Source organism: Haliotis rufescens, unplaced genomic scaffold (genome assembly GCF_023055435.1).
Source record: "Haliotis rufescens isolate VD_foot unplaced genomic scaffold, xgHalRufe1.0.p SCAF_4, whole genome shotgun sequence".
In the NCBI taxonomy this organism is placed as follows: Eukaryota; Metazoa; Mollusca; class Gastropoda; order Lepetellida; family Haliotidae; genus Haliotis; species Haliotis rufescens.
In genome coordinates this window covers 3035912-3180090 of record NW_025964112.1, presented here as the reverse complement: position 1 = coordinate 3180090, position 144179 = coordinate 3035912, and the positions used below count along the sequence as shown (strand labels likewise).

The 144179-nt window shown below is 44.2% G+C and overlaps 3 protein-coding genes across 3 annotated transcripts in view; all 3 read left to right on the top strand.

Annotated features, from left to right (window-relative positions):
- The window catches only part of LOC124149894 (DNA-directed RNA polymerase II subunit RPB1-like), a 2865-nt gene extending 1485 nt beyond the window's left edge, over positions 1-1380 (top strand). Inside the window, exon 3 of the mRNA XM_048382351.1 lies at positions 318-1380. Within this exon, the coding sequence (XP_048238308.1) occupies positions 318-1380 (1063 nt within the window). The remainder of the gene's footprint in view (positions 1-317) is intronic.
- A 21671-nt stretch (positions 1381-23051) lies between these two features.
- Positions 23052-84670, top strand: LOC124149918 (homeobox protein Mohawk-like). Its single transcript, XM_046521764.2, has 5 exons — positions 23052-23546; positions 66711-67033; positions 75240-75611; positions 82939-82996; positions 84153-84670. The coding sequence occupies exons 1-5, from the start codon at positions 23269-23271 to the stop codon at positions 84232-84234; spliced, it is 1113 nt and encodes a 370-aa protein (XP_046377720.2). The 5' UTR covers positions 23052-23268; the 3' UTR covers positions 84235-84670.
- On the top strand, positions 77936-82932 carry LOC125372342 (keratin-associated protein 16-1-like). Its single transcript, XM_048381997.1, has 2 exons — positions 77936-78060; positions 78126-82932. Exon 2 carries the CDS (start codon positions 78870-78872, stop codon positions 80238-80240), a length of 1371 nt encoding a protein of 456 aa, XP_048237954.1. The 5' UTR covers positions 77936-78060; positions 78126-78869; the 3' UTR covers positions 80241-82932.
- Positions 84671-144179: the final 59509 nt, after the last annotated feature.

The following is a 144179-nucleotide window of genomic DNA, read 5'->3' as shown; positions in this document are numbered from 1 at the left end:
TATAATCTCTGGTTACACACATGCATTAACACGATATCCGGTAACATATCAACAAGCAACAAACCTCAAAGACAGGAGTTTTACTGCTTTCCCTGGGACGATAATGTACATGGAAATTGTGTCCATATCAAGTTTGCTTTGTTTGTGAAAAATGGTGCTTGGTATTGGAATCACGTTAAAGAAAGTTGATGCCGCCGCGATTTCGTATAACGTAAACGAACAGCGTACACGAACTCAGTTGGTGAATGTTGTCCAATATATACACGAGATCACACAGGCTTCAGGGAAACAGAGGAGATGTGGAGCACATAACACAGCCGGCAGCATTCTTCCCCTACTCCACCCGCCTACCACCCTACTCCATCCGCCTACCGGCCTACTCTATCCGCCTACCACCCTACTCCATCTGCTTTCAACCCTACTCCACCCACCGGTCTCTCTACTCCACCCACCTACCACCCCACTCCTCCCATCAATATCCCTAAAACACCCGACTTCAAGCCTACTCCATCCGCCTTCAACCCTACTCCATCCGCCTACCACCCTACTCCATCCGCCTACTACCATACTCAATCCGCCTATCACCCTACACCACCCGCCTACCTCCCTACTCCACCCGCCGATCACACTACTCCAACTGCTTTCAACCCTACTCCACCCACTGGTCACCCTACTCCACCCGCCTACCACCCCACTCCACCCGCCTACCACCCTACACCACCCGCCTACCACCCCACTCCACCCGCCTACCACCCTACACCACCCGCCTACCACACTACTCCACCGGCCTTCAACCCTACTTCACCCGCCTACCATCCTACTCCACCCGCCTACCACCCCACTCCACCCGCCTACCACCCTACACCACCCGCCCACCACCCCACTCCACCCGCCTACCACCCTACACCAGCCGCCTACCACCCTACTCCACCCGCCTACCACACTACTCCACCGGCCTTCAACCCTACTTCACCCGCCTACCATCCTACTCCTCCCGCCTACCACCCTACACCACCCGCCTACCACCCCACTCCACTCGCCTACCACCCTACTCCACCCGCCTACAACCCTACTCCACCTGCCTACCACCCTACTCCACCCGCCTACCACCCTACTCCACCCGCCTACCTCCCTACTCCACCTGCCTACCACCCTACTCCACCCGCCTACCACCCTACTCCACCCGCCTACCACCCTACACCAGCCGCCTACTACCATACTCAATCCGCCTATCACCCTACACCACCCGCCTACCTCCCTACTCCACCCGCCGATCACACTACTCCAACTGCTTTCAACCCTACTCCACCCACTGGTCACCCTACTCCACCCGCCTACCACCCCACTCCACCCGCCTACCACCCTACACCACCCGCCTAACACCCCACTCCACCCGCCTACCACACCACTCCACCCGCCTACCACCCTACTCCACCCGCCTACCACCCCACTCCACCCGCCTACCACCCCACTCCACCCGCCTACCACCCTACTCCACCCGCCTACCACCCCACTCCACCCGCCTACCACCCTACACCACCCGCCTACCACCCCACTCCACCCGCCTACCACCCTACACCACCCGCCTACCACACTACTCCACCGGCCTTCAACCCTACTCCACTCGCCTACCACCCTACTCCACCCGCCTACAACCCTACTCCACCTGCCTACCACCCTACTCCACCCGCCTACCACCCTACTCCACCCGCCAACAACCCTACTCCACCTGCCTACCACCCTACTCCACCCGCCTACCACCCTACTCCACCTGCCTACCACCCTACTCCATCCGCCTTCAACCCTACTCCATCCGCCTACCACCCTACTCCATCCGCCTACTACCATACTCAATCCGCCTATCACCCTACACCACCCGCCTACCTCCCTACTCCACCCGCCGATCACACTACTCCAACTGCTTTCAACCCTACTCCACCCACTGGTCACCCTACTCCACCCGCCTACCACCCCACTCCACCCGCCTACCACCCTACACCACCCGCCTACCACCCCACTCCACCCGCCTACCACCCTACACCACCCGCCTCCCACACTACTCCACCGGCCTTCAACCCTACTTCACCCGCCTACCATCCTACTCCTCCCGCCTACCTCCCCACTCCACCCGCCTACCACCCCACTCCACCCGCCTACCACCCTACACCACCCGCCTACCACCCTACACCACCCGCCTACCACACTACTCCACCGGCCTTCAACCCTACTTCACCCGCCTACCACCCTACTCCACCCGCCTACCACCCTACTCCACCTGCCTACCACCCTACTCCACCCGCCTACCACCCTACTCCACCCGCCAACAACCCTACTCCACCCGCCTACAACCCTACTCCACCTGCCTACCACCCTACTCCACCCGCCTACCACCCTGCTCCACCCGCCGATCACCCTACATCCGCCGACCTCCGCCACAGCAATGCTCTGCCCATCACTGGGCCATTCAAAACACCACAGAAAAGTGTCGTGAAGCTTTCCAACTCATTTTGCCACAGTCATCAAGTCACCCTGCACTCATACCATGTTCTGCGACAGTCTGGTCACTTTTGTGTGTCATATCCACTGGACCCCACGATCACAGTCCTCTTCGGTTGTTTGGAGTAATAAATTCATTGTTTGCCTAAACCCTCTCCAGGTCCATCACATTTCTATAAACGTTCAGGTGGACCAAGAATATTGGCAATTATCGGTATCCCATTTATCACAAATTATAGCCCGCGGCGAACAGTTTTCAAAAACAAAGAATGATACAAAAACATGAAATAATCAATTATTTCAATTTGTTCAGAAAAATCCCGGATCTCCTGGGAAAATGATCTCAAATGACATTGATGTATTCCAGTGATAGTAATCTGAGACACCCTTGGCAGGGAGCCTTTCTTCTCGTCCTACAGGCTGCAATTACACGCTGTGAAAGACACGAATTGCTGACTGCTTATCTCCACCTATAGGGTCAGCCTGGCACAATACATATTTCAGGATATATGTAATAAATCTTAAGGTAATAAGGTGCGCAGTGCTCTGTCATGCGACCTTAACACGGTGACAGAACGTACAGACTTCCATCCAACGTCGCTTTCAGCACGACTCATGGGACCTTGTATTCACATGCGAGTCAGGGGACCTTGTATTCACATGCGAGTCAGGGGACCTTGTATTCACATGCGAGTCAGGAGACCTTGTATTCACATGCGACTCATGGGACCTTGTATTCACATGCGAGTCAGGGGAACTTGTATTCACATGCGAGTCAGGGGAACTTGTATTCACATGCGAGTCAGGGGACCTTGTATTCACATGCGAGTCAGGGGACCTTGTATTCACATGCGAGTCAGGGGACCTTGTATTCACATGCGAGTCAGGGGACCATGTATTCACATGCGACTCATGGGACCTTGTATTCACATGCGAGTCAGGGGAACTTGTATTCACATGCGAGTCAGGGGAACTTGTATTCACATGCGAGTCAGGGGACCTTGTATTCTTATGCGAGTCAGGGGAACTTGTATTCCGTGCGAGTCAGGAGACCTTGTATTTACATGCGAGTCAGGGTAACTTGTATTTTACATGTGAATCAGAGGACCTTGTATTTTGTATTCTATATGATAGAGGGACTTTGGAAATCCGATATGTTAAAGGACGAAAAGTCACACTCTTCCAATTACATCACAAAAAACGTCTGTGACTAAACACGATATGCCGTACACATGCATCCATATGAATATCACGTTCTAATCACACACACCAACCACTGTCCGTTTACACATCCCTAATACGATAGTGCACGCACGCACGCACGCACACACACACACACACAATAAACAAACCCTCTTATACACATCTACACACACACACACACACACACACAAACCTATGAGCTCAACACGATACTAACCACAAACACCAAGCAATGCCACGTAACACCGCCCTCTCAATATCTATTTGTAGATGTACACTGACATCACTCCCCAGATCATGTAACATCACTCTCCCCAGATCAAGTAACACCACTCTCCCCAGATCATGAAACATCACTCTCCCCAGATCATGTAACATCACTCTCCCCAGATCATGTAACATCACTCTCCCATGAGATCATGTAACATCACTCTCCCCAGATCATGTGACACCACTCTCCCCAGATCATGTAACACCACTCTCCCCAGATCATGTAACACCACTCTCCCAAGAGATCATGTAACATCACTCTCCCCAGATCATGTAACACCACTCTCCCAAGATATCATGTAACATCACTCTCCCAAGAGATCATGTAACATCACTCTCCCCAGATCATGTAACACCACTCTCCCAAGATCATGTAACACCACTCTCCCAAGAGCTCATGTAACATCACTCTCCCCAGATCATGTAACACCACTCTCCCAAGACATCATGTAACATCACTCTCCCCAGATCATGTAACACCAATCTCCCCACATCATGTGACACCAATCTCCCCAGATCATGTAACACCACTCTCCCCAGATCATGTAACACCACTCTCCCCAGATCATGTAACATCACTCTCCCCAGATCATGTGACACCACTCTCCCCAGATCATGTAACACCACTCTCCCCAGATCATGTAACACCACTCTCCCAACATCATGTAACATCGCTCTCCCAACATCATGTAACACCGCTCTCCCCAGATCATGTAACATCACTCTCCCCAGATCATGTAACATCACTCTCCCGAGATCATGTAACACCACTCTCCCAAGAGATCATGTAACATCACTCTCCCAAGAGCTCATGTAACATCACTCTCCCCAGATCATGTAACACCACTCTCCCAAGAGATCATGTAACATCACTCTCCCAAGAGCTCATGTAACATCACTCTCCCAAAATCATATAACATCACTCTCCCAAGAGCTCATGTAACATCACTCTCCCCAGATCATGTAACACCACTCTCCAAAGAGATCATGTAACATCACTTTCCCAAGAGATCATGTAACATCACTCTCCCCAGATCATGTAACATCACTCTCCCAAGAGATCATGTAACATCACCCTCCCCAGATCATGTAACATCACTCTCCCAAGGGATCATGTAACAACACTCTCCCAAGATCATGTTACATCACTCTCCCAAGAGATCATGTAACATCACTCTCCCCAGATCATGAAACATCACTCTCCCCAGATCATGTAACATCACTCTCCCAAGAGATCATGTAACATCACTCTCCCAAGAGCTCATGTAACATCACTCTCCCCAGTTCATGTAACACCACTCTCCCAAGAGATCATGTAACATCACTCTCCCAAGAGCTCATGTAACATCACTCTCCCCAGATCATGTAACACCACTCTCCCAAGAGCTCATGTAACGTCACTCTCCCAAGAGATCATGTAACACCACTCTCCAAAGAAATCATGTAACATCACTCTCCCAAGAGATCATGTAACATCACTCTCCCCAGATCATGTAACATCACTCTCCCAAGAGATCATGTAACATCACTCTCCCCACATCATGTAACATCACTCTCCCAAGAGATCATGTAACATCACTCTCCCCAGATCATGTAACATCTCTCTCCCAAGGGATCATGTAACATCACTCTCCCCAGATCATGTAACATCACTCTCCCCAGATCATGTAACACCGCTCTCCCCAGATCATGTAATATCACTCTCCCAAGAGATCATGTAACATCACTCTCCCAAGGGATCATGTAACATCACTCTCCCCAGATCATAAAACATCACTCTCCCCAGATCATGTAACACCGCTCTCCCCAGATCATGTAATATCACTCTCCCAAGAGATCATGTAACATCACTCTCCCCAGATCATGTAACATCACTCTCCCAAGAGATCATGTAACACCACTCTCCCTAGATCATGTAACACCGCTCTCCCCAGATCATGTAGCATCACTCTCCCCAGATCATGTAACAAAACTCTCCCCAGATCATGTAACATCACTCTCCAAGGAGATCATGTAACATCACTCTCCCAAGAGATCATGTAACATCTCTCTCCCCAGATCATGTAACATCACTCTCCCAAGAGATCATGTAACATCACTCTCACCACATCATGTAACATCACTCTCCCAAGAGATCATGTAACATCACTCTCCCCAGATCATGTAACATCACTCTCCCAAGAGATCATGTAACATCACTCTCACCACATCATGTAACATCACTCAACCAAGAGATCATGTAACATCACTCTCCCCAGATCATGTAACATCCCTCTCCCCAGATCATGTAACATCACTCTCCCAAGGGATCATGTAACATCACTCTCCCCAGATCATGTAACATCACTCCCCCAAGAGATCATGTAACATCACTCTCCCCAGATCATAAAACATCACTCTCCCCAGATCATGTAACACCGCTCTCCCCAGATCATGTAATATCACTCTCCCAAGAGATCATGTAACATCACTCTCCCGAGATCATGTAACATCACTCTCCCAAGAGATCATGTAACACCACTCTCCCTAGATCATGTAACACCGCTCTCCCCAGATCATGTAACACCACTCTCCCCAGATCATGTAACAAAACTCTCCCCAGATCATGTAACATCACTCTCCAAGGAGATCATGTAACATCACTCTCCCCACATCATTTAACATCACTCTCCCAAGAGATCATGTAACATCACTCTCCCCAGATCATGTAACATCACTCTCCCAAGAGATCATGTAACATCACTCTCCCAAGAGATCATGTAACATCACTCTCTCACATCATGTAACATCACTCTCCCAAGGGATCATGTAACATCACTCTTCCCAGATCATGTAACATCACTCTCCCAAAAGATCATGTAACATCACTCTCCCCAGATCATGAAACATCACTCTCCCTAGATCATGTAACACCGCTCTCCCCAGATCATGTAACATCACTCTCCCAAGAGATCATGTAACATCACTCTCCCCAGATCATGTAACATCACTCTCCCCAGATCATGTAACATCACTCTCCCCAGATCATGTAACATCACTCTCCCAAGAGATCATGTAACATCACTCTCCTAAGAGATCATGTAACATCACTCTCCCCACATCATGTAACATCACTCTCTCCACATCATGTAACATCACTCTCCCCAGATCATGTAACATCACTCTCCCCAGATCATGTAACATCACTCTCCCAAGAGATCATGTAACATCACTCTCCCCAGATCATGTAACATCACTCTCCCAAGAGATCATGTAACATCACTCTCACCACATCATGTAACATCACTCTCCCAAGAGATCATGTAACATCACTCTCCCCAGATCATGTAACATCACTCTCCCCAGATCATGTAACATCACTCTCCCAAGGGATCATGTAACATCACTCTCCCCAGATCATGTAACATCACTCTCCCAAGAGATCATGTAACATCACTCTCCCCAGATCATAAAACATCACTCTCCCCAGATCATGTAACACCGCTCTCCCAGATCATGTAATATCACTCTCCCAAGAGATCATGTAACATCACTCTCCCGAGATCATGTAACATCACTCTCCTAAGAGATCATGTAACACCACTCTCCCTAGATCATGTAACACCGCTGTCCCCAGATCATGTAGCATCACTCTCCCCAGATCATGTAACAAAACTCTCCCCAGATCATGTAACATCACTCTCCAAGGAGATCATGTAACATCACTCTCCCCACATCATTTAACATCACTCTCCCAAGAGATCATGTAGCATCACTCTCCCCAGATCATGTAACATCACTCTCCCAAGAGATCATGTAACATCACTTTCTCACATCATGTAACATCACTCTCCCAAGGGATCATGTAACATCACTCTTCCCAGATCATGTAACATCACTCTCCCAAAACATCATGTAACATCACTCTCCCCAGATCATGAAACATCACTCTCCCTAGATCATGTAACACCGCTCTCCCCAGATCATGTAACATCACTCTCCCAAGAGATCATGTAACATCACTCTCCCCAGTCCATGTAACATCACTCTCCCCAGATCATGTAACATCACTCTCCCCAGATCATGTAACATCACTCTCCCAAGAGATCATGTAACATCACTCTCCCAAGAGATCATGTAACATCACTCTCCCCAGATCATGAAACATCACTCTCCCCAGATCATGTAACATCACTCTCCCAAGAGATCATGTAACATCACTCTCCCAAGAGCTCATGTAACATCACTCTCCCCAGTTCATGTAACACCACTCTCCCAAGAGATCATGTAACATCACTCTCCCAAGAGCTCATGTAACATCACTCTCCCCAGATCATGTAACACCACTCTCCCAAGAGCTCATGTAACGTCACTCTCCCAAGAGATCATGTAACACCACTTTCCAAAGAAATCATGTAACATCACTCTCCCAAGAGATCATGTAACATCACTCTCCCCAGATCATGTAACATCACTCTCCCAAGAGATCATGTAACATCACTCTCCCCACATCATGTAACATCACTCTCCCAAGAGATCATGTAACATCACTCTCCCCAGATCATGTAACATCACTCTCCCAAGGGATCATGTAACATCACTCTCCCCAGATCATGTAACATCACTCTCCCCAGATCATGTAACACCGCTCTCCCCAGATCATGTAATATCACTCTCCCAAGAGATCATGTAACATCACTCTCCCAAGGGATCATGTAACATCACTCTCCCCAGATCATAAAACATCACTCTCCCCAGATCATGTAACACCGCTCTCCCCAGATCATGTAATATCACTCTCCCAAGAGATCATGTAACATCACTCTCCCCAGATCATGTAACATCACTCTCCCAAGAGATCATGTAACACCACTCTCCCTAGATCATGTAACACCGCTCTCCCCAGATCATGTAGCATCACTCTCCCCAGATCATGTAACATCACTCTCCCCAGATCATGTAACATCACTCTCCCAAGAGATCATGTAACATCACTCTCCCAAGAGATCATGTAACATCACTCTCCCCACATCATGTAACATCACTCTCTCCACATCATGTAACATCACTCTCCCCAGATCATGTAACATCACTCTCCCCAGATCATGTAACATCACTCTCCCAAGAGATCATGTAACATCACTCTCCCCAGATCATGTAACATCACTCTCCCAAGAGATCATGTAACATCACTCTCACCACATCATGTAACATCACTCTCCCAAGAGATCATGTAACATCACTCTCCCCAGATCATGTAACATCACTCTCCCCAGATCATGTAACATCACTCTCCCAAGGGATCATGTAACATCACTCTCCCCAGATCATGTAACATCACTCTCCCAAGAGATCATGTAACATCACTCTCCCCAGATCATAAAACATCACTCTCCCCAGATCATGTAACACCGCTCTCCCCAGATCATGTAATATCACTCTCCCAAGAGATCATGTAACATCACTCTCCCGAGATCATGTAACATCACTCTCCCAAGAGATCATGTAACACCACTCTCCCTAGATCATGTAACACCGCTCTCCCCAGATCATGTAGCATCACTCTCCCCAGATCATGTAACAAAACTCTCCCCAGATCATGTAACATCACTCTCCAAGGAGATCATGTAACATCACTCTCCCCACATCATTTAACATCACTCTCCCAAGAGATCATGTAACATCACTCTCCCCAGATCATGTAACATCACTCTCCCCAGATCATGTAACATCACTCTCCCAAGAGATCATGTAACATCACTCTCTCACATCATGTAACATCACTCTCCCAAGGGATCATGTAACATCACTCTTCCCAGATCATGTAACATCACTCTCCCAAAACATCATGTAACATCACTCTCCCCAGATCATGAAACATCACTCTCCCTAGATCATGTAACACCGCTCTCCCCAGATCATGTATCATCACTCTCCCAAGAGATCATGTAACATCACTCTCCCCAGATCATGTAACATCACTCTCCCCAGATCATGTAACATCACTCTCCCCAGATCATGTAACATCACTCTCCCAAAGAGATCATGTAACATCACTCTCCCAAGAGATCATGTAACATCACTCTCCCCACATCATGTAACATTACTCTCTCCACATCATGTAACATCACTCTCCCCAGATCATGTAACATCACTCTCCTCAGATCATGTAACAAAACTCTCCCCAGATCATGTAACATCACTCTCCAAGGAGATCATGTAACATCACTCTCCCCAGATCATGTAACATCACTCTCCCCAGATCATGTAACATCACTCTCCCCACATCATTTAACATCACTCTCCCAAGAGATCATGTAACATCACTCTCCCAAGAGATCATGTAACATCACTCTCCCCACATCATGTAACATCACTCTCTCCACATCATGTAACATCACTCTCCCCAGATCATGTAACATCACTCTCCCCAGATCATGTAACATCACTCTCCCAAGAGATCATGTAACATCACTCTCCCCACATCATGTAACATCACTCTCCCAAAATCATGTAACATCACTCTCCCCACATCATGTAACATAACTCTCCCCAGATCATGTAACATCACTCTCCCAAGGGATCATGTAACATCACTCTCCCCAGATCATGTAACATCACTCTCCCATGAGATCATGTAACATCACTCTCCCCAGATCATGTAACATCACTTTCCCAAGAGATCATGTAACATCACTCTCCCAAGAGATCATGTAATATCACTCTCCCAAGAGATCATGTAACATCACTCTCCCCAGATCATGTAACATCACTCTCCCCAGATCATGTAACACCGCTCTCCCCAGATCATGTAGCATCACTCTCCCGAGATCATGTAACACCACTCTCCCAAGAGATCATGTAACATCACTCTCCCCAGATCATGTAACATCACTCTCCCAAGAGATCATGTAACATCACTCTCCCCAGATCATGTAACATCACTCTCCCAAGAGATCATGTAACATCACTCTCCCAAGAGATCATGTAACATCACTCTCCCCAGATCATGTAACATCACTCTCCCCAGATCATGTAACACCGCTCTCCCCAGATCATGTAGCATCACTCTCCCGAGATCATGTAACACCACTCTCCCAAGAGATCATGTAACATCACTCTCACCACATCATGTAACATCACTCTCCCAAGAGATCATGTAACATCACTCTCCTCAGATCATGTAACATCACTCTCCCCAGATCATGTAACATCACTCTCCCAAGGGATCATGTAACATCACTCTCCCCAGATCATGTAACATCACTCTCCCAAGAGATCATGTAACATCACTCTCCCCAGATCATAAAACATCACTCTCCCCAGATCATGTAACACCGCTCTCCCCAGATCATGTAATATCACTCTCCCAAGAGATCATGTAACATCACTCTCCCGAGATCATGTAACATCACTCTCCCAAGAGATCATGTAACACCACTCTCCCTAGATCATGTAACACCGCTCTCCCCAGATCATGTAGCATCACTCTCCCCAGATCATGTAACAAAACTCTCCCCAGATCATGTAACATCACTCTCCAAGGAGATCATGTAACATCACTCTCCCCACATCATTTAACATCACTCTCCCAAGAGATCATGTAACATCACTCTCCCCAGATCATGTAACATCACTCTCCCCAGATCATGTAACATCACTCTCCCAAGAGATCATGTAACATCACTCTCTCACATCATGTAACATCACTCTCCCAAGGGATCATGTAACATCACTCTTCCCAGATCATGTAACATCACTCTCCCAAAAGATCATGTAACATCACTCTCCCCAGATCATGAAACATCACTCTCCCAAGAGATCATGTAACATCACTCTCCCAAGATATCATGTAACATCACTCTCCCAAGATATCATGTAACATCACTCTCCCAAGAGATCATGTAACATCACTCTCCCAAGAGATCATGTAACATCACTCTCCCAAGAGATCATGTAACATCACTCTCACCACATCATGTAACATCACTCTCCCCAGATCATGTAACATCACTCTCCCAAGAGATCATGTAACATCACTCTCTCACATCATGTAACATCACTCTCCCAAGGGATCATGTAACATCACTCTTCCCAGATCATGTAACATCACTCTCCCAAAAGATCATGTAACACCGCTCTCCCCAGATCATGTAACATCACTCTCCCAAGAGATCATGTAACATCACTCTCCCCAGATCATGTAACATCACTCTCCCAAGATCATGTAACATCACTCTCCCCAGATCATGTAACATCACTCTCCCAAGAGATCATGTAACATCACTCTCCCAAGAGATCATGTAACATCACTCTCACCACATCATGTAACATCACTCTCTCCACATCATGTAACATCACTCTCCCCAGATCATGTAACATCACTCTCCCCAGATCATGTAACAAAACTCTCCCCAGATCATGTAACATCACTCTCCAAGGAGATCATGTAACATCACTCTCCCCAGATCATGTAACATCACTCTCCCCAGATCATGTAACATCACTCTCCCCACATCATTTAACATCACTCTCCCAAGAGATCATGTAACATCACTCTCCCAAGAGATCATGTAACATCACTCTCCCCACATCATGTAACATCACTCTCTCCACATCATGTAACATCACTCTCCCCAGATCATGTAACATCACTCTCCCCAGATCATGTAACATCACTCTCCCAAGACATCATGTAACATCACTCTCCCCACATCATGTAACATCACTCTCCCAAAATCATGTAACATCACTCTCCCCACATCATGTAACATAACTGTCCCCAGATCATGTAACATCACTCTCCCAAGGGATCATGTAACATCACTCTCCCCAGATCATGTAACATCACTCTCCCATGAGATCATGTAACATCACTCTCCCAAGGGATCATGTAACACCACTCTCCCCAGATCATGTAACATTACTCTCCCCACATCATGTAACATCACTTTCCACAGATCATGTAACATCACTCTCCACAGATCATATGACACCACTCTCCCCAGATCATGTAACTCCACTCTCCCAAGAGATCATGTAACATCACTCTCCCCAGATCATGTAACATCACTCTCGACAGATCATATGACACCACTCTCCCCAGATCATGTAACTTCACTCTCCCCAGATCATGTAACATCACTCTCCCCAGATCATGTAACATGACTCTGCCAAGAGATCATGTAACATCACTCTCCCCACATCATGTAACACCACTCTCCCCAGATCATGTAACATTACTCTCCCCACATCATATAACATCACTCTCCACAGATCATGTAACATCACTCTCCACAGATCTTATGACACCACTCTCCCCAGATCATGTAACTCCACTCTCCCAAGAGATCATGTAACATCACTCTCCCCAGATCATGTGACATCACTTTCCCCACATCATGTAACATCACTCTCCCCAGATCATGTCACATCACTCTCCTAAGAGCTCATGTAACATCACTCTCCCCAGATCATGTAACACAACTCTCCCCAGATCATGTGACACCACTCTCCCCAGATCATGTAACACCACTCTCCCCAGATCACGTGACACCACTCTCCCAAGAGATCATGTAACACCACTCTCCCCAGATCATGTAACACCACTCTCCAAGATCATGTAACACCACTCTCCAAGATCATGTAACATCAGTGACTCGGAGTTTTATGTCGTACTAGCTTCAAAACTGAAGCATTATGGCATCAATGCGACAGAGCTGTTTGTGGTACCAGCTTCAGAAGTGAAGGATTATCCCTACGATGCTGATAAGTGTTATGACGTTCCAGTTTCATATATATATAATGATGTATAATCCTCAAGAATGCAGCAGCGTGTTATGTTGTTCCAGCTTCAAACTGAAGCATTATCCTGACAATGATTTGGAAATTTATGTCGATACAGCTTCAAAATGAGGCATCATTACACCAATGCTTCACCGTGTTTTTCGTTCCAGCTTCAAAATGAGGTATTATCCCAAAAATGGTTCCGAATGTTATGTCCCTCCAACTTCAAAATAAGGAATTATTCCACCAATGGTTCAGAATATTACCCACTTTAACATGAAGTATTGTACCTACAATGTTTCAAAGTGTTATATGTCCAGTTTCAAAATGAGGCAAGGTACATCAATGCTTCAGAGTGTTTTTAGTTCTAGCTAAAACAATGAGGTGTTACCCCAATAATGCTTCAAAATGTCATGTCGTACCAGCTTCAACACGAAGCATTACCCTGACGATGCTTCAGATGTTTAAATTGTGCAAGCCTCAAACTGAAGCATTATCTCAACAATGCGTCAGAGTATTATGTCATTCCAACTTCAAAATGAAGCATTTTCCCATCTATGCCTCAGAGTATTATGTCGTACCAGCTTTAAAATGAAGTTTATCCCAACAATGCTCTGGAATATTATGTCATCCTAGCTTCAAAATGAGGATATGCTTCAGAGTGTTTTTCGTTCCAACTTCAGAATGGTTCAGAATGTTCGGTCGTTGCAGCTTAAAAAATGAAGCATCATCCCCAAAATGCGTCACAGTATTATCATGTCATACCAGCTACAGCATTATCAAAAAATGCTTAACAATGTGTTGTCGTTTTAGTTTCAAACTGAAGCATTCATTATACGTACAATGCTACTCGGTGGCATTTCACCTGAAAAAACGAAGCATTATCCTAACAATACCCCAGGGTGTTATGACATTCCAGCTTCAAAATGAGGTATAATCCGAAGATTGCTTCACAATGTTTTATTGCTTCACAATGTTATGTCGAAAGAGCTTCAACATGAAGCATTATCCCGACAATACTTCACCGTCGTATGTCATTTGAGCGCTACACTTCAAGCCTTATCGGAACAATGCTGTGCAGTGTTATGACGTACCAGCTGCAACACGAAGCATTCTCCGAAAACGCTTCACAGTGTTATGCTGTTCCAGTTTCAAAGTGAGGAATTGTAACATCAATGCTTCGAAATATATCGTCATTTTGACATTACTTGTTGATGTATACAAAATGAATTGACGCTCCAGATGTGTTTCTGTATTATGCTTGGTTCTCGCAGTCGCAGTGATCTATATATATACAGAACAAGGCATAATTCGGGATAACTGCGACTGCGAGAACCAAGTATAATACAGAAATACATCTGGAGCGTCAATTCATTTTGTATACATTAACATGTATATATACTGAACCAAATTAAAAACTTCACAATCCTAAAATTTTAACATTTTGACCAGTTATCATTGTGGGCCCTTATTGTGTATTTAAACAGTAATGGCCACGTATTGTCTCCAGATAACACCCGCTATTGTGCAGGTGAATCGATCAAAATCATGTGCACAGCACTATAGTGGCAAAAGTGGTTTTTCACGTCCAACTGGTCACGTGGCTATAATACCGCATGTGTTTTCAGCCATACTTGTTAGCAGTCATTAAAAAAACAAAAAAACACAAGAAAACAAATTTAGAGTCTTTACGGCCATTTGTCATGCCACGCCTTTCAAATGTGCAACGTGAACGTGCCATCGGCATGTTGCAGACGGGAACGTCCGTAGCTGAAGTCGCAAGGACGATGGGTTGTAGTCGACGGACTGTTTATGATTTACAGACGCGTCTACAGCAAACGGGTACCACCGCTGATTGCCCTCGGCCAGGTCGACCACGTGTGACGTCACATGCAGAGGATCGTCAGATTGTCTTACGTCACCTCCGTAACCGATTTTTGACGGCTACATCAACCAGAAATGAACTGTTTAGGGGTAGACTGAGTGCGCAAACTGTTCGAAACCGTCTGAGAACTGCTCACCTTCAAGCACGACGGCCATACTGCGGGCCGATTCTGACTCAATTACACAGACGTCAACGTCAATTGTGGGCACAGCGACACTTACGATGGACCCAGAGGAATTGGAATCAAGTCGTCTTCAGAGATGAATTCCGATTTAATCTTCGATTTGCTGATGGTAGGGCGAGGGTGTGGAGGCACCGTCATGAACGTTACGCCCAGTGTTGTATACAGGAAGTTGACAGATTTCGAGGCGGAAGTGTCATGGTGTGGGGTGCTTTCAGTGGCAATGCACGTTCCAGGCTTCTTGTCTGATATTGATATACCCAATGGAATACAACTATATATTGCTACATGTCACACGTGTATCGCATTGGGTAATGTATCAATACCTTGATATCTGCATGGCATAGTGTGAAATATGGAATGGATTTTGGAATGGAATACTGGAATGGAATTTGGAATGAGACAAATGGGACATACCCTATTTACAAACAAGTCTCCAATCTTATATGCTGAGACAGTTCATAAACGGCTGTCATCGATATTTGGCAGGTAAGGTAAAGGACGTGGTGTCAGCTTCCCTCCTCTGCCATTGCCCACATTCTTGTGAGTTTGTTTGTTTGTTTGTTTGTTTGCTGTTCAGCGCCGCGCTCAGCAATATTCAAGCGATATGACGGCGCTCTATAAATAATCGAGTCTGGTCCAGACAATCCAATGATTGACATCATGAGTATCGATCCACGCAATTGGAATGCAATGACATGCATGATATGACGTCTATATATACTGACCACTGACCAGATTACAAGGGGTCAATAACAGCGTTTATGACCTCCATTTATATTTCAATGTGTTGTCCGTCATTCCTTCATGCATAATCAACAACATACAATAGACGTCACGTGATCTGGTTGTACGACAGGTTGTAGTCCGGTAATGTGAGTAAGTTTGGAACAAGGAAGGTCGACTGTACTCTTGCCTATTCGACACCTGCCGACTCATTACATTGTTGCTGCTTATGTTTGTTTGTTGTTTAACGCCGCACTCAGCAATATCTCAGCTATATGGCGGCGCTCTGTAAATAATCGAGTCTGGACCAGACAATCCAGTGATTAATATCATGAGCATCGATCCCCGCAACTGGGATTGATGACATGCATCAACCAAGTCAGCGAGCCTGACCACCCGATCCCGTTAGTCGCCTCTTATGACAAGCATAGTCGCCATTCAGGGCAAGCATGGGTTGCTGAAGACCTATTCTACCTCGGACCTTCACGGGTAACCTGGATGAGAAAACAGTTTATTCAACACAATAAATGTAATGAATTATGATAATCTAATGAGGCACAATAGATCACCATGTGAGATCTAAATATATATTCTGTTTTTTTTATGGTTTATTAAAATAAGATAGACAGATAAGATAATATGTTATTGCAGAAAGCACTGCATTACAGAACAGATGCAATCATTTACATGACAAAACATATGATTCATACATATTCATACATATATATACCGTGAAGTAGGTAGCGTTTGGCACCGTGAAGTAGGTAGCGTTTGGCATCATCAATGGTTGAGCATGTAGAGCATAGTCTCTGATGTAATGGGGTGGGTGGTTTGGTTTGTCTTCCAAGTTCTATAGATTTGATGATATTATACATAAAATGTCATCGGTTGATTAAGATCAACAGGTATTTATTGCTTGTAATTATAGATATTTAAACAAATGCAATTGATGTTGATGGCTTCATTATTTGAGAGGATGTAGTGAAATAAATCATGATTTGGGACATTTACATTTTGTGTGGATAATTTTCCAGAGTATATTTCTTTCTTGAGTGTGGTTGGCACAGTGAAATCGTTTGGCACAGTGCAGTAGGTAGCGTTTGGCACAGTGCAGTAGGTAGCGTTTGGCACAGTGCAGTAGGTAGCGTTTGACACAGTGAAGTAGGTAGCGTTTGACACAGTGAAGTAGGTAGCGTTTGGCACAGTGCAGTAGGTAGCTTTGGGCACAGTGAAGTAGGTAGCGTTTGACACAGTGGAGTAGGTAGCGTTTGGCACAGTGAAGTAGGTAGCGTTTGGCACAGTGAAGTAGGTAGCGTTTGACACAGTGAAGAAGGTAGCGTTTGACACAGTGAAGTAGGTAGCGTTTGACACAGTGAAGTAGGTAGCGTTTGGCACAGTGAAGTAGGTAGCGTTTGGCACAGTGCACTAGGTAGCGTTTGGCACAGTGCAATAGGTAGCGTTTGGCACAGTGAAATAGGTAGCGTTTGGCACAGTTAAATAGGTAGCGTTTGGCACAGTGAAATAGGTAGCGTTTGTCACAGTGAAATAGGTAGCGTTTGGCACAGTGAAATAGGTAGCGTTTGGCACAGTGAAGTAGGTAGCATTTGGCACAGTGAAATAGGTAGCGTTTAACACAGTGCAGTAGGTAGCGTTTGGCACAGTGAAATAGATAGCGTTTGGCACAGTGCACTAGGTAGCGTTTGGCACAGTGAAGTAGGTAGCGTTTGGCACAGTGAAATAGGTAGCGTTTGGCACAGTGAAATAGGTAGCGTTTGGCACAGTGCAGTAGGTAGCGTTTGGCACAGTGAAATAGGTAGCGTTTGGCACAGTGCAGTAGGTAGCGTTTGGCACAGTGAAATAGGTAGCGTTTGGCACAATGAAATAGGTAGCGTTTGGCACAGTGCAGTAGGTAGCGTTTGACACAGTGCAGTAGGTAGCGTTTGGCACAGTGAAATAGGTAGCGTTTGGCACAGTGAAGTAGGTAGCGTTTGGCACAGTGAAATAGGTAGCGTTTGGCACAGTGCAGTAGGTAGCGTTTGGCACAGTGAAATAGGTAGCCTTTGGCACAGTGCAGTAGGTAGCGTTTGGCACGGTGAAGTAGGTAGCGTTTGGCACAGTGAAATAGGTAGCGTTTGGCACAGTGCAGTAGGTAGCGTTTGGCACAGTGAAATAGGTAGCGTTTGGCACAGTGAAGTAGGTAGCGTTTGGCACAGTGAAATAGGTAGCCTTTTGCACAGTGAAATAGGTAGCGTTTGGCACAGTGCAGTAGGTAGCGTTTGGCACAGTGAAATAGGTAGCGTTTGGCACAGTGCAGTAGGTAGCGTTTGGCACGGTGAAGTAGGTAGCGTTTGGCACAGTGAAATAGGTAGCGTTTGGCACAGTGCAGAAGGTAGCGTTTGGCACAGTGAAATAGGTAGCGTTTGGCACAGTGCAGTAGGTAGCGTTTGGCACGGTTAAGTAGGTAGCGTTTGGCACAGTGAAATAGGTAGCGTTTGACACAGTGAAATAGGTAGCGTTTGGCACAGTGAAATAGGTAGCGTTTGGCACGGTGAAGTAGGTAGCGTTTGGCACGGTGAAGTAGGTAGCGTTTGGCACAGTGCAGTAGGTAGCGTTTGACAGAGTGCAGTAGGTAGCGTTTGGCACAGTGAAATAGGTAGCGTTTGGCACAGTGAAATAGGTAGCGTTTGGCACAGTGCAGTAGGTAGCGTTTGGCACAGTGAAGTAGGTAGCGTTTGGCACAGTGAAATAGGTAGCGTTTGGCACAGTGCAGTAGGTAGCGTTTGGCACAGTGCAGAAGGTAGCGTTTGGCACAGTGCAGTAGGTAGCGTTTGTCACAGGGAAATAGGTAGCGTTTGGCACAGTGAAATAGGTAGCGTTTGGCACAGTGAAATAGGTAGCGTTTGGCACAGTGCAGTAGGTAGCGTTTGGCACATTGAAATAGGTAGCGTTTGGCACAGTGACGTAGGTAGCGTTTGACACAGTGAAGTAGGTAGCGTTTGACACAGTGGAGTAGGTAGCGTTTGGCACAGTGAAGTAGGTAGCGTTTGGCACAGTGAAGTAGGTAGCGTTTAGCACAGTGAAGTAGGTATCGTTTGACACAGTGGAGTAGGTAGCGTTTGACACAGTGAAGTAGGTAGCGTTTGACACAGTGGAGTAGGTAGCGTTTGACACAGTGAAGTAGGTAGCGTTTGACACAGTGAAGTAGGTAGCGTTTGGCACAGTGAAGTAGGTAGCGTTTGACACAGTGAAGTAGGTAGCGTTTGACACAGTGCAGTAGGTAGCGTTTGATACAGTGCAGTAGGTAGCGTTTGACACAGTGAAGTAGGTAGCGTTTGGCACAGTGAAGTAGGTAGCGTTTGACACAGTGAAGTAGGTAGCGTTTGACACAGTGCAGTAGGTAGCGTTTGACACAGTGCAGTAGGTGGCGTTTGGCACAGTGAAATAGGTAGCGTTTGGCACAGTGCAGTAGGTAGCGTTTGGCACAGTGAAATAGGTAGCGTTTGGCACAGTGCAGTAGGTAGCGTTTGACACAGTTAAATAGGTAGCGTTTGGCACAGTGAAGTAGGTAGCGTTTGGCACAGTGAAGTAGGTAGCGTTTGGCACAGTGAAGTAGGTAGCGTTTGGCACAGTGACGTAGGTAGCGTTTGACACAGTGAAATAGGTAGCGTTTGGCACAGTGAAGTAGGTAGCGTTTGACACAGTGCAGTAGGTAGCGTTTGGCACAGTGAAGTAGGTAGCGTTTGGCGCAGTGACGTAGGTAGCGTTTGGCACAGTGCAGTAGGTAGCGTTTGGCATCATCAATGGTTGAGCATGTAGAGCATAGTCTCTGATGTAATGGGGTGGGTGGTTTGGTTTGTCTTCCAAGTTCTATGGTTAATTAGTAGTTATACTTAATCTTAGTTTAGAAAAGTGCACTCGATAGTTTTACAGTGACTGAAATAGGGTTCTAATTTTATTTAATTTTTAACTACCCTGTATGTTATAAGGCTGTGCCTTTAGTTGCATCAGCATCTTGAAGAGATTCTTTGAAGAGGAGGTCGGATTTAGACTTTATTGTATCTTTAAATGTTGGAGACAGAACAACTGATTAATTATAAAATTGTGTTTTTCTTCCTATGCATGAATTGAGCTGGTAAACCCATCCTAATCGTTTATTCACCTAATATGTACTTTCAGCAAAAGCGTTCTGAATATATTTGTTTTTTGAATAACCAACTTTGTGGTAGATATTTATTCTTTTTATTAGTATTAAGGTAGGGGGATAGAATCCTAGTTCTGCTCGGCTTGCCCAGATGGGTGTTGTTTTGCTGCCTGACACCTAACATGGATTTACAAAATCTGAGCTGAAGTTTCTTTATTTATAATGTTCATTGTCGTGAAAAAAAGCTATCTATAATGTCCATCCATTATCATAACATGTTCGTGAGTAGACTTGCACAAGTCTCTTCGACAGATGGGGGTGCTGTTTCCCCGTGCTGTTAATTCAGGTTATTGTATCCATAAGGGTCTGTACAGCACAGGTTTTGCTTACTGTGTGAGAAGAGTATATTCCATGTATTGTCATTCCAAAATCGGTCTTCAGCAACCCATGCTTACCGTAAAAGGCGACTATGCTTGTCGTAAGACGCGACTAACGGGATCGGGTGGTCAGGTTCGCTGACTTGGTTGATGCATGTCATTGATCCCAATTGCGTGGATCGATGCTCATGATGTCAATCACTGGATTATCTGGTCCAGACTCGATTATTTACAGAGCGCCGCCATATAGCTGGAATATTGCTGAGTGCGGCGTTAAACAACAAACAAACAAACAAACAAACAAACATTCCAAAATCCCCTCTAATATCAATCCAAACTCCATTCCATACTTTTCACTCTGCCGACACGCATCGCTACAAAGTGTTTCGCTACAGCCCTTGGCAACGAGGCCCGGAGACGCATCTTACTGGCTGACATTCATGTGATGCCGGTTTCCGTAAACACCTTCACTTTCCGCAAATCGTAAAGGAAACGTATGACCAACAGACTGCAACTGAAACTACAGGTTCACTATTGTGCATGGCAGAGCCTCGCCACTAACAACGGAACACTGTCCTGCGCCGCATCATCCACACCCTACCGGGACAATAGACACACGGGTATTTATATATAAACATGTTCAGAGTATGATATATAGGCAACTTAACACACCTGTCTACAGAAATGCTAAAAACACGCACAGTTATTGACTGTACGCGATAACAGCGCTCATCTCGACGTTCCGCGGCCGAAGCCACGCTGTTGTCGGGCCAGCCTGCAGGTGGCCTTGTGTGTCGGTAGAGCTCACGTTTACGTAACCGTTACACAGTGACCCAGATATCGATTCATGCACTCACAGATTGGATAATGGCAATGGTTGTTGAACCTGACTGAAATTCCAGTTTCCTTTTAAACCGCGCAGTGTAAATATGTTCCGCAATGCAGTTTCAGTCATTATTGATTACATTCGAGACCATGCAGTATTTGAATAGTGACAATTCTAAAAGTATATCTTTGAAAGCAAAACACGGTTAATGTCACGCCACATAATCAGCAAACCCGTGAAGATCCGGGGTAGAATAGGTCTTCAACAACCCATGCTTACCGTAAAAGGCGACTATGCTTGTGGTAAGAGGCGACTAACGGGATCGGGTGCTCAGTCTCGCTGACTTGGTTGATGCATGTCATCAATCCAAGTTGCGTGGATCGATGCTCATGATATTAATCACTGGATTGTCTGGTCCAGACTCGATTATTTACAAAGCGCCGTCATATAGCTGAGATATTGCTGAGTGCGGCGTTAAACAACAAACAAACATAAGCAGCAACAATGTGATGAGTCGGCAGGTGTCGAATAGGTAAGAGTACAGTCGACCTTCCTTGTTCCAAACTTACTCACATTACCGGACTACAACCTGTCGTACAACCAGATCACGTGACGTCTATTGTATGTTGTCGATTAGGCATGAAGGGATGACGGACAACACATTGAAATATAAATGGAGGTCATAAACGCTGTTATTGACCCCTTGTAATCTGGTCAGTGCACAAATGTCACACAGGCAGATGTGGATACCATACATTTATTTCAATAGGATATATTTTAATACGTAGTTAATTATTTAGTTGTTTTTCTTATTTAAACCATAAATCAATATATATATATATATATATATATATATATATATATATATATATATATATATATTGACTCTCAATAAAATATCAAATAATTCAAGATAAAATATTGGTTCCATAAGGCGATATCATCCAGTGAATCCCGCGAGATCTCGCCTCTGTCTGCAACTGTGTTGTGTGTATATATAAACTCCAGAAGGTAGTGTTTCTAATATAGCGGTTTCCCTCAGTCGCCGAGTGGTTTATACGCTGTCCGCTCTCAACTGTCGAGGGCTGGGAAAATCAATTCAGATGTATACGTTGGAGACGTCAATCAAACCGACTGCGCGCATACTGTCATTTCATTGGCTGCGAGATGCGTTACGTCGATTCGTGTGTTACTATGTAGCGTATCTTGGCTTGGCGTAAGCCACCAGACCATGTGTTGAAGCGGCCGGTGTTTTCACCGGAGATCTCTGGGAAGACTTTGCACGGTGTTTTGACTTGTGTGTGTGTGTGTGTGTATCACAGTACGGAACTACCACCTAAACTTGCTGACCACAGCATACACTGGATAATCTATACAGAAGCCAATGTAAGAGGCCAGATGGAGGGGTCAGGAATTTTGTCCGAGAGGGCAGGTCCCGTTTCCCGACCCTCGGGCTTGGAGACAGGCACCCCAGCGACGGATACCAAGGCTGTTTTTTATAGTGAAACTTTAAACATCGTTTCAGGGAAGAATAATCCGGATATTTTACAGATGGAAGAGGACAAAATCAGCGACAATAACAATAACAGTCAGACTGAAGCAGCAGACGACACATCTTCGGCAGCAGACGGTATCCGGACCAGCGACGGGCGCTCTCTCAGGGCTCGCTCAAGAAGGTAAGCAAATTTGAAGAGCTTTTATACAACAAACACCCTGACTGTTTCGTAGTGACATCACATCTGAAGTAATCCATGGGTTACATGGGTGTCGTTGTTAAGTTTTGGGCGCACTTGGAAGTGTCACAGGCAGCCCGAACCACCACAACCAGCTGATCAAACATCTATGTACAACATGACGTTTGTTTAAAGATTTCTGTTCCTTAAAAAAGTCAGGCTTATTGATACCAAATTATATCAATATCAATAGAAGCACGTGCACCTTTGTAATATTTGACCCACAGATCGGAACGAGACATAAAACACGAACTGAAGACGTGATGAAATCAGCTGTTCCGTCTGATAAAATCGTTCTCGTGGATATAAATATGTTTACGTATCTATGTGGAATTGCTTTACATTTGTCATGTCGAGTTTGTTAATTCTGGTAGTGATCATAACCTTTCAATGATGCACTGTACCGCTAGTGCTGCGTAATGTGGATCTTAACAAAGAAATAGTGTGACGCGCCGATCAGCTGATCGCTCTTTCGGCGGATACCCGCGCTTTGGCGAGAGGGCGGGCGGTGTGTCGCCAAATGCATCATAGGCTGAACATTCCATGATTATTCTTTACTTATGTTTCCCAGTGACGAATATAATGTACGAAAAAAGGTTTTAAGAAAAAAAAACACCCTCCACTGGGCCTTTCTCATTGATTAATAATTGTCAGTTCGGTTTTGAGTGAATCTTTGGTTTGTGTGCATGTTCAAATTAAAATAAAACGCGGGACATTTTGAAACAAAGAACAATAGAGACGACATGTTGGTCGTGGGTGTGGTCATCTCATCTCACATTGACTGCTATGTCCCATGTCACATCTCCTCTTCACACCTATGTCAGTTGTCTGCACACACATTCTCATATATCTCACAGAACCGTCATAGCGTTATCATTTTTAAACCAGCAAATATAACGTTATTGTCAGCCTGGTTGTGAATCATTCCACATTGATCGTCGGCAATGTCATCTCTGTTGACGTAAGCTTAAATCACGATACTTCCCTGAACATGCAGGACATGAGCGGGATGACGTCGTGTTGATGTCATGTAAATGTAACTAGGACGAAATAACAAAATGTTTTTTGCTTTGATTTGAAGTTGAAAGTTGGCAACTCTCCCACAGTGAAGCCATGTCTTTGTGTAGATTATTGGTACAGACACAACAACCATCTGTCACGAGATTCAGTCAGCCATGCAATTAAATATACGTTGAGTAATTATTTTCGACTTCCAACAATGCGTCACGTACAACACCAGCCGTTTGTTCAAATTATTTTATTTACCAGAACTAGAGTAGGAACTTGTTCAGTATTGCTTGCCAGTGAGATCAGACACGATGGGGTGCGTGTTGCCCCGTCATACCTACATTGACAGTATCATCAGGCTCAGACGTATTAGCATGATGACGGGCGTGAGAAAGCACTGACTTGCCACTTCCGCGTACATCGTTTTACATCGTGTGTGTATATTGCCAGCACTTGCATCGTATAATTACTTCGACATTTACATATATTTACAGAGCGATGTCCTAGCCAATAAACTTTAGTTGATAGTTTAGGGAAACGTTGAACAAATATACACAATTAATATTTGGTTATTTGAGCAGGAGCGCTTTAGATGAATATATTCATGTTGAAGAAGAAAATCAAGGATAAAATTGTGAGTAAGTTGACGGCTAGGATTCATTAATCACAATTACTGGAGAAACGAGGCCACGCTAACCCTCAAGTCGCCAATATTTGCCTAATCATCAATGACTGCAGGGTGAGTGAACGACCTTCAACTGAACGTCTTCCGCACATACACCTCTATCTGGAACATGTCAGAGATGTTGTATTTCGTGCCAGTTGTTATGCGTGAAGGAAGCTGTTCAGTTTATGTACCTTTGGCGGTTGTTTTATGTGCATTTAAGTCTTTGAATCTGAAACGTATTATCAAAATATAATATTTATTAACACCATCATGCTCTACATGACAGTGAGTTTTATGTCCACATTGATTATCCTTTGTATAATAAAGCATCTTGACTGAATAGATGTGGCTGGATAAATGAATGTCCAACATAAGATGGATCCTGAAATCATACTAATCGTTGAAGCCAGCGTTTTTCCCATCTTTATTAATCAGGTAAGCTAATATTATGTCGGACATAATCAATAAATATAACAATGTCAAACACGATGAATTACTTAATTATTGCTTATTACAATCTTCTGAGGTCCATATCGATATTAAATGAGCCGTTTATTCTGGTCCAAGTAGGTTTTGATCTGTCCATGGCCCTTGCATCATCGATCCGTTCCCCGGGCCGTCAGTAAGATGGACACATTCAGCGAGACAAGACCATTCAACCGTGAAGCGGATAGCAAAGCTTAATTCACTGTTCTCAGAATGTAGCTGTCAAAACATATTCAGTTCTTTGTGGAGAGCTAGGGTCGCTGTATCACGGAGAATATTATATATAGCTTCTTTTAACGATCTCCGTCAGTTGGAAAATAATATCACTTGACTGAGTCCCTCTAACTGCGTGGATTATATTTCGTTGGATCAGATATTGTTGATGTGGATGTATGTAGTAAAGCTGATAGTCGGTACATGGGGTAGTATTCAGTTGTTTAATGTACCAGGTGACCGTGTCCTCATACTCGTGATTCAGCTGCTAGGATGTACACGTATATCATCGTGTATATCTCTTTATCCCACCATGGATCAGCGCTTGTTTTTGGACAGATATAGTATATGCAGCGCTATGAATGTCACTTACAGACTAACACTTTCTGCCCCATTGGTGATACAGTTCACGCGGTCTCCAATCCCGCTTACGGTGTCTGCCTAGTCTGCCTCACAGCCCGGAACCCTATTATTTTCCCCCTCGCCCAGCCCTTTCTGTAATGCAAAAGCCCGAAATGAAGAAAGTCTTTATTTCCCCCAGGATCTACCATCTCACTCGGGCTCTTTTTCAATTAAAATGGAGATATTTGTTACTGTCAACATTTTATATTTCCAGTTAGTTGGTCTGGATTCCAGGCGTCCTGTACAAGGTGTAAGTTCACGGGGAACAGTTTGGGTGGTGAAACGTCTTTAACTTTGTGTTCTGATCAACAATTATTATTGCCATTGTCATGTTTAGTATGGTGTTCCCGGCGGTGTTCAGTCGCTGTCTGTAACTGTGATTAAGATTGCAGGTGTCATGTTAGACTAACATTTAGTCTCTGAAATCTTATATTACACAAGATCCCTCTTGACTCTAAAAAAAAAAATTCCCTATGCTGATTTTTGTATGCATTTCTAGATTATGTTTTTTTCATAAAATATATATATTCCACGGTCATGGTGCAGGACTAGTGTCATGTCAGTAGGGTGTTTGCGAGGGAAGGCGTGCGGAGATAAAAAAAATTGACTCTTGAGTGTAATGATCGATGATTAAGATTGCAGGTGTCATGTCAGTGTGGTGTTTGCGAGGGAAGGCGTGCGGAGATAAAAAATTGACTCTTGAGTGTAATGATCGATGATTATGATTGCAGGTGTCATGTCAGTAGGGTGTTTGCTAGGTAAGGCGTGCGGAGATAAAAAAATTGACTCTTGAGTGTAATGATCGATGATTATGATTGCAGGTGTCATGTCAGTGTGGTGTTTGCGAGGGAAGGCGTGCGGAGATAAAAATTTGACTCTTGAGTGTAATGATCGATGATTATGATTGCAGGTGTCATGTCAGAGTGGTGTTTGCGAGGGACGAGGTGTGGTGACCAGTCCTTGACTTCAGTGTAATGAATGATTATGACTGACAATATCATACTTAGTAGGTGTGGTCTTCGGCTCTCCGGGAACCAGGGGTTGAGTGTTGGGTTAGTGAGGAGCGCCGAGGGTCTGTCGAAGGGGAGAATGTGACGAGTGCTGTTCTCAGTACTAAAGAGCAAGAAAGGGGCTTGGGGTAGGGGTATCGGTCATACGGACAATGTTTGTCTCCTAGTGTAAGGATCGCTAGGGCGTGGCTGTTGCTGGGGGCTAGAAGGGTGAGGGGGCTCTTGAACTTAGTAATGATTATCTAAGACGTGCTACAAGACAACTCTCACATCACGGTACTATATCAGTGCTCGAGTTGTGACATGAGGATGGTATTCATATCGGGCAGCACTTTTCATAAAACTTCATATCGAATATCAACGATATTTAATGTTATAATGTCTCCCTGGCGGGTTCAGCATTAAAGGGCAAGAGGTAAGAAGACATGCTTGTCAATGTCAAAGTCTATGAGAGTCTGCTCTTGGAAAGGTTCACCGGAAAGGAAGTGACTGCTGCCTATTCCTCGAGGCAACACTCAGGGCTGTGGGGAGATCTGTCACAGGTATAAAAACGTGCCATGGTTATATCATGACATTTCCAACCACCACGCTAATGGGACAAAACGGGGTTTTGCGGATGCCTTTGAATTACAAGCAATTTACTGAAGAGATTTAAATTCCGCCTTGTCAGCAAGTGTGGTTGGGTGTAAGAGATGCATGGCTGGAGAATTGCGTATCACCGATGTTCATTCGGTAGTTGATGATGATGTTTACTGATGGTGTACGCCTCGTCTAGGATCGCCCAGTCCACACTATGAAAAGTTTGTGTGTTACTGATAGTACATGTCTAGTGAACATTATGTGCATATCATCAAGTTGGACTGGTCCTGGATGAATGAAGGGAGACTGTTGCAGAGGGCGAACACGGACGCCAGTTGTGCCCCCCCCCCCCCCCCCCCCCCCCTTTCCAGGCCGTGGATGTCGACACAGCGTATGTTTAGGGCGTTCAGGGGGACAGGGGTCGTGTAAAGGTCAGCATCACTACACTAATGTCAAGCTGCTAAAGGTCTTGTTGAGATTTGTTTAGCACTGACACCTGTAATTGTAGAACAAGATTCCACGTCTCCGTGTGCGACCAGCTCGCCGGGAAGTCAACCTCTCGCTTGTCCCTGTCCGCTCTGTTGTGACTGACACCCGACTATACGGCCCCCGTGTCAGCCTTCGCACACGACATACACAAGCTCTGTATGACATACACAGATCTTTGTTCGACTGTATATTTAACCGCTTACTCTCTCTGAATAATATTCACCGCTTACTCTCTGCATACTACCTGCAATTTCCATTATATCACACACTTATACTACTTGCAATATACATGTATATCACACACTTATATTACTTGCAATATGCATGTATATCACCCAGTTACTTGCAATATACATGTATATCACACACTTATTATATTTGCAATATACATGTATAGCATACGATTGATTGCAATATACACGTGTAGCATTCGATTGCCTTCTATATACATCTATGTCATACAACACAAGCTCTTTGTGAACATGTATGAAACATCTTGTGTGGTCTGTTTATCTTTTGATCAGTCACAGCTGGCTTCACTCACTGACTTTATTAATGAGATCTGTTTATCTAAGACGTCGGAACTAACATCGTACAAGAAGCATCTTCTGGAGGACCACCAAACATAGTGGGACTGTGCAATCATCATCATCATCATCATCATCATCATCATCATCATCATCATCATCACAAGACCCGGGTTCGATTCCCGACATGGGTACAATGTGTGAAGCCCATTTCTGGTGTCCCCCGCCGTGATATTGCTGGAATATTGCTAAAAGCGGCGTAAAACCATACTCACTCACTCACTCACTCATCATCACAACACAACACAACATTGCTGCTAAACCCCATACCGTATTTCACCGCTTAACATGATTGGGTCCCGTAGGGAACACTATGGCACCAGTAGCCTCGCTCCAAGGCTATGCATAAAGACAAGTCCATGGATGTGTAGTATAATTCTACCCTCCTAATAGGCAAGTCTAGATATGTGGACATTCCAGTTTCTTATTCTTGTTCTTATTATTTACATAATCTAGAAATTATGATTTAAACTAATAATTATTGCCTCAGAGACTTGTGCAAGTTTATGGCACCAGCTGATGTACCTGTTACCCGGATGTAGCAGGTGCTCTTGTACGCCGGCCCCTGGCTGTCCGGCAGACTGTGTTAACATTAGGACACACCCATGCACTCGGCCATGTACCCCGGAGACATGCTGTAACTGCGCCACCGAGCAGAACATGTTTTATTTATGCGGTTAAAACATGCGGTGAAACCTTTCAGTGATCCCGAAGGTTTTGTTGTCGAGTTTTCCCAAGGGTCCGACTATTGTGGTGAAACATTTCCCTCCCTACGAGAGGACATTACCAACGCTGTCAAAAGTAATCCATCACATATCCCCACTACTGAGGGTTGACGCTGCTTCTGTAAGCCAGATGCTAATTTCATGTAAATATAATCAGGTGTCAGATTTCTAGATTTTATACCATGGACATGTCTGCACAATTCCCCGTGGGTAGTCCAGCATGGATTCGCCCTGGGCACCATGCACACCAGGAACTGTCTAACTGTGGGAGCGGGTGTTACAGGTGTGCCAGGTAGAAGCCACTTCTACAGGTTACATACAGGTCTTGCTACATACAGGTATTGTTACATACAGGTATGCCACCTAGTAGCCACTTCTACAGGTTACATACAGGTATTGCTACATACAGGTTTTGCAACATACATGTATTGCTACATACAGGTATGCCACCTAGTAGCCACTTCTACAGGTTACATACAGGTATTGCTACATACAGGTCTTGCTACATACATGTTTACCACCTTGTAGCCAGTTCTACAGGTTACATACAGGTCTTGCTACATACAGGTATTGCTACATACAGGTCTTGCTACATACAGGTATTGCTACATACAGGTATGCCACCTGGTAGCCACTTCTACAGGCTACATACAGGTGTTGCTACATACAGGTATTACTCATACAGGTAATGCTACATACAGGTATTGTTACATACAGGTCTTGCTACATACAGGTCTTGCTACATACAGGTATGCCACCTAGTAGCCACTTCTACAGGTTACATACAGGTATTGCTACATACAGGTCTTGCTACATACATGTATTGCTACATACAGGTATTGCTACATACAGGTCTTGCTACATACAGGTCTTGCTACATACAGGTATGCCACCTAGTAGCCACTTCTACATGTTACATACAGGTCTTGCTACATACAGGTATTGCTACATACAGGTATGCCACCTCGTAGCCACTTCTACAGGTTACATACAGGTATTGCTACATACAGGTTTTGCAACATACATGTATTGCTACATACAGGTATGCCACCTAGTAGCCACTTCTACAGGTTACATACAGGTATTGCTACATACAGGTGTTGCTACATACAGGTATGCCACCTAGTAGCCACTTCTACAGGTTACATACAGGTCTTGCTACATACAGGTATTGCTACATACAGGTCTTGCTACATACAGGTATTGCTACATACAGGTATGCCACCTAGTAGGCACTTCTACAGGTTACATACAGGTCTTGCTACATACAGGTCTTGCTACATACAGGTATTGCTACATACAGGTATGCCACCTAGTAGCCACTTCTACATGTTAAATACAGGTCTTGCGACATACAGGAATTGCTACAGACAGGAATTGCTATCTGCAGGCATTGCTACATACAGGTATTTCTAAATACAGGTCTTGCTATCTGCAGGTAATGCTACATACAGGTAGTACTCATACAGGTTATGCTACATACAGGTATTGCTACATACAGGTATGCCACCTAGTAGCCACTTCTACAGGCTACATACAGGTATTGCTACATACAGGTCTTGCTACAAACAGGTATTGATACATACAGGTAATGCTGCATACAGATATTGCTACATACCGGTCTTGCTACATACAGGTATTGCTACATACAGGTATGCCACCTAGTAGCCACTTCTACATGTTACATACAGGTATTGCTACATACAGGTAATGCTACATACAGTCATGCTGTATACAGGATTTGCTACATACAGGAATTGCTATCTGCAGGCATTGCTACATACAGGTATTTCTACATACAGGTCTTGCTATCTGCAGGTATTGCTACACACAGGAATAGCTGCATACAGATATTGCTATCTGCAGGTATTGCGACATACAGGTATTGCTATCTGCAGGCATTGTTACATACAGAAATTGCTAAATACAGGTATTGCTATCTGCAGGTATTGTTGTTTTTCAGAATTGTGATAGAACTGAAATATTCTGAAATTAAAGAGGTGTAAACTCTGTGAAATCACATGTCCTTGACATCTAGTCGTTTGTTTGTAATTAATAACCTGTAGGTGATCGCCACGAAGCTGTCTGGGGCGATAAGCAGCCCCCCGGGGAAGCAGAAGACACCGCATAATATATATTCAATATTGAGAATGGGATCGGTTTCATAGTACCTAAGTTAAAAACACGACATTTTACGTCGAGACAGTATGGCCGGGGTGGTGATCATGTGTTATCGTGTAGGTAAGATGATTATGATGACTGGGGTGATTGAGGTGATGAGGTAGACAGATATCGAACTTGTAGTGTGTGAGTGAGTGAGTGAGTAAGTGTGGTTTAAGACTGCGTTCAGCAATTTTCCAGCCATACCACAATAGGCTTCTCACATTGTACCCGCGTGCGGAATTTAACCCGTGTCTTCGATGTGACGAGCGAACACTTTTACCACTGAGCTATCCTCTCGCCGTATCGGACTTCTGAACCAAACGTTCTCCATTGTAAATTGCAGTTAGGGATATAATGCAGTAAGAGGAATGCGTGAAGCGTGTTTGTAACGTACAGCGAAACCCGTTAAATTCCAATTATTACCAAATGTCCGGGTTGGAGAATGATAGATACCGAATATTATCATTTAATTGTTCGGTTTCTCGGCAGGATAACAGATAACAACGATGTCCGTATCCATTACGGATCAATATGTATGTGAAATGTAGGTAGGCGCTAAATACTAAGTCTTTCAAAGTTGACAAACCAACATGGCGTGGCCCTTGTCTGTCGGCTTAGCTGCTATCGACCCAGTATAGACCATCGGGGATCAGGGCGCATTACTGGGATAATTGTTATCATTATCAAAATGATAGTAATCCAACATACCGAAAACCATTGTTACTGAGTCACAGCTGAGGCCCTTTAAAAACGAGTATATACACAACAGTGGAGATATTTAAGTGCAGTTTGGCGAGTACGGGCAGGGCATCGGCCTCCGTACCTGTGTCTGAAGACCACTGCAGCTGGGGTCCATTCCCGAATTTAGCCATATTGTGTTTGAAATTTGGCTTGGTTTCTTTCTGTGGCTGTGTGGGACTTGTGACTACAATGCGTAACGCTAGGACAGTGTTATAGGACCAGACAGACTCTAAACAAACGTGTCTCATAGACTATAGAGTAGCTTCCCTTTAACAAAGGTCAATTACTCTATCGAACGGATGGATTGCCATGAGAAACGACCACTCAAACTATATTTGTGCTTCAAAATAATTACCTTAAACAATTATGTGTAGGCAATTGTCTTTTTGTCTGCATATGGTAATAACTTACTGTCTAAGAAAACAAATTTTAGTTGGAACTATATTTCCTGGCGTGACTACTCATCACTGAGCTCGTGACGTAGTATATTGATACGCATATTCTATGAAAAGCGTTTTTTTGGTGCCGTTTCTTGAAAATGGGAATTGGTCGACAAAATTTGATGATGACATTATATGAAAACGAGATTATCACGCTTGTGTGTTTTGTGATGTGATGCGCTCTGTTGGCGATTCCGTCAGAAGGCGTCCTGTACTTGACACGCGAGGTTGCGCCGTGGGCTGTGGACAGCCAGGGACTATTTGATAGTGATCTGTGAACGTTCGTATATAAGAAAAGACCTCTCACATGTGACAGTTGCAAATACACTCAGAGCATATTCATGTAGTTGATGATATATATGAAAATTCCAGACTTTCACAACAGCATACATATATTTGATACCTACACAACACAAGATATGTATTTGATACCTACACAACCCGAGATATGTATTTGATACCTACACAACACAAGACATGGTATTTGATACCTACACAACCCAAGATATGTATTTGATACCTACACAAGACATGGTTTTTGATACCTACACAACACAAGACATGTATTTGATACCTACACAACACAAGACATGTATTTGATACCTACACAACACAAGACATGGTATTTGATACCTACACAGCACAAGACATGTATTTGATACCTACACAACACAAGACATCGATTTGATACCTACACAACACAAGACGTTTTTGATACCTACACAACACAAGACATTTATTTGATACCTACACAACACAAGACATGTACAGGACAATCCGGTTTACCTATGACTAACACTCCTTTGTTACTCGCTGTACATGTGTAAATGTTCGCATCTGCTTATATTAATGTCATTCTAAATTACGCTTCTAGCTATTTTGAGCGACAGTCGTGTATTTTGCATTAGCTGTTGCCACGTGCATATAAGTCTGCGTCTCTTGCTAGGCGGCTGTAGGTGACTGCCTGCTCTCGCGAGGTATAGCATGTATAGCAGCATCGACATCGTCAAAGTACATTATTACGATTAGGTATGCAAACATGGTATTAGCTCTGCACCTCTAGTGGTGAGGATAATGATTTCTTCTTAAATAGAACGTATGTTCTGACAGAAACCTGTTGCATGAATTATGTGAATAGTTATTTAAGGGTACCAATTTATCATCAAAAACACTTTTTTAAGGTTTATTAAATGTCATATTCGTAAATATAGAACGGCCAGAATAACGAGTCTCGAATTTACGCCTAAACAGATTCCATTGAGCGTAAAAGGAAAAATAGCTATGAAAAATCAAAATTAGACTACTGTGGGATAATAGTTGTAATATCTCCAGGAGTAAATGACAGCTGTAAGTTGTAGTATTAACTATCAAAGTGCCCCGTGACCTGGCATAGCTTGAGTTTGTGATTTAGATATAATTAGTTCTTTCAACCGCGCCATTCTAATGATGTGTTTACTATTGTGTTCCCATTGTTCATTACAAATGCGTGTTACTGTATTCGTACATGCATATTAACTGCGTTCATGCTGTTTCACTTTTAAGTGCAAACATAAATATTCTTTTTACCGTTTCTAGCGTGTCCATATTACCAGGGAGTGCACTTCTGGAAACACAGTGGCTCGGTACATTTTGTGATGTTGTACACGTGTCGTGTGAGGCTGTGATTGTCCAAGGGGGTCCCCATGTTGCTATACATATATACCCCCACTGTTCCCCAGGACGACCGTGTTGCTATACATATATACCCCACTGTTCCCCAGCACGACCGTGTTGCTATACATATATACCCCACTGTTCCCCAACACGACCGTGTTGCTATACATATATACCCCACTGTTCCCCAGGACGACCGTGTTGCTATACACATGTACCCCACTGTTCCCCAGGACGATCGTGTTGCTATACATATATACCCCACTGTTCCCCAGCACGACCGTGTTGCTATACATATATACCCCACTGTTCCCCAGGACGACCGTGTTGCTATATATATATACCCCACTGTTCCCCAGGACGACCGTGTTGCTATACATATATACCCCACTGTTCCCCAGGACGACCGTGTTGCTATACATATATACCCCACTGTTCCCCAGGACGACCGTGTTGCTATATATATATACCCCACTGTTCCCCAGCACGACCGTGTTGCTATACATATAAACCCCACTGTTCCCCAGGACGACCGTTTTGCTATATATATATACCCCACTGTTCCCCAGCACGACCGTGTTGCTATATATATATACCCCACTGTTCCCCAGCACGACCGTGTTGCTATACATATATACCCCACTGTTCCCCAGCACGACCGTGTTGCTATACATATAAACCCCACTGTTCCCCAGGACGACCGTTTTGCTATATATATATACCCCACTGTTCCCCAGCACGACCGTGTTGCTATATATATATACCCCACTGTTCCCCAGCACGACCGTGTTGCTATACATATATACCTCTTGTTCCCCAGGACGACCGGGTTGCTATATATATATATACCCCACTGTTCCCCAGGACGACCGTGTTGCTATACAATTGTACTCAGCTGTTTTACAGAGGAAACATCACACGAAGGAGGCATATTAAAGCTGTAATCGTCTCGGGTAATCCTGTGGCAGTTGACAATAATGAGTAAAACACAGGTCTGCCTATTATCTTCACCCCGCAGGCAGGAAACAGTTTACATCAAGCTGCTACTCCCGTTTATCGATTGCAGTGGTTATTTCAATTGACATCAAACGTTTTAATCAAGCTGTATGTGATGGGCGTTGCCTATTTGTGCGATCACGTTGCGTCGTAATGCAATAGCCCTGTTTTAATCAGAATTCTACCATAATGACGTTTAACGGTCGTTGCGTTGTGGAGTTACGCCCCTTTGAAGCCACCTGTTCACCGTTACACAAACATGGACTGTTTATGTGACATTTTGAGCTATTTGTGCAATTTGGAACTCAGAAAAAATCGTTTTCCTGAATTAACAAACCTGACGGACATGGGGTAAATATTTGACATGTGTTTTCATTGGTACAAAACCAAGTACTAGACCGATAGTTGCATGAGTGAGTGAGTTGGGTTGTACGCCGCTTCGAACAGTATTTCAAGGCGTTTCAGCTTGGTGTGAATGGGAAGCCTGAATAGATTGTAGACGGTTAGCACTGTGAGACGCACGAGCATGAGTACAGAGCTAAACCTAAAATCAAAACCAGGGCTAACTTTTTCGGACTCTCAATCACAGGATTCATGCGCGCGACACGAACTTGACACCCGTGTACTACTAGCTGCACACAGAGTACGGAATATACTGCTTTCCTTAACCACTTTGATGCTTGATGTGAGCAGGAAAAAGACTCAGAACACTCTTGCAATTCTCCTAGTGCCACAAATGCCCCTGCATACTGTAAAATGATACATGGTACATTTTGCAATTTGGAATCAATAAAACGCCAGCTCTAAGTGACCATACAAACCCATTTTCTGTTTTATGTGTTTTGTCCGTCTCGGGTCCCTCTACTCCACAACGTCGTGCGGTCATTAATTGGAAACTATTCTCTTCAGAACAGACTTTCGATATTGATGGTTGTGTAAACGCTTGGCTAGTGGAGGGGACGGATGTGTAATCAATTTTAGCCAGGAATAGAGCCTGGTCAGCTTTTTACACTTTATGTTAGGTACGGGGACATTGTCAGACAGGATTTATAAGGCTTGGGGAAATTGTAGACGGTAATGGAATAGCACAAGCACCATCTCAGGAAAGTAAAGTTGAGGTTGATCGTCACCGTGCGTTGAGCAAATGAATAGCTTGATGGAGGGAGACCCAGCGGGAGATGGGTGATCATTTCCTGCTTGCTGTACTCTTTACGATCATGAGAGCTGTCGGGATTCATATAGACCCAAGGATAGGATCTGAAGGCTGTCGGGATTCATATAGACCCCAGGATAGGATCTGAAGGTTGTCTAGATTCATATAGACCCCAGGATAGGATCTGAAGGTTGTCTAGATTCATACAGACCCCAGGATAGGATCTGAGGGTTGTCAGGATTCATATAGATCCCAGGATAGGATCTGAGGATTGTCGGGATTCGTATAGATCCCAGGATAAGATCTGAGGGTTGTCGGGATTTATATAGATCCCAGGATAGGATCTGAAGGTTGCCTAGATTCATATAGATCCCAGGATAGGATTTGAGGGTTGTAGGGATTCATATAGACCCCAGGATAGGATCTGAAGGTTGTCTAGATTCATATAGACCCCAGGATAGGATCTGAGGGTTGTTGGGATTCATATGAATCCCAGGATAAGATCTGAGGGTTGTGGGGATTCATATGGACCCCAGGATAGGATTTGAAGGTTGTCTAGATTCATATAGACCCCTGGATAGGATTTGAAGGTTGTCTAGATTCATATAGACCCCAGGTTAAGATCTGAGGGTTGTACGTTTCATATGGACCCCAGGGTAGGATCTGAGGGTTGTTGGGATTTATATAGATCCCAGGATAGGATCGTAGGGTTGTCGGGATTCATATGGACCCCAGGATAGGGTCTGAGGGTTGTCGGGATTCATATGGACCCCATGATAGGATCTGAGGGTTGTCAGGATTTATGTAGATCCCAGGATAGGATCTGAGGGTGGTCTGGATTCATTTAGACCCAAAGATAGGATCTGAGGGTTGTCGGCAGGGATTCATTTCGACTGATGATATTGGCATGATCTGGTTGATATACAGCATGGTGTTTCCGGGTTATAGAATAGGGACCGTATTGCATGATCTTGGGTTTACCATGTCTAAATTAGACCATGATCTAGGTGACATCTGGCCTTACATAGACTGCAACGGGATCGGGTGGTCAGGCTCGCTGACTTGGTTGATGCATGTCATCGTGTCCCAATTGCGTGTTGATTGATTGTCAAGATGTCAATCACTGGATTGTCTGGTCCAGGCTCGTTTATTTACAGAGCGCCGTCATATAGCTGAAACATTGCTGAGTGCGGCGTTAAACAACAAACAAACAAATCATTACATGTTACTCGGTGATTGTCCAACGTGCCATGTGTTTAAGTGGCTGGACGTTACTGTACTCCGGCAACATCCAATGGTCATCTCTAGCCTCTAACATTGAGATAAACCTGATGGGCAAATCGCCTCGAGGCCCAGGTCCTGATGCTATGCAAACAACGTACAGAAAGGCCACTGTGTTGTTTCTCACGTTGGATACATCGGTCACGTACTTGTGTCAACATGTATTTGCGATGGCAAGCGCTCATATGATACTGCAAAACAAAACAATTGACAGCAGCGAGTAAATACGAAGGTATTACTGCCCACTTTTGACAGACGAGGAGGCCCTTAGTACAGGCATACTTCCCTGTGTGATGCAAGGACAAGTAGTGGTGTGCGACTGAGCAGGGGGGAACTGGTCTGGGTGTCTGCCGTGAGTGTGCGAGGCTTCCTGCAGGCGGATACCGCAGGACGTGTGGAAGTAGAGGACACTCAAGTACCTCAGCTTCTTGCTACCGACTTCAGTTCAGAGGGAGTTATAGAGATCCTTCCCGTGTATATAGGGGCATCGATGGATGTATGCTGTAACGCCGGTGTGTCACGCGTGAGCAATCGGAGGTGGGTGTTAAACCATGGCGTCAGGGTGGATGGTACGGGGGTGGGTGTTAAACCATGGCGTCAGGGTGGATGTCACGAGGGTGGGTGTTAAACCATGGCGTCAGGGTGGATGTCACGGGGTTGAGGTGGGTATTAAACCATGGTGTCAGGGTGGATGTCACGAGGGGGAGGTGGGTATTAAACCATTGCGTCAGGGCGGATGTCACGAGGGGGAGGGTTGGTATTAAACCATGGCGTCAGGGCGGATGGTACGAAGGTGGGTTTTAAACCATGGGGTCAGGGCGGATGGTACGAGGGTGGGTATTAAACCATGGCGTCAGGGTGGATGTCACGAGGGTGGGTATTAAACCATGGCGTCAGGGCGGATGTCACGAGGGGGAGGTGGGTATTAAACCATGACTTCAGGGCGGATGTCACGAGGGTGGGTATTAAACCATGGCGTCAGGGTGGATGTCACGAGGGTGGGTATTAAACCATGGCGTCAGGGCGGATGTCACGAGGGGGAGGTGGGTATTAAACCATGACTTCAGGGCGGATGGTACGAAGGTGGGTTTTAAACCATGGGGTCAGGGCGCATGGTACGAGGGTGGGTATTAAACCTTGGCGTCAGGGTGGATGTCACGAGGGGGAGGGTGGGTATTAAACCATGGCTTCAGGGCGGATGGTACGAAGGTGGGTTTTAAACCATGGGGTCAGGGCGGATGGTACGAGGGTGGGTATTAAACCTTGGCGTCAGGGTGGATGTCATGGGGGGGGGGGGGGGGGGGTGGGTGGGTGGGTGGGGGGTATTAAACCATGGCGTCAGGTTGGATGGTGCGAAGGTGGGTATTAAACCATGGCGTCAGGGCGGATGGTACGAGGGGGAGGTGGGTATTAAACCATTGCGTCAGGGTGGATGGTACGAGGGGGAAGGTGAGTATTAAACCATGGCTTCAGGGTGGATAGTGCGAAGGTGGGTAGTAAACCATGGCGTCAGGGCGGATGGTACGAGGGGGAGGGGGGTATTAAACCATGACGTTTGGGTAGATGTCACGAGGGGGAGGTGGGTATTAAACCATGGCGTCAGGGTGGATGGTTCGAGGGGGAAGGGGGTATTAAACCATGGCGTCAGGGTGGGCGTTAAAGAAGGGAAAGTGGGAACCAATAGCGACACTGTGGATATTAAAGAAGGAAAGTATTAAACCAAGGCGTCAGTCCAGTTTCCACCCTTGCCGAACTAGGCGGGAATTCCTAAGCTCGATCGTTGCGCCACCAGTGGCTGTTACGAGTTAAATCCCTTCTATGCCTCTCCTATGGACCAATCAGATTCCACCTCTCGTATCACTTGCATTTGCTTCAAACAATATGGCGGCGCCCAATCAAGACGATCTGATAGACAATCAAGATCTATATTGTGAGAAAACGGGTCTTACATCGCGAACTGCATCAAATCACGTGAACACCTTGATTAAAAACTTGATTAAAATATCTGTTGACAACGAGTTAGTGGTGCACATGCTGTGCAAATCCTGCAATCGACCCAAACCTGCACGACAGTTTACGAACCGGATTTCGATTTCGTTGCGCGATTTTGATTGGACTATGCATAGACTCGTTAGTCCAGTCTAAATTAGACTAACATTTAGTCTCTGAAATGAACATATCGTACATAAAAAAAACAGTTGTTCAGTTATCTTAATAAAAATATAATAAAAAGGAGCCCAGTGACTCTCTTCATCAGTTTCAGAATGATACTGCAGTGATCTAGACTTGCCAAACATTATAGACTTGCATGGGCTATTTTTGATATATATTTGTATCAGGGTCTGTAAGACAGTCTAAGTCTAAATCTAACTCCATAATACCAGCTTAGTTCTTTTATAGTCAGTTAACTCTCTTGCCTTGGGAAGATGTCAAGGTGGATGTCACGAGGGAGGGTATTAAACCATAGCAACAGGGTAGATGTTACGAGGGAGAAGGTATTAAACCATTCCTATAAACCACGATTGTAATATTTACGAAAACATCCCCACTTCATAGCTGTGGTATGTTCGTCTTTGCTATTATAATATCATGAGCCCAACACTACAATCCCCGGGAATGTGTTTAATAGATGTTGATGCACCTTTGTGCTTTGTCATATCTAATGTACATCTTCAACAGCGGACGCTAAACGTTTAAGCGTGTTTTGACGGGTTGCTTGTTTATCGCCTGTTTTCTCCGTTCCTGTAGCATCAGTGAACACAAGCGTATCACGTGGTGGGGCTGATTATCAGTTGAGATTTGGTCTATCATTAGACCGTTTCCGCTGGCGTATCTGCTAGCCAAAGTATTTTTCTTCCTCGCATGACAAGTGGTTTGAGTGGGTTCTATTTTCCTTCTAGGCGGGAGCTGGGTACATACATGGATATGATGTATGCAAATAGAATGTTTCGTTTGTGAGGTACTGATGTTTGCGTACGGCGTGCAGAAATGTCCCGTACACCATTACCGGGATCCAAAATACATTTAAGGAAAGGGGTTATGACGTAAATGCTTGGAGGAGCTTCGTGTGTTGCGAATGTGTAGATGTTACTGTCCACGTAGAAACTTCGTCGTTGTCACAATTATCTATCAGTCAAATACGTCTCTCAAAGTGACACTCAAACTTCGTCGTTGTCACAATTATCTATCAGTCAAATACGTCTCTCAAAGTGACACTCAAAGTGGGACTAGTATCTTAGTCATTCAAGGGCTCTCGCATCTCTCCGCATGTGTGCTAGTTGAACAAATAACGCTAGACCTGTTAAACATTAACTTAACGTAAGCACCAAGTGTTCAACTACTTCGAGTTTGATAGTAAGAGTGAAATTCAGCTGTTGTGTTATGATTTAATGAGGCGGTGGATAGACAAGCGGCTAATGTGTCGTTTGTCATTGCCAGCGTCCGGGTTCGCTTCCCAATTGGGTACAAATTTAGATGTTAAACATTATCCCCCTTTATGCATTCTGGTCAAAGGGTAAACGGGAGGAACAGTTCCCTAGGTCGCCGCAATTCGTAGCGCAGAGTTACCTCCCCGAGGTATGCCAGGATCCTATAATTCTTCGTTCGAATCCCATATTCGCATAAAAAAATATCATTAATTTGTCAGTATCATACCCGTGTTCGAGGTTCATACTAAAGTTGTACAAGTCATGCATGCATGTATCACAACTAGGCTAGGCGTTATTTTTACTTCATGAATGCGAACCTGCGATCCCGCAATACGTTGGTTGCATCCCTTGGGGAATCTCCATGTTCTGGTGGTTCGCCATAGCTTGTCAGCGTCAAACCCATGCTGGTGGGTATCACTTAACTGAAAACATCGGGCTTTCTTCTCACATCCTGCCTCGGGCGGTGGGGTGGTCTAGTGGTTAAAGCGTTCGCTCGTCACGCCAAAAACCCGTGTTCGATTCCCCCACATGGATACATGTGTGAATCCCATTTCTGGTGTCTCCCGTCGTGATATTGCTTGAATATTGCTAAAAGCGGAGTAAAACCATACTCACTCACTCACTCACATCAAGCTGACACGTCATCATATACATGACATACTCATTCAAGACTTCCGCATGTATCTACCATCTTTGTCTGTCCAGCTGATATATGTGGCCCTGTTACACTGAGCGGAGGTGCGAACGGAGTTTAAATGTCATTAACACTATCGCAGAATAATACCCAAAGCAGGTTTTGAACGAACATCTGATGATTTATCTACAGTGATTGTCATCATTTAGCGATCTATTCCGTACCGTTATAGCCATCGCCATGACACATCTGGTCTGGTCTTTGTTGAAACAGACATTGGAGGATATCATCTCCCGCAATTAGCCACGTGGCAAGAAGACACATGAGCACATTCCTGCCCGATAGACATTGTTAGAAGGGTTATGGCCATGCTTCATAGGCCAAGGTGACAATACGTACCCAATAATTACCTTTCCCTATATATGTCACCAATCACCAGCCTTTTTGCGACAAAGAGGTCCAGGTGTTTGTCCCAGTTCTCTTACCCTTTCTGCACCTAATACCATTAGCCAAATAACTGGAGGGTTCATCACGGTGAAGGAACATTTGTCATGCGTGCACATGAATCTAACTGAAGAGAAGCAGCTATCTCCCATCTATTAGGAAGGCGTCGCAAGGACCCTCTTTGATACTCCCTTCTAAAAGCCACAATTTAGGCCCGCCTCGACGCCACACCGTATGTTTAGCTCGAACCGAGATAGTGCCAGTGCAGGAAGGAAATCTGGTACAGATATCTAACACAATCCACAATTGTTAAAAGTAGTCAAGTGGACTGGGCAGTTGATTATTCTGAACCAAACAACTTCGGTTATGAAATTGCACAAATCACCCTGATAATGTGTTGTTTATTTGTTGTTTAACGCCGCAATATTCACAATATTCACAGCAATAATCCGGCCATATGACGGCGGTCTGTAAATAATTGACATCATGAGCTACGATCCACGGAATTGGGATATGATGACATGCATCAACCAAGTCAGCGAGCTTGACCACCCAATCCTGGCAGTCGCCTTTTACGTGATAGTGTGTTGAATGGGATGAGCTGAAATAGCGTTTAACGTCGCGTCCGAGATTATTGCACTGACATAGCGCAATGTGTGTGTGGCTGCTTGTTCTAGTCCGGATTGATGCCGATATATAGTGCTAGCTCACAGAGATACCTTGTCGCAGTTTAACCCCACTCAGACACAGTATACTGACTCCGAGCCGACCAGTCCTTGTTTTAGCCCCTTAATGCCGAGGGCAACAACACGTACCATCTTTTCAAGTCATTTGGTATGACACGGTCGGGGATCGAACCCCGGACCTTCCGCTCTCCGGGCGGACGCTCTACCACTAGACCACGGAGGCGGACTGTTGAATGATGTGTGTTTGGAGGGTGGGAGCTGGAATCTAGACTAACATATAGTCTCTGAAATGAACATATCGTACAGAAAAAACAGTTGTTCAGTTATCTTAATAAAAATATAATAAAAAGGGAGCCCAGTGATTCTCTTCATTTTCAGATACTGCAGTAATCTAGACTTGCCAAACATTATAGACTTGCATGGGCTGTAGTTGATATATTTGTATCAGGGTCTGTAAGACAGACTAGCTGGAATCAGCTGTCTGCTCCACTGTAGGGTGCATGCTGACGCTGATGAACGAGCCAACCTTAAGAGACAAGCACATTTACGGAGGGAGGCTCTGTTGCACAGAACAGAAAGTGGCGCCAGGACTGCCGTATATTCCACATACAATTGCTTTTCTCACAAGGGTGGTTCGTGACATGACGCTTAGTCGCTTGTGGCATTAAACTTTTAGTGAGGCCCACAGAGTGCTGACTCGGCAGAATCGTCCTAATCAGCACATGGAGTAACTGCTTGTTGAACGCCAATTACACGTGTTGCAGTGCCTCGCCGACAAGTTGTCGGAGATAAAGCACGCTCTTACACTGGACTGCCAACCTATTACCGATAAACTCTCCTCTGTAACTGCCAATCAGCTGCCATGGGCATTAGCCACTGACACCGTTATCGACACCTTATCGCCATATCAGGTGACCTCGTGTTGTTGGGTCAAGGACGCGGTAACAAGGAGGTGCGATACTTGAGGAAGGGGGCGTAACTCATACCTAGGTGGTTCGTAACATAGATAGAGGCCATTGACATGTGAAGAACTATTTTTTCTGAGGCTAGGGTAAATCAAGCTTTTTTAGCATACTCTATATTAACAGTGTGACGCCGTATAAGGTGGCAAATTATGTTGGCTGTAAACCTTTGTTTGTTTAACGCCGCACTCAGCAATATTCCAGCTATAATTGGTTTCATGGGCGGTGGGGTAGCTTAGTGGTGGTTTCGAGGAAGATCAGTGTTCGATTCATAATTTGAAAGCTCATTGGTACTGTATTCCATTGCTCTGTGGCAGGGATGTTGAATAAGGCAGTTTACTCACTCACTCACTCACTCACTCACTCACTCACTCACTCACTCACTCACTCACGCACGCACTCACTCACTCACTCACTCTCGCACGCACTCACGCACGCACGCACTCACTCACGCACTCACTCACTCACTCACTCACGCGCTCTTTGCTTCTACACGGTTCAATCGTTTAGTTTGTTTATAAACAACCACGTGTCCGACATACAAAGGCAAACAAATGCTATACTAGCCACTGGTGCGCATTAAAAAACTGTGAGCTCCCCGTACCCGTGTTCCACGTGACTCGCTTGTGTTCCATGTTATACATCAACAATATCAGCGCAAAGTAGGCGCCAACACATAAGGTCTTGCTTGAGCGAACCTGGGCCATAGTTCCTCCCTACAAATATGTTTCCTTTGGTAAACATCAGGACGCTGGTATGTCCCAGTCGGTGGCTGAGCATACCGATCTTAAAACCTTTTTATCCAGTAGATTTTGCCTCCTACTGGGAACAAGATTAAGTAAAGTCATAAAGGGAGATAATCAAAAGCTAGTTATGGTGGCTAGATATTTACGTAAGTGCTTATAGAGACGTTTGATGGCCTGAACATAGTATGGGCCGTTAATTTGTCATAAAAGGATTGATTGCCGTGGGTTTCTTCCTAATATGCAACAATGATCACCCAATTTAAGTGTACAACTTAATTACTTGTAGTTTATTTATGTGCGGAAGATGTTATAGTCACAAATGACCTGGCGCTAGCTTTTTGTTGACATCTCAGATGTTATGTCACTGAAAGGCTTGAAAGACGTTTACCACAACGACTTTAAGACAAGTCATACTGTATTATATTTGAAAATGGAATATGAAATACAAAAACATTGTGTACCAGAATGCAGATCGGGTATCAGTGTCGCCACAGTTTCACAGTTGCTAGGATAGGAGATATGTAAATATAGCGGATCGCTGCCTTCTCTTGTTCACTTGTTCTTGAGTATGCTGATCAAGTGATCTGAGACGCCGCAAGTGTTGCTGTGCAGAGTTGCTTCCCTTCGCTGTTAGGATCGCGGGTTCAAATCCTAGGTTTACCCTTGTTGCATTCATTGTTAGTGAGTGAGTGAGTATGGTTTTACGCCGCTTTTAGCAATATTCCAGCAATATCACGGCGGGGGACACCAGAAATGGGCTTCACACATTGTACCCATGTGGGAATCGAACCCGGGTCTTCTGCTTGACGAGCGAACGCTTTAACCACTAGGCTACCCGACCGCCCCACATTCATTGTTACGTCTGCACCGTATACGTACTTTCACTAAAATAGAAAACGTTTGTAAAGCAAACCTAACTCACTTAAGATGACAGGTGGGGCGAAGGGGTAACCTGGTGGTTAAAACGTTCGCTCGTCACGCCGAAAACCCGGGTTCGATTCCCCACATGGATACAAGTGTAAAGCCCATTTCTGGTATCTCCCGCCATGATATTGCTGGAATATTACTAAAAGCGGCCTTAAGCCATACTCACTCGCTCAATTATGATAGGCATGAAGACGGATCGAAGAAAAGTATGCTAAGTGCTTTTGTAACCATCAGTTGAGATCGATGCTATATTGACTAAGGCTGCTGGGTCACTTGGGACCGGTCGTTAATTCTGTACAATGGCGTGACATTGTTCTGTGACATTGTGATTGGGTTCTGCGTCCACGCACCCTGAACCGAGGTGGACCATCCTGACCTGTCCCCTAGCATGACTGCTACCGTTTAAGAAGAGAGACGTTGACCTCCATCTTCGCTGACACGAGCTTATTTGTACCTGTACGCGTGCGTGCGTGTGTATTATTGGAACCTCGTTAATCCGGATAGTTGTTAATTCAGTGGAAAGCATACCGACCGCATTAATGAGTCCTCGCTGTAGATATTATCAGCTGTGTACAATGTGGCAATGTTATCTAATACTATAAATGTTGTTGCGCCGTAACGAAAGATTATTCCAATGTTGTTGTGCCATGTCGTTGTCGCGGGGTATGCGCCCCAGCATGGCTCCCCATCCTCATCCCTGTGTGACAAGTGAGGCGTGACGGCACCGCGGATCGATACCTCTCTCTCTCAATGTGAACATCATATGCCTTCGTATTAACCAGCACCGACGGCAGCTGTTCCGCTCCAGTTTACATTTGAGGGTATAGTAGCTCTGTTCAGTCTCGAATCGCCTGGCGGCATGATTCAGTGCGCATGATGCAGAGTTTCTCTTTTAAGCCATGTATATAAACCTACAGTCTACCGTCGTTCTCTCATCCCGTATCCTTATACCCCCCCCCCCCCCCCCGTATCCTTATAACCACCCCCCCCCCCCCCCCCCCCCCCCCCCCCCCCCACCACCAACGCCAGCATCCAGATCTTAGCCGATATCCCCACCATTCCCCACACCCCACACGTATCTATCCCCGTGAGGTACAACGATCAGCCGTCTAGATTTTTACCTCGCTGCATTAAACGGTAAAAAAGCATCTATTTACTCCTAGTTCCACATCTGTTAACTCAAGCGATCGGGAATTATGAAAGCGATAGTTGTTGTATATGTGAAGTATGTATTTGCAGCGAGGTCAATATCAGCGGTCAAACAGAAGGTCACGAGATCTGAATAAACAAATGAGGGTCACAATCTGTTATCGGGGACTGCAGGGCAGGTGGTCACCGTGGGTACATCACCGACGTGTCTGCCACCTGAAGGCTTGTCAATAGCTGAGTTGGTCCGTGGGTACATCACCGACGTGTCAGCCACCTAAAGGCTTGTCAATAGCTGAGTTGATCCGTGGGTACATCACCGACGTGTCTGCCACCAGAAGGCTTGTCAATAGCTGAGTTGATCCGTGGGTACATCACCGACGTGTCTGCCACCTGAAGGCTTGTCAATAGCTGAGTTGGTCCGTGGGTACATCACCGACGTGTCTGCCACCTGAAGGCTTGTCAATAGCTGAGTTCGTCCGTGGGTACGGCTGGGTCGAGACATCAATCAGTAGCAACAAGCACCTTGTATCCCACAGATTCTCTCAACCCGGGGGTCGGGGCAGAGTGTTAAAAACTACTGACTAAACAAATATGGATCTATGGCATTCAGCTACTCCCTGGTATTCTGTCATATCTGTATTGTATACCTACCAACAATATCAAGAACACGTCACTTCCCTTGCACACACACACACGCACACACACACACACACACACACACACACACACACACACACACACACACACTTACCTCCGCCCACACCACTGCCACCCTCTTTACCCTCCACAACGCTGCACCCGTCACGGGACATGTAATGAATGATTATATATATCATGTACCTGCATGGTGAATACATGCAGTATCTACCATGTACCCCTCGCACAGCCTCCTACACTCAGGTTATTTCTCTGCTCTTAGACCCTGAAACGAAATCAGACAAATACCATCGTAGAAGCAGCTATGTAAGTTGTTCTTCAAATGCTCTCAAGTAAAGACGTGATGGAGACTGAACATTTCCATCGCAGTCAGTCGTGTCTGACATGATGGTTTGATAATTCAAGAGTTCACGTAATAACTTAATTACCTTCAATGTAGACGCATCGAGATATAGAATTCAAATTTTGAAACTAAGTGCTATTGTCGATGGGATATTGAAAGTTACTGAGATATAGGTTTATAAACCTATAATGTGTCACGGGAAACAGTTTGGCAATGTTATTTTACAAGTTGGTGCGATATTGACGGCATATTTGGCTTTAAAACAAAATATTTTAACCTGAAAAAGCAACTGACATTTGTTCCTGATGTTTATGTGTATGATACAACCTGAAATATACATTTATCATTTATTCTTTCATTTGTATTAAAACTGAGATATTAGAGTACATATACACGGCTAACTATTGAACTCAGTGGAAACGTGGAAATGACATTCTTCTAAAATGCTCAAAGGAATATATATTCCGTTTGGCAGTTTGTTAATGTGATCAATGTAGATTATCAATGCTGATAATCAAATCTTCACTACCAAGCGCACATAGACAATCGACATGAGGTCTGACCAACGGTCAAGTTGATGTCAGAGGAAGCTGGCGCCCGCGTCAGCAGGAACAGACCGGACGACCGGGGGCAGTGCTAATAGCATTAACCGGACATTGTCCACTCAGAGAGAGGCCACAGGTGCATTTGGACAATAACTGAACAATAAATGTCACTTTGGACGACGTAGTTAATCAACAAACAGCACGCGAGATGAAACGTAACATGGTTATGAATGCTTGTGCAATACTCCTGGTTTACATTGACCTTGTGTTAGTTGAACATCGGCGCATTCGATACTTGCTTTGTTTAGGACGCAAATAAACATCACATGTGAAGCAAACCTTTTTTGATTGCACTGACATTTCAAGCAGAGCATGTAAAATCAAAGTTTCAAGCAGACTGGAGTGATTGTGAGTGTGTACTTTCTGCTGTGTCAACCAGGGACGGTTGGAATTTGATTAAAATATCCACCACTATCATTCCCATTTGTCATTTTCTGAAACTTGATTTAAACAAAATCAATGAGGAGATCGAGGTTTCTCTTGATATGAATGGCACTCAAGGAGCACAGGTCCCAGTAGCTATGCCACTGACACGTTGAGAGTTATCCGCCCTTGTGTACGTAAACGGGAAACAGACGTGACGAGGGCTTGAGCGTGACGCAAGTGGAAACAAGACGCCAAGATGGAAAGGAGACACCATCGCAGGAAATGAACAACTTAACTGGCATACTATATGTCGTATTTCCTCCGTCGACGGAACTTGTTGACTCTGTGAGACATGCAGTCCTGCAAATACCTGCTGTGGTACTGCTGGCGCTATCAGTTCTTTGCTAGCCTTGCTCCAAGGCTGTACTAAATACGTCCATGCGTGTATCCTCTATCCTCATAATAGACAAGTCTAGATAATCGGATAGTACAAGTACGACAGTCTCTTATAGAGACAACGTCTTATTATTAATATCATCTAGAAATTATATTTAAACTAATAATTATTGCATTAGAGACATGTGCAAGTCTAGCTCGTTCCTTCTTCCAGACAATATCTTAGGCAATCCACTCTCATTGACTCCAACTCGGTCCTGTCAAACATGGTACCTCAATATCGGATCACAAACGTAGTATATCAATATCGGATCACAAACATAGTATATCAATATCGGATCACAAACATAGTATATCAATATCGGATCACAACATAGTATATCAATATCGGATCACAAACATAGTATATCAATATCGGATCACAAACATAGTATACCAATATCGGATCACAAACATAGTATATCAATATCGGATCACAAACATAGTATATCAATATCGGATCACAAACATAGTATATCAATATCGGATCACAAACATAGTATATCAATATCGGATCACAAACATAGTATATCAATATCGGATCACAAACATAGTATATCAATATCGGATCACAAACATAGTATATCAATATCGGATCTCAAACTTAGCATCTCAGTCTCGGATCCTAAACATGATATCTCAATGACAGATTGCATTCATGGTATCTTCATCTTGGATCTCAAACATTGTATTTTAAACATTGCATCTCAATCTAGCTTCCCAAAAACTAAAACTAACAAATTTGTTTTATTTTTCTATCTGGGGATGCAAAACACAATTACTCATTGTCACATTACATTAGAGTAGAAGTTCTTAAAGTTGACTCATCGTCCATGTTGTACATGTTTGAATATTCATTTCCACGTTTCGAGTTATAACAAGGAGTCTTATCTTACGTATTTATTTCAGCTCCTTCCCACCTGTCCCAGCATTCCCTGTACATACGAATATATACATACATATATTTCAGTACTGAATGAGCCCTTGTGTCTTCACATGATGTACCTTCAGTGAGTTATCAATTTGCATACGTTTTTAATAACACGAATGGTAAATACATGGTCTAGTTATTTAAATACGCCGGAGACTGCATATATGGCATACCTGTGAGGCTCTGGCGCGTCAAGTCGTTGTTCCACGGTCTCCAACAGAACAGAAGGCATACTGTGTATTGGGAGATCTGCCAATATATCCCACGCATCTGGTTGTACACAATATATATTATTGGCATTCAGGTAACAATGCGACGAGTCGTTGAGTTTAATGACAAACGTACAGGTTGTCTGTTGAGCGATAGGGCCCTCTTGTTCATGTATTGTAGTCCTAGAAAATACTTACAGAACATGCCCCATGGGAATTTCGGGTCAGAATAGGTCCGCATGACTTGATGACTGTCGTAAGAGCTGACTGAAATGTGGATTGGGTGTCAGGGTCGGTTTCCCATGGCGTGGATCGTTTATCATAATAATTTCAGTCACTTGTTTGCGTGGTCCAGACTCGACTTTAACAGGATACCGTGATACAGCTGGGTTATTCGGGATTGCGGCGTTCAACAACATTCATTTACATCCGATCAACAGGAAAGCGCATATTAGATGCTGAACGAAGTCCACTTTGACATCTTCCAATTACCCTAATACTAGGATATACAGTATATTTGAGTTCCCTTTTACCCATACATTGTCCATGTCAGATAGTGATGTAATTGTCTAGTCAGTTATGACATCTTTATCTAGCCAATCTAGTCCTTCAAGCCAAGCCGCTTTGAACGGTAAACGTTATCCTCGCCTGATGGTCCCATATACATGGAGGTTTGCACACGCTCTCATACATGTACATGTGTAGTGGTGTCTACAAGTATGTCATCTGTGTTCTGACTAAAGTGTGAATTGAATGTAAGAGTCACACGTGTACCTCTCTGAAAATCGATGTTCCAGACCCCCCCCCCCTCTCTCTCTCTCACACACACCCACACCCACCCACACATCATAAGTCGTGGTCAAAGGTCACGTTCAAACACGAATCAAGCCGCCCAGATCAGCCTGGTCCTGCACCATGAATTTGGAATATATTTTTTTTATTAAAAAAAACACAATCTAGAAGCGTATACAAAAGCAAGTCTACCCAGCCCTAGCTAGCTCTATGAAATCAGCATAGGGAAACTTTTTAAAATTCTTTTAGAGTCAAGAAGGATATTGTGTAATATAACATTTCATATACTAAATGTTAGTCTAAGAACAGCCTTGCTCCAAGGCTGTACGGAATGGTGAATCCATCGGTGTATAGTAATTCTATCCTTTTAATAGGCATGTCCAGGCGTCAGTCTCTGATAGGGACAACTTGTTCTTATGATAAATGTTATCAAGATATTATGATTTATACTTATAATTATTGCTTCGGAGACTTGTGCAAGTCTACGTCCCGACCAGCCGTTTGTGACATATATTCCATGTCTCTCCATCCTTCCAACTGCAGGCAGGCCTAGTCCATATCGTATGTTGTAGGGCAACACATATTCTGTCATACAGACCCTGAAACAAATATATCCATTCCAGCCCGTGCGAGTCTATAATGTTTGGCAAGTTAGATAACTGCAGCTGCAGTATCCTAAAATGAAGAAAGTCTAGGGGCTCCTTTTTTATTATATTTTAAATTGTTGTTGTTCTTTTACAATATGTTCATTTCAGAGACTAGGTGTGAGTCTGAGCAACACAAGACGTCTAGTTTGAATACTGTAGTGTGTAGTTTCTGAACCCGGGCTCGTATATGTAAATTCAGTTTTCGATTCAATGAAATGTGCCAATCCTAAAGATTGTCTTTAACATTTGTAAACTGATGCTTAAACAATCCCACTACAGCTATGACATGATCTACATATGTCACCTTTCATCTTCAACTAATGTTGAGTTTACAACGTGATTATCTTACAAATGCGTTATTGACAGTCTGTATCTTTGCAATGAAACTATAAAATGAAAGAAATGTGAACGTCGCCCGCTATTGAAATGATCTTGTCTAGCTTTACTTATTCTACATATTCGATCATTCTAATCAATTACTCTCGTGTAGCCTGTTCTCAAAGCAAACTCGACGATAAGCTCGGAGGTTATGCGCCATTGTGAAAAAAATGTAATGACATTGACACTTGGAACTGAAAGCCCCTCCCATGACCAGGCAAGACTTCACAAGCATCTACCGCCATCAGAAAAACTGTGGCTTCTTTGCGATTATGATCATATGAAGTGCAAAAAAATAAATCTCTTTGTTCCAATGGAAATGTATATGCTCGGACTGACTCGTGCTTAACTTGACTTGAACTGGATCGTAAAATGTTCAATTCAAATCCCGATGCATCAGTTTGTCAACCTGTGAAAAAGCTCGTTCTCTGGCCTCGCTTGTGAGCTCGCAGTCAAAAGGGAACAGTTGATAAATGGTCTATCACTTCCAGAACTAACAGTTCGGGCTCGTGTTCCTAAAGGGGTCAAGCTGCTGGACATCGATTGCTATCGGTCTGTCTTCCAAGTTGGATAACTTCAGTATGGTAGCAAGGATTAGTTATCACGTGACCTTGACCGACGTCCTGCACGAGCCAGTGGTAACAAGGGCTTGAGGCGTCCGAGCTTCTTGATCCGAGTCAACAAAGTCCTTGCTGGAGTGTGTGATTGAAGTCACAGCGGATCGTGTTGCTCTGAGAAGCTTGTCTCCTCGACAGTGCACTGGAACTCGGAATGATAGCCTAGCAGTGTACTCGACCTTGGGAGAAATTCTGAAGCTGCACATGCTATTAATGTGTTATCACGGACATTTTCATTTACAAGTAAGCCTGTGCAATAAAGAACTGATCGTGCATTGCTGATTATGGAAAGGGTTTTGTCCCTTTTTTCGGACTATGATACAGGTAGGACAAGAAATGCGTCTGGTGAAACAGCGCTATTGTCAATCAACGTGATGTAGATGACTTGCATTATGGTTTTCTCTATCCGTCAGAGTGATTATTTGGACAAAGATAACCCGTTCCAGATAATACTGGAAATATATAATTGTAGCGCGTTTTTTACATCAGTTGAATCGTGTCTGTATGTCTTGAACGGTGATCGAAAACAGGTCCCTGCTAAAAAGTCGCAAACAACACTTATGCAATCTCATTAAAGTCAGATCTTAGTACTCGCTATCGCTAAACTATGAGCTGAGGATATCCCATTACCGGTCACGTCAGAACGACCTTTCGTGAATTTTACTGACCAATGAAATGGCTAATAAGTAGTCGACATTAGCCAGTCAGAAAGCAGCTTTCTCGAGCTTTACGGCACTAGTTTCAAACTGGGGAAATTCCATTTCAGACTACGCTTGAAAAAAGTTGATCAAGTTCTCGATTAAAAAAAGTGTAAACTGAACAAGAGAACATTGCGGAATGTCTAACATATGATAAAGATTTATGGCAGTACATTCCACATATTATTCAATGTCTCTTCCGTTCAAATGTTTATCCCACTGAAGCGAGAGATAGACCATGATTTTGACGGAATCAGTCGTACAGGCCGTAACTGTCATTTAGAATACCCCGTGTTAACGTTTTTGAACCTGCATGATCAGACAACAAGTTCCGACTGCCGCTTTCCTGATCTGGTAGGGGGGCACGGGTGGCCCAGTCGTCTAAGGCGCCGCGATTCGCTGTGCAGAGTTGCATCCCTTGGGCACGCCAGAAACCTATGAATGTGGCTTCGAATCCCGGTTCGCCCCAATTATGTTTCTAGGTTTGTCAGCACCATACCCGTGCTCGTGGGTTTCACCGAAGTGGTCAACGTCTGAGACCTGCATCCCTTCGGGCTAATCTCCCACATTAAGCTGACACGCCGTGATATAACTGGAATACTGTTAAAAGCGGCGTTAAAACCAACTCACTCACTTGATCTGGCAGACGGAGCTCTGATTGGTCGGATGAAAGGCCCTTCTGACGCGACCCGTAATGAGATGTCCCCAGATGTTTGTTTAGCGGTTGCGAGAACTAAGATCTGATTTTAATGAGATTAACACTTAGCGGTGCTCTAATATCTGCCGCCACACCCAACACATAGATACCCGGGTATGGCAATAGAGACGCAGCGGATACCTCTTTGCCACCCGCAATACCGGAATGAGGTGTATGAGCAAGACGCCGGCTTATCAAGAAGAATGTTAATAATTCTGTCAATGCAGTGATCTTTGAACCCGAAATACACGAAGACCGCTTGTTGTGTGTTTCGATCACGTGTTTATCACTCTAGCAAAGAGTGGCGCCGTGTTCGGCATAATGAACCATTAAGCCGGTCACTTCAAGCCTCGCTCTGAAGTCATTATGCAACATTTCAAGGTGACATGTGTCTCAGCTGTGGTAATGTTGCCGTCGATCTGACAATCCCTCAAACCGGTATAACAAGATATGAAATATTGACATAAACTTTCAGTAGCTTTTGAAAGGTAATTTAGACAGCTGAACTCGATTTGTATAATTTTCACTTCTTCAGCTCCCGACCATGTGTTGCGTATGACGCTGGTACGCGGGTAATGCATTGCCACCCTGCAAACCAAACAAGTTAGTTTCACCTTTGTATACTCAATTCTTGTAAGTGGAAACTGACATCATATCATCTGGAGCCCGAAGACAAATGAGGGAATTAAGGAATGTTGTTTTAAGTCCACTTTCCCAGCTTGTGTGTAGTAGTTTCAGTCGTTATTAATATCGAAGAAAAAAACCTCATGTCATGAAAATGTGCATCGAAAGGTAATAAAGAAGAGTAGAATGTTTGAACATACATGTAAATACTTTAAGACCACCGTCATCAGTGGGTTTTATCACACGATCACACTTCGGTTGGCGTAACACGGCTTTGCTATTTTGGAACAACACTACGATTAAATACGCATAAATACAACCCAACCTAATCCCCCGATGACTTTCAAATCCTGGTCTGTAGAACAAGGGCTTGAGTTTTGTGATTAACTACAGTTTCATTTTCAAACATCCCCCACCACCCCTACCCCGACCTAATTGTATTTGCTGGGCCATGCGTCAGCTGAACAGCGCCAAGTGAGATAGATGGAGCTGCAGTTATCCATGGCGTTGGCCAAGGGGACGTTTTCTCTCCAGGGCTTTTAACGGTAAACGCGGATTCAAATAGAGCCCAAATTGACAGGTTAATCGCAGCTTTCCTTTGGGCGGGGGCCATGTACTGCGTACACTGTTCAAGTCACACGGCAACTCTGATTGTGCTGAAGCTCAGAGGGCGAGGTGTTTGTGGTGTCACTACTCCACCCGCGGAATTTTAATCAGTGAATCTGTAGATAAAGATCTTTTAAATCTCATTCCTTCGTCATTACACATTCTTGAACGTCTAGCGTGGTATCAGTCCTGATTAGCCTGGTACTTCCATGTTCTATGTAAACTCGGCTGTCTTCGAATCATGCAGGGCGATACCGTGACGTGTTAAAGCAATGATATTGGTTTGATGACGTCATGATTTGAATCTGTTACTCATTATATCCACGTTTAGCTGACGGTACCCGTCGTTTTACTTCATGATACCGTTATTGAATAATGGAATACAAGTCCTGGCAACGACCGTCATTAAGTTGTGATACCATCCATATTTAGGTGACGTTACGTGTTGTTTTAACTTCATGATGCCGATCCAGCGGTCTAAGATGCCGCTGTTCGCCAAGTAGTTCACCTGGGTTTCACCAAACTGCGAACTTCGGACTTTTGCCTCACATTAACCAGCTCACTCACTCTCACAGTATGTATTCGGCCGTCTACAGGATGTGCTTTTTTCAGTAATTCAACCATCTTGAACTTAAAGACTTGTATCTACATCCGTTTACAACAAAAAACCGAAACGTGTAATGGTTTGAACGTACACGGTCGGCATACACGACAAGAAGCGGTAGATCTATATTCCTTTTCAGTTAACCGTCCACGGGTATCGCAATAAACGTTGGGCTTTTAACGAAATGGCATGGAATAACTGTTTTTAATGTCTATTTATAATCCATGTCTGACAACAAGCACATGAAGTAAATGTCAAACAGATTTCTGGACTCATTCTCCTCACACCGGAGCCTTCTACAGATATTGAATCAGCAACTCCCAAGTCACGTACGACAACGTAGTTACCATGACAACAGCGAGACCTGAGATTTACGCAAACAAGCCGTCTGTAGTGGCTATATTGTATCATCCTGTTCCAGTGCCTGGCCGACAATCCCTGAGTCAACGAAGAAGCACAGGCAGTACAATACTAGACAACCTTAATACTCCCTAAGCCTTTAATCAGGCAATAAAACGCCAGTTTGGGCAACCTGGTAAATTTAGAGTTTGAATGCAGATAATGGGTATAACTAAGATCTCGCGGCTTAAGTATTCAACTTTAAGGCACGACAACCTGGGCGAGCTGGGGAACTGGACGGCCACATCGCCTGTGTGGACTAAGTTAACTATGTGCTCGGTCTTGCTTAAAGGCGATCAAGTTTGTTAATAGATTTTCTACCCGAGATGACTGTAAATTTATGTTTATGACTGTCGTAATGACACGATTAGTGTATTGAGTTTTTTTGTTTGAAATCCCGGCTTATTTACTTCCGACATCGTTTTATGTACGCAAGAGTGTAAATGAGACAGGTTCATGGACTTATAAGGGATGTTTTAACCGAGCGATATTCTCCGTTTTTTTTGTAGCCCCTTTAGAGGCCTGTTATTGCCATCATGTGATCACATGTAATTCCATCTTAAGGTGAAGAGTCTTAAATAAACGGTTTCTTTGAATGCTCTTTTTTTTGTCTGTTTGATGTTTGTGTATCGTATTCTCTTTAAACAACTGTACCTTTAGATCAGTATGTAAGATAGCGTTCTTAAGCACAACGTGTCTACCAGTAGCCCGCTGGGTTGACGGCAATGCGCTGTAACGATGTTGTTACCCGACATCTCGCGACATCACGCAACTTCACGCCGGGGCAGTGTGGTCGTCTCGTCTATTATGTAAGTTTTAATAATGTCTGTAGGATCACATACGACCACGACATTACCTCGCAGACTCAAAGCAGGGGACTATGTGTCTCGCTGGCTCACGACAGATGGACATGGTACGTTGTCGGGTCTGCATAGCTACAGCTGTACTACAATAACGCTAGAGTGATTTTAATTAAATAAACTTTCTATTCATGTAAAGCCAGCGATTTTGTCTTGTAGTCGCTGTCATATTGCTTAGCAATTTCTGTGCGACAAATGCTTGCAACCTCGTTAATGGAGAGCAATCTATGCAACATTGTCTGGCAATCTATGCAACATTGTCTGGCAATCTATGCAACATTGTCTTGCAATCTTTGCAACATTGTCTGGCATTGTTTGCAGTATTGTTAACATATTTTTTGATATTGTCAAGCAATGTCTGCAACTTTCCCAGCAAATACTTTGCAAGATCTTCTTGCAACCGTTTTGCTATTTGTCAACAATATGTGCCATATTGTCCGACAATAACTGTGGTATAGCTTAACAATATCTGCGATCGTGTCCAGCACACGACAGTTTTGTCAAGCAATATCGGCCACGTTGTCATTCAGTCGCCCCTGTTGGGAACCGGGTCTTAACCATGCTGTTGGGAGATAGCGGGACTACTGCTGACCACGACGTTAAGCAACAAAAAACACAAATCTTGCAGTCTTTGTAATATTGCCAGGCAATATCTGGATTATCGATCTGTCTGCAGTATTGCCAGGCAATGTATGGATTATCGATCTGTCTGCAGTATTACAAGGCAATATATGGATTATCGATCTGTCTGCAGTATTGCAAGGCAATATATGGATTATCGATCTGTCTGCAGTATTGCAAGGCAATATATGGATTATCGATCTGTCTGCAGTATTGCCAGGCAATATATCGGTTATCGACCTGTCTGCTGTGGTGGTACTGCGGCTATGTCTCACAACCTTCTCCCAGATGTACTTCATCTCCTCGTTCTTACGCAAGCTGTCCTAGCCAAGTAAAACATACTGAACGTAGGGGGGAGGCTTTCAAGAGGGGACTCGTTAGGGGGCCTCCAGTCTAGTCGCAGCCTATGTACACGCATTGATTTCTCGTTAATCTTCCTGCAGAAATCATCTCTGACAGTCTTGAAAGCCACACGTTTTCGTACTCCAGAGGAGTACAAGAGCACCAAGCATGCTAGTCTCATAGCTGAAGCTACGTCGTCAACGTCGCTCATTACAGCACTGCAGAGCTCATTGAGACATCAACAGCTTCCATTACGGCATCGCACAGGCCACACCGATGCTGGTACAGCGATACCAGACGCTGCTACTACATAGGCGTTGTACCTGCTGTAGGCGGCGTTATACGCCCAATTGTGGTATTATCAGCTTCCCAGTTTTAAAAGAAAATCACGAAAATAGTGGAAACAAATAATGTTTCCTTTGGTTATACACTGGACTTGTACCATATACTGAAAACTAATGTATTTCGGGTCCCTAAACATATTGTCCCCTACTTCCAGAATAACAACCTAGGTGAGATGATTCCGAAACTTGACTATCAATGGTATGATTCGGGCATGCCAGAAAATCTATAATCGTGGGTTCGAATCCCGGATTCGTCCTGATTATGTTTTTAAGTTCGTCAGGACCATTCCCGTGCTCGTGGTTTTCACTGAAGTTTCCAGCGTATGAGATCTGCATTACTTCAAAATTGACATAGCGTTCAAAGCGGCACTCAGTTACTGTTATAGCGACGCTTCAAATACCGGTATCTTAACAAATAAAACACTATGAGAAAAAAATACACCAGCGCCAGGAAAATATAAATTATTAGTCCTGTAGTGAAGTGCGTGCTCACCTACCTGCAAACCGCAAATGAGCTGTGGCAACACAACTTGACCTCTGGGCCGCTTATCTAACCGTCCATTAGGACTCGTGTTGAGTTAAAGCCCTGTCTGTATTGTCACTTTCGTAGCGTAGTGTGTGTAATGCCAACATGACCAGTGTACCTGGTGTATTTGTGGTAAGCGGTAGTGTGGTGCCTCAGATTTGTTGTTTTTACAGTTTATTTACGGGTATAAAGAGACCCTATACCTCGTGAGGCTCACATATATTTGATAATACAGCGGTTGGACACGGCGCAACAAAGTGCCATTTTGGGTATAGGGCACTGAGCTCTGTAAATTGGCAGCCCTAACCTTTGCGTTCATTGAGATATGGCCGTAAACACCGGTGTGTACATTTTGCGTAAATTCAACTCGTATGCACACCAACTTTAACGTTTATACATCCATAAACACAAAACACATTGAAGTCAATTCTTAAGTAGCTCCATCTTGTAATGTATTTGTATGCAATATGAAATAGAGGCCGATCAAACTCATTGGTTGTATATCCATGGCACTACCTGGAGATGAGGGACAGGCTGCCCACCACAGAGTCGTGGCACTGTAAGGCAGCATGGGGCAATCCGGTAATGAGAAGTGGATCTTGTGAGCCATCACTAAGTCTGGACGTGGCGAGTGGTGATGGTATTGGTCGTTCAATCTTGCTCTGTTTCGATGACACTGTGGACAGTGATGTACAGAACAAATGGATCGCCACCTAGTGAGGATCGAGTGAGAGCAAACATACTCTCGCCACAGCCTGGTGTTCTTTTATCGGTTGTGGACAGCATAAGTCGGATAACATACACATGAAGTGAAACCCCGTTAATCCAGACACTTCGGTTCCCAGCGATACATTTACAGTGAAACCCCGTTTATCCAGACACTTCGCTTTCCAGCAATACATTTGACTGGATCGAGTGTTCAGGCTCGCTGACTTGGTTGATGCATGTCATCGAAACCAATTGCGTGGATCGATGCTCATGATGTCAATCACTGGATTGTCTGGTCCAGACTCGATTATTTACAGACCGCCGTCATATAGCTGGAATATTGCTGAGTGCGGCCTTAAACAACAACCAACCAACCAATACATTTGAAGTAAGACCCAGTCCGGACACGTCGGTTCCCAGTGATAAGTGACGTGCACTAAGATCGCTTTGGGCTTAACACATTGTCTCCGTGTGGGGAACGAAGCTGCATCCTGGCCCCTCGGGAATAACGAGCGCTAAATGCGGGGTAATATTGTATATATCCAGACGCTCCCAACATTAACGATCCATACTAACGAGATTTCAGTATATATGACATTTGCTTTACCAAAGTAATTTACAACGGGATCCTTGTTTCATTTCGTGGAGGTATTTTGTCACAGTGTGCACGCATATCAGTGTTTAATAAGTGATGGTTTGTGCATGTTCCGATTCTTAGTACTAGAGGTCCTGGGTTATGGTACTCAGTGCCAGTGCAGACGAGCCTCCGTCTCAAAATGAACTGGAACTTGGCGTCAGCGTCGGTTGTGAAGATCAGGGGTAGAACAGGTCTTCAGCATCCCATGAAAGGCGACTATGCTTGTCGTAAGAGGCGACTAACGGGATCGGGTGGTCAGGCTCGGTGACTTGGTTGATGCATGTCATCGTGAGTGAGTGAATATGGTTTTACGCCGCTTTCAGCAATATTCCAGCAATATCACGGCGGGGGACACCAGAAATGGGCTTCACACATTGTACCCATGTCGGGAATCGAACCCGGGTCTTCGACGTGACGAGCGAACGCTTTAACCACTAGGCTACCCGACCGCCCCTTCGTATCCAAATTGCCTGGATCGATGCTCATGGTGTCAATCACTTGATTGTCTGGTCCAGATTCGATTATTTACAGACCTCCGTTATATAGCTTGAATATTGCTGAGTGCTTCGTAAAACAATAAACAAACAAACAAACAAATATTTTGCCAAAATAAAGTCAACGAATTACCACAAATCCAATATGTTGTAGTTTACTGTTGATGTTACGTAGCATATCCTTTTCTACCTATGTCCTCGCCTGTTTTATGCTGGAGGCTTAGCTGGCGGGATTTGGAAGTTAGTGGTTTCAGAAATGATAGATGATGTTTTAATACCTAATCGTCCTTGCCGCGAGTGAAGGTGACGCTCCAACTTAAACGTCATTTATTCCCTGGGGTTGGATGGTTGACATTGAACATGTCCTCTCACCTTCCAGCTATGCTAGAGACTAATGGAGAGAGAGAGAGAGAGAGTAAAATATATATATAATTATGTTCTTTGGCATATTAAAAAGTAACACCCAGCCATTAGGCTTATGAGACACGTAAAACATTATATATATTATATACTATAAAATACATTGACAATAAAATTTACATGTCTAGCTAAATGCCTAGCTAAATGGTTGCATACGTTTAAACATCTTTAAAAGTATACTGGCTACCAAAGGCTGAATTTCTTTACATTTTAAAATATAAATGAAAGCGTCATCAACGCTTATATTTTCAAATAACGGATTTAGAACAATACTTTCTCTAAGTAAAATACTTCTATGATCATCATATAAAGGACATAACATTAAAAAGTGAAATTCATCTTCGACAAACTTTTGATGAACAAATTTGAAACAGTGCGGGCAGATTCTATTTTCTAAAAGGGTTGGTGGAGTTGTAAAAGGACATTGTTCATGATTGTGTACATCTTTTGATAGGACATTGTTTAATATTATAACCAACTTTGAAAAATATCTTGAAGAAATTTTGTCCGTGTCAGTCTCCCAGAATATGACCCGATTTGAAACCCTTTAATATTACTTGATGTGTCCAGTGTAGTGAGAACTACTACTGGGGATAGAGAAGTGTTATTATTCACACACATGACGGGCAGCAAATCTACAGGTCTTCACCAAACCATGCTTGCCGTAAAAGGCGATTATCCTTGTCGTGAGATCGGGTGGTCAGGCTCGCTGACTTGGTTGATGTATATCATCGTAACCCAATTGCGTGGATCGATGCTCATGATGTCAATCACTGGGTTGTCTTGTCCAGGCTCGATTACATACAGATCGCCGTCATATAGCTGGAATATTGCTGATGCGGCGTTAAACAACAAACAAACTTATTCTTTTTGGGGGCCGTTCATGTCACAAATAAGACATACTTATAAAATACACACATTACCCGTCAATACAAGTGTGTGAGACGTACACCATTATGATTCTGCGTCATGCGTTTTCAATTTGAGCTAGCTGTTGTTTTATGTATGACATGATAACTACAAGTGGGCGTTAGCGTGTTCCCCGTATGCTGTGGCATGCGTCCAGTCAGAAACTAAGTTACAGGCACACGCATGGATGTGCTGTATCAGTTTCTGCAGCTAATTTAGTGATCAGATGTTACGTGTGCAATTCACATGGAAAAATAGAGGTCAGAAGTCAAAGGTTGGAGCCCTCTCCCCGGAAGAAAAGTGCCGGTGCTGCCGCCGCCCAGTTCACGTAGTCTGATGCTACAGTGAATCACGGAGGAAGTGTCAGCTGACTCGGTGATGAGATAACTCGGTGCACGGTGCTGTCTGAATAAATATGAGCGTGACGTGTAGATGGGGGGAGGATCGGCGGGGGTATCAGAGTGTGCACAATGTACTTAAACATCTGTGTAGATTCAGCACCCACGTGGTAGGCCGTGCACGGAGATTAGGATCCGTTGTTTTTAGCGATCTACCGTAAAAGGACATTCACCGAAACCCGTTAATCCGGATCGTGGCGTCCCCACTGATATCGTCCGGTTTAGCAAATATCCGGATTCACGAATTCATGAATGTCGCACTGTTAGCGTTCTCAGTAGTAATCGTGATGACGGTTTCTGGGATCTCCGGCAGCGTGGACGGTGCTACATGCAACACTGTGTTACACACGACATACGACATCGGCGGTTCCGGGGTGCGTGGGTAGATGGAGGGTCCAGGGGCCCGGACCACCTCAAGCATCCCATTACCCCTTTTGAATGTAGTATGTTGTACGCACTAAAATTATTAGACTAACACTTAGTCAATGAAAACATGTCTTCAAGTGGAATCAAGTAAACTAAACTTAGTCACTTGGTTACTTTGATCTAGACTTGCCTCGGCTAGTAAAAAAAATACCTAAAAATATAAATTATAAATATAAAAAGTCATGGTGCAGGACTATAACATTATAGAGAGAGGTTTTTGTTGCTATTTTGGAGCCCTCCGTTTTAAACATGCCGGACCCGCCCTTGCATGGGGAGGAGGAGGGGTAGGGAGGATGAGACTTGGCAGCAGGTAACATGTTAGCCTTGCTCCAAGTCTGTACTGAAAGATAGGTCCATGGATGTGTAGTAATTCTATCCTCCTAAAGGGCTATTCTAGCTATGTGGACAGTGCAGGTACTCCAGTCTTTTATCGGGACAACCTGTTCTTATTATTTACATAATGTAGACATTATACTTGTGCAAGTCTATTAACATATTCTGCCGAGTGTGCTGACGGTGCTCTGCCCATACTTACTGAGATCATAGTGTGCTTTCGACTTGAGAGGTATAAAGTTCTCCTTATATTCAAGAGCCAAGGTATGGATAATATTCTCACATCTAACTTGAAGTGTAGGGTGATATCAGCAAGAACATGTCAAGTTGTTTTAAATGAAAGATGCTGGCACGAATACTTATAAAATCGTCTTTTCACATCATCACTGGATCGGAGGGCCTGTTTGATCTTTATTCCAGAATCTGCTTTGATCTTGCCCTAAGTATGACCCCCTCGAACCCCCACCCCGGACCCCTCCCTTGATCACCTCACTCCGAACCACTCCACGTTTAATGACGTCACAACTCCGTGATTGAGTTGTCACATTTCTTGATCACACACGACTCGAGCAATGGGCCGCACTCGAGAGATTCGTCAGAGTATGTTTTGTATAAGATCAAAGTGAAAACGACTTGTCAATACAATCAACTGAGTCCTTGTTAACTGTGATGTGTGAGAGCGGCCGCACAACGCTTGTTGGAGTGTCCCCGGATATGCCGTCTGTGGAGTGGTGGCTGGAGTGGCGGCTTGAGCGGCGGTTGTCAAGGGTCTACACTTATGCTGTCACTCAGCCGGTTGTCGCCAACCTTAACATACAGAAATGTATTCTGACTTTTAGTACCTGTGTGACTTGTCGTGCGGTGGGCGAGACCATGCTGGGACCATATTGTGACTGAGGTGGTCCTGGTGACGTAGCTGGATTGTTGTGTGTTGTTGGACGCCGCTCTCAGCAATATTCCTGCTATTTGACGGCGATCTTAAAATAATCGCTCGCGGGCCAGAAAACCCAGTGATTGACATCATGAGCATCTACAGGGATACGATGCCCTGTATCAACCAAGTCAGCGATCCTGACCACCCGATGACATTAGTCGCCTCTCACGACGAGCATAGTCGCCTCTTACGACAACCGTTGTTTGCTGAAGACGTATTCTGAGCTAGATCAGTACGGGTCACCTTGACTGTAGTCTTAGTGGGGTGTCTGTGTAGTCAGTCAAAACCAAAATCCCATACAGTATGTAATCACTGTTTTGTAGGTTCCTTTCAGCACACCATGACAATATATTCCTGACGGGTACCGAGATGTATGTGTAGTCCTTAGTGGCCCAAACGAGGTGTACTTGTCTGTGTGGTCCTTTTGTTTCATAGCGAGGTGTCTGTGTAGTCCTCAGTGGTTCTAGCGAGGTGTCTGTGTGGTCCTTTTGTTTCATAGCGAGGTGTCTGTGTGGTCCTTTTGTTTCATAGCGAGGTGTCTGTGTAGTCCTCAGTGGTTCTAGCGAGGTGTCTGTGTGGTCCTTTTGTTTCATAGCGAGGTGTCTGTGTGGTCCTTTTGTTTCATAGCGAGATGTCTGTGTAGTCCTTAGTGGTCCTAGCGAGGTGTCTGTGTAGTCCTTAGTGGCCCTAGCGAGGTGTCTGTGTAGTCCTTTTGTTTCATAGTGAGGTGTCTGTGTAGTCCTTTTGTTTCATAGCGAGGTGTCTGTGTGGTCCTTTTGTTTCATAGCGAGGTGTCTGTGTAGTCCTCAGTGGTTCTAGCGAGGTGTCTGTGTGGTCCTTTTGTTTCATAGCGAGGTGTCTGTGTGGTCCTTTTGTTTCATAGCGAGATGTCTGTGTAGTCCTTAGTGGTCCTAGCGAGGTGTCTGTGTAGTCCTTAGTGGCCCTAGCGAGGTGTCTGTGTAGTCCTTAGTGGCCCAAGCGAGGTGTCTGTGTAGTCCTTTTGTTTCATAGCGAGGTGTCTGTGTAGTCCTTTTGTTTCATAGCCAGGTGACTGTGTAGTCCTCAGTGGTCCTAGCGAGGTGTCTGTGTAGTCCTCAGTGGTCCTAGCGAGGTGTCTGTGTAGTCCTCAGTGGTCCTAGCGAGGTGTCTGTGTAGTCCTCAGTGGTCCTAGCGAGGTGTCTGTGTAGTCCTCAGTGGCCCTAGCGAGATGTCTGTGTAGTCCTCAGTGGTCCTAGCTAGGTGTCTGTTTAGACCTCAGTGGTCCTAGCTAGGTGTTTGTTTAGTCCTCAGTGGTCCGAGTGAGGCGCCTGGTGGTGGTCCGTTGTCCGAGTAAGTCGCTTCGCTTTTACTCGCTGCATCATCACGATCAGCATGTGTTTTTGAAAAGGAAGCCCCTGCGGTGGTCTTTGCCAAGTATTGATCTCCGCTTGATTCAACACGATCCCGTCAGCTGCTGTGATTGTTTCATTATTGCTGGCACCGCTCAATTACCATGTCAGCCAATTGTTTGCTTATCAGCTTATAACCATCGTAAAGGTTGGACGTATACAGACTGTGGGTTGTTAGATCCACACAGTACCCACCAATACATGTTCGTACCACTGAAATGTCGGGATGATGATATAACATCTCTAAAGATCACTTCCTCCTCATCCTTGACTGATCGATCTCTCTCATCCCGTAATTCTCCAACCTGTTGTCGCCGTTGATGATGGGGAAGCCCAAACTGTATGTTTGGGCATCTTTTGGAGGACAATAGAAACACGAGAGGCGTAGAAAAAAAATTCATTAGAAGTCCTTGGGAAACAAATATTGTTTTTGTCATTAGTGACACTCACGCCTGTTGTATTGTATATTCAGCAACACTTTCTGCATATGTGTCGATGTCACCTAAGGTAAATTACCTCCCCTTTATTTTGAAATGTATGGGTGTCTGGTAATGTCAACAACATGTTAATGTTTCTATTTTATCTTCCAGGCGGCTCATCCCCGAGAAAATTCGCCACAAACGACAGACGCTGCAAGACATGGCCCGACCCCTCAAGCAGTGGTTGTACCAGCACAGGGATAATCCCTACCCCTCAAAATCAGAGAAGGTCGCATTGGCTGCCGGCAGTCACATGACCTTAATTCAGGTTTCTAATTGGTTCGCTAACGCAAGGCGGCGACTGAAGAACACCGTCCGAGCCCCGAACCTGACGTGGTCAGCCCGGATAAAGCTGTACAACACGTACGTTGTGGGCAATGCTGAACTCTTCAGCGTCTCCTCCGACGACTCAATTTGGGACTCCGACGACGAAGGTAAGTCATTCTGCTGGTGGCTTGAAACTAGCGATACTGTCGGGTACCCATACCTTTATCAGCTGAGATTATGTTTCTGGTTGGCCGCCGCAAAGTATAACGTGAGAGGCAACTATACTTGTCGTAAGAGGCGACTAAGGGGATGGGTAGTCAGGCTCCCTGTCTTGGTTGATACATGTCATCGTATCCCAATTGCGTGAATCGATGCTCATGATGTCAATCAAAACCAAAATCCCAAACAGTATGTTATAACAGTTCCTTACGGTTCCTTTCAGCACACCATGACAATATATTCCTGACCGGTTCCCATACACGCATTTGCGGGTGTTTTGTTTCTGACGGGTCGCCATACATTATACAATGACCACGTATTCATAACGGGTACCCATTCGTGTATATATTGACACAACCCTGACAAATCCCTAGCTAAAGCCATCTATAGCGCATCCCCCCTACCCAACTCTACCCCCTGTCTCTACCCAACCCAACCACCCCCCTGCCACCGCTTTCGGACTGCAGGCTGCACCTGAATACATACTACTGATATTGTCGAAGATCCGGATTAGAAGCCTTCAGCAACCCATGCTTGCCGTAAAAGGTGACTATCCTTGTCGTAAAAGGCGACTAACGGGATCGGGTGGTCAGGCTCGCTGACTTGGTTGATACATGTCATCGATCCCAATTGCGTGGATCGATGCTCATGATATCAATCACTGGATTGTCTGGTCCAGACTCGATTATTTACAGACCGCCGTCATAAAGCTGGAATATTGCTGAGTGTGGCGTTAAACAACAAACCAACCAACCAACCAACATATCAATCACTAGATTATCTGGTCCAGGCTCGATTATTTACCGCCGTCATATAGCTGAAATGTGGCTCAGTATGGCGTTTAACAACAAACAAACAACTGTCAAGATTTGAGCAAGCGCTGGTCAAAAGTGTATGCAAGGCAACTGGCGACAGCACCGACAGAATCAAACCGATGAAATATTTAACCAAACGAATGTTTTCATTCTGACTTTATTTAGTTTAGTGATTGTTAGGTCTATTTTGCAGAATCTCATGACATAAAATAGTACTGTAGATTACTAATCAAGAGCGTTTTTACACCAGGGTTCTCACGAAGCCGCAAATCTGCCTTTTTTTACTTGAAACCGATATCATTCATCAGGAGCACGTTTCACAAAGCGATGTTAGATGCCTACGGTTTCCATAACCCTTGTACCAACTAGTACGCTGGCCGTCACGCCCAGATCGCTTGTTGGACTCGTTTGTTTTACAATATCAGAGGCATACGCGTCGAGTATTTCAATGGTAAGGTAATTGTAGTGTTTTAGCTCACCTGACGAAGTGAATTTATGTCCGTCGTTTGACCGCTAGTCAGGTTGTTCGGTCGCCATTAACTTTTACATGTTCGACATCTCCTCTAAAACTACAAGGTCAAAGAAACGGGAACTCAGCTATGGTGCCCCCTACGTTCGTAGTATGCCGTATATCGTATTAGACGTACAATCTGATTTTGTATCAAGCTATGACATGTGATCTGCACGTGTAACTGCGTGTTCCCCCCTCCTCTGAAACCACAAAGCCACATTTTTCCTTTATAACTCAGGTGAGCTACAGAACCTTGTGGCTCTACTGTTTAAGGTTATTGGGGTCAAAGTGTTATTCCTGAAATCGATGGGCCCGTGACACCATGTCAAGCCACCGCCATCCCCCTCCCACCCAAGTACCCACCACTCTAGCCGCCACTGAATCGGGTACAGATGACTGACTTCCTAGTTTGCTGGCTGCCCATAAAGGTCTGGGGTAGAATTGGTCTTCAGCAACCCATGCCGAGTCGTCGAACAAATGACCTTACACTTGGTAATCCAAGGGTGTAGGTCACACAATACCTTAGGTTAAATATGAACGTGCATGATCCGGAAACGATATATCCTGTGTGAGAGTGCAGCCCCGCCCCAAATATATCCTGTGTGAGAGTGCAGTCCCGCCCCGATATATACTGTGTGAGAGTGCAGCCCCGCCCCAAATATATCCTGTGTGAGAGTGCAGTCCCGCCCCAAATATATCCTGTGTGAGAGTGCAGTCCCGCCCTGATATATCCTGTGTGAGAGTGCAGTCCCGCCCCGATATATCATGTGTGAGAGTGCAGTCCTGCCCCAGATATATCCTGTGTGAGAGTGCACTCCCATCCCCGATATATAATGTGTGAGAGTGCAGTCCCGCCCCCGATATATCATATGTGAGAATGCAGTCCCGCCCCGATATATCCTGTGTGAGAGTGCAGTCCTGCCCCGATATATCCTGTGTGAGAGTGCAGTCCCATCCCCGATATATCATGTGTGAGAGTGGACTCCCATCCCCGATATATCATGTGTGAGAGTGCAGTCCCGCCCCCGATATATCCTGTGTGAGAGTGCAGTCCCGCCCCGATATATCCTGTGTGAGAGTGCAGTCCCGCCCAAGATATATCCTGTGTGAGAGTGCACTCTCATCCCCGATATATCCTGTGTGAGCGTGCAGTCCTGCCCCGATATATCCTGTGTGAGAGTGCAGTCCCGCCCCAAATATATCCTGTGTGAGAGTGGACTCCCATCCCCGATATATCATGTGTGAGAGTGCAGTCCCGCCCCCGATATATCATGTGTGAGAATGCAGTTCCGCAGGATATATCATGTGTGAGAGTGCAGTCCTGCCCCGATATATCCTTTATGAGAGTGCAGTCCCGCAGGATATATCCTATGTGAGAGTGCAGTCCTGCCCCGATATATCCTGTGTGAGAGTGCAGTCCTGCCCCGATATATACTGTGTGAGAGTGCGGTCCCGCCCCGATATATAATGTGTGAGAATGCAGTCCCGCCCCGATATATACTGTGTGAGAATGCAGTCCCGCCCCGATATATACTGTGTGAGAGTGCAGTCCCGCCCCGATATATACTGTGTGAGAGTGCAGTCCCGCCCGATATATACTGTGTGAGAGTGCAGTCCCGCCCCGATATATACTGTGTGAGAGTGCAGTCCCGCCCCAGATATATCCTGTGTGTGTTATAGTGAACGTGAGTGTGAAGGTGTTATGTTATAGTGGGCCTGTGTGTGAAGGTGTTATGTGGGCATGTGTGTGAATGTGTTCTGTGTTATGATGGGCTTGTGTGTGAAGGTGGATCGTCATACGTCGATTAACAGTCTTTTAAGTATCAGCGAAAATGGATGCCTTCCATTATAATGATGAGGAAACACGAGGCACGCACGGGCAGTCAGTGATGAGATCACAGGACCTGGGAACCCCGTGTACTCGGATGCAGTGATATCTCGTCACCACCTCCCCGTCTTTACAGTGGCTGTGTCGCCTGTCACATGATAATTGCCTCTATTTCACTGCGAGTTGTAGTTGTTCAGTGAAGCGTTTTTTGTGACAGTCAACGAGCACGTTGTTCAAAGGCCTGCATACACACGTGTTTCAACGTGCAACGTTGACACATTCAGAATAGTGCCGTCAACTGGATGTTCTCTCTGTCTCACTCTGTCTCTCTCTCACACACACCCGTCCACACCACCGCCACCCTCATTACCCTCCACAACGCTGCACCGTTCATGGGACATGTAATGAATAATTATATATCTTGTACCTGCAGGGTGAATACATGCAGTATGTACCATCAGCTGCAGCTATATCTGTGACGCTGCGTGCTCCGATAAGCCTTATCTTCTCTTTTGTGCACAGTCCATTAGTATTTGGTGTTTTATCGAGATCACCACACCAGCTTGTTCTGGGATCTGAGGGAGAGAGTTACATAGCATTGTACAGGGAGGCATTGTCTGGAACACAAACGTCCCTACAATGTGTATGGTTACGTGGCCCTGGCGCGAAGGGGCAAAAACGCAGCCATTTTACATGCAATTTAAATTTACGATTATTACTTTGTCAATAAAGTATTTGCAAGTCGTTGACACAAAACAAGCCCCCTGTCACATTCGGAACGGACGTATTCCTTTGAAGGTCTGTTTTGTGGCTTTCTCAGCGTCTGGAATAGCTGGCCATAAACCTGAATTACTCAAGTCCACCATGCGCGCGGATGAGTCATTCTGGTTGTTTTGTTCCAGTACAAGACGGCATAAACAACACCAGCATTAACGTACACCACAACAGAGACATTAATGTTACATACACAACGGCATCAACAACACCAACATTAACGTACACCACAACAGTGACATTACTGTTACATACACGACGGCATCAACAACACCAGCATTTACGTACACCACAACAGAGACATTACTGTTACATACACGACGGCATCAACAACACCAACATTTACGTACACCACAACAGAGACATTACTGTTACATACACGACGACATAAACAACTCCAGCATTAACGTACACCACAACAGAGACATTACTGTTACATACACGACGGCATCAACAACACCAACATTTACGTACACCACAACAGAGACATTACTGTTACAAACACGACGACATGAACAACACCAGCATTTACGTACACCACAACAGAGACATTACATCCCCTGAATGGACAGATTCAATGAAAACAGTTCACTGTCGAACTATAAATTGGGAATATTTACAGCCGTATCATCGTGTTTTCAAGCTCTTCTAGAAACGTCATGTGAGAACGCTTCATGCACTTGCTAACCTTTATAAGAGAAGAGAATTCACATTTAAACATACTTTATCCACAGACACACTGATAATTATATAGGCAGAATAAAAAACAAGTAACAGATGGGGCGATTGAATTTATTAACATTGGACGTCACGTTGACAATATTTCAGCCAAAAGAGCTGAGAATATTACAATAATGTATCGAAAAAAATAAAGACAGCAGATGTAACATTGTCCGTCATAAGGTTGACATATGATACAACAGTCAGCACTATACTAGAATAGCATGTATTCTGATATGCGTCAGGGAAATGCACTTTCCATTGTTGATATAAATCCTTTAGACTTCACAATGCAGCTGGGATGCTGTCTGTTTGGTGTTCTAGGTGTTATTTTGAACTCTCTTGTCGCTTGACGTGCATTAAATAGAAAAGGTACAAGGGTTGCTTTGTGAAGCAATGAAACACTCGTCATTATTGTGACGTCTCTACATACCTTCAATAATCTTGAACGCGACGTTAAACCCCATTTCACCGCAGCTCATAGTTGTGTTTTTTATAGCAATGCACGTGACTGGTGTGTTTCGCTTTTTCCAGGCAGCCATTTTGTATTGTATCTAAGGATGCATGTTACGCGTTATATTTCGGATACTGCCCTAAGCTATTCTCGGTTAACATTTGTGCACTCAGGTTGCATCTAGTCAACCCTATTTGCCAGAAATGTGATAACCCCTCGGTTGCCTCAGGTCACTCAAATTTTAATAATCAAAAGCAGGCTGTGACTAATTCTACCACCGAATATACGTAACATGTGTACGTGGTCCCTGTCTCGCTGCCGTATCAGGTGACACACAACTAGTGACGTCATTGTTCTTCGTGTTCCACCCACGGTCGTTTACCTTTCCTAAATATGTCGTCTGCTACCATTGTTAGGATTCACGTCTGCTGACATTCCTTCACCTTCTTGCTTAAATCATTAACGCCATATAAAGCTGACCTATGAAAATACGTCTGAATATATATATTCTCCAATGTTTGACTGGCCCGGATCCCTAGCTGTGCCAGGAAACCTCGGGCGCGATACGGCTTTCAAAACGTGATGCGCCAATAGGTTGTTCAAATTGGAAGGGATTAAATCACGCAACGGCTACAATGCGTTATAATTCTTTTAGTTACTTTACGGGGCCTTGCGTGTGATTGCAAGATATTCATCACCTTTTTGTCCGGAATGTGTTTAGAGGGGGTTTCTTGAATGTTTAAATTGAATCTCAGATTCTGCTGATTGAGCTGAGCTGTCTTAATTACTATGGAACCTTCCTGCCTTACGGTGTGTCATTCTGACAAGACTTTTGTTGACTGAATGGAATTACGCAAAAAACGGAACTGAAAGTGCTATGGGTTTGGCTTGCAATTAATATTTGAATATCTAGTGCCACTTGGGTATTCCAAGACATCAGCTAAACCCTTAATGCGACGTTTATCAACACTTGGCTTCAATCATGTTGTTATTCAGTCTTTATTTATTAAGACGGTCATCGAAATTTCACGTGAAGGGCTGCATTGGTTGCAGCAGCACCATCCTTGAACCATGATGACCCCGAGGCTTCATCTGCTAGCGTAACAACTGACTCACTCGGATCTCGGATCCGGACCATGTGAATAGATTTCCTGTTAAATACAAAACGTCCTTATAGAGATGTACGGCCTTTTGGTTCTCAAAACAATTTATAATGCAAAGATATCAGGTTAATATTTCTAGTACTGTTATGTGAGTTCTTAAGTCTGTAGTGTTACCGGTAGGGCAGGACATGCTTACCGTTTTCGCGAACACCTGGTGATGTCACTGATTTTCATACAATTCATATAATTTCCACCGCTATTTGTCCCTTTACGCCAAGTGGAATCAGTTTCGGCAGAAAGGGTAGGCTGGTTATTTTATTGCATTGACCATTTATGTTTAGTGTTTCAACCACTAGACTTTGCTTATAGCTGTGGGTTTGCATTCAGCATACGAACATGTCATGTTGATATTTGAAGTCTTCTGTAAAGTGAGTTCTTACACCATCTGTACATTTCTGCTTTATTTATATCACATGTCCTGGCTAATATCCTCGTGGAGTTGAGTGCTCGTCCTATTATACAATGTGATCAAGTCGACCCACAGCAAGCACGCCCGTACCAGGCACCAAGCAATAACGCCCCATGTTACAGTACGCTCTCATTGACAGCGGGAAAGAAGGAATGTTAGCTGTCCGTACAATAAGATGTGTCTGTCATCAACTTCGTAGTTTGTTTTTTTGTTGTTTATCGTCGCACTCAGCAATATTCCAACTATATGACGGCGGTACGTAAATAATGGACCAGACAACCCAATGAGTAATATCATGAGTATCGACCGACGCAATTGAACCTGACAACCCGATCCCGTTAGTCGCCTCTTTCGACAAGCATATGTCATAACTAAAATGACATAATTCCCTATACAAGAGGAGTCCTATGTGAGGCTGTTTGCCTATTGCTTGTTCCACGCTGAAGCTCGTATTAGACCTGGTGTCCCCTTTGTTGTTTGTTCTTTGTCTCAGTTCATTCAGCAGTGAATGGGTACCCGGTGGGATGAGATGGTAAGGTGACTGTTAACCTTCTAGCACCAACAGACTGTTGTAAACTCTCAGACTGAGAATGAACACACACAAATATTATGGTAATCTTGGACAGTGTGAGGTATGAGGAATTGTTTAGGAAGTATTTAACCCATGTCACTCGCACCTTGGTCTCCCGCCGTGATATTGCCAAAAGCGGCGTAAAACCATACTCACTCACTCACACGCACCTTGTTCTTGAAAGGAGACACAGGGGAGGTAACCACGCACCACCCACGTTTGGCCGGTTGTTTTCGTGATATTATTGTTCCCACACGGAGGTGACATTCACTGCTCCCGACTGATAATAATGTTTACATCGTACAGACGCTGATAAATGAATAACAAGCTTATCATCATTGTTGATCATAGTTACGATCTAAACTTGCACCGTCATGTATGTGAATAATTCCTGAGCACATTCAAAAACACCTACTTATCTCGCGAATATATTATACACACAGTGTTCATGGAGATCTGTACTAATCTACACACGGAGAAATAAGTCTGACTGTGTCGTCTGGGCTGAACGTGACATTAAAGGACGAGGGTGCCACGTGTCCCTCGTATCGACACCGGTGCAGTAGCCCCCCCCCCCCCCCCCCGGACTTTTTATAGAAACCATTTTTCCTTGTGAAAGTTAACTTGAATAAGAAATGAATAATCTTATTTGCACACACACACACACACACACACACACACACACACACACACACACACACGCACACACACACACGCATACACACACACGCATACACACACACACACACACCACCCCCACCCTCCACCCAACCCCCATCCCCACCTTTCAAAAAAAGTTAACCACGGCCCTGGACACTGATGATATAGCTTGCACTAGTCGTCTTTTCAAACTGTAATGCCCTTGTTGTTCGTCTGTGATGATCTCAAAATGTTATTGTTCTATTTCAGGAGGGCAGCCCACTACATTCCCCATTGACCAATCCGCAGTGATCTCAGATGACCATTCGCTAGCTTTGGACACTATCGTGCCTTCTCGGGCTGCCACGCCTACGTACAATTCCGCACTGGATTTTAGGCAAGAGCACGTACCTCACTTGTCTGTCCCTGAGGACATAGGGTGCCATCTCAAGTACAAAAACACTATTCTCCAAAGGTATTTGAATGACCATTACAGCCAGCCTGTGACCTTGGAGGAAGGCGACCTTCCTAGAACACGTGACCGACGGCAGTCAGGATCCATGGGGTCACGTGACTACGAGGAGATGTCCACATCCTCTGCGTCATCACCTTTTAACGATAACCACCATAATGTGTTTGATGGTACGTTCTAGTTGTCTCCCTTTAACGATAACCAATGTACGTTGGAGTTATCTCCCTTTAACAATAACCTTCATACTGTGTTTACAATGAATTGGTGCAATATCGCTACTCAATTGCTTCTGCCCGTATGTTATAGCGGAATAGGTCGAGTGGACCCGAGTGCTATGGTTGACGATACGGGAGAGTTATCTCCCGTGAACGATTACCTTCACAGTCTACCAAGGTAGAATTCTCATCCTGTCAAACTTGTGTTGATGGTCCGTCAGACAGGCCGTCCGTCCTGTTATTTCTCATTATCGATGGCCACCACGTCCATAAAATATATTAAAATACTTTATTGTCACAATCAATAGCTAATATCAAATTAATTTATATTCATCATAACTCATCAACCGACCAACGGTCGTCAATCGGTACACAGCACTTTCTTCCAGATGCAGTCAGCGATACATTTGTTCAAATCTGGCAGTCGTTATTTCGGGTATTCAAATATCGATCTTTCAGAAGCAACTGTTTCAAAAGACGAGCGCGTTGTTGCCCTAACAAGCTCTAACCCAGCCCTGAAGGACGACAATTTCATATTCTGTTTTGTAGCTGTAGATGAAAAAATATCTCATCTGGACGTAAATTTGCAAACCACTGTCACAGATGAGTAAAGGAAGTTGCATTATCTATTCCCGAACAATCACTGACGATGTGTGTAAGCTCTGGACTAGGATGTGACTATCAAGCAAGCCCTTCTATCAGACATAGGGTCGACTAAACAACCACAGCCTTATCGCTTCCTTCGAAGCAGTACATTAACGCGACAAGATCCACTTCTCACCCGAGTGTCCCCCATCAAACAAGCAGATAGCTATTGATTACCAGCTTAACTGATTACCGCAGAGGAAACCAAATCGACATTCTACGTCAATTTATCACCAAGATTGTGTTTTTGTCAGATTTTTTAGGCTTGTTGTGGTTGGTGAAATTCCTTCCTTTTCGAGATCGGGCCATTAGTACAGGGGTTGAGGTCCATTATCTACCTGTGTGTGACGTGTGCGCTGGAGTGTTGATTAGCCTGGACTGGGAAATGTGTTATGAGTCATACCTTGATGTTTTATACAACCCGCACGACGCGTACGCGCGCGCGCGCGCGCGTGTGTGTGTGTGTGTGTGTGTGTGTGTGTGTGTGTGTGTGTGTGTGTGTGTGTGTGTGATACCATCAGCACCCACCACTTTAATGTGTCTGTGTGCGTGCGTGCGTGCGTGCGTGCGTGTGTGTGTGATACCATCAGCACCCACCACTTTAATGTGTCTGTGTGCGTGCGTACGTGTGTGTGAGTGTGTGCGTTATACCATCAGTACCCACCACTCCGATGTGTCTGTGTGTGTGTGCGTGCGTGCGTGCGTGCGCGCGTGCGTGCGTGCGTGCTTACGTGTGTGTGTGTGTGTTATAACATCAGTACCCAACACTCTGATGTGTGTCTCTGTGTGTGTGCGTGCGTACGTGTGTGTATGTTATGCCATTAGTACCCACCACTCTGTCAGCCTCTCTACACGTGTTCTGTCAGCCTCTCTACACGTGTTCTGTCAGCCTCTCTACACGTGTTCTGTCAGCCTCTCTGCACGTGTTCTGTCAGCCTCTCTACACGTGTTCTGTCAGCCTCCCTACACGTGTTCTGTCAGACTTTCTACACGTGTTCTGTCAGCCTCTCTACACGTGTTCTGTCAGCCTCTCTACACGTGTTCTGTCAGCCCCAACCAATGTTCTGTCAGCCTCTCTACACGTGTTCTGTCAGCCTCTCTACACGTGTTCTGTCAGCCTCTCTACACGTGTTCTGTCAGCCTCCCTACACGTGTTCTGTCAGACTTTCTACACGTGTTCTGTCAGCCTCTCTACACGTGTTCTGTCAGCCTCTCTACACGTGTTCTGTCAGCCCCAACCAATGTTCTGTCAGCCTCTCTACACGTGTTCTGTCAGCCTCCCTACACGTGTTCTGTCAGCCCCAACCAATGTTCTGTCAGCCTCTCTACACGTGTTCTGTCAGCCTCCCTACACGTGTTCTGTCAGCCTCTCTACACGTGTTCTGTCAGCCCCAACCAATGTTCTGTCAGCCTCTCTACACGTGTTCTGTCAGCCTCCCTACACGTGTTCTGTCAGCCCCAACCAATGTTCTGTCAGCCTCTCTACACGTGTTCTGTCAGCCTCTCTACACGTGTTCTGTCAGCCCCAACCAATGTTCTGTCAGCCTCTCTACACGTGTTCTGTCAGCCTCCCTACACGTGTTCTGTCAGCCTCTCTACACGTGTTCTGTCAGCCCCAACCAATGTTCTGTCAGCCTCTCTACACGTGTTCTGTCAGCCTCCCTACACGTGTTCTGTCAGCCCCAACCAATGTTCTGTCAGCCTCTCTACACGTGTTCTGTCAGCCTCTCTACACGTGTTCTGTCAGCCTCTCTACACGTTTTCTGTCAGCCCCAACCAGTGTCCTGTCAGCCTTTCTCCACGTGTTCTGTCAGCCCCAACCAGTGTTCTGTCAGCCTCTCTACACGTGTTCTGTCAGCCTCTCTACACGTGTTCTGTCAGCCTCCCTACACGTGTTCTGTCAGCCTCTCTACACGTGTTCTGTCAGCCTCTCTACACGTGTTCTGTCAGCCTCTCTACACGTGTCCTGTCAGCCCCAACCAGTGTCCTGTCAGCCTTTCTCCACGTGTTCTGTCAGCCCCAACCAGTGTTCTGTCAGCCTCTCTACACGTGTTCTGTCAGCCTCTCTACACGTGTTCTGTCAGCCTCTCTACACGTTTTCTGTCAGCCCCAACCAATGTTCTGTCAGCCTCTCTACACGTGTTCTGTCAGCCTCTCTACACGTGTTCTGTCAGCCTCTCTACACGTGTTCTGTCAGCCTCTCTACACGTGTTCTGTCAGCCTCTCTACACGTGTTCTGTCAGCCTCTCTACACGTTTTCTGTCAGCCCCAACCAATGTTCTGTCAGCCTCTCTACACGTGTTCTGTCAGCCTCTCTACACGTGTTCTGTCAGCCTCTCTACACGTGTCCTGTCAGCCCCAACCAGTGTCCTGTCAGCCTTTCTCCACGTGTTCTGTCAGCCCCAACCAGTGTTCTGTCAGCCTCTCTACACGTGTTCTGTCAGCCTCTCTACACGTGTTCTGTCAGCCTCTCTACACGTGTTCTGTCAGCCTCTCTACACGTGTTCTGTCAGCCTCCCTACACGTGTTCTGTCAGCCTCTCTACACGTGTTCTGTCAGCCCCAACCAATGTTCTGTCAGCCTCTCTACACGTGTTCTGTCAGCCTCCCTACACGTGTTCTGTCAGCCTCTCTACACGTGTTCTGTCAGCCCCAACCAATGTTCTGTCAGCCTCTCTACACGTGTTCTGTCAGCCTCTCTACACGTGTTCTGTCAGCCCCAACCAGTGTCCTGTCAGCCTCTCTACACGTGTTCTGTCAGCCTCCCTACACGTGTTCTGTCAGCCTCTCTACACGTGTTCTGTCAGCCCCAACCAATGTTCTGTCAGCCTCTCTACACGTGTTCTGTCAGCCCCAACCAGTGTCCTGTCAGCCTCTCTACACGTGTTCTGTCAGCCCCAACCAGTGTTCTGTCAGCCTCTCTACACGTGTTCTGTCAGCCTCTCTACACGTGTTCTGTCAGCCTCTCTACACGTGTTCTGTCAGCCCCAACCAGTGTCCTGTCAGCCTCTCTCCACGTGTTCTGTCAGCCTCTCTACACGTGTTCTGTCAGCCTCCCTACACGTGTTCTGTCAGCCTCTCTACACGTGTTCTGTCAGCCTCTCTACACGTGTTCTGTCAGCCTCTCTACACGTGTTCTGTCAGCCTCTCTACACGTGTTCTGTCAGCCTCTCTACACGTGTCCTGTCAGCCCCAACCAGTGTCCTGTCAGCCTTTCTCCACGTGTTCTGTCAGCCTCCCTACACGTGTTCTGTCAGCCTCTCTACACGTGTTCTGTCAGCCTCTCTACACGTGTTCTGTCAGCCTCTCTACACGTGTCCTGTCAGCCTCTCTACACGTGTTCTGTCAGCCTCTCTACACGTGTTCTGTCAGCCTCTCTACACGTGTCCTGTCAGCCTCTCTACACGTGTTCTGTCAGCCTCTCTACACGTGTTCTGTCAGCCCCAACCAATGTTCTGTCAGCCTTTCTCCACGTGTTCTGTCAGCCTCCCTACACGTGTTCTGTCAGCCTCTCTACACGTGTTCTGTCAGCCTCTCTACACGTGTCCTGTCAGCCTCTCTACACGTGTTCTGTCAGCCTCTCTACACGTGTTCTGTCAGCCTCTCTACACGTGTCCTGTCAGCCTCTCTACACGTGTTCTGTCAGCCTCTCTACACGTGTTCTGTCAGCCCCAACCAATGTCCTGTCAGCCTTTCTCCACGTGTTCTGTCAGCCTCCCTACACGTGTTCTGTCAGCCTCTCTACACGTGTTCTGTCAGCCTCTCTACACGTGTTCTGTCAGCCTCTCTACACGTGTCCTGTCAGCCTCTCTACACGTGTTCTGTCAGCCTCTCTACACGTGTTCTGTCAGCCCCAACCAATGTTCTGTCAGCCTCTCTACACGTGTTCTGTTCACTGATTGAGGACCTAGTTTCCCATGCAGCATATAATGGCCACTGATTCTTTTTCCCAGTTTAACCTCTAAGAACGTTAAATGTCAGTGTGTATCAATGTATATCTAATGTCAGTGTGTATCAATGTATATCTAATGTCAGTGCATATCCAAACACACTTCCGTGGAACGCTTGGCGGGAAGGGCGCTTCAAACAGCAATACTTTACGAAGCAAATATATACACGACTACATACAATTAATATTATTGATTCTATTAATTTTACCGCCTACCGCTGTATTCCGCACTACTCAGCTGTAAACATGCCGCGTGCTGCAGGAATAGCATTCCTGCGTTATAATTACTTCACACCTCGTACCCACGGCAATAAATAAATTATATCTCGCCTAGATGACATATATCACAATGACCTATAAAAGTCAGATGGTGCAGTTTCCACATATATGGACAACTCCCTAAAAGCTGAATAATGTAATAAATTATGCTGATAAAAATTGATTTGGGAGGTATTAGTCATGCTGTATGTTATCTCGTGGCGCGACCACTGCAGTGGGGTCGTTTAGTGCATTGTATGACGCATGTCCCGCTGCCTTGTTCAGTCCACGTGGGTTTATAGCCGGGACAGGCTGTGATCTCGGCACTGCACTAAACTGAACTTTTCTCCTATATGAAAATTCCTTCCGTTAAAAGCTTTTGATGTTGAATTTGCGTCAGAACGCGGGTTAAAACTAAACAGTGGTGTGATGTTGACGGTATCACTGTTATACCACTGCCAGGGTTATGAATAGACTAACACCTAGTCTCTGAAATGAACATATTTTACACACAAAAAGCAGTTGTTAAATTATAGTTATAAAATATGATAGAAAGGAGCCAAGAGACTTCATTTTCAGAAACTGCAGTAATCTAGACTTGCCAAATATGATCGACTTGCATGGGCTGTATTGGATATGTTAGTAGCAGGCTATGTATGACACACTAGGTCATGTAGCAAGCAACAGCATATATGGTCAACTCCGACACTTCCCGAGCAAGGAGTCAACTCGGTCACTGTGACACTATAGTACCACGTAACATATTGAGTGATTCTTTGACTTACTGCAAACAATTATTATTATTATAGAAATAACATGTAATACAAGAACGTGAATCCGTCTTACTGTTTTGTGTAAACACGCTGCATTTGAATAATAGACATCACTTTGTTTTTCGTTAATAACGGCATTTTACTCCCTCATCAAGCTGCACGCCGTGATACTGTTCAAACCGGCGTTAACTATACGCACTCACCCAATCAGTGTTGCTAATTTAGGTCTCAAATAGGTGAGTGCCAAATAGAATCAATAGGAGTTATGTCGCCTTTACCTTATTTTCCTGAATTATTAATTTTGTATTTTAAAATATATAATCTATTTTTCATAGAATAAAGCAGGTATTGTCCGTACTGTTTTAGTGAGAGTGCAGTACTGGATAATGTGTTTCGCTTGTCATAACACCCTTACATTCAAAGGAGAATATTGGTTTTAAAAACTAGAATGACCTGTCTACTACCTGGAAATGTTAAGATGCCCCTTAAAAAGAAACGGTAATGGCTTGGAAAATGTCAATGAGGAAACCGAAGAACAGAACTTCTTTATGACTTAAAGAAAATCGTGCGTGTAATTTACTCATAATGGAACTTCTCAAATTATGCCCCAGTAATGGGGAAACGCTGGCATCGGGTTCCACAGCTCGGGGGGAGTGGTTTGTTTTTGACATTTCTCATCGCTAGTCTGGCAATTAATGTGATTCAGTGACGCAAGGACTTCTACGATGAGTAATGAACCAGAGAAGGTGAATAAGTGAGCTGGGTTTCACGCCTCTATTAGCAATATCCCAGCTATATCACTGGGGGCGGGAGGTGTGGTGTGTGCGTTCGTGCGTGCGTGCGTTCGTGTGTGTGTGTGTGTGTGTGAGGGGGGAGGGGGCGTCATGTAGGTCTAACATCTCCCGTCAGGCCGTGCCGTCATGTAGGTCTAACACCCTTCCTTGGGCCTCTGCCGTCATGCAGGTCTATAACGTGGTATCTTGGGCCTCTGCCGTCATGTAGATCTAACGTGGTCTCTTGGGCCTCTGCCGTCATGTAGATCTAACGTGGTCTCTTAGGCCTCTGCCGTCATGTAGGTCTAACGTGGTCTCTTGGGCCTCTGCCGTCATGTAGATCTAACGTGGTCTCTTGGGCCTCTGCCGTCATGTAGATCTAACGTGGCCTCTTGGGCCTCTGCCGTCATGTAGGCCTAACGTGGTTTCTTGGGCCTCTGTCGTCATGTGGGTCTAACGTAGTCCCTTGGGCCTCTGCCGTCATGCAGGTCTAACGTGGTTTCTTGGGCCTCTGCCGTCATGCAGGTCTAACGTAGTCCCTTGGGCCTCTGCCGTCATGCAGGTCTAACGTGGTTTCTTTGGCCTCTGCCGTCATGTAGGTCTAACGTGGTTTCTTGGGCCTCTGCCGTCATGTAGGTCTAACGTAGTCCCTTGGGCCTCTGCCTTCATGCAGGTCTAACGTGGTTTCTTGGGCCTCTGCCGTCATGTAGGTCTAACGTAGTCCCTTGGGCCTCTGCCGTCATGCAGGTCTAACGTGGTTTCTTGGGCCTCTGCCGTCATGCAGGTCTAACGTAGTCCCTTGGGCCTCTACCGTCATGTAGGTCTAACGTGGTCCCTCGGGCCTCTGCCGTCATGTAGGTCTAACGTGGTCTCTTCATGTTGCAGATTTCCCAGAGGATGGCGAACTTCCTGCCAAGAAAAGACGCACAACAGGCGATAACAGGTCAGTGATTTCAACCTTTCCCTTGCGTTGTTCAGTTACATGCCATCGCTGTATAATAATCAGAGGATCAGAGGAAAACAAGAGGATTATTTTATTTCTTCGAAAGTTATCGAAATATATGCTCATCACGTCAGTGTAGCATCTAAGTTGTGCCTCGGTACACCGACACCCCCGATATAACAAGCGGAGAACTGTCATAAAACCTTGTTCGTCAATGCCTGTGTGAGTGGGACATTAATACGGGTCTTTGACTCGTTCATCCGGAATTGTGTTTATTAGCACAACGTCTATAGGAACGATACTATCTGGATTAACGAGGTTTCCGTAGCGGATCCAATGGTTGTGGGACACGTCAAGCTTTGCCCCAACATTGCTCTAATCGACGGTCATACAACTTAAAGGCGCACTCTCTCGCTCCTTTGTGTTTGGACACTTTGGTCTTTCCTCTCACTCCGAAGATCCGGGTTAGAATAGGTCTTCAGCAACCCATTCTTGCCTTAAAAGGCGACAATGCTTGTCGTACGAGACGGGATCGGGTGGTCAGACTCGCTGACTTGGTTGATGCATGTCATCGTTTCCCAATTGCGTGGATCGATGCTCATGATGTCAATCACTTGATTGTCTGGTCCATACTTGATTATTTACAGACCGCCGTCATATAGCTTGAATATTGCTGAGTGTGACGTTAAACAACAAACAAACACTCACTTTGCGCTAACAGGCCGCGATATCACAGGCTCCTGAAGCTGTGATTGGTCCACACTCCAATCATAACTAACGCACATGGTGATATTTACCAATCAGAGCACTTTACGCCATTGAGTGCGGATATTTTTGTTTACTTCCGTGGCCGTCGCGCAGTCGCGAATGAGCCAATATTTCGATAAAATCACTCGATATAGGTAATAAATTGCAATAAATGAAGGTTTGTGGCATGCAGGGCGTGTGTGTAGGGAGGTAGAGAGGTATTGTGAACACGGCATGCATACATTTCCATTTAATTTAAACGAGAGAGCTGATTTCAACTTCAGCCATGACAGCGAGTGACGTACCTCGTCGATATATGTGGGTCCGGTGTTTCAGTGATATCATCATCCTACTTCAGGGGCCTGTCCGCGATATAACTGAAATATTCACGCTCTCCCCCTTGTTTCAGGGAGGACAAGGACATGTACTGGAAGACAATAGATGCTGCCCTGGCTCTCACCAACCTGGCCCGCGCGAGTCAGCGTCCCTAGACGTTGCAGACGCAGATGTTGACAAATGTTGATCAGTCCTTGATGTCCTTTCATTGTGAAGTCTCTCTCCATGTATAGTGTTAGTTTCACAGTCTCGCCACAACCCCGTTCATATTATCGTACAAATGGTCAACTGCATGTATATTTTGTGCATCGTTCATTCTTATATCTACTTGTTGACTCAGTCGACAACTCCCGAGATTTCACGTGAATTTAAAAAAAGAATTATCTTGCCTCAGGGGAGAGAACTTGTGATGGTGCAAAGGGAGCGAACTCCTGTTGTCAGTTGTACGCGCCATGATCTGACGGAGTATATATCTTGTTATGATGTATGTATGTTGCTCTTGTTTCAAGTGAAACGGTGTGGCCTTGTCTACGGCCAAACTAGGAGAAGTACTGTCCTTTATTTTTGCCAAGCAATAAACGATTACCTCTATTTGTGTGTGTTTTTTTATAAGGCTGTAAACGTCTCTCCTAGCCTTGCTCCAAAGCTGTACTGAGTCCATGAGTGTATAGTTATTCTATCCTTGTGGCAGCAGGTAACATGTTAGCCTTGCTCCAAGGCTGTATTGAAAGATACGTCCATGGATGTGTAGTACTTCTATCCTTCTAATAAGCAAGTCTAGATATGTTGACAGTACACGGATTCCCGTCTCTTATGGGGACAACATTTTCTTAGTAATTTTTATGATCTAGAAATGATTTAAACTTATAATTATTGCCTTAGAGACTTCATCTGTCCTGAGTGAGTGAGTGAGGGAGTTTGGTTTTACGCCGCTTTTAGCAATATTCCAGCAATATCACGACGGGGGACACCAGAAATGGGCTTCACACATTGTACCCATGTCGGGATTCGAACCCGGGTCTTCGGCGTGACGAGCGAACGCTTTAACCACTAGGCTACCCCACCGCCCCTCATCTGTCCTGGCACCAGGAGGTAGGGTATGATTAAAGCCCAGTGGTTAAAGCGTTCGCTTGTCACATTGAAAGCCCGGGTTTGATTCCCACATGAGTGCAATATGTGAAGCTAATCCCTGGTGTCCAAGCCGGGACATTTCGGGAAAGCGGAGGGAAGGAAAGCCAAGTGAAGACAATACCAAAGCCCCGGTTGTCATGTCCCACGCGAGTACGACGAGTGAAGCCCATTCTTCTTGTCCTCTGCTGTGATATTGACGGCGACATAAGGGCAGTGGGTTCGATTCCCTAAATGGTTTCACCGTGTGAGGCCAGATACTGTTGTTGCAACTGAAGGCACCATTATAAGTCCTATTCACTGACTCCCCGGGATTGAGGAATATCAATACAGCATCTAACGCTGCAGGGGATGTGGGTTTTCATGCCATGAGTAGATAATGGACACATTCATCCCGGCTTCCATTTATAGAAGATTTCCACTGCACGATATTAAACACAAATATCATATCATCGAACACTTCACCCTGGAGCTTTAAGTAATTGTGTAACACGAAAGTGTTCTCTCTATGTCAATGCCTGAATCGTGCAAGTTTCGAGGTAAAATGGCATCGAGCTGTGTGTGCAGTGTGTTGCGGTCACTGCACGTGATAATGCTACCAGTGTGTCACGAAGATGTGGCGAGGCAGCAAACAGGGTGATGTGCCCTTTATGTAGAGTTTAGTTTACATCAAGTGTAGGTTGCGTGTACGGGAACCTTACATTGCGGGCATGGCTGTCCTGTCAATCTGTGTGGCATACAAGTACTGTCAATCGGTGATATATAAAAGTATTGTCAATCAGTGACATATACCAGCACTGTCAATCTGTGACATATACAAGTACTGTCTGTCAGTGGCATATACCAGCACTGCCAATCAGTGACATATAACAGTACTGTCAATCTGTGAGATTTATCAGCACTGTCAATCAGTGACATATACCAGCACTGTCAATCAGTGACATATATCAGCACTGTCAATCAGTGACATATACCAGCACTGTCAATCAGTTACATATAACAGTACTGTCAATCTGTGACATATATCAGCACTGTCAATCAGTGACATATACCAGCACTGTCAATCAGTAACATACACCAACACTCTCAATCTGTGACATATACCTGCACTGTCAATCTGTGACATATACCAGCACTGTCAATCAGTGACATATATCAGCACTGTCAATCAGTGACATATACCAGCACTGTCAATCAGTGACATATACCTGCACTGTCAATCAGTGACATATAACAGTACTGTCAATCTGTGACATATACCAGCACTGTCAGTCAGTGACGTATATCATCACTGTCAATCAGTGACATATATCAGCACTGTCAATCAGTGACATATATCAGCACTGTCAATCAGTGACATATACCAGCACTGTCAATCAGTGACATATATCAGCACTGTCAATCAGTGACATATACCAGCACTGTCAATCAGTGACATATACCAGCACTGTCAATCAGTGACATATACCAGCACTCTCAATCTGTGACATATACCAGTACTCTCAATCTGTGACATATACCAGTACTCTCAATCTGTGACATATACTAGAACTCTCAATCTGTGACATATACCAGTACTCTCAATCTGTGACATATACCAGCACTGACAATTTGTGACATATACCAGTACGCTCAATCTGTGACATATACCAGTACTCTCAATCTGTGACATATACCAGTACTCTCAATCTGTGACATATACCAGTACTCTCAATCTGTGACATATACCAGCACTGTCAATCAGTGACATATACCAGTACTCTCAATCTGTCATATATTCCAATACTCTCATGGACAATACTGTCAGACACTTGATTTTGGCGTTACTGTCTGGCATGAAATGACATTGACGTTACTGTCTGACATTTGATGATATAGACGTTACTGTCTGACATGTGAAGATAAGGAAGTTACTCTCTGTCTGACATGTTGTGATATAGATGTTACTTACTGTGATACATGCGATAACGTGGCAGTTACTGTCTGATATGTAATGATATGGAAGTTACTCTCTGTCTGACATGTTGTGATATAGATGTTACTTACTGTGATACATGCGATAACGTGGCAGTTACTGTCTGATATGTAATGATATGGAAGTTACTCTCTGTCTGACATGTTGTGATATAGATGTTATTTACTGTCTCACATGCGATAACGTGGCAGTTACTGTCTGATATGTAATGATATGGATGTTACTCACTGCCTGACACGTGACGATATGGATGTTACTGCCTTACATTGTCACCAAGCTGAGAGAAAAAAACCGAGGAAATTGTTGACTTGCAGAGCAGACCAAGGAGAGACAATTTGCTTTTCTATACTATCAAGGAAGAAGGAGCTGGAGATAACTGTTTGGATGTCATTCAGACACTCTGCGAACAGAAGCTGACAGTTACTGAAACACTAGAAGTCGACCGAGCGAGCACACAGAATCGGCAAGCCGATACCGGTCACAGCACGGCCTATAGGGGGAAAGTTTCGTAATTATCAACAAAGGGAGATGGTGAGAAAAAGCAGCAAGAAGCTTCAGGGCACTAACGTAGCTATTGGAGTACAGCTCACTAAAGTTGTTCAAGGTTCTACTACACCAAATCAGTACCAGTTTGGACAGTGCGGTTTTCGTAGGGCCCTCAGTGCAGATTGAGAGATATCTGCAGGCTGTGATTGGAGGATATCCTGTAAGATTTTTATGTCTTTCAAATGTACATCCATCAAGTTAGTAAAACTGACCATGTTTTTCTATATTTAGTACTGTCTTTTTCAACATGATGACTTATGCTGAATGTGACCACAGCTATTTTCAAGTAGGTGACATTTGGTGCGAAACTGGGGGTGGTGTGTTTAGCTTCCGGTACTCGGAAAAGGAGCTGGCTAAGCTAGTCATTTTTAATTTTTTTATTGCTGTTCTAAGGCCAAACTGTGCACACACGTACAGGTAATAGCTGTTGAATGCTTAGTTATTTTAAAAAGAAATATAACGTTACTATAGAAGTCTATGGGAAAACATTTGGTTGTGTGTAACCTCAAGGGCGAAGAAAATTGCTGTTACCTGCATTTAAGAAGGCGAGACGGGGAAACAGAAAAGCAACATTGGCGAGACAAATTGTATATCGAAGGAAAACTGTACACAGGCCCTGAATCGTATCCCCCTAGGTAGGAATGCCTGGAGAATACACATGAAGCAAATCTGAAGTTTATCTCATGGACATTAATGGTGGATTTGAAACAAACAGGAAGGACCCTAGTGTCCAGACTGTTCCTTGTAACTAGGATGTTATTTCTCCATGTGAATGCTGGATTGAAAACATCTTTTCACTTGAAGTGAATTGTTTTAGGTGTCGTGCCATTCCGAGATCAAAACAGGGTGGATGTTTTGTTTTACTAGTGAGAGAAGAGCTCACATCGGATATAACTTTATGTCAGGTGTCGTACGACACCATGGTCTGGCTGAAATATGATGAATCTATTACAATGTTAGACGGATATATGGTGCAATGTAAGCTCGAGTGACGAAGGCAATGTCTCGAGCTAACGTTGTTCCCAAGCTGATTCTGGGAGGCAGTGTCGCGAGCTTACACTGTTCTCAAGCTGATTCTGGGAGGCAGTGTCGCGAGCTTACATTGTTCTCAAGCTGAATCTGGGAGGCATTGTCGCGAGCTTACGTTGTTCCCAAGCTGATTCTGGGAGGCAGTGTCGCGAGCTTACATTGTTCTCAAGCTGAATCTGGGAGGCAGTGTCGCGAGCTTACACTGTTCTCAAGCTGAATCTGGGAGGCAGTGTCGCGAGCTTACATGGTTCTCAAGCTGACTCTGGGAGGCAGTGTCGCGAGCTTACATTGTTCTCAAGCTGAATCTAGGAGGCAGTGTCGCGAGCTTACATTGCACCACACAGCCCTTATTTTACGACGTGCCATCTCTAAATCTTCAGGTGCGAACCATCGCGATCAAATAGACATTGACCTTATTAGTGGGAGAAACGATCTTGCAAAGAGGTTTCCCGTGTTCTTCAACAAAAATAAGAACAGACTCTCAGTTGACAACGTACAGCCAAGCCTACTTACACCGTGACAAGCGACAGAGACGGCGCCATAACTCCCTGGGCCTTCGTGCCACTGGGTCAATCAGACTCGTACCATGGACCCAGACTGTACACATGGCACTACCCTCCTTCAGATAACCAGGCAGAGTAATTGTCACTAGTCAAACATACACACGTTAACCGCTCGGTGAGACAACTGCTCCCACTTGCAGGGTGTAACTAAATGAACCAGATTCAAACCTGAAAACTATATTCTAAATTGAAAGAATTACCTGACTATGTAACACTTGTTAAAGACTGATTGTCCAATAGACCGACAAGACGATCTTTTATTAGTATTTTCTAACAAGCTGAAAGGAAGCTCCGAGAGTTAAAAGTTGCTCTGGTATTTCAGCTTTTTTACGTTTATTTTGTTACACGAAAAACAAATTAACCTCGTTTTTTAAGTCCTGTAAAGGTTCCACAGAACCCTGGTCCGTAAAGCGATCTTAAGACGACCGTAAGAGTCGTACTTTAAAATATATATGCGATAGTCCTACTGCTACAACGATCCTAAGTCCTAAACCTTACATGGGAGAATCGATCCTCCCTTTCTCAGTGTAAACACCCAGGTCTTATATTTAGAACTTGTTCGCAAGTGACGAGTAGAAAATGCGCCCGTGCGGTCGTACAACATGTCTGATCACCAGCTATTTGCGTGTTTGCTATATGTTACCTGTTGGGCAAATGTGTCATGTTTATCATGTTTCTCGTGTTTAGTTCATGTATTGCATCTCATGTGCAGTGGGAAGTTTGACGAGCAGAGGGCGTGCACGCTTCCAACATTTAGGCTACGTTCGCTGTAACATCCATCACTAAAACTTATAAATATAGCTTTAACGTTAGGTTTAACCGTTCATAGACCCTTGTGTAAAATAATGATAACTTTGAACAGGAACCAAGATCTGTTTATCCCCCACCCCACCCCACCCCACCCCACCCCACCCTTTGACGGCTCTGTTTCTATGAGAATGACAACTGCCTAGTATCTGTTAAGATCATCTCAAATTCTATATGACCCGTGAAGATCCTGGGTAGAATAGGCCTTTAGCAACCCATGCTTGCCGTAAAAAGGCGGCTATGCTTGTCGTAAGAGGCGACTAACGGGATCGGGTGGTCAGACTCGCTGACTTGGTTGATGCATGTCATCGTATCCCAATTGCGTGGATCGATGCTCATGATGTCAATCACTGGATTGTCTCGTCCAGACTCGATTATTTCCAGACCGCCGTCATATAATTGGAATATTGCTGAGTGCGGCGTTACACAACAAACAAACAAAATCAAATTTATTTATAGTAGGGCTGATTGTTTGTTTCTTTTGTCAGATGGTAGGAGGAAGATATTAACAATATCTAGAGATTTTTCCTTTAGGGAAAGTTAAATGTGTAACGCATGTGGTCCTAATATAAATAATAACAAATCCAAATGCATATTTTGGAAATTTTAAATTTGGGTACGTGGCTTAATATGTATAATGGGGAAAGATAACAGTCACAATAACATAATTGTATTTAATTTGGTAACGGAGCCAATGCAATCATTTGTAAGGATGTAATATATGTAACCAGTCGGGAATATTCTAAACGTTAATCACAGGGACGTTTCATTATATTCCGTAGAGAGGTTATCCCTTGTACCAGATTACAACACCGAAAGGTATATCGCCCTTACAGAATGAGACCCGTTCTGAGTACACCTCGACTTATGCTACCCGACGTAAAGCCCCCTGGTTGAATGGTGTGAAATGCATACACATTTGATCCGTCAGACAGTTCTTTGTCTATCCCTTGAATTATGTTTTTGCAGATACCCCACTCCAATTGAGCACTTTCGTCACGAATTGTTACATGAAATGAATAATCACGTTGACGGGGCATGTAGCATGACGCCTCACGTACTGAGGACATTGACATGGTCATGAAAGAAGAGCAGATCCACAAAACCTTTGTTACATATATACTTTACATATATACTTTACATATATACTTTACATATATACTTGTACAGATCAGTGAGGGTTTGCCTGTGTCTGGTTATTCCACGTCTGAGTGCAGTCCCATGTCAGACCTTGTTGAGCTGAGTGTCGTGCTGCTGTGAGTGCCAGTAATCCTATGATTGTGGGTTCGAATCCCGGTTAGCCCCGATTATGTTTCTATGTTTGTCAGCACCATACTCCGTGCTCGATGGGTCTGAGACCTGCATCACTTCGGACTTTCCCCCCACATTAAGCTGACACGCCGCGATATAACTGGAACACTGTTAAAAGCTTCCATGATAGCATGTAAACGATAACGCGGGAGGTCACTGAGTTGCGAAGAGGTCGTTAAGTTGGAACTATGTCAGGTACTTCACTATAATGTGGGAAAAAATTATCGGATAATAAATAGCGATATATTCTTTTTTAATCCAAATTTGACCCAAATCGGACCTATAATAAAGGCGTAAAAATGAGGTGATGCTGTTATATGTAGACTAACATCTAGTCTCTGAAATGAACATATCGTACATAAAAAAACAGTTGTTCAGTTATCTTAATAAAAATATAATAAAAAGGAGCCAAGTGACTCTCTTCATTTTCACTGATACTGCAGTGATCTAGACTTGCCAAACATTATAGACTTGCATGGGCTGTATTTGATATATATTTGTATCAGGGTCTGTAAGACAGACTACTGTTATATGTACAAACTGCTCAAGAGTTTAGTAAACTTACATTTGTTTGACGCTCGTGTGCTTAGATGGTAACGAAATTCAGAGAACGCGACGTTGTCATTTTCAACAGCACGGAGATGTATAACATTGCACAGTAAGATGGAAGTTCAACTCTTTTGTTTTAGGAGGGTAGAATCACTACACATCCATTGACTTTTCTTTCAGTACAGATTTGGAGCAAGGCTAAGTGCGTGAGTACTAAACATGGCCATATGGCGCGGTGTGATATCAGTTAAATATTGATTGATGAAAAGAAACACCTCTGTTTACACACAGCTGATCAGACACCCATACATGACAACATGGATGCCTAATTTCAAAGAATTCCCATCAATCTCCTGCAACTTGATTCCAAGCATAACCTAAGTTTCACCCCGCTAGAGTATATAGTTTTATAACATTCTTACCCTAAGTGCAAATAATAGAGAAACGGTTTTTCATGCCAGCAGTACAAATGGAGTAAGAATTCCATTTCATGTAGCATTTAGTCTCCTTAGTAGTGTAAGTCGTGAAAGTCTTCTAAGCACACTACAGTTTAACCCCCCGAGTCCGGACACTGTTATTCCGATGGGCCACTTTCAGGACCGTGCTTGAAGTTTTGGCATATATACAAACAGCCAGGCACAAGAATGAAAACACCTGTGCTAAATGGTAGCGAAAAATGAAACAAACAATAAATGGTTATTACATGGTGATGTATTTTTACGGGTATCACAGTTGTGTTTTGGACCTAACATTTTTAAGTGTTTCGGCGGCTATTTTCAGCTTAGTAATGTTTCGATAACGTTTGTAATTGTTTCGTCAATTCCATTTTTTAAGTGAAAACAAATGTGCTGCGACACAAACACAAGCGGCGAACACGGATGTATATACATAAGTAATGTTGTTGCCGATAACCTTTACTTTGTAGGATGAGTCAGTGGTTGTAAAAGATATCAAGGCGACATTCCTGTCTCGTGTTGCGAACTTGATCAATAAAACTAATTATCACTTACTTTAGCACATTGCAGAAGAGACAGCATATAAAGAGTGTCATATATCACACAGTACATCACAACCTGTACTGCACACAAGTCATTCGTATTACACATATTGAATAATTAGGACTCAGCATAATTCCATACAACACTGATATATCGTATTTCTTGTGTTTAACCGTGAATGTGTCTGTCTTTGTATCTTAAATCCCTCTGGCTTTGATATGTCCTAGCTCATACAACCAAACAGGCGGGGCTATATTAAACTAGACAATGCATTATACATAATTATGTCATTTCTTAAGCATGTGACAAAAACTGGCTGTGTCGCAGGTTTCAGTAAACATGCACGAAGTGAAATGTAGTTTGGAGTTTTATCTTTGCCTAATCTTAGTGAGCGATAGAGGGCCACAGAGAGAGAGAGTGAGAGACAGAGACAGGGAAGGGAGACAGTGAGAGAGGGAGGGTCAGATAGGAGAGGGAAAATCAGAGAGAGAGACAGAGAGAGAGGGAGAGAGAGAGACACAGAGAGGGAGAGACAGAGACAGGGAAGGGAGACAGTGAGAGAGGGAGGTTCAGATAGGAGAGGGAAAATCAGAGAGAGAGACAGAGAGAGAGGGAGAGAGAGAGACACAGAGAGGGAGAGACAGAGACAGGGAAGGGAGACAGTGAGAGAGGGAGGGTCAGATAGGAGAGGGAAAATCAGAGAGAGAGACAGAGAGAGAGGGAGAGAGAGAGAGACAGAGAGGGAGAGACAGAGACAGGGAAGGGAGACAGTGAGAGAGGGAGGGTCAGATAGGAGTGGGAAAATCAGAGAGAGAGGGGAGAGAGAGAGGGAGAGAGACACAGAGAGGGAGAGACAGAGACAGGGAGGGGAGACAGTGAGAGAGGGAGGGTCAGATAGGGAGAGGGAGGGAGGGGGGAGAGAGGGAGAGAGACACAGAGGAGAGATAGAGAGACAGACAGATGGAGAGAGAGACACAGAGAGAGAGGGAGAGAGAGACAGAGAGGGAGAGACAGAGACAGGGAGGGGACAGTGAGAGAGGGAGGGTCAGATAGGGAGAGGGAGAGAGAGGGGGGGAGAGACACAGAGGGGAGATAGAGAGACAGACAGATGGAGAGAGAGACACAGACAGAGAGGGGGAGAGAGAGACAGAGAGGGAGAGACAGACGGGGGGGGCAGTGAGAGAGGGAGGGTCAGATAGGAGAGAGGTGGAGAGAGACACAGAGGAGAGATAGAGAGACAGACAGATGGAGAGAGAGACACAGACAGAGAGGGGGAGAGAGAGACACAGAGAGGGAGAGACAGAGACGGGGGGGGGGGGGGGGGCAGTGAGAGAGGGAGGGTCAGATAGGAGAGGGAAAATCAGAGAGAGAGGGAGGGAGAGAGAGCCAGAGGGAGAGACAGAGAGGGAAGGGGGTGTGTGTGTGTGTGTGGGGGGGGGGTAATGTTTATCATAGTGTCACATGTTATACACAAACAATAAAACATAACATCCGATCAGGTATATATGGCTACGGTTGTGGGGCAACTAATCCGATGGCGTTGGTCGTTGTTCGTGCTATCAATCACTGGTTCGCTTACCCCAGACTCGATTCTTTACAGACTGCGGTGAAATAGCTGGTTTAATTCTGATTGTGGCGTAAACACCTTCTCCGCTCTAGCTGCAAGAAGGTATATTCTGATTCATAATTCAGTTTCTGGTTTATACTAATATCGATCCCTTCATATTGTGGTGAACGTGTGAAACAAAGAATAGTCATAGTTACAAGATTCGTTGAAAGGTTAGTGCAAACAGAATGTCATCACAGTATCTTTTTTAGCAGTTGCTGATAATTTACTTAAGTATAAATACCCGCGTGATACACACAAGACTATTATAATACGGACTGTGCGACACAAAAACACAAAGCTTATCTCTAGCTATTGTCGTAAAACGGTTTCCGGCAGGTCGCGACCGGTTTCCGGCATATCAGTTGACGAAAGGCATTTTGTAAGGCGTGTTTCCTCCCGTCACATTGTGTGCCATGTGAAAGTTCAATTCAGGACATGCATTTCTTATTTACGAATTCCACGGGATGTCACCGCTTTAGGACACAAAACATGAGAAATCGTCAGTAAATGATTGATAACCGTTGACTGTGAGCAAATACTTGACCGTAGATTCGACGTACACGTAAGGTACAGGACCCAGGTATAGACTTACAGAGGCACATACATACATTGCTTCATCCTCGACAGCTCTGCTCTAGACTGTACACAGACACAGGAAGGGTAGGTGAGATTAGACCTAGACTGCAAGTATATACAAGAGACGGATTAGACCTTGACTGTACGTATATACAAGATACGGATTAGACCTTGACTGTATGTATATACAAGAGACGGATTAGACCTTGACTGTACGTATATACAAGAGACGGATTAGACCTTGACTGCACGTATATACAAGAGATGGATTAGACCTTGACTGTACGTATATACAAGAGACGGATTAGACCTTGATTGTACGTATATACGAGACGGATTAGACCTTGACTGCACGTAAATACAAGAGACCGATTAGACCTTGACTGTACGTATATACAAGAGATGGATTAGACCTTGATTGTACGGATTGGACCTTGATTGTACGTATATACAAGCGACGGATTAGACCTTGACTGTACGTATATACAAGAGACGGATTAGACCTTGATTGTGCGTATATACAAAAGATTGATTATACCTTGACTGTACGTATATACAGGAGACGGATTAGACCTTGACTGTACGCATATACAAGAGACGGATTAGACCTTGATTGTACGTATATTCAAGAGACGGATTAGACCTTGACTGCACGTATATACAAGAGACGGATGAACCTTGACTGCACGTATATACAAGAGATGGATTAGACGGATAAATGACCAATGATATATCATCAGCACTATATCACCAATACTATATTGGTTTTGTTTGTTTGTTTGTTGTTTAACGCCGCACTCAGCTATATTCTAGCTATATGACGGTGGTCTGTAAATAATCGAGTCTGGACCAGACAATCCAGTGATTGATATCATGAGTACCGAGCCACGCAATTAGGATACGATGACCAAGTCAGCGAGTCTGATCACCCAATCCCGTTAATCGCTTTTTACGACAAGCACAGTTGCATCTTACGTGCGACAAGCGCGGGATGCTGAAGACCTATTCTACCCCGGATCTCCGCGGGTGACCCATACCATATCACCAACACCATATCAACAACACTATATCATCAACGGACTATCATTACATCGCAAACACCATATCACCAACACTATATCATCAACGGACTATCATTACATCGCTAACACCATATTACCAACATTATATCATCAACGGACTACCATTACATCGCTAACACCATATCAACAACACTATATCATCAACGGACTATCATTACATCGCTAACACCACATCAACAACACAATATCACCAACACTATATCATCAACGGACTATCATTACATCGCTAACACCACATCAACAACACTATATCATCAACGGACTATCATTACATCGCTAACACCATATTACCAACACTATATCATCAACGGACTATCATTACATCGCTAACACCATATCAACAACACTATATCATCAACGGACTATCATTACATCGCTAACACCATATCAACAACACTATATCATCAACGGACTATCATTACATCGCTAACACCATATTACCAACATTATATCATCAACGGACTACCATTACATCGCTAACACCATATCAACAACACTATATCATCAACGGACTATCATTACATCACTAACACCACATCAACAACACAATATCACCAACACTATATCATCAACGGACTATCATTACATCGCTAACACCACATCAACAACACTATATCATCAACGGACTATCATTACATCGCTAACACCATATTACCAACACTATATCATCAACGGACTATCATTACATCGCTAACACCATATCAACAACACTATATCATCAACGGACTATCATTACATCGCTGACACCACATCAACAACACCATATCACCAACACTATAATCATCAACGGACTATCATTACATCGCTAACACCACATCAACAACACCATATCACCAACACTATAATCATCAACGGACTATCATTACATCACTAACACCATATCACCAACACTATAATCATCAACGGACTACCATTACATCGCTAACACCATATCACCAACACTATATCATCAACGGACTACCATTACATCGCTAACACCATATTACCAACACTATAATCATCAACGGACTACCATTACATCGCTAACACCATATCACCAACACTATATCATCAACGGACTACCATTACATCGCTAACACCACATCAACAACACCATATCACCAACACTATAATCATCAACGGACTATCATTACATCGCTAACACCATATCACCAACACTATAATCATCAACGGACTACCATTACATCGCTAACATCATATTACCAACACTATATCATCAACGGACTATCATTACATCGCTAACACCATATCAACAACACTATATCATCAACGGACTATCATTACATCGCTAACACCACATCAACAACACCATATCACCAACACTATAATCATCAACGGACTATCATTACATCGCTAACACCACATCAACAACACCATATCACCAACACTATAATCATCAACGGACTATCATTACATCACTAACACCATATCACCAACACTATAATCATCAACGGACTACCATTACATCGCTAACACCATATCACCAACACTATATCATCAACGGACTACCATTACATCGCTAACACCATATTACCAACACTATAATCATCAACGGACTACCATTACATCGCTAACACCATATCACCAACACTATATCATCAACGGACTACCATTACATCGCTAACACCACATCAACAACACCATATCACCAACACTATAATCATCAACGGACTATCATTACATCGCTAACACCATATCACCAACACTATAATCATCAACGGACTACCATTACATCGCTAACACCATATTACCAACACTATATCATCAACGGACTATCATTACATCGCTAACACCATATCAACAACACTATATCATCAACGGACTATCATTACATCGCTAACACCACATCAACAACACCATATCACCAACACTATAATCATCAACGGACTATCATTACATCGCTAACACCACATCAACAACACCATATCACCAACACTATAATCATCAACGGACTATCATTACATCACTAACACCATATCACCAACACTATAATCATCAATGGACTACCATTACATCGCTAACACCATATCACCAACACTATATCATTAACGGACTATCATTACATCGCTAACACCACATCAACAACACCATATCACCAACACTATAATCATTAACGGACTATCATTACATCGCGAACACCACATCAACAACACTATATCAACAACACTATATCATTAACGGACTATCATTACATCACTAACACCACATCAACAACACCATATCACCAACACTATAATCATCAACGGACTATCATTACATCACTAACACCATATCACCAACACTGTATCCTGAACACCATGTCACCAACACTATATCTCTAACACTACATCTACAACACTACATCAACAACACTACATCTACAACACTACATCAACAACACTACATCTACAAAAGCGCGGTTGAGCTGTAAGGTAACTGACACAAATAACTGATGAACAGTCAACCACAACACAAGGAAACTAAAACTTAAAGCAAATGTTGAAATACAGTACAACTCCCTTGTATGTCCGTGTTCCGTTCTACTTCCGGTTTCACAAACATCAATGAATTTCCATCGTAGATGATGACTCGCCATAATCGTATTTTCTAATTATTTTAAACTTGGTATCTGGGTTTCTATTGTCCAAAAGATATTATGAACCTTTTCAATACCCACAGGACAGCCGGGAAGATATGTTGAAAAAATGAAAATTAGAGTCGTGTCGGAAATACACACAAATCTCTTAAAATTCAAAACACTAGCTTCTGGTACGCAGTCCTAGTGCTTATACCTAAGTATCTCAAACATGTATCACGAGGGAATATATAATACATAATACATAACTTACTTAACTCAATGAATATATAAGACATATATATATATATAACTTACTTAATTCAGGGAATATATTAATATATATAACTTAATTCAGGGAATATATAAGACATAGTCTTACTTAACTCAGGGAATATATAAGACATATATATAACTTACTTAATTCAGGGAATATATATATATATATAACTTAATTCAGGGAATATATAAGACATAGTCTTACTTAACTCGGAATATATAAGACATATATATAACTTACTTAATTCAGGGAATATATATATATATATATATATATAACATACTTAATTCAGGGAATATATAAGACATAGTCTTACTTAACTCGGAAAATATAAGACATATATATAACTTACTTAATTCAGGGAATATATATATATATATAACTTACTTAATTCAGGGAATATATAAGGCATAGTCTTACTTAACTCAGGGAATATATAAGACATATATATAACTTACTTAATTCAGGGAATATATATATATATATATAACTTAATTCAGGGAATATATAAGACATAGTCTTACTTAACTCAGGTAATATAAAAGACATATATATAACTTACTTAATTCAGGGAATATATATATAAATATATAACTTACTTAATTCAGGGAATATATAAGACATAGTCTTACTTAACTCAGGGAATATATAAGACATATATATAACTTACTTAATTCAGGGAATATATATATATATATAACTTACTTAATTCAGGGAATATATAAGACATAGTCTTACTTAACTCAGGGAATATATAAGACATATATATAACTTACTTAATTCAGGGAATATATATATATATATATATCTTACTTAATTCAGGGAATATATAAGACATAGTCTTAATTAACTCAGGGAATATATAAGACATATATATAACTTACTTAATTCAGGGAATATATATATATATATATATATATATATAACATACTTAATTCAGGGAATATATAAGACATAGTCTTACTTAACTCGGAATATATAAGACATATATATAACTTACTTAATTCAGGGAATATATATATATAAAACTTACTTAATTCAGGGAATATATAAGACATAGTCTTACTTAACTCAGGGAATATATAAGACATATATATAACTTACTTAATTCAGGGAATATATATATATATATAACTTAATTCAGGGAATATATAAGACAGTCTTTCTTAACTCAGGTAATATAAAAGACATATATATAACTTACTTAATTCAGGGAATATATATATATATATATAACTTACTTAATTCAGGGAATATATAAGACATAGTCTTACTTAACTCAGGGAATATATAAGACATATATATATATAACTTACTTAATTCAGGGAATATATATATATATATATATATATAACTTACTTAATTCAGGGAATATATAAGACATAGTCTTACTTAACTCAGGGAATATATAAGACATATATATAACTTACTTAATTCAGGGAATATGTATATATATATATAACTTAATTCAGGGAATATATAAGACAGTCTTACTTAGCTCAGGGAATATATAACACATATATATAACTTACTTAATTCAGGGAATATATATATATATATATATCCTACTTAGGGAACATATATATATATAACCTACTTAACTCAGGGAATATATAAAACATATATAAAATATATACAAACTGCCTATGATACATATATTTGGAACTTGAGGAAATGGTCTGCGCACTCTTCGGCCAGCATAATGTATGCACGTGGACTTTAATAAAGTTATTTCTGGTGGCTTTGATTTAATTCGGTGATACTTTCCAATGCACATTTCCAAAACCTTTCCATATATCTATAACACATGGTATGGTTTACAAAAAGGGTCACGTGACCACCCCCTAATGCATTATGGTCGGAAATTAGGCTTGAACTCGGTGTGGACGTACAGAGGATGTCTTTCGGACTGGGTCAAGTCATCTGTCATCTGCCAGCTGTCATCCAACGTCTGGGTGCCCTACATGAAATATAGAATATACCCTTAGCAGCCTATGCTTGTCTCGCTGTGGGGATTCCGGGTTAGAATATTCCCTTAGCAGCATTTGCTTGTCTCGCCGTGGGGATTCCGGGTGAGAATATACCCTTAGCAACCTATGCTTGTCTCGCTGTGGGGATTCCGGGTTAGAATATTCCCTTAGCAGCATTTGCTTGTCTCGCTGTGGGGATTCCGGGTGAGAATATACCCTTAGCAGCCTATGCTTGTCTCGCTGTGGGGATTCCGGGTTAGAATATTCCCTTAGCAGCATTTGCTTGTCTCGCTGTGGGGATTCCGGGTTAGAATATACCCTTAGCAGCATTTGCTTGTCTCGCTGTGGGGATTCCGGGTTAGAATATACCCTTAGCAGCATTTGCTTGTCTCGCCGTGGGGATTCCGGGTGAGAATATACCCTTAGCAACCTATGCTTGTCTCGCTGTGGGGATTCCGGGTTAGAATATACCCTTAGCAGCATTTGCTTGTCTCGCTGTGGTGATTCCGGGTTAGAATATACCCCTAGCAGCATTAAAGAAAATTTTGCTTGTCTCGCTTTGGGGATTTCGGGTTAGAATATACCCTTAGCAACCTATGCTTGTCTCGCTGTGGGGATTCCGGGTTAGAATATTCCCTTAGCAGCATTTGCTTGTCTCGCTGTGGTGATTCCGGGTTAGAATATACCCTTAGCAGCCTATGCTTGTCTCGCTGTGGGGATTCTGGGTTAGAATATACCCTTAGCAGCATTTGCTTGTCTCGCTGTGGTGATTCCGGGTTAGAATATACCCTTAGCAGCCTATGCTTGTCTCGCTGTGGGGATTCCGGGTTAGAATATACCCTTAGCAGCCTATGCTTGTCTCGCTGAGGTGATTCCGGATTAGAATATACCCTTAGCAGCATTTGTGTGTCTCGCTGTGGGGATTCTGGGTTAGAATATACCCTTAGCAGCATTTGCTTGTCTCGCTGTGGGGATTCCGGGTTAGAATATTCCCTTAGCAACCAATGCTTGTCTCGCTGTGGTGATTTCGGGTTAGAATATACCCCTAGCAGCATTTGCTTGTCTTGCTGTGGGGATTCCGGGTTAGAATATACCCTTAGCAACGTATGCTTGTCACGCTATGGGGAATTCAGGTTAGAATATACCCTTAGCAGCATTTGTGTGTCTCGCTGTGGGGATTCCGGGTTAGAATATACCCTTAGCAACCTATGCTAATTATGCTGAGGGGATTCCGGATTAGAATATACCCTTAGCAACCTATGCTTATTACGCTGTGGGGATTCCGGGCTAGAATATACCCTTAGCAGCCTATGCTTTTCTCACTGTGGTGATTCCGGGTGAGAATATACCCTTAGCAACCTATGCTTATTACGCTGTGGGGAATTCGGGTTAGAGTATACCCTTAGCAGCCTATGCTTGTCTGGCTGTGGGAATTCCGGTTTAGAATATACCCTTAGCAACCTACGCTTGTCTCGCTTTGGGGATTCCGGGAGGGAATATACCCTTAGCAACCTATGCTTGTCTCGCTGTGGGGATTCCGGGTGGGAATAGGTCCCAAGCAACATTTGCTGTATGTACCCCAGTGATGTTGCTCAATCACTGGTTTGACTGGTCTATACTCGATTATTTGCAAATAGCTAGACTAGGGTGCGGACGTAAACAATAAACAAACAAATGGCAGTTATGTACACACCATCTCGTATCCGCGGGCAGTTTTCATATCAAACCGATCATCAGTCGTTTGATTGACTGAATTTGAAATAAAGTGAAGGTCAACATACAGGGAATTCATTGAATCAAACTCTGCCTTGCGGTACAAGAATACAATAGCCATGTTTACACCTCACTCGTGCCAGGCGATCTTAATAGCGCTCTGGGCTGGTGTTTCATCAAAGGTGTAACGATCCCCCTTCACCGAACGCTTCTGAAATGCAAACATTTCGATTTTGTTGTAACGGTAAAGCCATGGGGACGCCCGATACATTACAATGACCACAAGCTGTGTTTATTATGAAAACGTACATGGCGAATTATGTCGAACGCTAAACCCTCTTTGCATTCAGTCTGTTACATCAAACGGGAGAATTCATTGCTCATAATTCTCTGGTAAGACATTTCGTTCGCTTTCCACGCCTCTCAACAAAACAATTTGCTTTGATTTCTTTTCGTGGTCCTTATGTTATGGGTGCTAAGGATTCATTCAATACAGATTTCTTAGGCGCCAGTAAAAAACAAATCGCGTGTCGGTTTTGTCGACCACAAACCAAACACAGGGGACAAGGGGGATGCTGTGTGCCGGGTGTGTTCCTGAAGAAATAACAGTAACTTCAGGTAGACTTCGATTGCTAACACGACTGTTACTCTTTTGTGAATGGTTATTTAAATCATGCACTTCAAAGCACTTTTTTATACGGACCTAAATGTTATTCGCGAACATACATATGATAATTGTTGATAGGTATGTTTTAGTTTAACAAAGCCGGGCACAGGGAACTTCATTTTGGTAAGGTGCACGTTTAATTGTTGCAGTGTATAAGATCAACATTTACCGCTGACCTTGCCTCCTCGATTATGCATGTATAATACACTCTAAGAGATACATCTCACATGGAGATCTTATACACTGGTAATGGGAGATTTGATTTTTACAACGTAACGCCTACCTCGCAAATATAATTCTGTCCGTTGGTCTTTCGTGGTGGAAACTCAGTCGATCTCTCGCTGTGTTGACACTTAACTGCGCGGATGGAAGAATAAAACTAAGATTATCCACTACTAAAGAACAATAAACTGCCAAAGTCAGGAACCATTACACAAGGCGATCTTGAACACACAAACTTTTCTCTCACATGTTATTGTTGACTTACGATTGTGTTGTTTTTTAAAGGTATTTAGAAGTTTGAAGAACATGACGACATGTTAGAAGTATTAGATTCTAACCGACCTTGAGGTTCAAGGTGGATGAACACCTGAGTGTTGTACCCCGAGGTGTGCACGTGCTCAATGTTCATCCATCTTGAACCTCAAGGTCAGTAACTTTTAATGTGAAGGTCACACGGGCAGAGAGGAACAAACTTTCACGTACCATCTGTTTGAACACCAATGCACGTGCAAATGAATACCAGGCACGTGCAACATCTACGTTAAGGTTGGTGACTCCCGGACATGAACACCTGCGACAAACAATAGAGTCAGTGTGTGAGAGTTGAACGTGAGTAATCATCGGACAAAGTATCCCCGAGACATCGTTAAAAACAAGAAAGTATCACCACGTTAATACGATTGCCTCATTGTTTCGATTTCCATGTCGCCGACTTTAAATTGTGTGATTTTGTTTTATTTTGTTTGATAGCTTGTTTGTTATTTAACGCCGCACTCAGCAATATGCTGTATGACGGCGGTCTGTAAATAATCGAATCTGGACCAGACAATCCAGTGATTGCCATACTGAGCATCGATCTACGCAATTTGGATACGATGACGTGCATCAACGAAGTCGAGACTGACCCCCCAATCCCGTTCGTCGCCTCGCTCGTGCGATTTTATTAAAAGTATCCAAACAACATTAAAACTACCCCATGAACTAGAAAAAAGCCCCAACAACTATGAAATTGTCTTTTTTTTTATATCTTACCACCCTCATGAAACCTGTGTCCGTGATCGAAGAAGACTATTGGTATCCCCCTTCGGACATTAGCTGTTAACCGAAGTTGACCAGTGCATGTTGGACATTGTCTCGAATACGACACTAAAGGTAGAGGGTCTTGTAGAATGTGGTAATCAAAGCTGGACTGAAAATGATTGACGTATTGACGTCGAAATATACAATAAAGATTGCATATTCCCACGTGACCAAGAATACGGGTCCTGTTTCACCTGATATGGTAGCGAGTCAACACTTGGCTTTTTCACTGGAATGCTAAAAGGAGCAGTTGTCCCCAGTCGCCCGTGTGTCGAGGTAGAAGCGGTGTCACAGTGGATGGTAGCTTTGTTCGCTTAGGCAACTTTTTATTTCTTGCAGCCGAACAATGTGTGCATTCTATCATAATAGACCACCACCGGCCCTCCACGCTACGGCATACCTCCACATACCACAGAACGCCAGTGTGACAGTAAAGAAAGCGGAACATGTGCGGCGGTGGGAGAGGCTTGGGGGGGGGGGGGGGGGGGGGGGGGGGGGGTGCGTATGTAGCTGGCAGCGGCATCTCGCCGTCCATAGCCCTTCATATAAGAATTAGCGTCACCAAACGACAAGATGAACGAGTCTTTGATCAAAACCACCTGAACACGTTAAAGGTGATCTCTGTGTTGGCCTGGTATTGTATACATTGCTTTTTGTCTGGAAATCGCATCGTACCACTTATGCTGTTATGGGAATAAACATGACGTAGACACTATGACCATATCACAGCGTGTCAGTTTCATGGGTGAGGAAAGCCCGAAGTGATACTTGAAGGTTGGTTGGTTGGTTGGTTTGTTGTTTAACGCTGCTCTCAGCAATATTACAGCTATATGGAGGTGGTCTGTAAATAATCGAGTCTGGACAAGACAATCCAGTGATTAATATCATGAGCATTGATCCACGCAATTGGGATCGATGACAGAGAAACTATGTTAATAAAGGAATATACATGAAGGGATGACTAGGTTAATATAGGAATATTCATGAAGGGTGACTATGTTAATATAGGAATATACATGAAGGGTGGATATTTTAATGTAGGAATATACATGAAGGGTGAATATGTTAATGTAGGAATATACAGGAAGGGGGTGACTATGTTAACATAGGAATATACATGAAGGGTGACTATGTTAATATAGGAATATACATGAAGGGTTAATATGTTAATATAGGAATATACAGGAAGGGGGTGACTATGTTAATATAGGAATATACATGAAGGGTGACTATGTTAATATAGGAATATATATGAAGGGTGAATATGTTAATATAGGAATATACAGGAAGAGGGTGACTATGTTAATATAGGAATATACATGAAGGGGTGACTATGTTAATATAGGAATATACATGAAGGGTGAATATGTTAATATAGGAATATACAGGAAGGGGGTGACTATGTTAATATAGGAATATACATGAAGGGTGACTATGTTAATATAGGAATATACATGAAGGGTGAATATGTTAATATAGGAATATACAGGAAGGGGGTGACTATGTTAATATAGGAATATACAGGATGAGGGTGACTATGTTAATGTAGGAATATATATGAAGGGGTCACTTGTTTATATTGGAATATGTATGAAGGAGCCGCCATTTCTTTTCAAGCAAATGCAAGGGATATGAGAGGTGGAATCTCATTGGTTAATAGGAGTGGTATTGAATGGACATAATTTGTAATAGCTACCATTGGCGCTGCAATCGAGCCAAGAAATTCCAGCCTTGTTCGGTTAGGTTGGTAACTGGACTTTTAGAGTCAGTTAACTCCCTTTCTTCGGGAGGATGTGTTATTTATTTTGGATTCCAAACTCAGTGCCCTTGGCAGGTAAACTGGGAAAATATTGGTCACAACTGGATGTTTTTTTATTAAAAAAAATTATTTTGGTAAAATTTAATGAAGTGGGAAATGTTTAATTCAAACTGGGAATTTTTCCTGAGCAGACTTGGGGCCGAATATCGACTTCTGATCAAATCTATTTAAATCCCTGCGATGTACACCATTTTAAGCACATCTTATATTCCTGATGTTCCGTCCTGATCAGAGACCATAAAGACTATTATATGGTCTCTGGTCCTGATAGTTTTGGAGTTCACAATTTCATAGGAATACTGATTTATTCCATGTTATACATAAGCACATATAATTCAAATTATACATACGTATACATAACAATGTACATACTATAAGTAGTCTTATTTGGATGTATGAATACCCTACCAATATTTGAATTGGTGCCTGCGTAAGAAGAATATTGTTGATTCTGTGAAGGGACCTGTAATGCGCATGTCAACCGCGATGCCATGTACCGCCCGTCCAAACAGTGTGGATGAAGTCATACGCGCGGCCTGATTCATCGGTAATGGTTAACAGATGTTATAATTTCAGAGTATAACTTTGATGACAGATTTTGTTATCGGTGTATATTCAATTATGTCGTACTAAGGGACACAGCTCTTAATAAACACAAAACGTAGTTTCGATGGACAAACCGATATATCACACCGAGGAGGGTGGGTAGGAGCTAGCAAGGGGTGGAGGGGGGGGGGGGGGGGGGGGGGGGGGGTAGGAGCAAGGTAGGGAGGGGTCAGGGGAGGGTAGGAGCCAGCTAGGGGTGGAGGGGGAGGGTAGGAGCCAGCTAGGGGTGGAGGGGAGGGTAGGAGCCAGCTAGGAGTGGAGGGGGAGGGTAGGAGCAAGCTAGGGGTGGAGGGGGAGGGTAGGAGCCAGCTAGGAGTGGAAGGGGAGGGTAGGAGCAAGCTAGGGGTGGAGGGGGAGGGTAGGAGGTAGGAGCCAGCTAGGAGTGGAGGGGGAGGGTAGGGGCAAGCTAGGGGTGGAGGGGGAGGGTAGGAGGTAGGAGCCAGCTAGGAGTGGAGGGGGAGGGTAGGGGCAAGGTAGGGCAGGAGGGGGGGGGGGGGTAGGAGCCAGCCAGGGGTGGAGGGAGAGGGTAGGAGCAAGCTAGGGAGGGGCAGGGGGAGGATAGGAACCAGCTTGGGGGGCAGGGGGAGGACAGGAGACAGATGGGGAGCACGGGGGTGGGAGAGTAGGAGCCAGCTAGGGGTGGAGGGGGAGGGTAGGAGCAAGCTAGGGGCAGGGCGAGAGTAGGAAGTGGTTTCGTTAGATAATTATATAGTAGGCAAGATCGCGTTTACAACAATTAAGTATTGGTTTTCGTTTCATCAAAATGAGTTAGAAGGGATTAACACCGATTTTTACAGGAATGCCTATAACATGTGCAGTATCGAATCACCAAGTGTTTAATCATGCTAAGCGCACATTAACTCTTCGTCCCTGTGCATCCACCGTAAAGCATTAAGCTTTCGGCATCGTCTCTAAAAGCATAAAGCCTATATTAAACTGGAGCGTTGTATTGACCATAAACATGCTCAGAAACAACCGATCCGCCATTCCAGCCATATTAAAACGTCCTTTTTGACCAATACCCAGCAATTTCTAGATGTTTCATTGTAACATGTGATATAGGTACTGATGTGCTCAAAGAACAGATGCGGCGTTTATTGGCAAGTAATTTACCCAACTGGGATCTTTACCCTAGACATATTCGTGTGAATGTATTTCCAAAATTTCAATCTAGGGTCTCAGCCTCAGAAACTGCATTTGAAGAAACCCTTAATACACCATATTGTTGCCGCCTACAAAAAATACGTTTTCACGAACAGTAGTGGATCATAATGTCTACCCACTCGCCTTTGACCTATATCTTCTGTAAATATCAGCGTCACAGCAACAAGGACATATACCAGAAAGAACATTTCAAAGACTTCCAGCGACGTCGCAAACTGTGCTCCTTTAAGTAATGTGTCGTGTTTGGGCCCGGAGGAGGACAAGTTGTGTTTGGAGGTAGTCATGTCATTGTGTGTGGTGTTTGGAGGTAGTCATGTCATTGTCTGTGGTGTTTGGAGGTAGTCATGTCATTGTGTGTGGTGTTTGGAGGTAGTCATTTCATTGTGTGTGGTGTTTGGAGGTAGTCATGTCATTGTGTGTGGTGTTTGGAGGTAGTCATTTCATTGTGTGTGGTGTTTGGAGGTAGTCATGTCATTGTGTGTGGCGTTTGGAGGTAGTCATGTCATTGTGTGTGGCGTTTGGAGGTAGTCATGTCATTGTGTGTGGCGTTTGGAGGTAGTCATGTCATTGTGTGTGGCGTTTGGAGGTAGTCATGTCATTGTGTGTGGCGTTTGGAGGTAGTCATGTCATTGTGTGTGGCGTTTGGAGGTAGTCATGTCATTGTGTGTGGCGTTTGGAGGTAGTCATGTCATTGTGTGTGGTGTTTGGATCTGTTCGTGTCATTGTGTGTGGCGTTTGGAGGTAGTCATGTCATTGTGTGTGGCGTTTGGAGGTAGTCATGTCATTGTGTGTGGCGTTTGGAGGTAGTCATGTCATTGTGTGTGGCGTTTGGAGGTAGTCATGTCATTGTGTGTGGCGTTTGGAGGTAGTCATGTCATTGTGTGTGGCGTTTGGAGGTAGTCATGTCATTGTGTGTGGCGTTTGGAGGTAGTCATGTCATTGTGTGTGGTGTCTGGATCTGTTCGTGTCATTGTGTGTGGTGTTTGGAGGTAGTCATGTCATTGTGTGTGGTGTTTGGAGGTAGTCATGTCATTGTGTGTGGCGTCTGGAGGTAGTCATGTCATTGTGTGTGGCGTTTGGAGGTAGTCATGTCATTGTGTGTGGCGTTTGGAGGTAGTCATGTCATTGTGTGTGGCGTTTGGAGGTAGTCATTTCATTGTGTGTGGCGTTTGGAGGTAGTCATGTCATTGTGTGTGGCGTTTGGAGGTAGTCATGTCATTGTGTGTGGCGTTTGGAGGTAGTCATGTCATTGTGTGTGGCGTTTGGAGGTAGTCATGTCATTGTGTGTGGCGTTTGGAGGTAGTCATGTCATTGTGTGTGGTGTTTGGAGGTAGTCATGTCATTGTCTGTGGTGTTTGGAGGTAGTCATGTCATTGTGTGTGGCGTTTGGAGGTAGTCATGTCATTGTGTGTGGTGTCTGGATCTGTTCGTGTCATTGTGTGTGGCGTTTGGAGGTAGTCATGTCATTGTGTGTGGTGTTTGGAGGTAGTCATGTCATTGTGTGTGGTGTTTGGAGGTAGTCATGTCATTGTGTGTGGCGTTTGGAGGTAGTCATGTCATTGTGTGTGGCGTTTGGAGGTAGTCATGTCATTGTGTGTGGCGTTTGGAGGTAGTCATGTCATTGTGTGTGGTGTTTGGAGGTAGTCATGTCATTGTCTGTGGTGTTTGGAGGTAGTCATGTCATTGTATGTGGCGTTTGGAGGTAGTCATGTCATTGTGTGTGGTGTTTGGATCTGTTCGTGTCATTGTGTGTGGCGTTTGGAGGTAGTCATGTCATTGTGTGTGGCGTTTGGAGGTAGTCATGTCATTGTGTGTGGCGTTTGGAGGTAGTCATGTCATTGTGTGTGGCGTTTGGAGGTAGTCATGTCATTGTGTGTGGTGTTTGGAGGTAGTCATGTCATTGTCTGTGGTGTTTGGAGGTAGTCATGTCATTGTGTGTGGCGTTTGGAGGTAGTCATGTCATTGTGTGTGGTGTCTGGATCTGTTCGTGTCATTGTGTGTGGTGTTTGGAGGTAGTCATGTCATTGTGTGTGGCGTTTGGAGGTAGTCATGTCATTGTGTGTGGCGTTTGGAGGTAGTCATGTCATTGTGTGTGGTGTTTGGAGGTAGTCATGTCATTGTGTGTGGCGTCTGGAGGTAGTCATGTCATTGTCTGTGGTGTTTGGAGGTAGTCATGTCATTGTGTGTGGCGTCTGGAGCTAGTCATGTCATTGTGTGTGGCGTCTTGAGCTAGTCGTGTCATTTTGTGTCATAAGGCTGAACACTCAAATGACATTTACATGAGTGAGTGAGGTTGATTTCACACCGCTTTTAGCAGAGACCAGAAATGGGCTTCACACACTGTAGCCATGTCGGTAATCGACCCCGGGTTTTCGGCGTGACGAGCGAACCACTAGGCTACCCGACTGCCCCTCATTTACATGAATGTTAATGTTATCAATAGAATATGATATGCTCAAATCTGGTAATTGATGTGCTGTGTTATATTTTCAATTTTATTGTTTTAAATATCTATTTGTATTCTTATATGTCATAGTTGTCTATTTTGAAAGATATTAACACTTCTGTTAAAAATAGTTGTGACTTTATTCCTGTGTTATCCCCCAGACAGTCCGTGACGTTCTTGTAGATTTCTATTGCCGATATCGTGGCCAAAGTCGGGAAATTGTGCCCAGGGCAACGTTCAAATGCTGTGCCACTGATGTGTGTGATTCCCCAGCTTCAAGGGGACCAATGGAGTTATTTTCCGCTTTACAGTTCACTTTCTTAACTGAATGAGTTGTGAAGACGACATGTGTCATAAAGTTCCAGAAGAAATCTGAGACAATGCCATGACTTGAACGTGAAAACTGTCTCCGAGTTTCCTAAGAAAACGAATCATGCAAATGTCATAGGTCATCGACATGAACTCTACCTACGACCACAACGCCCTGCCTTGACACTCTATTGTCATGCAGTAGTGCACTATGGGAAACGGACCCTAGACAAGCTTTGGTTTTGAAAATGTTGTTATAGTGTGTCTTGTTTATTATCAACTGTATGTGTGTATCAGTGTATTGTTTATTATCAAATGTATGTGTGTATCAGTGTATTGTTTATTGCCAACTGTATGTGTGTATCAATGTGTATTGTTTATTATCAAATGTAAGTGTGTATCAGTGTCTTCTTTATTGTCAAATGTAAGTGTGTATCAATGTGTATTGTTTATTTCCAACTGTATGTGTGTATCAATGTGTATTGTTTATTGACAACTGTATGTGTGAATCAATGTGTATTGTTTATTGACAACTGTATGTGTGTATCAGTGTATTGTTTATTATCAACTGTATGTGTGTATCAATGTGTATTGTTTATTATCAACTGTATGTGTGTATCAATGTGTATTGTTTATTGTCAACTGGATGTGTGTTTCAATGTGTATTGTTTATTGTCAACTGGATGTGTGTATCAATGTGTATTGTTTATTATCAACTGGATGTGTGTTTCAATGTGTATTGTTTATTGTCAACTGTATGTGTGTATCAATGTGTATTGTTTATTGACAACTGTATGTGTGTATCAGTGTATTGTTTATTATCAACTGTATGTGTGTATCAATGTGTATTGTTTATTATCAACTGTATGTGTGTATCAATGTGTATTGTTTATTGACAACTGTATGGGGGTATCAGAGTATTGTTTATTATCAACTGTATGGGGGTATCAGAGTATTGTTTATTTCCAACTGTATGTGTGTATCAATGTATATTGTTTATTGACAACTGTATGTGTGTATCAATGTGTATTGTTTATTGACAACTGTATGTGTGTATCAATGTGTATTGTTTATTGACAACTGTATGTGTGTATCAATGTGTATTGTTTATTGCCAACTGTATGTGTGTATCAATGTGTATTGTTTATTGACAACTGTATGTGTGTATCAGTGTATATTGTTTATTTCCAACTATATGTGTGTATCAATGTATATTGTTTATTGACAACTGTATGTGTGTATCAATGTGTATTGTTTATTGACAACTGTATGTGTGTATCAATGTGTCTTGTTTATTGCCAACTGTATGTGTGAATCAATGTGTATCGTTTATTGACAACTGTATGTGTGTATCAATGTGTATTGTTTATTGACAACTGTATGTGTGTATCAGAATATTGTTTATTGTCAACTGAAAGTGTGTATCAATGTGTAATATTTATTGCCAACTGTATGTGTGTATCAATGTGTATTGTTTATTGTCAACTGTATGTGTGTATCAATGTGTATTGTTTATTGCCAACTGTATGTGTGTATTAATGTGTATTGTTTATTGACAACTGTATGTGTGAATCAATGTGTATTGTTTATTGTCAACTGTATGTGTGTATCAATGTGTATTGTTTGTTGCCAACTGTATGTGTGTCTAAATGTGTATTGTTTATTGACAACTGTATGTGTGTATCAGAATATTGTTTTTTTCCAACTGTATGTGTGTATCAATGTGTATTGTTTATTGACAACTGTATGTGTGAATCAATGTGTATTGTTTATTGACAACTGTATGTGTGTATCAATGTGTATTGTTTATTGACAACTGTATGTGTGTATCAATGTGTATTGTTTATTGACAACTGTATGTGTGAATCAATGTGTATTGTTTATTGACAACTGTATGTGTGTATCAATGTGTATTGTTTATTTCCAACTGTATGTGTGTATCAATGTGTATTGTTTATTGACAACTGTATGTGTGAATCAATGTGTATTGTTTATTGTCAACTGTATGTGTGTATCAATGTGTATTGTTTATTGCCAACTGTATCTGTGTATCAATGTGTATTGTTTATTGTCAACTGTATGTGTGTATCAATGTGTATTGTTTATTGCCAACTGTATGTGTGAATCAATGTGTATCGTTTATTGTCAACTGTATGTGTGTATCAATGTGTATTGTTTGTTGCTAACTGTATGTGTTTCTAAATGTATATTGTTTATTGTCAACTGTATGTTTGCAAACTATACGTAACATCGTGTCCTGTCTACATAATATTTATGAATATATAAATTTAGAAATGCAACTACCATACGCCGTAACAGTCCTTTATATACATGTACATACATGTCATATATACATGTACATTTATATGTAATACAAACTCCTGTCTGTTATATACTAAGTCTTAGGAATTGACCTTCACTTTGTGTGAACCTTCATAGAGTGAGGGCCTAACTGTATGAACGTCGGAGCTTGCGACGTTCATTAGTTTGGGCCGTTTGTTCATTAGGATGGGCCGTAGCGAGGAAATTCGTGAACAGTCATGCAGTCAAGCTCTCTGGCGTTTCGCAATGTATACTGAAATGCTGAGACCAAGATTAAAGGTTCTAAATGATCGTAAAGAACGATTATGAGTGTTTTCATGCCTGGGAATTCCCAGGGGTTTTCCTAGGGATGTGGAAGTAGTCCGTTTGTGTTTACTTCATTTCACGGTCTCGTGAAACGTCAAACTGTACACCTATGAACGTCAATTTCGTGGTCATGTGACCGACCTCTCGTCCAATGAAAAAGCCGTATATCGTGTAAACGTCAAATTAATAAATGATATATATATGTAACACAATTTCCTGTCTGTGATATATGTGACAGTTTCAGATGTTCTTGTATATTTCCTCAAAAGTATAATTCATGTACATTATATGAAATGCAGTTTTCGTCATCTTGTTTTATTGCTTGCTCAGCCCACCTTAAGCATTACGCTATCAGTCACAGCCCTTTTTCTAAGTATGCTTACTGCAAGGGTTGCTTGTGGAAGTCACACCCTGTGTACTAACGCAGTAGCCTCGGCCCTTCCCCGACTCAAGCCCTTTCGTCTTCATGGCCAGCCTGGGTACAAGAAGGTCTGTGATCAGTCCACATATATTCTTCGAAGGATAGACATATATCTATCTATATTCTGACTTGTTATTCGCAATGAGACCCTCTTTGGATCTCTTTTGGGAACTTTGGATCGAATTCCAAGGTTAATATTATATTATTTGACTGATGATTTTATTCATCAAATGTATTTGCAATATTGTAGATATTGTTTGTATTTGGATATATGTGTGTTTAGATACGAATACACGGAATGTGGATTCGTGATTATTATTAATTAAAACAATCAAATAAGTATTATACATTCATTGAAACAAGGATAGTATTTAACTAAAAAGAAATATAAGTGTAATTTTTGAATAATAGTAGAACTCATTTGTGATATACGAGGTGGGGTTAAACAAGCATGTTTGTGATGAATGAGTGAAGTTAAGCATGAATGAATGAAAACAAGCATGAATGAATGAAAACAAGCATGAACGAATGGATAGTTTCTTGCATTGCTCTATCATGGTCAGCTACATGTTTACTCGTACATGTGATGGAAGGTAACAGTGCTGAGTTCTATATTGTTCTTATTGGCATGTCTGCATGCACTGTAACACAACTCCCTGTCTGTTATATACATATATATGTAACACATGTATATGTAACACAACGTCCTGTCTGTTATACACATGTATATGTAACACAACGTCCTGTCTGTGATACACATGTATATGTAACACAACGTCCTGTCTGTTATACACATGTATATGTAACACAACTTCCTGTCTGTGATACACATATATATGTAACACAACGTCCTGTCTGTTATACACATATATATGTAACACAACGTCCTGTCTGTTATACACATATATATGTAACACAACGTCCTGTCTGTTAAACACATGTATATGTAACACAACTTCCTGTCTGTGATACACATATATATGTAACACAACGTCCTGTCTGTTATACACATATATATGTAACACAACTTCCTGTCTGTTATACACACACACACACACACACATATATATATATATATATATATATATATATATATATATATATATATATATATATATATATATATATATATATAACAATTTCCTGTCTGTTATACACATATATTTGTAACACAACTTCCTGTCTGTTATACACATATATATGTAACACAACTTCCTGTCTGTTATACATATATATGTAACACAACTTCCTGTCTGTTATACATAAATATATGTAACACAACTTCCTGTCTGTTTTACACATATATATGTAAGACAACTTCCTGTCTGTTATACACATGTATATGTAACACAACTTCCTGTCTGTTTTAGACATATATATGTAAGACAACTTCCTGTCTGTTATACACATGTATATGTAACACAACTTCCTGTCTGTTATACATAAATATATGTAACACAACTTCCTGTCTGTTTTACACATATATATGTAAGACAACTTCCTGTCTGTTATACACATGTATATGTAACACAACTTCCTGTCTGTTATACACATGTATATGCAACACAACTTCCTGTCTGTTATACACATATATATGTAAGACAATTTCCTGTCTGTTATACACATATATATGTAACACAACTTCCTGTCTGTTATACATAAATATATGTAACACAACTTCCTGTCTGTTATACACACACACACATATATATATATATATATATATATATATATATATATATATATATATATATATATATAACAATTTCCTGTCTGTTATACACATATATATGTAACACAACTTCCTGTCTGTTATACACATATATTATAACACAACTTCCTGTCTGTTATACACATATCTATGTAAGACAACTTCCTGTCTGTTTTACACAAATATTATTACACAACTTCTTGTCTGTTATACACATATATATGTTACACAACTTCCTGTTTGTTATATACACTTATATCATAACACATTTTCCTGTCTGTTATGCACATATATATGTAACACAACTTCCTGTTTGTTATAAACACATATATTATAACACTACTTCCTGTCTGTTATATAAATATATGACACAAATGTCTTGTCTGGTATACATATCTTGGGAACATATTTATTTTCACTGAAATATGAAAATGGATTGGTACACAAATTGTTTATGTTAACATCGCTCCTGACACCTGATGCATGATACAGTTACTACATCAGTGGAGGGCGGATGTAACCACTGAGTCATACATGCCAAGCTAGAAGAGGATAAATATAATGAGTGAGTGAGTGAGTGAGTATGGTTTTACGCCGCGTTTAGTAATATTCCAGCAATATCACAGCGGGGGACACCATAAATGGGCTCCACACATTGTACCCATGTCGGGAATCGAACCCGGGTCTTCGGCGTGACGAGCGAACGCTTTAACCACTAGGCTACCCGACCGCCCCTAGAAATATAAAAGCGGTTTGTATTCATCAACTCATTTACTTCATTAAAAAACTGCCAGTTTTTAATGTAAAGTTTTGAATAGAATCTAATATCGATTACCGTATAGCATTGTGGTTACAGATTAAGCATCGCCATTTCGAAGATGTCGGGTTTTTTGTACAAATAAAAAGGGAATTAAAGCATGGTATGGTATCTATCCACAGGCGCAAGATGTTATGTCCAAAACACGTCTATTGTACTGATCCGCGGTAAGATCCGCGACCACTGAGTAGACATAACCTGTGTCCATAATTTGAATCCCCGCATATTCCATTATCCTTCCTTTCTTTAGCAGGTTCCTAAATTGTGTCTCTGTCTCAGCCCCCGTTAGGATTTCTGGAAGCATATTCCAAAGGTTTGTTGTAGCTGATGTACATGACCTGCATCGGCTTTAGTAATACGCTTCACTGTTTGAAAACTGGCTTTATTTCTTAAGTAATACGTTGTGCTTTCCGAAACTGTTGTGTCCATAATTTGAATCCCCGCATATTCCATTATCCTTCCTTTCTTTAGCAGGTTCCTAAATTGTGTCTCTGTCTCAGCCCCCGTTAGGATTTCTGGAAGCATATTCCAAAGGTTTGTTGTAGCTGATGTACATGACCTGCATCGGCTTTAGTAATACGCTTCACTGTTTGAAAACTGGCTTTATTTCTTAAGTAATACGTTGTGCTTTCCGAAACTGTTGTGTCCATAATTTGAATCCCCGCATATTCCATTATCCTTCCTTTCTTTAGCAGGTTCCTAAATTGTGTCTCTGTCTCAGCCCCCGTTAGGATTTCTGGAAGCATATTCCAAAGGTTTGTTGTAGCTGATGTACATGACCTGCATCGGCTTTAGTAATACGCTTCACTGTTTGAAAACTGGCTTTATCCCTTAAGTTATACGTTGTAGTTTCCGAAACTGTTTAAGCTACAAGACTACCCAGAGGTGCGAGGACATTTTTCTTTTTGTAAAACGTTACCGATTGTGGATTTGTATCTTTCTGTCTGTTATATACATATACGTGTACCAGCTTGTTGTGTTCCCTGTGTAACATTTGGCTGTGCGTTACGCGAGCATAAGTGTTCATCGGCAGGTGCAGGATCACGAGACGGGAAACAACCCTCCGTCTTCCCATCAGTCACACAAATACGCATACACTGCAACCTTCTTGTCGAATCGCGTGATTTTAATGGCAAAACATCATCTCCATGTTCAAAGTGACAAAAATAATTGCGTGTGTTTACCCAGCTGTGGGCTGAAAGTAGGACACGCAGCTCCACCCATACTCAGGTCGCGGAGGGACACACCCCGCGAGCCGACTTACTCACCGCACCACTAACAGGAGATGTGTTGATTACACTGTTTGAACAGGCGTGATTGACAGGTCGAACTTTTATATACGTGTAAGTTAATGCAAACAGTTAAAATAGGAACTATTTGTCCTTGCGCAATGGCATTTAACTACACTGTGGCTTAACCCTTTCCATCCGACCCTTTCAGAGATTTTAACCAGTACTCATGCGATGTAATCGTGGTGTCATGCAATCTGTGCTGTAATGCTCTGCTGGTTTGTGTTTGTGTAAGAGCTATCTTCTGTCCAAGTAGGGATATAGTTTCATCATTGCGTGCAAATTGAAAAATCAGTCAGAAGCAGGCCGTTTACCTTCATACTACATATAGCACGATGTGTCGTGACGTCACTATACCTGGCTGTAGGACAATATGTGTTTATGATATGCATTACCTGACGCCTGATTCCTTCAACCACCTCTGACTAGATATCTCAAACCTCGCCACGCCCACCCCACCACGCCCATCTCGCCACGCCCACCTCACTACGCCCACCTCACACACACGCCCCTCCCACGCACGCCTGCTGTTGTGTCTGTATCGAAGAGAAGCATCTGACGACAACTCGGCCACCATCCCGTGTCCTGCTGCTGACCGAAGTCCACCTGTGATTAGACGTACCCTATCCAACCGACCATTTCTTAAGATAACACACAACCTTCTCGGCTTTCGATAAAATGTAGTGTGTCCATGTTTAGATTACATTAATGCTGCCAATGTTTAGGCCCACCATTTAATATTCTGAGTGGGTGGAAGTGGGATAAGGGGCGGAGTGGGGCAGATTGGGGGGGGGGAGGGTTCTATGATATTTGTTGCAAACTGAACGGTGTTTTCAGCCATCTCTGCAAAACACGCAATACCTACCCCTGTTTAGTAGACCTACTGACATGCAGCCTACCCATGTTTAGTAGACCTACTGACATGCAGCCTACCCATGTTGAGTAAACCTACTGACATGTAACAACCCATGTTTAGAAGACCTACTGACATGCTGCCTACCCATGTTGAGTAAACCTACTGACATGCCACCTACCCATGTTTAGTAGACCTACTGACATGCAGCCTACCCATGTTTAGTAGACCTACTGACATGTAGCCTACCCATGTTTAGTAGACCTACTGACATGCTGCCTACCCATGTTGGGTAAACCTACTGACATGCAGCCTACCCATGTTTAGTACATCTACTGACATGCAGCCTACCCATGTTTAGTAGACCTACTGACATGTAACAACCCATGTTTAGTAGACCTACTGACATGTAGCCTACCCATGTTTAGAAGACCTACTGACATGCAGCCTACCCATGTTTAGTAGACCTACTGACATGTAGCCTACCCATGTTTAGTAGACCTACTGACATGCTGCCTACCCATGTTGAGTAAACCTACTGACATGCCACCTACCCATGTTTAGTAGACCTACTGACATGCAGCCTACCCATGTTTAGTAGACCTACTGACATGTAGCCTACCCATGTTTAGTAGACCTACTGACATGTAGCCTACCCATGTTTAGTAGACCTACTGACATGCAGCCTACCCATGTTGAGTAAACCTACTGACATGCCACCTACCCATGTTGAGTAAACCTACTGACATGCAGCCTACCCATGTTTAGTAGACCTACTGACATGCTGCCTACCCATGTTGAGTAAACCTACTGACATGCCACCTACCCATGTTTAGTAGACCTACTGACATGCTGCCTACCCATGTTGAGTAAACCTACTGACATGCAGCCTACCCATGTTTAGTAGACCTACTGACATGTAGCCTACCCATGTTTAGTAGACCTACTGACATGCAGCCTACCCATGTTTAGTAGACCTACTGACATGTATCCTACCCATGTTTAGTAGACCTACTGACATGTAGCCTACCCATGTTTAGTAGACATACTGACATGCAGCCTACCCATGTTGAGTAAACCTACTGACATGTAGCAACCAATGTTTAGTAGACCTACTGACATGTAGCAACCCATGTTTAGTAGACCTACTGACATGCAGCCTACCCATGTTTAGTAGACCTACTGACATGCAGCCTACCCATGTTTAGTAGACCTACTGACATGCAGCCTACCCATGTTTAGTACACCTACTGACATGCAGCCTACCCATGTTTAGTAGACCTACTGACATGCAGCCTACCCATGTTGAGTAAACCTACTGACTTGTAACAACCCATGTTTAGTAGACCTACTGACATGTAGCAACCCATGTTTAGTAGACCTACTGACATGCAGCCTACCCAAGTTGAGTAAACCTACTGACTTGTAACAACCCATGTTTAGTAGACCTACCGACATGTAGCAACCCATGTTTAGTAGACCTACTGACATGAAACAACCCATGTTTAGTAGACCTACTGACATGCAGCCTACCCAAGTTGAGTAAACCTACTGACATGCAGCCTACCCATGTTGAGTAAACCTACTGACATGCCACCTACCCATGTTTAGTAGACCTACTGACATGCCACCTACCCATGTTTAGTAGACCTACTGACATGCCACCTACCCATGTTTAGTAGACCTACTGACATGTAACAACCCATGTTTAGTAGACCTACTGACATGTAACAACCCATGTTTAGAAGACCTACTGACATGCAGCCTACCCATGTTTAGTAGACCTACTGACATGTAGCCTACCCATGTTTAGTAGACCTACTGACATGCTGCCTACCCATGTTGAGTAAACCTACTGACATGCCACCTACCCATGTTTAGTAGACCTACTGACATGCAGCCTACCCATGTTTAGTAGACCTACTGACATGTAGCCTACCCATGTTTAGTAGACCTACTGACATGTAGCCTACCCATGTTTAGTAGACCTACTGACATGCAGCCTACCCATGTTGAGTAAACCTACTGACATGTAGCCTACCCATGTTGAGTAAACCTACTGACATGCAGCCTACCCATGTTTAGTAGACCTACTGACATGCTGCCTACCCATGTTTAGTAGACCTACTGACATGCAGCCTACCCATGTTTAGTAGACCTACTGACATGCAGCAACCCATGTTTAGTAGACCTACTGGCATGCAGCCTACCCATGTTGAGTAAACCTACTGATATGTAGCAACCCCTGTTTAGTAGACCTACTGACATGAAGCCTACCCATGTTTAGTAGACCTACTGACATGTAACAACCCATGTTTAGTAGACCTACTGACATGAAGCCTACCCATGTTTAGTACACCTACTGACATGCAGCCTACCCATGTTCAGTAAACCTACTGACATGTAGCCTACCCATGTTTAGTATACCTACTGACATGCAGCCTACCCATGTTTAGTAGACCTACTGACATGCCACCTACCCATGTTTAGTAGACCTACTGACATGCCACCTACCCATGTTGAGTAAACCTACTGACATGCTGCCTACCCATGTTTAGTAGACCTACTGACATGCCACCTACCCATGTTTAGTAGACCTACTGACATGCCACCTACCCATGTTTAGTAGACCTACTGACATGTAACAACCCATGTTTAGTAGACCTACTGACATGCCACCTACCCATGTTTAGTAGACCTACTGACATGCCACCTACCCATGTTTAGTAGACCTACTGACATGCCACCTACCCATGTTTAGTAGACCTACTGACATGTAACAACCCATGTTTAGTAGACCTACTGACATGTAACAACCCATGTTTAGAAGACCTACTGACATGCAGCCTACCCATGTTTAGTAGACCTACTGACATGTAGCCTACCCATGTTTAGTAGACCTACTGACATGCTGCCTACCCATGTTGAGTAAACCTACTGACATGCCACCTACCCATGTTTAGTAGACCTACTGACATGCAGCCTACCCATGTTTAGTAGACCTACTGACATGTAGCCTACCCATGTTTAGTAGACCTACTGACATGCAGCAACCCATGTTTAGTAGACCTACTGGCATGCAGCCTACCCATGTTGAGTAAACCTACTGATATGTAGCAACCCCTGTTTAGTAGACCTACTGACATGAAGCCTACCCATGTTTAGTAGACCTACTGACATGTAACAACCCATGTTTAGTAGACCTACTGACATGAAGCCTACCCATGTTTAGTACACCTACTGACATGCAGCCTACCCATGTTCAGTAAACCTACTGACATGTAGCCTACCCATGTTTAGTATACCTACTGACATGCAGCCTACCCATGTTTAGCAGACCTACTGACATGCCACCTACCCATGTTTAGTAGACCTACTGACATGCCACCTACCCATGTTGAGTAAACCTACTGACATGCTGCCTACCCATGTTTAGTAGACCTACTGACATGCCACCTACCCATGTTTAGTAGACCTACTGACATGCCACCTACCCATGTTTAGTAGACCTACTGACATGTAACAACCCATGTTTAGTAGACCTACTGACATGCCACCTACCCATGTTTAGTAGACCTACTGACATGCCACCTACCCATGTTTAGTAGACCTACTGACATGCCACCTACCCATGTTTAGTAGACCTACTGACATGTAACAACCCATGTTTAGTAGACCTACTGACATGTAACAACCCATGTTTAGAAGACCTACTGACATGCAGCCTACCCATGTTTAGTAGACCTACTGACATGTAGCCTACCCATGTTTAGTAGACCTACTGACATGCTGCCTACCCATGTTGAGTAAACCTACTGACATGCCACCTACCCATGTTTAGTAGACCTACTGACATGCAGCCTACCCATGTTTAGTAGACCTACTGACATGTAGCCTACCCATGTTTAGTAGACCTACTGACATGTAGCCTACCCATGTTTAGTAGACCTACTGACATGCAGCCTACCCATGTTGAGTAAACCTACTGACATGCCACCTACCCATGTTGAGTAAACCTACTGACATGCCACCTACCCATGTTTAGTAGACCTACTGACATGCTGCCTACCCATGTTGAGTAAACCTACTGACATGCAGCATACCCATGTTTAGTAGACCTACTGACATGTAGCCTACCCATGTTTAGTAGACCTACTGACATGCAGCCTACCCATGTTTAGTAGACCTACTGACATGTAGCCTACCCATGTTTAGTAGACCTACTGACATGTAGCCTACCCATGTTTAGTATACCTACTGACATGCAGCCTACCCATGTTTAGTAGACCTACTGACATGTAGCCTACCCATGTTTAGTAGACCTACTGACATGTAGCCTACCCATGTTGAGTAAACCTACTGACATGCAGCCTACCCATGTTTAGTAGACCTACTGACATGCAGCCTACCCATGTTTAGTACACCTACTGACATGCAGCCTACCCATGTTTAGTAGACCTACTGACATGCAGCCTACCCGTGTTGAGTAAACCTACTGACTTGTAACAACCCATGTTTAGTAGACCTACTGACATGTAGCAACCCATGTTTAGTAGACCTACTGACATGCAGCCTACCCAAGTTGAGTAAACCTACTGACTTGTAACAACCCATGTTTAGTAGACCTACTGACATGTAGCAACCCATGTTGAGTAAACCTACTGACATGCAGCCTACCCATGTTTAGTAAACCTACTGACATGCAGCCTACCCAAGTTGAGTAAACCTACTGACATGCAGCCTACCCATGTTGAGTAAACCTACTGACATGCAGCCTACCCATGTTGAGTAAACCTACTGACATGCAGCCTACCCATGTTCAGTAAACCTACTGACATGCAGCCTACCCGTGTTGAGTAAACCTACTGACATGCAGCCTACCCATGTTGAGTAAACCTACTGACATGCAGCCAACCAATGCATTCTGTCCGTGTTTAAATATTCCGCTGACATTCAGTCTGCTTGTACCAGTAACGGTCACTGTTTGTCCTAGTTACATTGGATATAACGTGCCTTTTTCAGGTCACGCGATCTGTGGAGATAGTCTTTTCATTTCATACTTTCCTGAAAGCCTTTTTGGAAGTGCTAAGCGTTGACTGTTAGACTTTTCGATACAAGTACTGCTATTTCTCACTTTCGTTGTGTAGTGTTCTTAAAGAAACCCTTCTATAGGAATAACTAAACATGAGGATTTTCGGGATTTTCTAAACACCTGAATACTTCTGATTTTATTAACAATATTTATCAATGCACAACTTGGAACGGTTGGGAGAGCGGTATAATACACGTTGTGTCTTGGATAATTGGCGTGAGGTTGACTTTGTTGGGATGGGCGTCAAGGGAGTGAGTTGAGTAGGGTACTAGATGGGTGGAGTGAGGTGAGTAGGGTACTAGATGGGTGGAGAGAGGTGAGTAGGGTACTAGATGGGTGGGGTGAGGTGAGGAGGGTACTAGATGGGTGGAGTGAGGTGAGGAGGGTACTAGATGGGTGGAGTGAGGTGAGGAGGGTACTAGATGGGTGGAGTGAGGTGAGGAGGGCACTAGATGGGTGGAGTGAGGTGAGGAGGGCACTAGATGGGTGGAGTGAGGTGAGGAGGGCACTAGATGGGTGGAGTGAGGTGAGGAGGGCACTAGATGGGTGGAGTGAGGTGAGGAGGGTACTAGATGGGTGGAGTGAGGTGAGGAGGGCACTAGATGGGTGGAGTGAGGTGAGGAGGGTACTAGATGGGTGGGGTGAGGTGAGGAGGGCACTAGATGGGTGGAGTGAGATGAGGAGGGCACTAGATGGGTGGAGTGAGGTGAGGAGGGCACTAGATGGGTGGAGTGAGGTGAGGAGGGCACTAGATGGGTGGAGTGAGGTGAGGAGGGCACTAGATGGGTGGAGTGAGGTGAGGAGGGCACTAGATGGGTGGAGTGAGGTGAGGAGGGTACTAGATGGGTGGAGTGAGGTGAGGAGGGCACTAGATGGGTGGAGTGAGGTGAGGAGGGTACTAGATGGGTGGAGTGAGGTGAGGAGGGCACTAGATGGGTGGAGTGAGGTGAGGAGGGCACTAGATGGGTGGAGTGAGGTGAGGAGGGCACTAGATGGGTGGAGTGAGGTGAGGAGGGCACTAGATGGGTGGAGTGAGGTGAGGAGGGTACTAGATGGGTGGAGTGAGGTGAGGAGGGTACTAGATGGGTGGAGTGAGGTGAGGAGGGCACTAGATGGGTGGAGTGAGGTGAGGAGGGCACTAGATGGGTGGAGTGAGGTGAGGAGGGCACTAGGTGGGTGGAGTGAGGTGAGGAGGGCACTAGGTGGGTGGAGTGAGGTGAGGAGGGTACTAGATGGGTGGAGTGAGGTGAGGAGGGTACTAGATGGGTGGAGTGAGGTGAGGAGGGCACTAATTGGGTGGAGTGAGGTGAGGAGGGTACTAGATGGGTGGGGTGAGGTGAGGAGGGCACTAGATGGGTGGAGTGAGATGAGGAGGGCACTAGGTGGGTGGAGTGAGGTGAGGAGGGTACTAGGTGGGTGGAGTGAGGTGGGGAGGGTACTAGATGGGTGGAGTGAGATGGGGAGGGTACTAGATGGGTGGAGTGAGGTGAGGAGGGCACTAGATGGGTGGAGTGAGGTGAGGAGGGCACTAGATGGGTGGAGTGAGGTGAGTAGGGTACTAGATGGGTGGAGTGAGATGAGGAGGGTACTAGGTGGGTGGAGTGAGATGAGGAGGGTACTAGGTGGGTGGAGTGAGGTGGGGAGGGTACTAGATGGGTGGAGTGAGGTGGGGAGGGTACTAGATGGGTGGAGTGAGGTGGGGAGGGTACTAGATGGGTGGAGTGAGGTGGGGAGGGTACTAGATGGGTGGAGTGAGGTGAGGAGGGCACTAGATGGGTGGAGTGAGGTGAGTAGGGTACTAGATGGGTGGAGTGAGATGAGGAGGGTACTAGGTGGGTGGAGTGAGATGAGGAGGGTACTAGGTGGGTGGAGTGAGGTGGGGAGGGTACTAGATGGGTGGAGTGAGGTGAGGAGGGCACTAGGTGGGTGGAGTGAGATGAGGAGGGCACTAGGTGGGTGAAGTGAGGTGAGGAGGGCACTAGGTGGGTGGAGTGAGGTGAGGAGGGCACTAGGTGGGTGAAGTGAGGTGAGGAGGGCACTAGGTGGGTGAAGTGAGGTGAGGAGGGTACTAGGTGGGTGGAGTGAGATGAGGAGGGTACTAGGTGGGTGAAGTGAGGTGAGGAGGGTACTAGATGGGTGGAGTGAGGTGAGGAGGGTACTAGGTGGGTGGAGTGAGATGAGGAGGGCACTAGGTGGGTGAAGTGAGGTGAGGAGGGCACTAGGTGGGTGGAGTGAGGTGAGGAGGGCACTAGGTGGGTGAAGTGAGGTGAGGAGGGCACTAGGTGGGTGAAGTGAGGTGAGGAGGGTACTAGATGGGTGGAGTGAGATGAGGAGGGTACTAGGTGGGTGGAGTGAGGTGAGGAGGGTACTAGATGGGTGGAGTGAGGTGAGGAGGGCACTAGGTGGGTGGAGTGAGATGAGGAGGGTACTAGGTGGGTGAAGTGAGGTGAGGAGGGTACTAGATGGGTGGAGTGAGGTGAGGAGGGTACTAGGTGGGTGGAGTGAGATGAGGAGGGCACTAGGTGGGTGAAGTGAGGTGAGGAGGGCACTAGGTGGGTGGAGTGAGGTGAGGAGGGCACTAGGTGGGTGAAGTGAGGTGAGGAGGGCACTAGGTGGGTGAAGTGAGGTGAGGAGGGTACTAGATGGGTGGAGTGAGGTGAGGAGGGCACTAGGTGGGTGGAGTGAGATGAGGAGGGCACTAGGTGGGTGAAGTGAGGTGAGGAGGGCACTAGGTGGGTGAAGTGAGGTGAGGAGGGTACTAGGTGGGTGGAGTGAGATGAGGAGGGTACTAGGTGTGTGGAGTGAGGTGATGAGGGCACTAGATGGGTGGAGTGAGGTGGAGAGGGCACTAGGTGGGTGGAGTGAGGTGAGGAGGGCACTAGGTGGGTGAAGTGAGGTGAGGAGGGTACTAGGTGGGTGGAGTGAGATGAGGAGGGTACTAGGTGTGTGGAGTGAGGTGATGAGGGCACTAGATGGGTGGAGTGAGGTGGAGAGGGCACTAGGTGGGTGGAGTGAGGTGGGGAGAGTACTAGGTGGGTGGAGTGAGGTGAGGAGGGCACTAGATGGGTGAAGTGAGGTGAGTAGGGCACTAGATGGGTGGAGTGAGGTGGAGAGGGCACTAGGTGGGTGGAGTGAGATGGGGAGGGTACAAGATGGGTGGAGTGAGGTGAGGAGGGCACTAGATGGGTGGAGTGAGGTGAGGAGGGCACTAGGTGGGTGGAGTGAGGTGAGGAGGGTACTAGATGGGTGGAGTGAGGTGACGAGGGCACTAGATGGCTGGAGTGAGGTGAGGAGGGTACTAGATGGGTGGAGTGAGGTGAGTAGGGTACTAGATGGGTGGAGTGAGATGAGGAGGGTACTAGGTGGGTGGAGTGAGATCAGGAGGGTACTAGGTGGGTGGAGTGAGGTGGGGAGGGTACTAGATGGGTGGAGTGAGGTGAGGAGGGCACTAGGTGGGTGGAGTGAGATGAGGAGGGCACTAGGTGGGTGAAGTGAGGTGAGGAGGGCACTAGGTGGGTGGAGTGAGGTGAGGAGGGCACTAGGTGGGTGAAGTGAGGTGAGGAGGGCACTAGGTGGGTGAAGTGAGGTGAGGAGGGTACTAGGTGGGTGGAGTGAGATGAGGAGGGTACTAGGTGGGTGGAGTGAGGTGAGGAGGGTACTAGATGGGTGGAGTGAGGTGAGGAGGGCACTAGGTGGGTGGAGTGAGATGAGGAGGGTACTAGGTGGGTGAAGTGAGGTGAGGAGGGTACTAGATGGGTGGAGTGAGGTGAGGAGGGTACTAGGTGGGTGGAGTGAGATGAGGAGGGCACTAGGTGGGTGAAGTGAGGTGAGGAGGGCACTAGGTGGGTGGAGTGAGGTGAGGAGGGCACTAGGTGGGTGAAGTGAGGTGAGGAGGGCACTAGGTGGGTGAAGTGAGGTGAGGAGGGTACTAGATGGGTGGAGTGAGGTGAGGAGGGCACTAGGTGGGTGGAGTGAGATGAGGAGGGCACTAGGTGGGTGAAGTGAGGTGAGGAGGGCACTAGGTGGGTGAAGTGAGGTGAGGAGGGTACTAGGTGGGTGGAGTGAGATGAGGAGGGTACTAGGTGTGTGGAGTGAGGTGATGAGGGCACTAGATGGGTGGAGTGAGGTGGAGAGGGCACTAGGTGGGTGGAGTGAGGTGAGGAGGGCACTAGGTGGGTGAAGTGAGGTGAGGAGGGTACTAGGTGGGTGGAGTGAGATGAGGAGGGTACTAGGTGTGTGGAGTGAGGTGATGAGGGCACTAGATGGGTGGAGTGAGGTGGAGAGGGCACTAGGTGGGTGGAGTGAGGTGGGGAGAGTACTAGGTGGGTGGAGTGAGGTGAGGAGGGCACTAGATGGGTGAAGTGAGGTGAGTAGGGCACTAGATGGGTGGAGTGAGGTGGAGAGGGCACTAGGTGGGTGGAGTGAGATGGGGAGGGTACAAGATGGGTGGAGTGAGGTGAGGAGGGCACTAGATGGGTGGAGTGAGGTGAGGAGGGCACTAGATGGGTGGAGTGAGGTGAGGAGGGTACTAGGTGTGTGGAGTGAGGTGAGGAGGGCACTAGATGGGTGGAGTGAGGTGAGGAGGGCACTAGGTGGGTGGAGTGAGATGAGGAGGGTACTAGATGGGTGGAGTGAGGTGAGGAGGGTACTAGATGGGTGGAGTGAGGTGAGGAGGGCACTAGGTGGGTGGAGTGAGATGAGGAGGGTACTAGATGGGTGGAGTGAGGTGAGGAGGGCACTAGATGGGTGGAGTGAGGTGAGGAGGGTACTAGGTGTGTGGAGTGAGGTGAGGAGGGCACTAGATGGGTGGAGTGAGGTGAGGAGGGCACTAGATGGGTGGAGTGAGATGAGGAGGGTACTAGGTGTGTGGAGTGAGGTGAGGAGGGCACTAGATGGGTGGAGTGAGGTGAGGAGGGCACTAGGTGGGTGGAGTGAGGTGAGGAGGGTACTAGATGGGTGGAGTGAGGTGACGAGGGCACTAGATGGCTGGAGTGAGGTGAGGAGGGTACTAGATGGGTGGAGTGAGGTGAGGAGGGTACTAGATGGGTGGAGTGAGGTGGAGAGGGCACTAGATGGGTGGAGTGAGGTGAGGAGGGTACTAGATGGGTGGAGTGAGGTTGGAAGGTACTAGATCGATTGAGTGAGGAGGGGTATTGAATGGTGGACGAGGGAGTTAGGTGAGGAATAAATTTGTGGGGTAAGGTGGGACTTTATAGTTTATATGGTGGTGTGTGTTGGGGGACCGTGGGTATATACTAGTTAGGGTGGAAATTCAATAGCAGGTATGTACAAGTTGGCATTCTACTCTCAAACCGTTACCGACTGTGTTCCACGGCAGCTTGATACATGCATACGTCACACACAGTTCTCAGGTGAGCGTTACTTTAATCAGATTCCTGAACATTCATTCAGTCAATGTTTATTCCAGTTATGGTTGAAGTGTATAATGTTTCCCGATGCGGGGCAGGACGCTCTAACCTATCCAGTCGTCTACGTCACATTTGAACATGGCCTTACTCCAAGGCTGTACTGAAAGACAAGCCCATGGATGTGTAGTAATTCTATCCCCCTAACAGACAAGTCAAGATATGTAAGGACTCCAGTCACCTACAGGGACAAATTGTTCTTATTATTTTCGTAATCTAGAAATTATGATTTAAACTAATAATTAAGCGACCCCCCCCCCCCTCTCCACACACACACACACACACACACACACACACACACACACACACACACACACACACACACACACACACACACACACACACACACACACACACACACACTACTCCCCCCTGAAATCGTCCAGCAGATGGCTATACAGTTCCACTGTGTATACATGTCATCGCTCCCAGCAGAAATCGCCCAGAAGGTTTCATTGTATTGAAATTCCTCAATCATGGTTATAACTGTCACTGCGACCGGATGAGAATTCACCTCCATAAGAATTCGTCATACCCGACTGTATGCTCCTACTAATATGCCGCTACAACATGTAGTACACAATACAACTGTATACGCTATATTCCCGCACCTTCTTAAGTATCGGTGAACAAATATCAACGTTTTCAATATTTGGATAACAGTGAATCCTGCAAGTATGAAACTCTTTTATAGACTGCGTTGATATCACAAGCCTATCAGAATTCAGATCCAAATTTCAACAGCCCCGACTAGGCGTGCTCAAGCTCAATTACGTTCGTCCTCATGGATTTAAAGCTCCGAGATCTGTCCAAAATCTGGTGCCCAGCACTGGCAGACGCTTAGATGGGAAAGTTTTGTTTTCCTGGATACATTTCCTTTGATACGTATTTAAAGCGCTTGTCGTTTATCGTGCGGTGTTGTTGTTTATCAAATGTCGGTATATTGTTTGTGAGCGACTAGCGAGACAGGGCTGCACCCCCCTCCCCCCTCAACACACAGCGCCACATTCACATTCAATACAACCTGCAAATACGTGGCGCCTTTAACCCCATGTAGCACAGTAACTCAAACTGTATCGAATTTTCTCCCGAGAGGGCAAACTTTTTAAATTTGTTCTTATACTTAGTGCGTCCCCCTCTGGCACGTGCAAGGATGGAAATATCTCGCGAGATATTGATCCAAGTCGAGGCTATGACGTCACTAACAACTTGCGCCTAATACTACATGGTACGGGTCTATGGTGCCTGAATATTTGTCCGACTCTAGAATCTTACAACATTTCCGAACTAGGATAGTGTCAATTGAGTCCCAAGGCGTGGTTGTAAATCAAGGTCGGAGCTGGTTTAAATACACATGTATTTATGTGGTGAAATGTTTGCAAGATTGCAGTGAATACTAAAACAAATTTTACGGGTGAAGCCGGGAGACTGGCTGTCATATGACAAGAGCGCGTCCATAGACACGTTATTGATGTCACGCATATAAACTTACATCGTCCGCCAGGACTGGATGTGCGTTGTGTCAGGTGCTCCCATTTGAAAATGACATGATATACGCACGTCGTCAAATTGGGCATTGTGTATAATTCCCTCCTATTCAAGTGGCGTGTTTGTGTCGGGTCTCAGGTTCGGTGTCGAGTGTTGGAGATGAGGCTGAAAGTTAGGTACTTGATGTCAGGAACGCAACAAATTCTTGACAATTTAAGATTTAATGCTTCTGTCAATTATGATATGCCTTGCGCTGAGGTTCACATGTACCTCCACTGATCTACATCAGTAAATGCAATGATAATAGTTCCTGTGACATATGTGTGGACTATGATTATGGTGATTATAAAAGCGGTAAGTATTTATATATACATGGTGTACATGGGCGGATACAGAGGGGGGTGCGGGGGTGCGCCCCCCCCCCCCCCCCCCCCCCCCCCCTTTTTATTTCGAACAAAATCTTTATTTCTGTATAAATTGCCACCAAAGACAATAAATAGATCTTATTTGTTCTTATTTATTAGTGGATACGAGTTGCATATTAGATTATGGCGCCGCAATTCGCTGTTCAGGGGGTTCGCCATGATAATGATTCTGTTAGTTTATCAGCAGCATATGTCAGTGATAACTTACATAAAAGAGGCAAAACAATTTCCATAATCATCAGAAATTTACATCAAGCAGAGGTCATTGTATGATTGGGGGCACGGGTAGCCCAGTCGTCTAAGGCGCTGCGCAGAGTTGCGTCCCTTGGCTACGGCAGAAACCTATCATCTTGGGTTCGAATCCCGGTTCTCCCTGATTAAGTTTCTAGGTTTGTCTGCACTATACCCGTGCTCGTGGGTTTCACCGAAGAGGTTAATGTCTGAGACCTGCATCACTTCGGGCTTTCCTCCAGCATCAAGCCGCGCGAGGCACAGGTGGTTTTGTCGGCTAAGGCTCCGCAATTCCCTGTGCAGAGTTGCGTCCCTTTGGTACGCCAGAAACCTATGACCGTTGGTTCGAATCCCGGTTCGACTCGATTCTGTTTCTAAGTTTGTCAACACCATACCCGTGCTCGTGGGCTTCACTAAGGGGTAAACTTGAATACTGTTCAAAGCAGCGTTAAACGAAACTCGTTCACTCAAAAGTGTTATTCGAGAGAATATTCAAGCGCGATAACTTGGCGGATTGTGTGTAATCGTCTTCCAATTTCGTGAATCTGTGCCATTGTTCATGCTGTCAGCCACTGGTTTGCCCGCTCCAGACTCGGTTATATAGACCGCTGGAGTATTTCTGAAAGCGGAGATACAACACACACTAAATAAATTCATTTACGTTTGAATAATCATAAATTCGTGTGTAATTTTGTGGTAAATTAGATGTAACCGTTACTACTCAAGTGTCTGGTCGTAACATGTCAGAGTCGTAAAGTACTTCACGTAAACAACGTTTCCTTTTTTATGCGGACGCCACGAACATCTGTGACCTCCTAAGTCGTCCAGCCATGAAGACGCCCCCGGCATCTGGTCTACACCATACAGCTTCTCCCCTCACGTCACACACGTCACAGTATACGCACACGTGGGCGACGACAAGGATGTCGCCTTTAGCCATGCTTGGTTAAACCACAGCATATATTTTTTTTGTTTTTATACTAGATGAGTAGATCATCTATTTCACAACCACTCCATTCTCAATTATCAATTGTACTAACTCGAATGTTATATCACCGTAGCGATTGTTGTAAATTTGTTTGTTGCAAATAATTGAAACGCTTGGAAGATATCGAGTGCTGGAGTGGCCAGATTGAAACAGGACGTGATTTAGAGTTACCTCCCTTTGTTGTTTACAAGCACAAGACAGCTTGCCCATTCAAGATGTTTCGTGATGGGACAGTTGCTGGACGGCTACACTCTTTCTCCAGAATATTCCCATGACATCTCTTGTAAATGTCGAGACCAGTTCCTTATTAATTATGTCAGTAGCACATCTTCTTGCAGACATGGCTACGACATTAAATGATCTATTGATAAATAATTCTTTCGGCTGAGTTTCAGCTCCGTCGTCCCGGATATCTTGTTATGTACCAGTCCATCATCTGCATGCATGCACTTGTATTCTGTATTGTATTCTTTGTATCACCTACTTAGGCTACATAGCTGTACAGGTATAACACAACAAACAACGTTGTGTAGAGAACGAGAGGAGAGAGGATTCAAAGAGAGGAGAGAAAATTCAAAGAGAGGAGAGAAAATTCAAGGAGAGGAGAGAGAATTCAAAGAGAGGAGAGAAAATTCAAAGAGAGGAGAGAGAATTCAAAAAGAGAGGAGGGAGAATACATAGAGAAAGAGAGGAGAAAAATTAAAAAAGAGAGGAGAGAGAATTCAAAGAGAGGAGAGAAAATTCAAAGAGAGGAGGGAGAATTCAAAAAGAAAGAGAGGAGGGAGAATACATAGAGAAAGAGAGGAGAAAATTTCAAAGAGAGGAGAGAGAATTCAAAGAGAGGAGAGAAAATTCAAAATGAAAGAGAGGAGGGAGAATACATAGAGAAAGAGAGGAGAAAAATTCAAAGAGAGGAGAGAAAATTCAAGGGGAGAATAGAGAAAATTCAAAGAGAGGAGAGAGAATTCAAATAGAAAGAGAGGAGAGAGAATACATAGAGAAAGAGAGGAGAGAGAATACATAGAGAAAGAGAGGAGAAAAATTCAAAGAGAAAGAGAGGAGAGAGAATGCAAAGAGAGAGAATGCAAAGAGAGAAATGAGAAATGAGAGAGAGAATTCAGATTGATGTTGTGAGTGAGCGAGTATCGTTTTATCAATATTCTAGCAATATTCCAGCAATATCATGACGGGGGACACATTGTATCCATGTGGGGGACGAAGCCGGGTCTTCAGCGAGACGGGCGAACGCTTTAACCACCATGCTACCCCACCGCCTGTCCGATTGAAGGAATTCTAACTGCAAAACAGACATACTTCCTCTCAAAATGACATTACTTAAATGTGACTAACAATATCAAACTAGTCCCCTCCTTTCAAGAAAAAGTTGAGAATATGTTCTCGCGTTTTGAACAACAAATTTGAAATGGCCAAAAGATCACTGGGTAATGTTATTGCAATGTGTATTAAAAGGCTCAAGAAGTCACGGCAACGCTATCAGTGGAGGTTACTTCAAATTATGATGAGGCGGATGAATTGGTCCTTCGGGCAGAGTAGTACTTTGAGTAGTGAAAGAAAGGGGAGATCATCTTTATTTGGAGTTCGCTGGGAAAAGGAGACTTTCTTTGATGGATTTTTTTTTTATTGATGCTGTTTGGTCAGGATAATGGTAAGTTCAACCGGATTCCCAGAAGCCATTCCACTGAGGAAACCTACTCTCCCGGTTATCGTTAAAGCTTACCATGGTTAGATTACTTAAAGTAGTTCAGGCTGATCAAGGGTCGATTTTCATGTCAGGGTTGTCTCATCAGCTCATGTATAAGATGGGAATATCAAATCTAGCCCTTATCACCCTGAGTCACAAGGTGATTGGAGAGATTTCATCAGACTCTTAAAATATGATCAGGTTTCACTGCCAGGGTCTCAGTACAGGAATCATTGGGGCTGACTTGAATTTACAAGACTCTGCGTCCAACTGAAGTTGCCAGGAAGTGTTTCAAGACAAAAAAAAAGACAAAAGATCAGCATTTCAGTCCTGGGTGTGTTTTGGTGTTATCAATTCCAGGTCAACGATTGAAGGCCATATACCATGGTCCTATTGTGAATAATACACAATGACAACATTGTACAAATTCGTTTGAAACGACAAAACAACAAAAGGTTGTGACATTTTAATGTGATAAAGAAATATCATGGACAATGTACTACCAAACTGTTTGGAGAGCGTTTCTCCTGTTGCATCGGTGTCAGATGAGTGCGGGTCTGCTTGTGCTTCACCAGATGCGTGTCGGCTTCATCTGTGCATGGTTGCGCCATGTGGGCTAACATATGCACCCGTTCCCTTTCAATGGCGCATCAGTTACATCATTGCACAGGTGTGCACCGACCACATTATCACACATTCATTAGAGTGGGATTATCATTTGAAGAGGATCCCTGCCCACTTTGAACAACCTTCACAGGCAACAGTGACGGTAAATCTTGCACATGTAACCTTGCTCAGGCACATGTAATACTCTCAGGTCATGGAGTCAGGCGAGGTCAGGTGCCACCAGTCTTCCCGAGGCAAGAGAGTTAAAACCACCCTTGAGGAACTAGGCTGGTATTATGGAGTGACATTTTGGCTGGACTAACGAGTCTATGCATAATCCAATCAAAATCGCGCACCGAAATCGAAATCCGGTTCGTAAACTGTCGTGCAGATTTCGGTCGATTGCAGGATTTGCAAAACATATGCACCGCCAACTCGTTGTCAGCAGATATTTTCCAAATATTTTCATGTTTTTAATCAAGGTGCTCACGTTATTTGATGCATTTCGCGATGTAAGACTCGTTTTATCACAATATAGATCTTGATTATCGATCAGATCGCCCTGACTGGGCGCCACCATTTTGTGTGAAGCAAACGCAAGTGATCCGAGAGGTGGAATCTGATTGGTCCATAGGAGAGGCTTAGAGGGGACATAACTGGTAATAGCCACTGGTGGCGCTACGATCGAGTCCAGTAATTCCAGCCTAGTTCGACAAGGGTGAAAACTGGACATTTATAGCCCGTTAACTCCCTTGCCTCGGGAAGATGGGTGCAACCGGTCAGTGCAAAAATAGATACTATTGCACATTTCACAGTTCTAGCAAATATATTAATTAAGGAACTTAAGAGATTTCGGGGTATGACTTTATGACTGATTTTGTAAAACTGTCTCTGATGTTTGTTGTTTAACGCCGCACTCAGCAATATTCCAGCTATATGACCGCGGTCTGTAAAAAATCGAGTCTGGACCAGACAATACTGTGATTGACATCATGAGCATCGATCCATCCACGCAATTGGGATACGGTGACATGCATCAACCAAGTTAGCGAGCCTGTCCACCCGATCCCGTTAGTCGCCAAGCACGACAAGCATAGTCGCCTTTTACGGCAAGCATGGGTTGCTGAAGACCTATTCTACCCCGGCTCTTCACGGGTCTTATACGATCACTGAACACTTCAATGGGATGCGGAGTAGTTCACAAATTACCTCAAAATGATGCAATGACAAAATCAAGGCAAGGTTATTCCTTCTCAACTGTATATTATTAACTGTAGTGGTGGTGGTAGTGGTAGTGGTGGTGGTAGTGGTAGTGGTGGTGGTGGTGGTAGTGGTAGTGGTGGTGGAAGTGGTAGTGGTTGTGGTTGTGGTGGTAGTGGTTGTTGTAGTGGTAGTGGTAGTGGTTGTGGTGGTGATGGTGGTGGTGGTGATGTTGGTGGTAGTTAGTCGTAGAGGTAGTGGTAGTGGTAGTAGTGGTGGTTGTGGTTGTGGTGATGGTGGTGGTAGTGGTAGTGGTAGTGGTGGTGGTGGTGGTGGTGATGGTGGTAGTGGTAGTGGTGATGGTGATGGTGATGGTGATGGTGGTGGTTGTGGTGATGGTGGTAATGGTAGTGGTGATGGTGGTGGTGGTGGTGGTGGTAGTGGTAGTGGTGATGGTGGTGGTGGTGGTGGTGGTGGTGGTGGTGGTGGTAGTGGTAGTGGTAGTGGTAGTGGTAGTGGTAGTGGTGTGTGGTAGTGGTGGTGGTGGTGATGGTGATGGTGATGGTGATGGTGATGGTAGTGGTAGTGGTAGTAGTGGTAGTGGTGGTGGTAATGGTAGTGGTTGTGGTGGTAGTGCTTGTGGTAGAGTTGGTGGTAGTGGGTGTGGTTGCGGTTGTAGTGGTAGTGGCAGTGGTAGTGGTAGTGGTGGTGGTTGTGGTAGTGCTTGTGGTAGCGGTGGTAGAGGTGGTGGTGGTAGTGGTAGTGGTGATAGTGGTGCTGGTGGTGGTAGTGGTTGTGGTAGCGATTGTAGAGGTGGTGGTGGTAGTGGTAGTGGTAGTGGTGGTAGTGGTGCTGATGGTGGTAGTGGTGATGGTAGTGGTGCAAGTGGTGGTAGTGGTTGTGGTAGCGGTGGTAGTGGTAGTGGTGGTGGTAGTGGTAGTGGTGGCGGTGGTAGTGGAGGTGGTGGAAGTGGTAGTAGAGTTAGTTTGACAGGGACAGCGGAGACGGCATCCTGTATGCGTGGTGCTGTGTGGGAGTGGTGTTAGCTGTGTCAAGGACAGCTGTTACAGCAGAATCAATGGTTGATATATGTCCTTGTTAGCCGAAGAATCCATTTAACTTAAAAGGAAAATATATCAATAGACGCAGCCCAAAACAAAGTCTGCATCAGGTTTGTGTCCATGTGTCAACTAAAGCATGATCCCAAATTGATTATGACAATCAGGATGCTTAATATCCGCAGTATGTCGTCAATCAATTGATGCAACTTGACATGTTTTCAACATTTCATCAAATAAAAAAAAACGATCCGACTTTCCACATGAAAGAGATGCATTTTTCCAGAACCAGCTTCACGCGGCAGTGCACTCTCATTCGTCGAACACTGCAGGACTAAAATAACAGGGGAACCAGCTTCTTTAACTCGAAGTCCTCCTGCGCTGACTATACGTGGAGTAATCTGTTAGCGACTCGATGTTGGACCATTGTTCCGATAAAGATTCAACTAACCTTAAACACAGATCATCTTAATAGCTATATCATGACAATGGGAAGAGATTCAGCGTCAGTTCACGATGAACTATGATCAGGAGGATGTTAAAGTCAAGTGGGGCGTTAGGTCGGTTTTCCGGCAACACTAAAACAAACCTCCTTCACGTTGATCCCATTCATCTGGAAGATTTGGTAGCTCTCCTACAGGAACCATTGAGACCCTACAAAGTAAGAACAAGACTATACTCATTGAAATAAATTAAACGACCCCGGACACTTTTGCTGATGGATGGATCTGCAATAAGTAAAAGCTCACTGTATCGACTAGAGAGTATAGTTCTTGATATTGAATCGAAACGTTTGGCCTGACCAGAAACAGACTCCATTAAATCAGACAAAGACGGCATTTGCTTGAATATGAAATTTGCAAATATGGCAATTGATGCCTTAAACTTAAATAAAGCGACAAAACCACTTCCTTCGCCACAATAAGCAACATCCTCAGACAAAAATCAGTTTCCCAAAATGTCCCATAATATTTCAAATTTCAGGAGCCACCAACTGTTTTATCTTCCGATACGAACACCATTTCATCCAAACTGAAAAGGAGGAAACAATACACCCATTCTGTCCCAGCCAGCTGTCATCCAAAGTTTGGCTGTCCTACATGAAAGTGTGTAGTTGTTCCCCCTGACAAGGCATACCAGCATAATGTGTAAGGTTGACCTGACGCTAAAACCTGAAGATACGTCCATTTAACGTTTGTACAGGATTCCAAATCTCCACGAAAATCAGCACAAAGATATATATTTTTAGGGTCTAGCAAATGTACCACCAAATCCCTGTCTCAAAGTTTAACCATAACCTTTAAAACAATCAAAGATGAGCTGTCTTTATATTCAGAGAATGAATTTGAGACTGGAGAATTGATATCATCTGGATTCTTAAAATATCAAAGGATTTGCTTGCAATTTTGCTATCTTAAGACAGAACCAAGTTCAATTCTGTTAACACATTTGAAATTTTAACTTTATACACCTCTATCCCACATGACAAACTTACGGAAAAACTTCACTCCTTGATCCATGGGGCATTTGTTACTAAACGTGGTGACATTATAGATACAGCTACATATCTACAGAGGTTCGGGACAATTCGTCAAAAAGGAATCAAATGCCTTCTGAGTTTCACGGAAAAAACAATATTTGAAATGTTGGACGTGACATATAGTCTAGAAATAGGCATCCCCGTGGGCACCAATTGTGCCTCCCCTTCTGGCTGACCTGTTTCTTTATGCATATGAATCGAAATTTATGCTCGGATTGGCAAAGTCAAAACAAGGCAATTTGTCCAGTACGCGTAACCTCAGCTTTATCGATGATCTGATATGCTCAATAACGGCCACATAGCCAATTCTCCACCACTTACCAACCTACCTGAACTGTGGTAAAACTAATATCCACAAGACTGTACGACAAGAAGGGACTCCAACTTTGTTAAAGCCAACTTTCCCCTTATTTTGAGCAATATTCCAGCAGTTCCAGGCATTGGTGTCTACATTTAACAACTTTTGAGTTACGATCGTGCTCTTTCCCCGAAAAGTTCAAGGTTGATCAAGGTTACAACATTCACGACCTCAGTAAAGCATTTAAAATGTTGTATGGTAGACATCAGTGTCAGAAATGATGTACGATTCAATTATTTATTTTGACTTGTACTATATATTCCCGTGTGGGTTTTTTTCAGGTGAACAATTGCCTTGTCTTTGCATGTGTTTATGCCGGGTGCCACAGGAGGGGAAGGATCCGCAAACCTTTTTGCAAACACCCGGTATCATCGTCTATTTGATAGGGATTCATAAACACATGCTCATGATATAGTCGGAATCGTACAATCGACTGCAAATATGGAAAGGGTTTTGTCGTTTTTATTTAAGTACTGAAAACAACGTTTATCGACATTTATGTGTAAATAGTGTTCATATTTGCTTCGATGTGGGAGAAAATTGAATAAAAGTGTGTATGTAGAATATAGTTTTGAATAGCATTTCATAAGCAAAGAACGTTTATGCTTATGGCAGAAAAAAAACACGAAAGTAATACCATCCGTCCGTCCGTCCGTCTCACGGGGAATCCGTAGTTCCAGATGAGGGGCGTGCCGATGTTGCCCCCAGAGGTGAGAAAGAGCCACAGCTACGTCACTTTAAATGCATTATGGAGTTTATCAAACAGGTTTCTGTGTGCATTTAGAAAGTATCAAGTGGCCATGCCAACACCAATTGTTCCATCATACTCTCCATCAATCTATACATAACTGTATATGGCAGGTCCACAATTACTTTGCAGGATGCAAGCCATATGCTTTCAAGTGTGTTTTATTCGATCCACATCACTCTGGTCTAATTCAGTCCCTTGAAGGGCTCCAGGAACAGGAACAATACAGCAGAAATAAGTAATTAGATGATTTTCATTTCATAAAAAAGAATTGTCACGCCAGAGCCAAGTAGGAGCACATTCGCCGCTCGCTGGAAAGCACCCAAGTTAATAACCTTCATATTTCATACTTGCCACATTCGATCAATCAAATCGCAGCCCCACAAATTTACAAAAACGGGATGAAGAGCTTCTCCATCTTGTTACCGCAGCAATTCATCAACTCAGGCTGCAAGCGGCTTGACTTGCACTAGTCTCTTAGGCAGTAAATGTGAGTTTAAATCATAAGTTCTAGATTATGTAAATAATAAGAACAAGTTGTCCCTGTAAGAGGCTGGAGTCCTGTACTGTCCACATATCTAGACTTGCCTATAAGGAGAATAGAATTACTACACATCCATGGACTTTTCTTTCAGTACAGCCTTGGAGCAAGCCTAGCCCGTCCCCTGCCTTCTTCGTGGCTGGCTTGGGAACCCTCGGCAATCTGATTCAAAGCTTTCGAATCTGTGAGATTATCCTGTTTCCCCTGGGCGTGGGGGGGGGGGGGGGGTGTTTACTAGGGGCTGCCTCGTGGCTCTAAGGGGCGACTTATGTGTACAGACACATGGGGTCTCATGTAGTTGTTCTCGCCGTGTTGACACGGCCTGATCTGTTGCTGAGAAATTAAAGAGCGCAAGATCAAAACGTTGAACTCGAACCGATAAATACATGCCGATTCTGTAGAACTGACGTTAACCTGAGAATAACATTGCGTATGTCATACTAATCCATGGAGACAGATGCACGTGTGTGGTATGTCATACTAATCCACGGACACAGATGCAAGTGTGTGGTATGTCATACTAACCCATGGAGACAGATGCACGTGTGTGGTATGTCATACTAATCCATGGAGATAGATGCACGTGTAGGGTATGTCATACTACTCTTTGGAGACAGATGCACGTGTGTGGTATGTCATACTACTCCATGTAGACAGATGCACGTGTGTGGTATGTCATACTACTCCATGGAGACAGATGCACGTGTGTGGTATGTCATACTACTCCATGGAGACAGATGCACGTGTGTGGTATGTCATACTACTCCATTGACACAGATGCACGTGTGGGGTTTGTCATACTAATCCATGGAGACAGATGCACGTGTGTGGTATGTCATGCTACTCCATGTAGACAGATGCACGTGTAGGGTTTGTCATACTAATCCATGGAGACAGATGCACGTGTGTGGTATGTCATACTAATCCATGGACACAGATGCACGTGTGTGGTATGTCATACTAATCCATGGACACAGATGCACGCGTAGGGTTTGCCATACTAATCCATGGAGACAGATGCACGTGTGTGGTATGTCATACTACTCCATGGATACAGATGCACGTGTGTGGTATGTCATACTACTCCCTGTAGACAGATGCACGTGTAGGGTTTGTCATACTAATCCATGGAGACAGATGCACGTGTGTGGTATGTCATACTACTCCATGTAGACAGATGCACGTGTGTGGTATGTCATACTACTCCATGGACACAGATGTACGTGTGTGGTCTGTCATACTAATCCATGGAGACAGATGCACGTGTGTGGTATGTCATACTACTCCATGGACACAGATGCACGTGTGTGGTATGTCATACTAATCCATGGAGACAGATGCACGTGTGCGGTATGTCATACTACTCCATGGAGACAGATGCACGTGTGTGGTATGTCATACTACTCCATGTAGACAGATGCACGTGTAGGGTTTGTCATACTTATCCATGGAGACAGATGCACGTGTGTGGTATGTCATACTACTCCATGGAGACAGATGCACGTGTGTGGTTTGTCATACTACTCCATGGACACAGATGCACGTGTGTGGTATGTCATACTAATCCATGGACACAGATGCACGTGTGTGGTATGTCATACTTATCCATGTAGACAGATGCACGTGTGTGGTATGTCATACTACTCCATGGAGACAGATGCACGTGTAGGGTTTGTCATACTAATCCATGGAGATAGATGCACGTGTGTGGTATGTCATACTATTCCATGGAGACAGATGCACGTGTCGGGTTTATCATACTAATCCATGGACACAGATGCACGTGTGTGGTATGTCATACTAATCCATGGACACAGATGCACGTGTGTGGTATGTCATACTACTCCATGTAGACAAATGCACGTGTAGGATTTGTCATACTAATCCATGGAGATAGATGCACGTGTGTGGTATGTCATACTAATCCATGGAGACAGATGCACGTGTGTGGTTTGTCATACTACTCCGTGTAGACAAATGCACGTGTAGGGTTTGTCATACTAATCCATGGAGATAGATGCTCGTGTGTTGTATGTCATACTAATCCATGGAAATAGAAGCTCGTGTGTGGTATGTCATACTAATCCATTGAGACAAGCCAAGACAACTATTACATACAGATGCGCGTCAACATGGACTCTGACAAGCCCTGGCTTGCCCAGGCCTCCACTGAGTTTTCTGGAGTGGTGGGATGGTGGTCTCTCGACAGTGTTTATCGATGTGGGAACATCAGTTGTTTAAAGCAGAATAACAAACGTGGTACTGTCGAACCGACCATGTGCCAACTGCTTAAATCCTGACCAAACTCGGCCGCGTGGAGACCTCCCCCTCACAGCCCGGGGCCACCGTGGGGGTCTTTGGCTAATGCATGCCAAGGGAAGTCTTTGACTTAAAGATTTATTACGCAGGGACTGCCGTCATTTACAAAATCGTGTCAATCCGCCTGGCCAGCACCGGAGAATTCCCCGAGCCTCACGCGACATGTTTCTCTCCGCTCCTACCCAACAGTTTGTCAATACCCGTTCTGGCAGACGGAGACGATTGTCACATATCGTGTAACACCAGACGTTGCCGTCACGCGATTGCGTCATCAGCGTTTTCAGCGAGTGGTTTTTCAAGGTCGTTCTTATATTTGAAATGACAAGAGTATTGACAGAGCATGTATCATGCCATCGAAGTATCATTGATTGTGACGTCCTGTGACATAAATCACGTCTCGACGAAGCCGCATCGAGGCCATTGCTCCCGGTTTGTACTACTGAATGGCGGCCTCATGTAACCCGCTAGTAGATTTGTGTGTCATACTCTATGAAAACGAACAAGCTTACCCCATCCCACTTTGATATAGCAGTTTGTTTGATAATATCCAATTATCGACGATTGTCTCCTCACAACGAAATCACAGTCGAACAATGCGCCATTCAGTGTTGCGTCATTTGGCGTTCTAGAAAGCTGTGAGAGTTGGTTTCGAATCTCAGTTTGTCCTGATTATGTTTCTAGGTTTGTCAGCACCATACCCGTGCTCGTCGGTTTTACCAAACTGGTAAACGTCAAGGACCTGCATCATTTTAATGCCACATCCAGCTGACACGCCGTGATGTTTCGACCAGCAATCTCGTTGGCAACAACAAAGTCTCCAACAAGTCGATGTCTATCCCTCACTGCCTCTCACTAACTCGTGATTTAGTACGATGTGTATCTTACATGTGACACTATTATAAACTCTCTCTCTCTCTCTCTCTCTCTCTCTCTCTCTCTCTCTCTCTCTCTCTCTCTCACACTCTCTCTCTCTCTCTCACTCTCTCTCTCTCTCTCTCTCACACTCTCTCTCTCTCTCTCTCACTCTCTCTCTCTCTCTCTCGCTCTCTCGCTCTCCCTCTCTCTCTCGCTCTCTCGCTTTCTCTCTCCTGCCACCACCCCACGCCCGACCTCTCCCTCACAATATGTCAGATACATGTCATTTGCTGTGTACAGGATAGTCCGGCTTGACTCATGAGATCTGGCGAGATCTGGCAAGATTTGGGGGCAAGGGCATGCAGCAGATCTCTCTGATTTCTGTCTTTGTTAGATGGACAAAAAACTTAGGTTCTTTTTCTTCACACACGTTGCATGAAGGGTTTGGTTATCTGTGACCAGCTTTGTGATATCTGAGACATATGTGGTATTCTGTGACCAGCTTTGTGATATCTGAGACATCTGTGGTGTTCTGTGACCAGCTTTGTGATATCTGAGACATATGTGGTATTCAGTGACCAGCTTTGTGATATCCGAGACATCTGTGGTATTCTGGGACCAGCTTTGTGATATCTGAGACATATGTGGTATTCTGTGACCAGCTTTGTGATATCTGTGACCAGCTTTGTGATATCTGTGACCAGCTTTGTGATATCTGAGACATCTGTGGTATTCAGTGACCAGCTTTGTGATATCTGAGACATCTGTGGTATTCTGTGACCAGCTTTGTGATATCTGAGA

Excerpts from the sequence above, each read along its gene's own strand:
- LOC124149918 (XM_046521764.2), top strand. The coding sequence starts at position 23,269 with ATGGAGGGGTCAGGAATTTTGTCCGAGAGGGCAGGTCCCGTTTCCCGA. Across the intron at positions 75,612-82,938 it reads CCACCATAATGTGTTTGATG|ATTTCCCAGAGGATGGCGAA; the intron begins GTACGTTCTAGT and ends TTCATGTTGCAG. Across the intron at positions 82,997-84,152 it reads CGCACAACAGGCGATAACAG|GGAGGACAAGGACATGTACT; the intron begins GTCAGTGATTTC and ends CCCTTGTTTCAG.
- LOC125372342 (XM_048381997.1), top strand. The coding sequence starts at position 78,870 with ATGTTCTGTCAGCCTCTCTACACGTGTTCTGTCAGCCTCCCTACACGT.